Genomic DNA, 144,179 nt, shown 5'->3' with positions numbered 1-144,179 from the left:
CCTCCATCGGTTGCAGTGGAGCTAGTTAAAGAAGCAAATCTTATCTCCCTAAGCAGTAGTGGAGCAGATCGCATCAAGTCTTATCTCCCTAAGCAGTAGTGGAGCAGACAGAAGAAACCAATCCTATCTCCCTGAGCAGCAGTGGAGTAGGTTGAAGACTGTAGATCTTATCTCCCTAAGCAGTAGTGGAGCAGATCGCATCAAGTCTTATCTCCCTAAGCAGTAGTGGAGTGCATCGCATCAAGTCTTATCTCCTTAAGCAGTAGTGGAGCAAACAGAAGAAACCAAACCTATCTCCCTGAGCAGCAGTGGAGTAGGTTGAAGATCAAGTCTTATCTCCCTAATCAGTAGTAGAGCAGATCGCATTAAGTCTTAAGCAGTAGTGGAGCAGACAGAAGAAACCGATCCTATCTCCCTAAGCAGTAGTAGAGTAAACAGAAGAAACCAATCCTATCTCCCTGAAGTTACAATAGGGCAGATTAAAACCACAGATCTTATCTCTCTAAAGTTACAGTAGAGCAGATCGCATCAAGTCTTATCTCCCTAAGCAGTAGTGGAGCAGACAGAAGAAACCAATCCTATCTCCCTGAAGTTACAGTGGAGCGGATTGAAAACAAAGATATTATCTCTCTGAAGTAGCAGTAGAGCAGATCACATCCAGCCTTATCTCCCTGAAGTTACAGGGGAGCAGATTAAAACCACAAACATCGTCCCCCTGAAGTTGCGGCAAAGAAGATTGAAGCTACAAGTCTGAACTCTCTGAAGTGCAGTGGAGTGGATTGAAGCAACAAGACATAGTGGACTGGAACGAAGTTACTTGAAGAAGAGGAGCATCAAAATAAGTCAAGACTTGGCGAGACCGGGCAAAATTGGTCTTTCTTAGTCTTTGCTCTGTTCTCATTACACGACAACGAGCAAAGAGGGGCAGCTGTACAGACCTTATTTTGCCCGGGACCATATAAACCCTAACCCAAACCTACCAACCCAAAAAATTTACCGACCCAATTACAATAACAGACCCACAACCCAAAATTCAAAAGCCCAAATGGCACAAAACATTTTGACATTTTCAGAATGCCAGAAACCCTAGGGTTTTTGGCGCCGTTCCCCTACTGCTAGCCATGTGCGCTTTCAACGCGCACCACGCCCGAGGCCTGCCACCACCAGCCGGCCTTGCACCAGTATAGCAAGTTGACTTCGCCCGAACTTGCAACAAACGACAAACCAATGCAACAAAAGAAAACCTGCAAACAGTCACAAAAACAAAAAGAAACAGTAACAAAGAACAAAAATAGTAGTCGGCTATAAGAGCCGAACACAAACAATGTAAAAGGGGGAATTTCGTTTTCTTTCTCATTTATTTTTCTTTTCTTTCGGTTAAAACCGAATCTACTGTAAGGAAGAACTTCTTCTTCCTTTTCTTTTACGATTATTGAAATAAAAGAAACAAAACAAACTTTTGAAGGTGATTTTTTTTTAGATTTACGTTTCTGTTTGTTTCATTTTATTTTTATTTTTATTTTATCTTCGACGTAAGAAATAAATAATAAAAAGGGACGGATGAGGACTTACCTGCGCTGTCGTCGGATCTAAATCGGAAAGAGGGGGGTTGAGTTTGGCGCCGGAGCTCGGAGGGCCGAAAGGGATGCAGGCTCTGCCCTTTTCTTATTTTATTTTTTTAGTCTGCTGAAATAAGCTAGGGTTTTTAAGGGGTTTTAAATAAAAACATTAAACGGCTACTGCTCAAATTTCATGACCCATGGCGACCGACCCACTCTAGGAGGAATCCGCGTGTTTTCATGAAATGGGTTATTGACGCGCGCGGTCCCTCCGCTTTTGCAGTGCGTTACAATTAGCCCCTTTTTCATTCTTTTCTTTTATTTTAAATTAGCCATATAGTTTTATAGTTGTTTCATTTTAGTCCCACGTCGAACGACACGCATATGGCTAGGGATAATTGACCAATCGGTCCCCCTCCCTCTGCGCGCGTCATAGATTGATCTTTGGCCTTATTTTATTTTTGGTTTCTCCCCTGGGATTTTGTTTTGTTTTCAATTTAGTCCCGTTATTTTATTATTATTAAATTAATTAGTTTTATTGTTGTTATTATTATTATTATTATTGCTATGTACATACATACGTTTGTTACACATACATATATATGTCTATATCCATCATACATTTTTATAAAATATATATATATATACGCCTATAATTTTATTTATATATATATCTTGACATATATTATTTATGCTCTCTATATGTATACATATATGTACATACTTACACTGCTTTTATTTTATAATATACATACTTATATATCTTATCTTTATTATAAATATATATGTATACACATACTCTTATATTTTAGACATTTCATATTTTATATACATATACACACATAATTTTTCAAATTTATATACATGTATAAATATACCTACTTCAATATATATCATCTATACTTTATACTTTACATATGTGTAAATTTTTATTTTTATAAATACATACACGTTTATATTTTTACATTCTCATATATAATTTATATATAAATCTTAAATTTTACATATATGCATACAGTTTGTAAAATATATCTATATGTAAATATTTTATATAAACATGTACTTATTTTCATATTTTCATAATTTGTATACATCTCCATATATACCTATATACATTTTATTTTCATGAATATAAATATACGTACCTTTTATCTATATTTATATGCATATATTCTTTATATATTTTATGATCTTAAACTATGCATACGTCTATATATTTTTGTAATACACATACATACCTATATCTTATAATTTATATATTTATTATATTTTGTAATTTTAAAATATGTATAATAAAACATACATGTTTTTATTTTATTTTATTTTCTTTTACTCGATGTTTATTTATTAATTTTCCTATATGTTTATTATTATTTTAAAAGGACATTTTAATCCTATTTGCTTATTCATTTGTTATTATGCGATTGATCCAACTCTTATTTATTTATTTCATTGTTAATGTTTGTTTGTATTATTTATCCTTAACTTGCTGCATTCATTATTGTTTCGTCACACATGTTAACACCATGCATCAAAACCTTTTTTCCTAAATAAGGCAATATTTCGCGTTTGGAAAATTCGAGAAAACGTTCCCTAACGTGCTGGGTTTCGATTTCTCGTTCGACCAAATGGCCAAATATCTTTTTAAACTTTCAAAAGAATGCAATATTTTGCGTTTGGAAATTCGAGAATACGGGCCCTAACGTGTTGGGTTTCGATTACTCGTTTGGCCAAATAGTCGAATATTCTTTCGAAATTTTAAAATGAGACAATGTCTTGCGTTTAGAAATTCGAGAGAACGTGCCCTAACGTGCTGGGTTTTGATGTCTCGTCCGACTAAATAACCAAATATCCTCTTAACTTTCAATCAATATTATTCGAGTTTTCTTTAAGGATCGTATTCTTAAAATTCTTCAAAGTTTTCAATCTTCGACACTAAGACACTAATTAATCAACTAGGTACCAATTTTTGGCGCATCGAGGTTGCTAATCCTTCCTCGTGCGTAACCGACTCCCGAACCCGTTTTTTGGATTTTTGTAGACCGAAAAATAATGTTTTAATAAATCAAACTATTTATTAAAACGTTCAAATTGCAAGGTGATCCGATCACACCTTATCAAAAAAGATTGGTGGCGACTCCCGTTTTTAGTTTTCATTTTCAAAATCCAAGTCGACCCCGTTTTCATCTAAAAAATGGTGTCAACACAAAGTTTTGATTTTTTTTCAACTATTTCAAAATAAAAGCTTTAATCTTTAAAAAAATAGTGTTTTTTTAAAAAAAGAGAAATTTTAGATTTTAAAAAATAAAAATATGTTTTTGTAGTCATTTTAAAGGGAAGTTTAAATTTTAAAACAAAGTTTTGATTTTTTCAACTATTTCAAAATAAAACCTTTAATCTTTAAGAAAAATAGTTTTTTTTAAAAAAAAAGAGAGTTTAGATTTTTAAAATAAAAATATGCTTTTTAGTCATTCTAAAGGAAAAGTTTGAATTTTTTTAAATAAAATTTTGAACTTTTTCAACTATTTCGAAATAAAGTTTTGATTTTTAAGAAAAGTAATAGTTTTTTTTTAAATAAAACTTTGATTTTGAAAAAAAAAATAGGCCACCGTACGCGATGGCTTGAACACCAGAGGCCAGAAAGCTCAACGACTCTCCGATGGTGGAGCCATGGCCAACATAGATGGTGGAAGAGAAAGAGGAAGAGGTTTTTTTTTGGAAATATTTAAATACCCAAAGTGGGTGGTGAATATTGTACCAGTGGCTAAAAAGCACGAGAAAGTCAGAATGTACGTCGATTGTAGAGATTTGTACCAAACCAGGCTCAAGGATAATTTTTCCATTACCTCATATAGACATACTAGTGGATAACACTGTTAAACATTGTGTTTTCTCTTCCATGGATGGATTCTCAGGGTAAAATCAAATAAAAATGGCAAGGGAGGACATGGAAAAGACCACGTTCATCATGACCTCGGGAACTTTGTAACATCCTGAAATAGGGCCTAAATGGAATAGTGGTTGCGAAACCATGAATCTTAGATAGAAAAGTTTATTATGATTAATTTTTATGATTTACCTATTGATTGGATACATGTGTTAGAATACCGATAAGAAATTTCAGCGATTGCATGTCTGAATTGCATATCAGGGTCTAATTGCAAAAGTGGGTAAATATGAGTTTTAGATGTTAAAGGATTTAATTGAAGTGCATAATTGAAGTAGAGGTCCTTAAATGGATATTAGACTATTAGATTTTCATGGACAACAATGGGCATGCATAGATAAAAATAACTACCGTTTTATTGAAGGGCATTTTAGTCATTTGGTAATAAAAAGAATTAAAAGGAAAAAAGATGGCAAAATGTGTTCATCTTCTCCATAAGGGCCGAATTTAAAGAGACTCCATATCTAGGGCTTCTTTACTTTCTCAAGCTCATAGTAAGTGCATCCAAGCCCCATTTTTAATTTTTTTTTATGTTTTTGGAGTCCTCGTAGCTCGGTTTAGCTTATTCTACCATTAATTCATGTTAGGGTTCATATTTGGAAAAATACCCCTAGGTGAAATATGTTTATTTTGATGTTTTATGGTAGAATATGAAGCTTGAAATTATGTTAAACAACTTTTGCTAGGCGATTTTAAGTGAAAATGAGTAAAACGACATAATCGGTAAAAATACTTAATGTTCATAAGTAAATGTTAGAGTAAGAATTTGATGTTTCCATAGAAGGGAAAGATGTTCAGCATGTCATAAAACATAAGAATATGGGATGAAGTTTAATTTCCGAGCTTTGGGGCAAAATTACAAATATGCAAAATTTGAGGGGTAAAATTGTAATTTTACCAAAGTTTGAGTCAAGGACTGTTTTGATGAATGTGAGTATTGAATAAGCTAAATTTTCTATTATAGATCAAGAGGAACAAAATCTGGAGTTAGACCGGGGAAAGAAAAAGGTTGAGGACTAAGTTGCTAGATTTGATCATATTTTGTATCGAGGTAAGTTTACGGTAAATAAATGTAATATTTAAATAATTATTATTAATGCTGTTATTTTCCAGCAATTATGTGCTTATTTCATGAAATTATTTAATGTTGACTCAAGTATGAGATGATAGAGAATCAGTGATAAAAAGTCCCGTTGAAACATTAGGAGTGTATCGGATACAAATGTCATGACATTAAGCGAATGAGATCCCATGTAAGACCATATCTGGGACATGGAATTGGCATTATTGAGGTTATAAGAGGTCCCACGTAAGACCATGTCTGAGACATGGCATTGGCACCGAGATGAGAGGTCCCCTGTAAGACCATGTCTGGGACATGGCATGGGTACCGATATGAGAACTCCCATGTAAGACCATATCTGGGATATAACATTGGCAGTATAGGAAACATCCCATGTAAGACCACGTCTGGGACATGGATTTGGTATGTTATTATCAGACAGGAGACTCGAGTATCCATAGTATTCCAAGTGGTTCAACAGGCTAGTAAACAGACTATGTTACATGAAAGTTCAGGTAAAAGCATAATAAATAGATTCAGGTGAGTTATAAAGGTTAAAAATATTTTAGTTATCAGTTGAGAAAGAAATTTCAGCAAGGGACGAGTAAGTTATAATCATGAGTTATTTAAGTAAGCAAGTAAGTAAATAAGTAAGAGAGTAAGTAAAGAAGAAAGTAAAGATCATGATACTTGATGATAATTTATGAGTATAATTATTTATGATAAATGTTGTTATTTATTTGCTTGTAAAGTTACTAAGCTTTACACTTACTCCCTTTATTTTCCTTCTGTCTTATAATATCGCCAAGCTAATTAGGGGATCGTAAGGATGTTAGAGATCGTTTCACTCTATCAACAGACATCTCGGTATTTTATGATTCGAACGATTAAGTTATGACATATATAGAGACTTAGTCATTTTGTGTGTGTGTCCTTATGATATAGCTAATGAATAGCATGTAAATACTTGATAACGATTAGCTATTGAAATGGCTATTTAAGAACATGTTTTGGTGTTATGTATGCCTAAATGATAGTTAATACAAAGAAATTATAAAAGAGAAAAATTTGCAATGGAATAGTTTTTGGACAGCAGCATTGACGTGATTTTGAAAAATCACCAAGGATAGTAGAAATGGAATTAGAGAGTTAATGAGATATATAATTAAATCTTATTGAGTCTATCTCACATGAAAGAAACAATGTAGGAAAATGAATTTTATATTATGAGATATTTGAATTTTAGTGAGACAGGGTCAGAATGGTTTTGAAGTCCCCTGTTCTGACTTTAGAAAATAATTAAAATTGTACAGAAAGAATTATGAGTCATAATTTATATTTCTAGATTCTATTTTCAAAATAAATAAATGAGAACATTATTCAATTACAGTATAATGAGATAATTAATTTTTAGTGAAGAGAGGTGAGAACTATCGAGCAATGAAACATGGGATAATATAATGAATAAACTGTACTAATTGGCTAAACCAAAATTCTGAAAATTTTATTATAAGAATATATATGAGTCTAGTTTTAGGAAAAATTTACGGATCAAAATTTTGAGTTTTTTAGCTCGATTTATAATTAAATTAGTTACTATTATGCAGGTGGACAGTTTTATTATGAATAGTGAAATAAATTATTTTGATTTGTTTAAGTATTCGTAAATTTTTCTTTTAATGTTCCCGGTTTGGACCCAAACCATTTTCATTGCATGTTTTAGGGTCTCGAGGGTCCTTTTTAGGGACATATTAATTGAACGTGAGTGAATTAATTTTAAAAGAAAATTTTTATGCTCCGAGCTAGTCAACGGAATATCTCAAAATCACCATCAAATTCTAAAATTAAAGCATGGGTCTTGTAGTACATAAAGCAACGATCTCAAAAATGTAATTTTTTTTAAAAATGAAACAAAAACAAACCTTTAATTAAGCATGAACATGGCCGAACCTTCCTTAAGCTTTTATGGCTTTCTTTCTTTTAACTTTCGAGTAAGGAAGATGATATAATATAATATATAATAATTTACTAATTTAACCTTACTTAAATATTTATAACATATATTTATATTAAGGTTAGTTTTGTCCTTAGCCACCCACTATATAGATAGTGGTCTAATTGCATCTTTAAGCCTCCCAATTAAAAAGACAACAACAAATAGATGCTTTTAGATTTAACCCCTAAATTTTTCATTTTACGCGATTAAGCCCTTTTATAAAATCGGACACTTAAACGACGAAATTAAAACACGAAAATTTTACACAATCAAATTCACACATAATAAACACATAAAATAATATTAAAACAATTTTTTGACTCAAATTTATGGTCTCGAAAGTACCATGTCCGATTAGGGTCAAAATTAGGCTGTTATAGAAAGAAGATTTTGCTTAAATAAAAAAATAAAAAGAAAAAAACAATAAAATAAAAAAGAAACCAAAAAATAAAGAGAGAGCAAGAGAAAACAACTATATTGAAGAATATCTACTTTAAGACGCAATTTTACAAAAGAGCATGATACATGGTTCACAGTTGGAACAGTCCAAAGTTAGGAAAAGGAAATTCGGCTTCACAAGAATTAACGAGTTGACTCTCAATGCCAGAAATTTATGTTTCAAGGGTGGATTTATGAAATCTATAGTATCAAGTTTGTTAAGTGAATTATCATTTGAGAATTTAATTTACGAGTCATAAATTCATTTTGAAATTTGTTAAGGTGATATCCCATGGAATTTTATTTTCATGATCTATTTTGTGTGGATAGGGATTTGATCTTTTTCAACCTAAAAACATGATTCTCAAAATGATTACCTTTTAAGAAAAATTCAAGAAAGGAAGAAAGGAAAACATTCATTGCATTTAGAGCCCCAGCTGTAGAGGTCTATTTACTTTTCATTTCATTTAGAGGCCTAGGTGTGGAGCTCCATTTACTTTTCATTGCATTTAGAGGCCCAGGTGTAGAGGTCTGTTTACTTTTCATTGCAATTAGAGGCCTAGGTGTGGAGGTCTGTTCACTTTTAATTGCATTTAGAAACCTAGGTGTGGAGGTTCATTGACTTTTCGTTGCATTTAGAGGCCTAAGTGTAAAGGTCCATTAACTTTTCATTACATTTAAAGACCTAGGTGTGGAGGTCCATTTACTGTTCATTGCATTGTATATGAAGGCACATGTATCAGGTTTATTTACATTTCTTCTGCATTCTCATTTCAAACATTGGGTTGTGAGGTCTATCTTTTTTCACTCGTCATGTTTTGATGGTTTGGTATCTACTTTTCTAGTTTTGGATAACTTAATATATTTTGATCTGTTTCGATTTTGGAAATTGCAAAAATATGTTATTCCTTTTACTCTGATGTTGAGTGGGATTTGATAGTGGTTAGGTGTCTACGTCTTTGTACGTTCCTTGCTGCGCAAGCAACGAACAAAGAGGGGCAACTGTAGACACCCATTTTGTCTGAGTCCAATTGGAGGCCCATTCAAATTTTTGTTCTCTCTTGGGCCGTTCGAAGCCTAACTGATTTTGGTCAATTTGATACCATTTTTTTCTTTTACTTTTCTTTACTTTTCTTTACTTTTTGGGCCTGTTAAGGACCAAAATTATTATTATCATTACTACTACTATTATTATTAAATATTATTATTATTATTATTATTATTATTATTATTATCATCATCATTTTTTACAAATAAAAAAGACTAAAAATATATATATACATGAAATGATATGAAAGAAAAAAGAAAAGAGGCTTTTCATATTTTGTTCTTAAGAGGAAAAAGGTAAAAAAAAAAACATCAACAAACATTCTATTTCTTTTCTTCTTTTTTTTTGCCATATACATATCTTGAGGGATTGGGTTTGGCTCTAATGAAGGGGACGTCACCGGAACGTCGATCCTCCGCCCCGAAGAGCCTCAAAAATCTGATTTTTCCCTCCCCATTTCTAAAATAAAGATTTTTTTTTAAAAAGGCTTGATCTTTGGAAAAAAAATTAATTTTTTTAAAAAGAGAAAGTTTAGATTTTTAAAAATAAAAAAAAAATTTAGTCATTTTAAAGGGAAGTTTAAAATTTTAAAACATGCTTTTGATTTTTTTAACTATTTGAAAATAAAAGCTTTAATCTTTAAGAAAAATAGTATTTTTTTGAAAAAAGAGAAATTTTAGATTTTAGAAAATAAAATATGTTTTTTAGTCATTTAAAATGAAAGTTTAAATTTTTAAAATAAAGTTTTGATTTTTTCAACTATTTCAAAATAAAAGCTTTGATCTTTAAGAAAAATAATGTTTTTTTAAAAGAGAAAATTTAGATTTTAAAATAAAAATATGTTTTAGTCATTTTAAAGGAAAAGTTTAAATTTTTAAAACAAAATTTTGATCATTTTCAACTATTTCAAATAAAATTTTGATTTTTAAGAAAAGTAATGATTTTTAGCCATGGCCAACATAGAAGGAGGAAGAGAAAGAGGAAGATGTTTTTTTTTTCTTTTTTTTTGAAAAAACTGAGGTTAAAATGAAAGAATGAATAGTTTTTTTTTCATTTATAGGTGCCAAAAATGGGCAATTTATTCCCACCCTCTTACTTTTTAAATTTACACAAAAATTACCCCCTTTTTTTGCAACACCACCCTTACTCTCAGACCTATTTACACCCGTAACCCTTTTGTTTATTCAAACCTTCGATTTAATCCGAAATTTATAAATTAAAAGCAATTTAATTACTACATCAGTCCTCTATCTTCCACATTTTTTTTATCTTTTAGTCCCAAAATCAAGCTATGTCATTTTGTTTTCATCTTCAATAAATTATTTACACTTATATCTTCCCTTGCATTTGCATTTATACCTTTTTTATTTAATGTCAATTATGCACTTTATTATAATGTTTTATATTTATTCACACTGTATAATTTTTATTTATTCTTATTTCGTTTTTAATTATTTTCATGTCTATTTTAATATTATTTATTTATGTTACTTTGATTCTTTTATTATATTATGAATAAGGTGTATTATTATTATTATTATCATCATCATTATGTCAATGTCTTATTTATTTTATTTATTTAAGCTTTCTTTTATTATTGTCATTTTGAAAGAATTTTAACTTTTCATTAAGTTTAGTCAATTTAATTAATTTTCCTATTTTATTACTATTCATTTTAAAAAGGGAACTTTAGGTCATTTTTCATCCTATAAATGTTGACATGAAGTTAGTTAAGTAGGTGTTACATTTTAATGAAACCATAAGGTTTTTACATTTGGATTTAGGTTAGTCTTTAAGATTTTATCTACCATTTAACCTAGAAAAATTATAAATAATATATAGAATATTATTTTTAGGGTTTTAAACTAATTTTAAATATCATATAGGATTTCTCTTTAAAATCTTAATTTAATATGTAAATATTCTTTAGGACTTTATTCAAGAGTAAAACTAAAGATTTTTGTAGGTGAATTGTAAATCATGAGTAGGTTTTTCTAAGTATTTTATTTTAGAAACTTTTAAGAAAGCTAATAAATATTATTTAAGATATATTATTTTAGGATTTTGATGAATTTAAACCTTAGGTCAAGAATTTTAAAGTAAGATAAATCATAAACCCAGCATAGGATACTTTTGTAAGATCTTTATTGCTTCAACGTTATTAATTAAATCTTTCAAAAAATAATAATAAAAGATCAAATAAGTTGTAGATGTATTTTAATATTTCTCTTAATTCATTGGTAATTTCTACATTTTTATTTCTAAAATAGAATTAATTTTAGGAATTGAAGGTATTTTACTAGAATTATTTAGGCCCTTTAGGGTTCTCGTTAAAAGTAAAATCTATAATTTATGTTTCAAATTAGATAAGTTTGGTGAACACATCTTAATCAAGTTACAAGTAAACCAAGGCATTTTTCACAGCTTTTATTTAAGATTTTCATAAGATTTTAGCATAGATTAAGACATTAATATGCTTAAATAAAAAAATCTAGCTCCTAAGACCTCGTAGGACTATCCCCAGATAGGCGTTGTGGGGGTGCTATAACCTTCCCCACACGTAACCGTATTCCTGAACTTAAAATATGGGGATGAGATCGAGTCTAGACTTTTTGGATTTTTCCGTAGTATTAATTCTAGATTTTTAGATGATAGGTGGCTAACCAACCTAGCCCTAATTGGTTAGTGGTGACTCAACGTTAATTTAGGCCCTCTGTGTCTAGCTTTGCTTACTAGGCCCCCGTACTCTTATGTAGGCAACGTTATGACAGACATTCTAGAGACTACGTTCTGTACACACTATGGTTACTATGAATTTTTAGTGATCCCTTTTGTTTGACCAATGCACTAGCTCTATTCATGGACCTGATGAGTAGAGTATTCTAGCGATATCTCGATCGTTGTGTCGTTGTCTTCATAGATGACATTCCGGTCTACTCAAGGACTAACACGGAGCATGAGGAACAGTTGCGGATAGTTTTATGTGTCTTTTGTGAGTACAAATTGTACACCAAATTCAGATAGTGGGAATTTTGGCTGAATGAAGTTCATTTGTTAGGTCATATTATCTTCCTAGAAGGAATCAAAGCAGATCTCGAGAAGATACGGGTTGTACTTGAATGGAATCCGCTAAAAAACATGACTAAAGTGCACAATTTCCTAATATTGGTAGGTTATTACAGAAGGTTCGTGAAAGGGTTCTCTACAATAGCAACGCCATTAACACGGTTGCTAAGTAAAGATGAGAAGTTACATTGGATTGAAGATTGTTAGCGCAATTTTGATGAGTTAAAGAAAGCATTGACTAAAGCCCCAATGTTGAGTCTGCCAGAACCGATAGTGGAGTATCTTGTGTTTACGAACACATCCTTGAATGGGTTAGGGTGTGTACTCATGCAAAAAGGAAGGGTGATTGCTTACGCATCATGCCAACTCAAGAATCATAAGAGGAACTACCCAACTCATGATTTGGAGTTAGCAGCTGTGGTGTTAGCCTAAAATATTGGAGGCATTACCTTTATGGGGACAAATGCCGTATATTTTTTCACCATAAAGAGCTTAAAGTATCTGCTCTCTCAAAAAGAGCTAAACCGAAACCAACAAAGATGGACCGAGCTGTTAAAGGATTATGACTTGACCATTGAATACCATCCAGACAAAGCTAATGTGGTTGTTAATGCCGTGACCAGGAAGATTTTATTGAGTTTGGCTTCCTTGAGAGCAAGAGTATGTCTAGAGAATGATGGGTCGATTCTCATTGAGTTAAGGGCACGAGACCCGTATTCCTATATCAAATTTTTGTGTTCTAATTAAATGACACATTATGTGAGGAAATAAAAGATCACATTAAGTTTGAGGATGCTAATAATTTCAACTTAAAGAAGGAGAATTACGCTTCATGGAAGATTATATGTTCCTAACAAAGAAAATTTGAGGTAGAAATTTATGAAAGAAGCTCATCAAGGACCCTACTCCCTTCATCTTGGAACTGTATAGAGATCTAAAGTAGTTATTTTGGTGGCCAAGAAAGAAAAGAGAGATAAGAGTTTGTACTGAAGTGCCTAACTTGCCAAAGGGTTAAGGCGGAGCATCAGGTTCCTTCTGGTAAATTGTATTCACTAGAAGTCCCAGAATGGAAGTGGGATAGGATCACAATGGATTTTGTTTTGGGGCTACCTACTAGTGCGACCAAAAAGAATTTTGTTTGGGTAACGTGAATCGTTTAATGAAGTCAGCTCATTTCGTGTAGGTGCGAATGAACTACTCGTTGGAGAACTTAGCGAAGCTATACATCTCAAAAATAGTTTGCATGCACGACATACCTTATGCAATTTTGTTTGGTCGAGATCCTAAATTCATGTTAAGGTTCTGAAAATAATTACAAACCGATGGGAAATTTGAGAGAGTGATCCAAGTGTTAAAAGATATGCTCAAAAATTGCGTGATTGACTTTAGAATGAATTAGGAGAAGTATCTACCATTTGCGAAGTTCGCCTACAATAATAGTTATCACGCCAGTTTGGGCATGTCACCTTTCCAAGCCCTATGTGGGAGAAAATGTATATCGTTGATATCTGGGCTGGATCTTAGTAGGCAAAAGCTAGTTGGCGTATACCTAGTTCGTGAAATTGAAAAGAAAGTGATGGCCATCAAGAATCACTTGAAGATTGCTCAAGATCGCCAAAAGGGATATGCTGATAGAAGAAGGAAGGATATATCTTAGTAAGTTGGCGATAAAGTGTTTCTTAAAGTTTCACCTGGGAAAAAGATTATTCATTTTGGGTTAAGGGGAAACTTAGCCCAAGTTTCATTAGACCTTACAAAAATTTAGAGTGTATTGGGGCAATAGTATATCGTTTAGCACTCTTACGAGAACTATCAAAATACACGATGTATTTTATGTGTCAATGTTGCAAAGATATCACTTAGATCCAAATCATGTAGTTCAGTTAGAAACATTGGAGGTAGAACTAAACTTGTCCTATGAAGAAGAGCATGTATGTATCTTGGACAGGGAAATTAATATGCTTAGGAACAAAGAGATTCCCTTGGCTAAGGTGTTGTGGCAGAACAAAAATGAAGAAGAAGCTACATGGGAGAGAGAAGCACTATAAGAGATCAGTATACGTATGTCTTCTTAGGTATGAAATTTCAGGGAAAAAATATTTTTAGGGTAGGGGAGTTGTCACACCCTAGTTTGGCGAACCAGTTCAGTTTGGAAGACTACGCCGATAGAGACCGCCTAATTGCAAGACTTAGAGAGGATAAGGTTGGTATATTTGTGGTGGACTGCTACGAAGAACTTCCTCAATGCTGCGAAGTGTCGGTCTGAGTGATAGTGAGATTATAGTTAGGGCGAGGACCTTATTAGGCAGACTTTCTCGCTCATAAAATTTCCATTCGTGTTTTAGTATCGTTACTTAAGTAAGTACAATGGCTTGTAGGATACATTTAGGTCACCTAGCATCCTAGTGGAGGAAATGTGTCAATAATTAAGACACTTGTAGAGCATCGTATGATTTGATTAATTAGTGGAAGTTTGTGAGAACAAGTAAGGATTAAAGATAATCCTAATTGAGATTTGGACGTAGGTTATCTATAAATAGGATAGCATGATAGTGGAGAGAAGATTTATGATTCATCCTTTCCACCAGACTTTTTTATCGTTGAAGAATCCATGAGAGCTTTTCTTTGCGAACAAGAGTGTTAACTGTAAAAATTTAGGAGAACTTCTGTGCTAGTTGTCTGTCGGTAAGTTCTTAAACTTTTTTTTATGTTTTACCAGATAGGTAGAAACTAACTTAAGAAAGGATTGGTAGGATCTCTTTAAATATGGGTTGGAAGGAAACTCCTCTCTAGAAATCATTTGCATTTCGATAGATTCTTGCTGTATCATAAGTCTTTGGTTATTTTCGACAATTAAAGAAGTTTTTTTATTGTTTAGCTAAAGAAGCGGGAGAAAGTCTCAGTGCTAAAGGAAAAGAACTGGTAGAGTAGATAAAACTCTAACTAAAGTATTATGGTAAGGTCCTTTGCACTTTGTGTTTGGTATCTGTGTTAGTTAGTTTACCTCTAAACTCTGTCTAACCAGGTATGTGGCTTAGTTATTTGTTTCTAAAGTTCATATCTGAGGGTACTCCTTCCTTGTTTCACAAGCTCCGTATCCAGATGGGTGTGAAGTGGTAAATAAGAGATGTTTCATGTAATGAATAAGAAGATACATAAAAATGGTATGACACTTAGATGCAAATCGTGATTTGTGAAAACCCAAACTTGTAGGAAAACACTTTCATTTTCATACAAGGAGGAGAGTTGCAAGGATACGAAGTAATGTTGTTATATAGCTCAGATGAGTGGATTTGAGGATACAAGAAAATTTTGGTTCTTCAGGAATCAAAATCAGAAGCTAGCATAAAGAAGGGAGTATGTAGAAAAAGGGTGCATGTTGCATGAAAGCATGAACAATAAGCCTATCTGTCATAAATGGTAGTCCACACAAGGGGCGTATCCACTGAGTGGATGTGCCCCTGATTGTCATATAAGAGTATAAAAACCAATATTGTTCACCAACAGGCTGAGTTGATTTGCAGTATCATCCGCTAGTTGATCTGCATGCCGGAGTAATGTATCTACCAAATATGGCAAACTAGTCGAGTCCCTTTTTCTTAATGTTTGATAGTAATTAAGGTGGGACTTTTTTCCCAAGAACTCACTAAGTTTGTATGAACTTATGCAATATCTTCTTCCTTTTAGGTTCTTAGGTTAAACTTAAAACTATAAATCATGATCTATCATGTCAAATCATCAAGAATAAATCAAGAACAAAATTAGATGCGGAAGCGTACCTGAATTCATCGATTTCTTGAAATCTACGGATCTTAGAGTCTTGATCTTTCAAATTAGCACACAAGTAATATAGAGAAGGTGGCTCTCTCTTTTCTAAAGATGAGATATTATAAAAGTTAGATTGTTGTGTAATTTAGGGAACAGAACCCTAAAATATATAACTTTGACACATTAGCCCTAATTTTTAATCAGTCCATTATCAAGTAGAAATTAGTTACTAAAGTATCTACACATATTCAACCCATACTTTATTTAATAATTAAAGCCCAATAAACTTTAACCAAATTAGATCACTTTTAATTTGGGCTAACCTATTATAATAGTAAATAATAACATATGATTATCCTTATTATATATATGATGTCCATATTTCCAACAATATCCCACTTGGACAATTTATATACTAACTACTCTATAATTACATGTCATTAAATAACCTTATGAGTTCAAAACTTTACTATCATATCCGAAGGTATTCCAAACAATATCCTCCATTAATTATGTTAACATAGAACCAAGGTAAGTTTTGTTACATATATTGTAACTAAGTCCATCTCTAATCACATATATTAACACAATCAAATGACATAGATGAAATATGGATGTGTAGCATGGAAATTAAATGCAATATGATCTAAACATGTCTATTTCTAACTGGTCCTCCTTAACCTTAGTCAGATCAAACTTTACCAAAATCAGAGTGTGAATAAACCAAATAAAATTTTTTACTAGAAAATAAACTTAATATTCATAAACTGAAATTACTGAAAATGTGTCCATAACATAAAAGCATTTAAAAGTAAAAACTCCCAGTAAAACCAAATATCCTTAGATGACATTACACCCATATAGTGTGCTCTTATAAAACCTTAGGTGCAGTCCCTTAGTAAACGGATCCACAATCATGGAGTTTGTCCTAATATGCTTTACAGACACCTAACCAATCTGAACTTTTGCTTTAACAACCAGGAACTTAAAGTCTATGTGTGATTGATCACTAAACTAACTATAAATATGACAAAGGCAAACGCACCTATCGAACAATAGTATAACTATGGTGAGTAGGGAATATCGTATCCACGTGGACTTAAAGTACTAGTAATTACTGTTTCTCTATTATTTAGCCGACAAATTGGAGTGATTGTTTTTAATCTAAAATTACTAAACTAATCTAACTAAGAATGCAACAGAGAATGAAATAGGAAAATAATCGAAGATAACTAATGAGATAGATAATACCCAGGAAAGAATTCACCTGGACTTCACCTATTATTATAAATTTGAATTAAACGATTTATTCACTTGTGCCTTGATCCGTAGAAATCCTAAATTATGTTAATATCCCTTTCGAGAGTAAGAACAACTGACTCTAAGTTGATTAATTGAAATCTCTTTCTAGTTAAAACCGCTATTATCACATTAAATCGATCTATGGATTCCCTTATTAAATTTGACTCTAATCCGGTAGATTTATGTTGTCCTATTTCTAGGATTGCATGCAACTCCACTCAATTATGCTAGCTCTACTCCTAAACAGGGCATTTTGCTCCACTGAGTTAAGCACATTAAACATGAAGTAATATCCCTAGAAATATTAAAACAAGAAATAAGCATACATAATTGAGAACAAGAATTAAGTATTTATCGCGTAAATCGGAAATCAAATAATAAGATTCATCATAGGTTTCATCTTCCCTAGGTGTCTAAGGAATTTAGTTAATAATCCTGAATAGAAACATCTTAAAGTTATGATAACCACAAGACATAAAGAAACTCAATAAAACTTCGAAAGAAATTAAATGGAGATCTTCAATCATGAGGGAGATTCAATTTTGAATTGATTCCAATGGCATTCTTCGAGTGTTTTCTTCAACCTTCTCTGATTGCCCCCTTAGGTATTCTTCTAATTCATATTTATAGACTTTAGAATGCTCAGAGAGCCTAAAAATTGGGTTTTTCCGTGTATTTGGGAAGCAGGGTGCAAAATCGACACGGGCTGGCACATGGGCGTGTGGCCAGCCCGTGTGGCTCACACGGGTGTGTGGCCAACTTGTGTGGAAATGTCTAGGCCGTGTGGATCCTGAAAATAGCTCTGTTTGTTCGATTTTGGCTCGTTTTTCACTCCTTTCACTCCCAAATGCTCTCCTAATTATAGAAACATAAATTTAAAGGATTAGAAGCATCAACTTCACTAATTTACATAATTAATCATCCAAAAATGCATCAAGAATAGGATTAAAATATGTTACTTTTATAGCATATCAATGTGTTCTAACTTTGATGTGCTCCTGTTGCTATTGGAATAAAAGACTGCAATTTGTTTTCACAATTTGCACCTTAGTGACAAAATCTTATATCCATATTCCATCAAAATCAGAGTCTGTATACATGATTATCTCTAATTGATTAGACCTCATATATGTGAGCATGTAATCTTTTGTTCTCTGAAAATACCTTACAACCTTCTTGGATGTTATCTAGTGGTCCAAACCAATGTTGCTTAAAATATCTCCCTAACATCCCAACAGTGTACACAATATTCCAATGTATACAAACCTGAACATACATTAGACTTCCCACTATTTAAATGTAAAAAATCTTATGCATTTTGTAATCTCAAAATCATTCTTAGGGCATTAATTGAGACTATACTTATTATTGAAAAGCAGTATGTCATTAACATATAAAACCAAATATCGAACCTTACTCCCACTAAACTTATGGTATATACAATTATCGACAAAATTTATCTTTAAATCGAATGAGATAATCATTGAGTAAAATTTGTAATACTATTGATGTAAGTCTGCTTAATCCCATAGATGAAGTTCTTTAATTTGCAAAATCATTAACTTTGCATCATCAGACACAAAGTTTTCTAGTTGCACCATATAAATGTATGATCAATGTTACCATTGAGAAACAATTAACTTAATATTCATCTGATGAAGCTTAGGTTAAAATATTCCACTAAAGCCATTATAATCCTTTCCCTAGTGGACCTTTTTAATGACATTCGTTCTTAAGGTTGTTGAGTTTTTTTTGGAACAATTATCTCATCTTGAATAGGGAGTTGTTCAACATTATCTTATTGAGGTTCTAGATTCACTTCTTGATCAATGATAGGCATGGGAACCTGAACATCATCAAAAGTGATAGTAGGAACTGAGTTAGAATCTAATTCCTCCTCAAAAGCAATGTCTTTAACTTTATTTCTCCATCCAAACTCAACATTCTAAAAATGTTGCAATTCTCGTCTCAAAAATATTCCTAATTGTGTGATCATAAAACTCATAACCCCTAGATTACTCAAAATTTCCTTGACTCTTATACTTTATAGACATCAAAGAAGTCAGAAGTGATGTCATCTCAACCTTATTGTTTTTAGCAAAACGTTTCTTAATTTCATCAAGAAAACCTTGTCCTGAGTAATCTTTTCAGATTCTGTGCCCCTAAAAGCTTTTGGAATGTTGTGCTTCATGGTAATTAGACTCATGCGATTTGAATGATCCCACCTCTCAAAATCCCTGTTAACATAAAGGGTGCTTTCCACAATGGAAGGTGTGGGTTGTTCTTCCCTTAGTGCAAGGTCTATGTCCATACAGCTAAGCATTATAAATAACTTTTCCATTCTTTAAAATTAGTCTCATTAAACATGGGTATAAAATTTATATTAGTAGATATTGTGGCAGCAGAAGATGAACTAGCTGAATATAGAACAAAAAATAAATAAAAACAAGCTCACATCAATATTCATAAGTAAACAATAAATTCAAGATAATGGATAATCCCATCTCAAGATACCAAACACAACATTAATATCAAGTCTTTGGACAATAATATTAATAGTAAGCGATACTCTTGTTGTAGCAATCAAACATTGACAATAAATTATCTCAAACAATGAATTAATCTTTGGACTAATATATTTCTCACATAAAGTACCTCACCATTTTCACACAGTTATCACCACAGATGTCGTTGAAATTCATCAAATATTAACTTACCTTTGGGTCAATTAATAAACGTTTGAATAAAAAAAAGTATAATGATCTTGATATTTTAAATAAACTAATCTATATAAATGAGGTTACTTTGGTGGCATTTTGTTTCAACTAATCTATTTAAAATATTAAACATCTTTAATTAAATTTCAAAGCCAAAATCAATTTATTTGTTTCAAAATATTTCTCTTAATTTCATCTTTCAATCAAATTAAAAGATAATAGTATATATATATGTATATATATTTATCCCAAAACAACATACAATGATGTTGACAAATATAATAATAGTTGAATAAATCATAAACAACCTCACATAAGACTTCAAATTTAAACCAAAATAATTTGAATAAAGGTAAACCTCATATTAAGATGTCGAACACTCCATTAATATTTCATCTTTAGACAAAATATTAACTTGTAAGTAATATCTTGGTGTAATAATCACGCATTGACAATAAGAACATATCGAACCATAAATCTTCCTTTGGGCCAATTTATTGCTCACATGTAGAACCGAATAATTGTCACATGTTTATTATCATACTTGCATATGTAATACTATTAACCTTCATTTGGGTCGATCAATATTAACATAACTTAAGTTACATGCACACAACCTTTTATATTTTAAAACAAAATAATTTATATGAAAGAGATCACATTGGCGAATTATTACTTCAATTAAGTTATTTTAAAAATATATAATTATACTAATATTCAAAATTAAAATTTACCCAATAGTCAAAGGTCAAAACTAAAATTTCTAATTACACTACAATTTCGAACTAACCCAAAATAAGGTTGTCTAAATGACGCAAAAAAAACCGAAAACCTTAATCTTTTAACTCATTTAAAAAAATCATATATGTCAAAACCAAATGAAGTAATATAGTGGTTCAAGACCAAATAATTAACAAGCACATGTATTCATAATTTCGCATAGATAGAGCACCAAAGCAATTCATGCATATGTGTATTAATAATCAATTAGAAAAACTTACCTTGCATATACCATGTAAATCCAAATTTGTATTGATTATTAAATAGAGATTCACATGAATACTTGAAAAATATTTTCAAGAAAATAAATTTCAAAAACAAAATAATTGGTATATCCCATAATTCAAATAGTAGACCATATCATCATAATTTAATCAAAATCCAAATTCATAATATGCTAAAACCAAATACTCACAGAAAAATAACCTAATATCATCATATAATTAAACCAAATTTATTCAATCATATTTGAGAATATGATAATATATAACCCTTAAACAAAATAAGCAATTCTTACATAATTACTCAAATAACCGAAAGCAATTAAGAGATTAAAAACTATACACCTCCATGCAGTAAACATTCCCAAATCTGCATCCGCAATTATAATTTAAAAATGCATGCGACTTTTTTATCAAGAGACATGCAATTTTACAGAAATAAATAGTTGACTTATTTATGACTTTTGAAATTGTATGCCCCTACAATTTGCATCAATCTTAAACTTTAATCCTGTTTGAATTGAACATATAAAAGTATCTATTCAATCTATACTCATATATCCTTAAAAACTGAAATTATGAAAATCAACAGATTGAAAATATAATAATTAAACATGATTAATCCCCAATATATATACCAGCATTCACGCATAATAGCATAAATCCAGTACCCATACATTACTAAAAGCATATAGAATTTGGGACTAATTTAACATTAATCGAAGGGACCAATACTCCCAAATATTCAACTAATATAAACCCCCCCAAAAAAAAACTGACAGAATCTTGAGCCACATTCTAATTCAAAACAAAAATTAAACATAACCCCAGTCAATACTGAAGAAGAATGGATTCTACAGAATCGACTAAAGCAAAATAACGGAAGATAATTTGATTTAAAAATCGAAACCCTTGATTTCACATACCAAAATGCAGAATATCGAAATACATATATAAATACATATCTTCTTTTAATAAACAATACTAAGATAACCTGATTGAATTTACAAAATCAATCAAAATCTAAATCTGCTTAATACAAAAGCCATAAAAATCAACCGACTAACAATCATATACACAAGCAATCAAAACCAAAATTTCATATTTTATCTAATATACTGAATCCATAAAATCTTAAGAATGAATCAATCCAATATATAGAAATTGATTCTCAATGATTCGACATAACAAGGTTCTGATGCCATTTGTTAGAACCATAAAACAAAATCTGATATAAACTTAAAACTGTAAACCAGGATCTATCATGTCAAATCATCAAAAATAAATCAAAAACAAAATTAGATGCGGAAGCGTACCTGAATTCATCAATTTCTTGAAATCTACGGATCTTGGGGTTTTGATCTTCCAAATTACCACACATAATATAGAGAAGGTGTCTCTCTCTTTTCTAAAGATGAGATATTAGAAAAAATAGCTTATTGTGTAATTTGGGGACCATAATCTTAATATATATAACTTTGACACATTAGCCTTGATTTCTAATCAGCCCATCATCAATTAGAAAACTTTGACACATTAGCCTTGATTTCTAATCAGCCCATCATCAATTAGAAATTAGTTACTAGAGTATCTACACATATTCGACCCATACTTTATTTAATAATTAAAACCCAATAAACTTTAACCAAATTAGATCACTTTTAATTTGGGCTATCCTATTATGATAGTAAATAATAACATGTAATTATCCTTATTATATATATGATGTCCATATTTTCCAACAATACAACCAGACCTATGACCATTTGTGAGCCATCTTAATTTTAAGGTTAACTTGATATTGTTGTGGGTGTTAGGCCAATTGTTAGAAATCGCTAATTTGAAATTCTTAATCTATATTGAACAATATTTTGATCATTTTGAATGTTTATTGGAACCCTTAACGGCATGATGTTATTGTAACTCATTAACATTAATTAAGTGACCGCCAAAGAGTTGTTGTAACAATCTGTTTTCAGTGGAATCGGATTGGTGATTTTGGGACAAAAAATTCGATGAGTAAATTAAAATTTTATTATTATTTTTAATGTCTATGGAATGTTATTAGGGTCATATTAAAATGTCGTTGAGAAATTTTAACATTTGCATGCTTAATTAAGTAAAAGGACTAAATTGTAAAAAGTGCAAAAGTAGAGTTCTAGTAGCTAAAGGTATTAAATACCTATGAAAATTTAATGTAAGAGGACTTAGATGGTAATTATACCATTTATATTATTAGTGGATGTTTATGACAAGGTTTAATTGAAATTATTAATGTTTTAAAGGGCAAAATGGTAAAATGGTAAATAAAGAAATAAAACAAAATTTCTCCATTCATTCATCTTCTTCACCCATTTTCTAAGGATAAGAACAACATTTTAGGTTTCTTTCATTCGACTACTACAAGTGCTAGCATGTAAGTGTTATTTTGTCCCATTTTTAATTATTCTAATCTTTTTAGGATCGTTGTAGCTTAGTCTAGCTAGCCCAGGGATTAATTTGAAAAATTGTTAAAGATTTAGGGTTTTTCCATGAATGTGTTTGCATGATTCTTGAATTTTAATGAAAGATCATGAGTCTTTTTTGTTAAATAAACAAGTTTTGTAAAGTGATTTTTGATGAAAATGTCATTTAGGGACTTATTTATAAAATTAGTAAAATTTCATGGTAAAATTGTGAAATATTGATTTTTATGGGTTTGTATAGGTCCGTAGTGAATTTGGCTTGCATGAAATGTGGATGAAATTGCTTAAATTTCAATTTACGAGCTTAAGGACTAAATTGTAAAGAAGTTAAAATATTAGGGGCAAAATTGTAATTTTTTAAAATGTGAATTATGGAATGAATTTAACAATAGAAGTATTAAATGAATTGAATTTGTCTATTTAGATCAAGATATACCTCGAATAGATTTAGATCAGGGAAAAGTGAAAGCCTCGGATTGATCTCGTTTCTACGTCTTTGTTATCGAGGTAAGTTTGTATGATTAAATAATGTTTTAATGTTATATTGATCTATATATCCATGTATTATTTGCCATGAATTTATTTGATGGATATCTAACGATGTTCGATGATTTTCGAGCCCCGTTTAAACCTTAGGAATACCTAGGATACAAATGACATGTCATTAGGGTTACCATGTTTCGGGTGTTGGTCTTGAATGTCCTATCGATGTTTGAGGTCCTGTAGTTGTTTCGGATACTCTACAGCTTATGTGAGCAGCATCGTGTAGCTTACATTTCGACTGACCGCTCGTGTGAGCAGACCAATTCCATAGCGTGTGAGCTACAATGTAAAGGAAAAGGAGAAGTAAAAGTTACGACTATATGTTTAGCACACTTTGTGTGAGCTTTTCCGTGTATCCGATGCTATTCTAAATGGTTCAACGGGCATGAAAATGAAAGGAACGGTAAGTGTTCGAATAAACTATATTATGAATCTATGAAAAGGTATGAAATGAAAATGATCAATGAATGCATATCTATGTTCATGGAAAGGATGAATTCAAAAGCATTATGTTTATGTAAGTCTAGCTTACCATGTGATAATTCAAGCGAATTATGTGTTAATGCATTAATATGTGTTGTTGAAGATGCTTAGTCTAGTGCCAAGCTTATGGTTGGATTGAATCATGTTTAATTTTAGAGTTATGCATTGAAATGGTTAGTTATGTTCATGTTTTATGAACTTAGTAAGCATTATATGCTTATGTAGTTTTCTTTCCTATGTTTTATAGATAACTGGAAGCTTGTCGAAGATCTATCACACTATCCAATGATTATATCGGTAGTTTTTATGTTTTGGCCAATCTTATAGTGGCATGTATAGGTGGACTTGTATTTGAATGTTGGTTGATAGTTTGGCGTATATATGTTATTTTGGTTGATGTACTTTTGGTACTTTTGATGCCTTGATGGTATGTGTCAATATGGAAAAGTTTTAATGCATGTTTTAATGGTTAATATGTTATGTGATGGAATAATTTTAATGTAGTCAAGATAAGGTAAGTTTGAAAAAGGTATTTGACTTGATACGTATGTATGTAATGTGGTAATGTTTCCATGATTAGGTAGGATTTGGTTGACTGCATTTGAGGTGCTTTGTTGGCATATTGGTTGGATGGATTAATGGTCTATGGAATTGGTCATTTTATGCATGTTTTGGTATATTTTGATGCCTTGGTCATGGGTGCAAGTTGCTTGTAGGTACATGCTTGAAATGGGTGATGGAAATGGCTTGATTTTGGTCAATCTCATGTCCACATGGCCTAAGACACAAGCATGTGTCAAAGCCGTGTGTGGCACATAACTATGCGACATGGCCATGTGTCCCTTACAGGTTTTAAAGGCATTCAAATCAGGCAGTTACACGACCAAGCACACGGCCTAACACACGGGCGTGTAAGGCCATTTCGAGTGTTACACGGCCTGGCACACGGGTGTGTGGCTTGGCCGTGTGACCCAACTCAGAGAGTTACACGAGTACATACATAGGCTGGGACACGATCGTGTGTCCCTATTTCGATTGTTATACGGCCGTGTGACCCCTATATTTCAATTTTTCTAACTTTTTCTTAAATGTTCCAAATGTTTTCGATTTAGTCCCAAATCGTTTCTAAAGTGTTTCTAGGGCCTCGAAGGCTCGACTAAGGGACGATATGCATGTAGATGAATGATTTATGCTATGCTTAAGATGAGGTTCAAAATATATATTTTAAAGTTATGTTTTTACGGTAATGTTCTGTAACTCTATTCTGATGACGGGTACGGGTTAGGGATGTTATAGTTATTCCGTGCATCTTTAATACAGTGGGTTTTTATTTTAGAATTGCGCTTCCAAATAAAAACAGTTTTAAGCTAAGGGGATACCGCAGTGATAAAAGGAGATACCCGCCAGAAGGATAATGTTTTGTTCTTTAAAGAAAAGTAAATAGGTGTGTTTCATAATCGGGTCAACTTATGACTCGCTATACTCAGATCTGTCAACCGGGTCTGGGGTGAGGTCTTATAGCATGAAATATTAACCACTGAACTTTAATGAACTCGTAAAATATTGTAAATTACTTTTAATTTTTTTTCTTTTAGTTAGATATGAAGATAATTATAGTGTCATTACATGCTAGAATTAGGAGACATCAAGTTTTTGTATGTAACGGGACAAAGTGAAGCTAAACGAGGACAAAAACAAATGACTGGAGGACACCTGTACATTTTTAACGGCTAGAAGTAACGTCGCGTTGCGCCATGCATTGGTCATGGCACGTCATAGTCACATCGAAGAAAAAATGCTTGATGTTAAAGTGACGTGTTGCACCATCCAGAAGCTATGGCGTGACACAAGTACTTCAAAGCTAAGCTGGGCAATTTTAGGGCGTTGTGTCATGCCATGCATAGGCTATGATGTGACACGCCTCTGTTTTCAACGAAAATCAGGTCGTTTCAGGAATAAAGCCCGTCGAAATTCTATTTATAGCCACAAGTTTTAGGCATACAAATACACAACTAAAACACCCAAAGAAGAGAAAATATCTTTCTTAAGCCATCGCACTTCTTTTTCACAATCTAGCTTCGACTTTTCACATTTCGAACCTTTGATTCATATAAGAAAGTGCACTTCTTCTCTTTTCATTTTAGTTCTCATATTTTATTTTGTGACATTCCACTTCGATCGAGAGTCGAATTTCATCGACAACTACCCGAGGTATCGTGTTCTAAACTTGATTTTTATCATTTTTACTACTTGGGGTTTTTGTTATTTTACATTAATTAGAAAATAGAACCACAAAAACAACAACGTTCCACTCAGTCACCAAGCAATGTCAATGGCAATTGCTTCACTCAAAATTCGAGAGGTTCTTTCTTCAAATGAATGGGAATTCGCTTATAAAATAGTGTTGGTTCGATCTTATCATTTCCGCTTGTGATGAGATATGGGATTTGGTATGATCCTACCGTTGGAACAATTTTTGCGCAACTGCGATCAAACTGACGGTTGACGCAATCATTTATGAGTTTTTTGCACCCCTAAAAGGTAGAGAGAATCACAAGCAACAGGGTGACATGATCACTCGCATTATTGTAAAGGACAAAGAGGTGTCGATTACACCTCAAGAGATTTGACAATACTATGATGCCCCGTATTATACCTATGGTCACCTATAGACCTTAGACTTATTTACTTTTTAGGATTTTGATATGGAGGGTATTATCAATTATTTGACGGAGGGGCATGGAGTGAACTCGCCAAGCCATCTCTGAGGTGCCGCTAAAATTAAACATGGAAATCATGTTCCTGATGACAAAAATGCGGATGCCATTAATTTGGACCCGCTTGGCGTCTTCTCATAATGCTTCTGATGTTACAACCTATCAAGCGATTATGCTTTATTCTATCTTACAGAAAGATGGAATTTGCATTGGCCACTAGATTTACGAGGAGATCTCAAATGCGTACGACATTGAAAGCAAAGTATGTACTTCCCGCATCTAATTACTGCCTTATTTCACCGAGCTAACGTTCCTATGTCCCCAATCGAGCCATTCATAAGAATTATGAGTAGTGTGATTGGGGACAACTTGTATGACCAGTTCCTCTATAACACCCCCATTTAACCCGTTTAACTGATTCTGGGTATAGGGTGTTACAACTATGTCAGTTTCATTTACAATATTAAAATACATTATTCTAAAATCCAATTGTATTACTTAATTATAAAATAAATTTGCATCAAAGACAAATTTCAAAATAAAGTTCTCTATCCCAACTTCGAATACTAAGGAAATTCATAAATACAATACAATTGCCTCCTATGGCGAAGTTTCTAAAGGTATTCCCCCTATCCTATGTGAATGACACTTTACCACGAAGCTCCTTATTTAAACACGATTTGGCTTAGTCCCTCATCGAGTTCGCCGTTTCATAAATCCTACAATCACAAGTCAAACCTCTGTGAGTCTCAAAGAACTCAATTAGTCTCCTAATTGGAGTACCAATGCTTAAGCCCAGTTTCGCAGGGACTATAAAGAAAAGAAACTAAATGTAGATAACTCCCTGCTTATGAAGGAAATTTCCTCTTAACCTGACGTGGCAGAATCTAACTTAATTCCGATCCTAACCATTACCAAATAAATCATTGAGCAATTTCTTCAGGGTATTCCTATCAATCCAAGATAAGTATTGTTGGATTTTTCAAATGTCTTACCATTTTCGCGGACCTTTTCCTTCCTTTACTAGTATCCTTCTTCTATTTATTCCTAATGTGGAGATCTTCCTTGCACCATGTCCTTAAGAGGTAGTCTCACGGTCTACCATTACCCTAGTCCCGAAGGTCTTACTGTCATCCCATTCTTTGGGATAACTAGTAAGATTTCTCGTCACTCTGGCGGGTTAAAACCGCTTGGGTTGAATCAAAGTTGGACTATTTCCTTGTAATCCACATTATTCAAGATACCATGCTTGAAATTTTGTCATACCCATCTGTTGTGGATCTCTTTGGCCAATAGTTCTCGACAGGCCATCCTCGGAGTGATCATTTGTATCCACGGCTTCTCCCTTACATAGATTCCCTACGGAACTAGCCATTTGGTTGGTATTCTCCCAATGGTTTGCCTTTGAAGAGGAGTAGTCTTGATAGACATTTTTTTCATCCCATGTATCCTTCTTTGTCAATGGGTTCTAATTAACCTCTTATTTCCTTATGCACTAGCTGGCGTAGTTATGACAAACCACTATCCTATAGGGTTTCTTTGTGCGCCTTTAGTGTTCCTTAATGATGAATCCTTATCTAGGATCATTTGTTAAACGATCTTTCGTTCGCCTATACACAAAGAACCACTAGTGCGTCAACTCCCATGACTACTTCTTGGTGGTTAACATCTTTATGCCCTGCTGGTTTGCACAACTACTATTCTAGTAGTCTTTTCTCATTCCCATTATGTTCCCCACTAATTAGAGGATTCTTTCGACCCATTGGTTAACTATTGCATGCCCATATTTCCATTTTTCTTTTAACCCTTTTTCCTTGTTTGCGGGTTGTCCCACGATTACTGTTATGAATTTCCACTCGTGTTTATTGTCCCAGTGGTCTCTTTATGTTACCATAACCGAGCCATGGTCTTATATAGTATACCCCATGTTTAATCTCCTGGAAAACTCCATTGGTTGCCATAGTCGAGCTATGATCTTACACCTCGCAATCCCCATGTTTACTATCCAATGGATAATCCCGTGTTTAGTGTTTTAACGGACTATCTATGATACCGTAGCGTCTTTCAGCTATGGGTTTATACAATATAACCCTTTTTTTACTATCCGAACGGGCTACCAAAGGATGCCATAATGTCTTACACATATGGTCGTAGTCCTATTTACTATTCTGGCGTACTTTCTTATGATGCCATAACATATTTCAGCTATGGTCTTACTCATTTTAGGTGTATAGCATTCGATCGGATGCATGGCCTGGCCATGATATTTTTTATTTACTTTCCCTTTGCATTTTATCAATTCCTCCATTTCAGCATTCCTAATCTTGATGCTCAAACACCGCAGTGTCCACTCTGTAAGGCTTAGAGCTTCACACATCACGGGTGCACTCAACAACACCGTATGAAGGTATCTAACATAATCAGCCCTTATTCCCATTCCTAACTTCGTCTATACCTTCAATATTCCTCACCATTTTTCACATTTATTATACACAAGCATAGACATATAATCACGTAAATATAGTAACATGGAACATTCCAACTTGCACATGTATCACTACCACATTCAACCCAAATTCATGCTATTCATAAACCATATCAGAAATGAGGTATAAAAACTGACCTGATGGTTCTTCGCCTTATCCACTTAGCTTTTTCAAACGCCGGAGCTTTCATTCTTTTGGAAACAGCTTCTCAGATTTTCTACTGTTTTGACTAATTCATTACAATCATCACTCCATGCAATGCTTCAACAACTATCTCTTCTTTTGAGCAACCAAGGAAGAAGATGAAGACGAGAAGAGAATGAAACAGAATTGAGAGGAATCCCCCTAAGGATTCATTTTTAAACTATTCATAATTCATCATGCGCGGTCTCCCACTTTATGATATATAACACCCTTAACCCAATCCGATTTACCAGATCTGGATATTGGGATTACTAACTAATACAAACACGAACTTAGTCTACTTATACGAAATACAATCAATTACGGCTTACTTAAATACATAATTACCAACTTGAATACATAAGCATGTACAATAGGTAAATACAAATACAACACGTCGTAGTTAAAATACATTGATGTTTGATTTGAAATCCTAATCTATTACAAACAACCCAAGTATGGAATTCTCAGTGACAAATCAGACTTTGAATACCCCACCACTAGCACTATATGCATAATAACCTGATACGCCCTTTCCTTTGGCGTAGTCTTGGCATCATTCCTCTTGGCGTACTCACATTCAACCTAAAACTTTGGTATAAACTCATGTAAGCTAATAATAGCCTAGTAAGAGATACGTCCTTTACCTACGCATAATTGCTCATTGTTATTGATGAATCGTTATGATGATCGTATTGTTCTTGTCCTTCAACTTGTCTCTGGTGAATGCTTTTCTCAAATTCCATTCTTCATTTACTATAGATTAACATGCCTTACTCTGAAATCATTACTTACCTATCAACATCTTCGATGTATCACTTACATTTTTAAACCTGGTCTTTCATAAAAATTTTTATCTATTTCCTTTCCAAAGGTCCATACAACCTAACCATCGTTACTCTTGCGTACATAAATCTAGGCCATCATTTTATTACAATTAATGGATGATCATGTACACAGATAATAGATACCTCCTTCAAACATCAAATCTGAAATCCTTACTTAGAAAACGCTTTTCTTATGTTAACCCATCACCTCTTTATATCTTTTCAATTCATTATTCACAATTGAATCATGGTCTTGTATAATACTTTATCGTAACCCATAAAAACACTGTGCCTTATTGATCTTTCTAATCAAACTTGTGAACCATATTGAACGCGCCAAAACAATTCAATATAAAATCAGCCACAAGAATCATTCTTTTAGGGCACGCCATTTAGAGCCTTACTATGATATACCACAAGGACAATGTTTTTAGAATTCTCCATGTAAGTCATTCCTTCAGAGTGCACCATAAGGGCTTATCTCTCAAATTCTCACCACAAGGGCTTTTCTTTCATGATTCACCACAAAGGCTTTTCTTTCATGATTCGCTCCAAAGGCATTTATTTCCTAACATGTTTACAATATGAACTTTCCTAAACTCATATTATGTGAGTTTTGCCCATCATCATCCTGGGACACACAGAAAACTCCATTAGGTAATCATTATCTTTTAGTTACCATCCTCCGGGAGCATTTCTTCCTGAACAATGTAAGAGATAAATTAAGAATCATACCACGTAATATAAATTGTTTATATTTAATAGGCATAGATTTTGGACAACGTTACTAGTGGTAAAAGGAATGAATTTGTTTGCTCCTTTATAAGAGGACTAAAAGGAGGTGATGTTGTTTGACATGCATCATCATCATTTTCAAGTGAAGGATTATTTCCTTCAAACATTAAAGATACTGGCTCCTTAAGGTTCGAATCGGAGCTCCAACCATGAAGGAAAGATTCATTAGGTAAGTGAGGTGATGCTATCAATTGATTCAGTGGTACCTATTAAAAAAAGGAGAAAAACCAGTATTACAATAATGTAATGGAAGAAATTAATCAAGAATATGATTACCATGCAAAGGGTTTGAGTTGTTATGATGGTTAACCTCTCTAAAGGTATTGAGATTTGAGTTCATTGGATCGAGTTGAGTCTGTTCATTTGTTGTTACTATCCGAGGTGGAAGTTTCACTCCTGCATCCACCTGTGGCAATGTAAACAAAGTTATAAACCATGAAGAGAAATGTAAATTTTTCCTTGTAGTTATGCTTAAGTTATAAATCAAAGACATTAGCATTGAAGTAAATGAACAATATATATGATAAATTTGAGATATTGTATTGATGTTTTGGGCATCTGAGATGTTTTAGATGCTGAGGGAGGAGATTCATGGAGTTCATTGATAGGGGCAGGTAAAATTTGGTTGGATTTTGGCTTATCTATTACAGGTTGATTATTATAGCTTCCACTGGCTAATCTAATGTCCTCAATCCCCTAAAGTAAAACAATAATGAACATCATATATACCATTAAATTATTAAAGAAATTGAGGTATAGTACAAGTACATAATTTCCTTAATCACCTTTGACAAATTTGTAGCAGCTTCATTCACCATAATATCATTGCCATTGTACATGAAGTCAAAATCATTAATGTCACTGAAGTCTTTAAAGTCAAATAATGGGGGCTCCATTTTAGAAGCTGCTTTAGAACTACTTCAAATGTTCTTCTCCTCAAAATAAATAATCAAACCATAAGTTTATGCTTTCATTATTGGAAAAATTAACTTCAAAGTAAACAAAACTACAATCCAAACCCAAATTATAAATGGGTTAAACAATTTATTATCACTTAACACTATAAATTCCTCACTTAAAAAAAAATGTAACTCCCTTTTTCTATAACTTAAAAAATCAAAAATTGCTAATATTTTGTGAATATTTTTTAATTTCATTTGCACACTTAATTGGTGGTGCAATAAGACGATAAGAGAAATTTATTTTGAAAATCTTAATTTTAGTTTAATTGATCGTGTCAATATAAAACACATGATATGTTTTAAATATAAAATAATCTAATCGAAATTTTGTGCAAAAAAATACAATGATTGTTTTCCCACGATTTATAAAGATTTTAATTATAGGACATTAAGTCAACCTTTAACTTTTTTCCCTTTGGAGAAGGGAGAGAGCATCTACCCCTAATATAATTAAAATTAAGGTGAATGTTATGATCGTATCTCTCAAATGAATGACACATTCTGAGAACTGAAAGATATAATTATTATTTTAGACAAAGTATGACATATAGACAAAGAAAGATTTGAATTATGTACATCGAATCACCCATATCTTTTCCCTTTTCGCATCAGCACCAGATTCAATCATTTTCACATCAGAATAAAAATCAATAGTGGGAACAACAATCATCTCATAGTTCAACACATGACACGTTCTTAGATCTGTACGATACAATTGTAATTTTGTATAGATTATGTCGTGCATTGATTATCTTCCATGTTTTAACAAGATTATAAGCAATGATTTAAGTTGTAGTACATTAAATCATCCTTTAAAAATTCCCCTAAAAGGAGAGAGAGAGAATTGAACACTCAAATGAACCAAGATTAAATGATAGGGTTAAGGACAATATTTAAGAAGATCAAAAGCACCCATTTTTAAGTAGAAATTGAAAAAGAAAATTATAGATTTGCAGATATGAAAATGCACTATAATCAAACTAAATTGAAACTATAACCTAGAGATTTAAAAGGGTCTTTTACCTTCAAGGCAAGAGGGTCTACCTCCTTTTTTGAAGCACAGAAGATAGAAGGTAGCAGCCAAAGCAAGCGATGGGGACAAATAGCGAGAAGGGATGTGATTTAAGACCCAAGTTTTTTGTGAACTAGAAATGAAACATTGAAAGATTATTTATAGGCAAAAAAGTAAAGTGAGGGGGTACATGTGTGTGAGTCACAAAGTTAAAAGATGGTTAAATGACCTGTGGCTTAGAAATACTTTAAAAGGTTTCATACTAATTTTAGTCTTTTATGCAATTTGGTCCTCACTCACCATTAAAAACAATCTACACTTAATGGTACAAAATTTTTGGCATAAACTACACCTCAATTACAAATCCTCTTGTTAAAATTTGTTGTTTAATAGTCAAATAGTCGAATGCTTGCATTGGTTTTTCAATACAACTTAGCAATAATCCTTTATGAATTATTTAGCAGCAAAATGCCAGTGTCAATACTCTTTACTGAATTTTTTTGATACAAAATATTCACGGTTCTTCAAAACTAATCTAAACTCCAGCTTATTATAATCATGATTACATTTCTAAATAGCAAGCATCAAGTATATAACAAATTTTATAAATTATAAAAATTTGAATTTGAATTTTGTTTTAATTTTCAAATTATAAAAATTCACTCTTCAAAACAAACTTTATATTTATCCATTTAGGCATTGTGAAATATATATTAGATATTAATATTGATGAGCTGGCAATTAATTATTTGATTTTAAAAACTGGATAATTACTACAAGGCTCATACACGTGGATTTTAAATGATTAGAAGAGAAGTAATTTACTAAAAAAACAAATAAAAATTAAGGGGCAAAAAAAGGAATAAACTTAGAAATCGTCAAAAAAACTAAAGCCCAATTAATTCTGCCTTTCATGCAAATGCTTAGCCAAACTTACCATAAAGTCAATCTCTATAAAAGGCAGGTCCACCATGGTTGAATTAATTTTCAGAACTCAAAAAAAAAAAAAAATCTTAAACTATAATTTAAAAATAATGTAATTGTTTAATTCTTTTTACGTTAGATAAAAAAGGAAATAATTTTTTTTGTTAATTTTTTTTATTTCTACAATTAAAAATGGGTATGACTGATCAAATAACCAAACAACTACACGTGGCACGCCATGTATACCTCATGCTAGTGTAAAGGAACCAACTTTTAATAGTAAAAATGAAATATATTTTTAATAGTACTAATTTACTCTTTAATCTGACGTACAGATATTAATTTACCCTTTTTTAATAAAATGGACAAATGCAATCTAACTAACAAGCATGTAGTCTTATATTCGAATAATACCAAAGAATTAGAAGATATATTACCTCTTTTTTTTATAATTTTACTCTTATTTTAAATGATTTTAACTCATTTTACATGAAAATAAACAAAATAATAATAACTACTATTTTCATATATATTTTTGAAGGAACATCTCAACTACTATTACTATTGAACAAAATTAATATTTTGTCTATTTGTAAAATATTTTTCTATTACATTATACTTCAAATGTTACACTTTTAATAATATTACCATTCCTTTTATATAATTTTGTCAGATTTTTCCATATATCATAACAAATAACATGTTTACTTAACCATTTGATAGGATTCAAAATGATTTGGCAATCACTTTGCGCGAGTCCTTCTAAAATGAAATGTAAAAATAATGAAATGTAAAAATAGAGAGTGCTTCTTTTGTTAGTATGTAGCATTCCAAAAATCGGGAGTTAGTAGAATTGGGTTTATGAATTGAGAGAGAGTGATCATGCCTTAATTTTTAAGATTATCTATTCGTTTTTAAGAAATAAATGAGGTATTGGTTTGTTGGATAAGTGTTAGTAAAACGTTCCTAGAAACTCAAGTTCAAATCCCTTCTCTCTTAGCATTTTTATTATTTTGCTAAATTTGCCTTAAACCCTAGTATGCGACATGCATTGTTTTTAAAATAAATATTGCAAAATTATTTGAAGAATGAGAAAAAAATCTAATGGTTAAAAGAAATACAAGAAAGTATGGAAATTAAATAAGGTCCCAAATTCAAATCCTTTCCATTGCAAAATAATTAAATTTTGCAAAATCCCTTGGTTTTTTTTATGTGTGTGTCATCCATACCCTTGAATCCTAAGTATAAATACAACTCTTTATTGTATTTTCCAGCCAACAACTTATATTGGTAGATAATCTAAATGGTCTATGGTCTAAAGAATCAAAATTGAGCAAATTTATTCAAGAGACTGTTGTGTTGTCCACCAAGTCCAATTAGGGAAGTATCTTATCCTAGGTACTAAAGTGGATGACTCCCAAAAACATAGAGACATAGGTGCGATTTTCTAGGCTGCTAATATATCAGACAAGACCCAAGTTGAATTTATCCTACATCTGTTTATGGATTCATTTGCTTGTGGCATTCATAGTATGACTTACCTCAATCCTAACTAAATAACTCACTATGTGTATGTAACCCGTATACTTTGATATATTGAAAGCCCGAGTTCAATTGGTAATAGAGCCAAAAGTCGGTATCTTGGGTATATGACTTATGCATGACATTAGTTTACTCACAATAATGAAATTCATAGCCTAATAAATGGTTAATGATATCTTCTCTCCTACATTGTGTGGTTGATGGAGAAGTAACATTGTCATAGGTCATTCGTCTAGGACGAATGATTTAATTACTATGTATTAGTAATTGGATTTTTCATGAAGGAAGATGATGTGGTTGTCATGAGATAAAATAGGATTATATTGGGTGAACAGATTTAACCCAATGAAAGAAAAGATATCCTATGAGGGCAACACACATATGACAAGGTCATTAGACAAACATAAATCGAGTTGCTTTCATAATGATATATAATAAGAGAGAATTTCTTTATGGTACTTTTAGTGGATTGACTCTATGACTAAATAACTTTGTAATTAACTGAGAAGAGTTAGAACTTAATTTAAATTATTTGAGTCCTAATTATATATGTCCAATCAGCCCCTCTGCTAGCTCAATACAACCTTTTACAGATTGCATTTGAACTGATATGTTGAATTAATGAAAACAACAAATAGAGAAACATATTGCATGTATCACTATCCGAAGTAAATGCATTTTCTCACGGGAACAAAAGATAACTTAATGATTAATTTAATTTATTTAAATTATTAATTAATTTATTATAATTAATTAATTGAAGTTTCAAGTGGAATTAAATCAATTAGTCATCGCAGCTTTTTGAAATAAGACAATTTAAATTTATTTACTCATAGATTCTAGTACGGTAAAATTGTCATGACTTTAACAAAATTAGAGTTGAGTTGAGAAATTAATTTAATTAAGTAAATTAATAAAATTTCTTTTAATTGATTAAATAATAATATTTTTGGCAATAGAAAATTTGTTATAAGATTGATTAAGTATATGAATTGGTTTAAAAATTAAATAACATATATAATTATATTCAATATATGAAATTCCTAATTTGAGCTCAACATATACTGATGAGTGGCAACCCTAAAGTTCCTAGAAGGGTGTGCCACCCACCCTATGCAGTCTCAATGGGACTCGATGTTTTCTATTAAAATATTATTATTATGTTATCTCTTGTTCAAATAGAACTCTTATTATTTTTTTCTATAGATAGGGACTACGGGATAAGCCAAATATACATATTCTTCAACGTAGTTATCTTGTAAAATTATAATGAGATTGATTTTCCAAATAAATTCTATTTTTCATGAGAAATCTATTTAGATTTCTACGCTGTTGGAGAATTAAAAAATTTTCATTGTGTGATTGATTTGTGATATTAGAGCCCACTCTCTATGCACACTAAGAGTTTGAGAATAGCTGAGAAGGTCGTATTAGTTGAAAACTAAGAAATGATCAAACTGCCTAGTCGAAAACATGAATACTAAAATTGGTAAAATTTAATGCCATAAATAACACAAAGATCCAATTTTAGAAAATTTCTGCTAACAACAAAACTTTTTTCTAAACAAATTTTTTTCTAACATTTTAAGAGTTAAGAATTCTGCCATGGTTCGGATGGTAGTACCAATGAACTCAGAGAATGTGATTATTAGAGCCCTCCACTCTTCATTACATAGTATTCCTCTTATGCTGACCAAATTAGGATACCCGAACGTAAACTTGAACGTCCCAAAAATTGGGGGTTAGTAGAATCGGATTTGTGAATCGAGAGAGAGTTGTCATGCCTTAATTTTTGAGATTATCTATTCATTTTTAGGAAATAAATGAAGTATTGGTTTGTTGGATAAGTGTTAGTGAAGCATTCCTTGAAACGCAAGTTGAAATCCCTTCTCTCTCACCATATTTATTATTTTGCAAATTTAGCCTTAAACCCTAGTATGCAACATGCCTTGTTTTTAAAATAAATATTGCAAAATTATGTCAAGAATGAGAAAAAATCCAAATGGTTAAAAGAAATAAGAGAAAAAATGGAAACTAAATGAGGTCCCAAGTTTGAATCCTTTCCCTTGCAAAATAATTTAATTTTTGGCAAAAATCCATTGTTTTTAATGTGTGTGCCACCCAAGCCTTGTAACCCTAGGTATAAATATTATTCTTCTCAAATAATCAGCCTTTAATCTTCCTCCTCATTTTTGTAGCCGTTTATCTCCTCCTTTCCCTCCATTTGATTTTATTTTTTTTCCTTTCCTCCATTAATGTCGTCGCCTACACCTCCCATTTTACAATCTCTTTCTTTTTCTTTTTGTGTCAAGATAGTGCACCATCTTCTTTATTATATTGCTACAATTTATCCTCATCTAAATAAGCCCCGAATCTGAAATCTTGAACCCCAAGATCGATCCCAAACATTGCCAAGAAAGTGTCATTGTCGTTTCTCTCAACTAGCTTGGGTAAGATCTCTTTTCTCTTCAATTTCTTAATTAATCTTGTCAATTAAAAACCAAAATTTCTAGATCTGGAATTTAGAGGGTTTAAATTATTTTCAAAGTTATTTTTCCAAAATTTAATGAGATCTCAAACCATTTTAAAATTCAACCCTAATTTTGGCCATCATGGGTGGTGGTGCGTACGCCTATGTGCAAGAAAGGGGGCTGTTTTGCTTCTCGAATCTTGCCCAATTAATTCTAGCCTTAATTTGTATTCTTGAATCCTCCTAATTTCCTTTTAAACCCATGTGAATTCGGAAAAAAATTTCTTGATCGATTGGTCATTCGAAACTCGCAAATCGTGAAGCGTAAGTGCAGTTAAGGATAACTAGTTTGTTATTTCGACATAATTGTTGGGTAAAGGTTATGGATTGATTAAATGAAAGATTTTAATCATTAATTAGATACTGATGTTCCAGTATATCATTGAATTAGTTTTTGACCCAAATGCCCCAAATTATCCATAAAGGCGAAGAACGATTGTACGTACTATTCGCATCGATACAGTGTAAGGAATCTAACTAGTTTGGATTCAGAAAATAGTTATAATTTCAACGATCAGTTTGAACTCATAAGTGAGTGTTTGGGGGCCGGTTAAATGGTAAATTTATTGAATTTATTCTAAATTTTGGTTTAGGTTCATTAAAGAAATTATTAAGTAAAATTTGAAGATTCGCTAGTGTGCTGCGAGGAAGCGAAAAATAAGGTGTGAGTCCTAAACTCATAAAATTGTTTGAAAATATTAAATGTCTTGTTATATTTGATAAATTATCATGCTTATTGGATTTTCTTAATATCCAAATTATTTATTTTATGAGTGGCTGAACCAAGTATGTTTCGAGCCTTAAAAGATTGACATTTTGGCAAAATTGCTAGCCTGATAGTATGAATGTTTGATTGAGTTTGTAATTGCATATTTGAGTTATGAGATATGAGAATGTTTGACTGAATGATATAATATGTTGAGATATTAAGCTTATTCATGATTTAAACACATGAGATATTTGTTATATTGTGTACTGAAAAGGGTGTTATTTATGCACAATGAAAATCCGTAAAGTATGTGAAACTGAACGATATTGATTGATACCAACAAAATGGTAATTTGAAAGATTGGAACATTATTTCCATTTACTAAAAGTATGTTATTATTTAGGACATGCTGAGCTTGTCAAGTGAATGTGAAAAGTATTGAGATATTATTATGTATGAGATTGTGTGACATATTGCAAACGCATTGGGTTGAGATTTTGTGGTTGACGGAGGAGTTCCGTGGAGTACCGGCTGCATATTAAGTCTGCATTATTCGTAGTCAATGTATTGCACCTGAAGTACCGAGGGGAATGGCGATTTATCGCATTTTTACTGGCAGAATTTTCTGCATATTGTTATCGGTGGTTTTAACCACAACGGGCTTAAACCTATAATGTTTTGGAATTCGAATAACGAGTTCTGAGAACTCGAGGTGTGCAGCGGATGGTATGGGTAGGAACCTTTTTGCATTGCATCATGCTCATGACATATTCAAATGTTATTGATTTATGATGTGTTGTATTGTGTTGTGTTGAATGGTATTGAAATTAATGATTGTCACTCGAATAAATGATGACCTATGCTCATACACTATGTGACATCAGTTTGGTATTGTGTTGTATTCGATATTTATGTTTGTTTAAATAATTGTTCGACTCACACTGAGCTTTTCATAAGCTCACCCCCAATAGTGTTTAACTTTTCAAGTAAACCTCGAAATTAGGACCGGACTCGGCATTCAGAAAATCACCTTGGACCTCGGATTATTTTTCTTAATAAGTATTATTAAGTCTTTATTGGTTTTGGCTTGTAATTTTTAATTATTTCTGGTCTGTGGCTTGGTAACTTTTTTTTGGGATTTTTGCATGCATAGATTACTGAAGCATAATAATCAGATATTGCATGATATTGAGCTTAAGTAAAATTTGATATTGTTCCCTAGTTTCCACTGTATTGCAAAGGAACTGTTTTTGAAAAACAAATCGTTACGGCAACTAAGTTTCCAAAATGACTTGAAACATGGTTTTTCTAAAACAACACTATCAATAATAAAATGAATCCTAAGCATACATGATCTAATGAATGAATGCTTTTAAGCTAACTCAAAGTGCAACTACAATTTTCTCTGAAATGAGTTTATTTAAAGTCTTCAAAAGTAACGTAAGTTAGCTTTAGCCATTTCATTGACTAATGTAGCCTTATCAATCTAGCCATAACGTCTAGGTCGGGTTTAGGTGGTTACACAAACATTCCGACATTAAATTTCAACCATCATGTAATGGGTGTTGTCCAACTAAAAGAGTAAGTTGGTTGACTTCATTTCTAAAATGAGCCAAAAGAGTTTAGGGAGGACATGATGCTCTCTAATTGAGGGAAAAGGATTGTGTGAAACTGTGATTCCACGTCATCCCTATCCCTTTCAAATAGGAGAATGACAAATCATATTTTCATCCTAATTTTTAGCTTTTTCCTCCATAAAAAAAATCAATTCCAACTAAAACTGATAAAAAACAGGAGGAAAAATCTAATTTGTCTTTCTCCTATTGGTAAGGGATAGGGATGACATGGAATCACAGTTTCATAAAATCCCTTCTCCTAATGGAGAAATTACTTTGAGGCACTTAGCATCATGCCACCAAGCAATTCTATTTTTTCCTGTTACAGTAATCTACAAAAGATCAATAATTTTACCATTGCAAGTGACATAATTTCTGTGTAGCTACCTAGTTCATGAAACTACAAAGAATATTGTACAAAATACAATATACAGTTATTGTTTTCTTTGAAAAAATTATAAATAAAGATTTAAATAACATCACATTAACTCATCCATTTTACTTTTTTCCCTTTAGAGAAAAGGGAGAGAATCTATTCCCAATTGAATTACAATTAAGGCGAAAGTTACGATCGTATCTATATCGAATGAATGACACGTTCTTAGATCTGAAAGATATACTCATTATTTCAGACAAAGTATGACATATAGAGAAACAAAGATTTGAATTAACTACATCGAATCACCCATAACTTTTTTTCACTTTTCTCAACAGAACTAAAATTAAAAATGGGAACATCAATTGTCCCACTATCCAACACATGAAATGTTCTCAGATCCAAGCAATATAATTGGAATTTTGTACAAATACATCATACACTGATTATCTTCCTTGTTTTAAGTCATCCTTTAGAGAAGAGGGAGAGAATCCATTCCCAATTGAATTAAAATTAAGGTGAAGGTTACGATGGTATCTATATTGGATGAATGGCGCGTTCTAAAATATGAAAGACATAAACATTATTTCAAACAAATTATGGCATACAAAGAAGAAATATTTGAATTAACTACATCGAATCACCCATTACGTTTTTCACTTTCCTCAACAAAACAAGAATCAATAATAGGAAAAACAATTGTCCAGCTATCCAACACATGACATGTTCTCAAATCTAAGTGATATAATCATAATTTTGTATAAATGCATCATACATCAATTGTCTTCCTTGTTTTAAATCATCCTTTAGAGAAGAGGGAGAGAATTTGTACCCAATTAAATTAAAATTAATGTAAAGGGTATGGACGTATCTATATCAAATGAATGGCATGTTCTTAGATCTAATAGACATAATCGTTATTTCAGACAAAGTATGACGTATAGAGAAAGACATATTTGAATTAACCACATCGAATCGCCCATAACTTTTTTCACTTTCGTCAACAGAACCAAAATCAATAGTGGGGAAAATGGTTGTCCCACTATTTAACACATGAAATGTTTTCAAATCTTAGCGATATAATCATAATTCTGTATAGATACATCATACATCGATTATCTTCCTCGTTTTAAATCATCCTTTAGAGAATAGGGAGAGAATCTGTCCCCAATTGAATTAAAATTAAGGTGAAGTTTAAGATCCTATCTATATCGAAAGAATGTCATATTCCTATATCTAAAAGACATAATCATTATTTCAAACAAAATATGACATATAGAGACAGAAAGATTTGAATTAACTACATCGAATCATCCATAACTTTTTTCACTTTCCTGAACAGAGCCAGAATCAGTAATGGGCACAATGATTGAATTTTAACCATTTTTTTAATTTTCAATTTATAAAAAATTTACTGTTAATGTATCAAAAAAATTTATATATATCCAAGTTAAGCATTGTGAAACTTATTGTGGAATATATTTAGGTAGTAATGATGCGCTAGCAAGAATTGTTGAGTTTGCCAACGTGTAATTATTTGATTCGTTAAAAAAATGATAATTACTGCAAGGTTCATACATGTGGATTTTAAATGATTAGAAGAGAAGTAATTTACTAGAAAACAATTGAAGATAAACATAAATGAAGAGGGAAAAAGGAATAAACTTAAAAATCGTCAATGAAAAAAAACTAGAGCTTAAAAACAAAAACCCATATTAAAAACAAAATAAAATGTAATTTACCAAAACCCATCTTAAAAATGATTAGAAGAAAAGTAATTTACTAGAACTAAAGTTGATCTTATAGAATTACATTGCGTAATTCAACTCCTCTCCCTAATACCAAAGCCCATATTAAAAACAAAATAAAATGTAACTCCCTTTTCTATAACTTGAAAACCAATATTTTGTGAATATTTTTCTCTAATTTCTCTTGCCCACATAGTTGGTGTTAGGATAAAACAAAACATTGTTTTCCTTGAATGGATTATACAATGCTTGTACAAAATACAATATACAATGATTGTTTTCTTTGATCGATTATAAACAAAAATTTAAATAACATGATTAAGTCATCCTTTTAACTTTTTTTTCCCTTTAGATAAGAGGGAGAGAATCTATCCCCAATTGAATTAAAATTAAGGTGAAGGTTACGACCGTATCTATATCAAACAAATGGCACGTTCTTAGATCTGAAAGACATAACCATTATTTTAGACAAAGTATGACATATAGAGAAAGAAATGTTTGAATTAACTACATTGAATCACCCATAACTTTTTTCACTTTTCTCAACAAAACTAGAATCAATAGTGAGGACAACGATTGTCCCATTGTCCAACACATGGTACGTTCTCAAATCTAAGTGATATAATCGTAATTTTGTACAGATACATCATACATAGATTATCTTCCTTGTTTTAAATCATCCTTTAGAGAAGAGGGAGAGAATTCGTTCTCAATTGAATTAAAATTAAGGTGGAAGTTACAATTGTATCTATATCAAACGAATGTCATGTTCTTATATTTGAAAATCATAATCGTTATATCAAACAAAGTATGACATATAAAGAAAGAAATATTTGATTTAACTACATCAAATCACCCATAAATTCTTTCACTTTCCACAATGTAACCGTAATTAGTAATGCGGATAATGATTGACTTTTAACCAGTTTTTTAATTTTCAAATTATAAAAAATCACCCTTAATGTATCAAAAAACTTTATATATATCCAAGTTAGGTGTGAAACTTAATGTGGAATATACATGAGCTAGTAAGGAATGTTAAGTTTGCCATCTTGTAATTATTTGATTTGTTAAAAATTGGATAACTACTACAAGGCTCATACATGTGGATTTTAAATGATTAGCAGAAAAGTAATTTGCTAAAAAATTAAAAATTAATTAAAATTAAGAGGGAAAAGGGATTAAGCTTAGAAATCGTCAAAAAACTAATAGACAAAGGAAATAGCAGTCCCCTCATTTCCAATCCTGATACCCTTGAAGATATCAAAAATCGTTGCTTTAGGGAGAAGTACACTATAGGCTTCTCTAATAAAATTGAACAACATTAGAGAGAGTGAAAAACCTCGTGTAAGACCTCATTTGATGTTGATTCTGCTCATCAGCAAACCATTTACTAGAACTAAAGTTGATATTATAGAAATACTATGTAGAATTCAACACCTCTCCCTAATACCAAAACCCATCTTGGACATGGTAAAGTCAAAGAAGCCCCAATCAATCCTGTCGTAAGATTTTTCAAAGCGTACCTTGAAGATCATACCCTTTCACTTCACCTTCTTCAAAATATTGATGACTTAATTCACTATAAGTGAACAATGAAGAATTTATCGGCTAAATGTAAAAGTGGATTGATGTGGACCTAATACTTCAATAATAGCACACTTAATTCGAGTAGCTAAGACTTTTGCAAGAATCTTATACAAACTTCTAGCAGTCTAACACTTCTATAATCATTCAGCGAGACAGGTGAAGCTACCTTAGGGATCAAGGTGATGAAAGAGTGATTAAATTAGGCTCCCATCAATTTTACCAATATGGTAAAATTCATTCATAAATTCCACACTTCCAAGTCTAAAACAATCCTAATACTTCTTTTATAAATTGAATGTTGACAATTAATTTCGTTTAGTTTGAATTCATTAACATAAGGCCTTATGTGTTTTCTTTAACTAAACCAATTTTTGATTTTATTTTAAAGGCTAAACTAATTTTATTTTAGTTTTGATTGAAATTAAAAGTTTGGTTTGGTTTTGGAATAAGGGCTAAATTAAGCTTCTTTCTAAATTTTAATGATTAAATTGAATTTTGCTTTTGGAATTTTGATTAAAACTCGTATCAAATGGGATCAAGTGTTTGATGTTCATTTTAAATTAAAATGTATTTATTTATTGTTCAAATTAATTTTGAATCAATCTAACAAATTCGGTTTAATTGAACATATATGGTGAATGGGATCATGGGTTAATTATCTTTGTGATAAATGATTTAATTACTATTTGATAGTAAATTGACATTTCATGAAGGAAGTTGTAATGGTTATTGTAATGACCCGTTTCTAGAGATATCGGGGTAAAGGTTACTACATCACAATTCGGCTAATGGATATATATACATTAGTGGTTGATAATTATATGGTATTATGAATGTCGTACTAAAATTTGGTAGAGAAAATTTAAGGTTCAAATAGCTAATTAAGTAAAAAAGGACTAAAGTGTAAAAGATATAAGAATTGATATAAGAATTGAGGTTTATTAGTAAATGAAATAAAAGTTAAACGGAAATTTAATGGACATAGGGATAATAAAACCAATTCTCAAGATAGTGGAAGTGTATGAATGGTTTTGTTGTAAATTTAATAAATTTAAATTGGTGAAATACTAATTAAGTTAAACTAAAAGAAAGAAAAGAAATAAAAAAATATTATCATTTTTCTCTTCTTTGTTCCTTAACCGTGAGAAAAATGAGAGACACCATTGTAGAAGGTTTGGAGCTTTGCCTGTTATTTATGCATGCATGTAAGTGATTTAGGCCCCCATTTTTATAAAATTGGTGTTTTTTTGATAAATGTAGCTTAACCAAGTTAATCTATGGACTTATTTGTTAAATTATGGAAGTATAAGGGTTGCTTTGTTTGTTTGCAAATGGCCTTTGAGATGGAGGGGGTGAGTTCTCAAGTTTTAGGGTTTAAATTAATCACTTTGTATGGGAATTCTTGCTAGTTTGAAATTTTGAAATTTAAATGGCATAAATGGGAAATAGAATAGTTAAATTGAACATTTTCTTTGTTTTGGAACTTTATGAATGTCATGATATATTTGGCTATTTGAATTAAATTTATTATTATTTAATTTTGTAATTTTGATAGTGAGGATTAAATTTTACTCAAAATAAAATGTTGAAATGGGATTAATTGAATTAAAACAGTTGAATTTAGATCAAGAAAAGAACCACTCGGGAGTTAATCATGAAAAAGCCAAAGTAATAGAGTAATTGTTGGTCTCGTGTGAAGTTGATTTTATCGAGGTAAGTTCGTAGTCCTTGAACTAGAACTCTAATTATTTAATTTAACAAATTTAATTGTTACATTTTTATTTAACTATATTTTGATATGTAAGATGGCTATTCCAATTGAATGGAGAATTACGAGATTATATATATTTATTTATGATCAATGAATAGATCAAAGATGTACTTATAGTTATTTGTTGCAAAGGATTGAATTATGGAACAAGAAATTTTGGATTTAGTAGTTATGTTTGTGTTGTTGATTTATTCGAGTAGTGCTCGACACACAAGTATTATCGTCAGTTTATCCGACTAGCACTGGGCGCAAATCTTTGTCGATTTATTCTAGTAGTGCTGAGCACACAATTATCATCGTCAGTTTATATAACTAGTGTTGGGAGCAAACCTTTATCAATTTAGTCAACTAGTGTTGGGTACACGATTATCATCGTCGGTTTATCCGACTAGCGCTGGGCACAAAACATTGTCAGTTTATCTGACTAGTGCTGGGCACACAATCGATCTTGTTAGGTTATACGACTAGCACTTGGCACAAAACCTTATTATGGTTTATCTGTCAGGCTTTGGGTGCTAATAATAGGTTGATCCATATTATTAATGCATAAATGATCTATTAAACATTGTCGGTAAATAGGAGATATATGATATGTATATGAAATGCATATGAAATGCTCATGTTGATCTTTATAGTAGATCAAGTAGAAAAATACATTATATGTAATGGATAAGAAACTATGGTTATTAAATGTATTGGTAAATTTTGAGTTAATAATTTGCTTTGATATTTGATTATTCCATTGTGCACAAGTTAGGTACTTATTTTGGTTTACGACTCAGCAACCAACGATAATCCCGAGCTCAAAGTTGGTAATCTATTTCTTTTTGGAGTCATGGCATGTACCTAGGATGTTATTATTTTGGGAATTGGTCTTTGGACAAATAGTTGAATTTAGTGTAGGTTATTTTTGGTGGATGTTGCCATACATATTTTTCCTTAAAACTAAATGCTTGTATATAAATATAGATTTTGTTAATACAAGTATGTTTAATGAAATTGACTCTTTTGAATGTATATGTTATATGTTAAGTGATTTGAATGAGATAAATTAAATTTGGTGGCTAATGATCTTTAGATGTTTGTTTGTGTATTTTTGGGTGGAAGATGTTGCATATGGTTGATGTTTTAAATTCTATAGAAGTGGCTCTTTTAGAAGAAGTTGAACTAGGTCATTTTGGTTAAATTGTTATATGGTAAGATAGAGTAATTAAAGCTGATAATATATTATTATAATGTAAGATGAAAGAATGATTTAATCTAGATTGAATACTTTTGTGTGTGTTGATTAAAATGTGGTGTAAATGAGGGCACATTGGTTAGGCACTTAGGTTGTGTAAAATTGACATGTTTTGAGTTGTTTTGAAGAGTATTTGATGATGTTTAAGCATGGTTCTAGGCTTGAATTGTTAACCAAGTTACGTGTGACAATTGTCTTGATTTTGAAGCAAAATGTAGTACACATGACCTAAGACACGGGCTGTCACGCGGCTATGTCTCTTATTGTATTTAGGTGCACGTTTCACACGGGCAGGCACATGGCCTGCGACACAATCGTGTGTCTTAGAATAGTTTGTTAAATGGCTTGAGACATGGCCTGCGACAGAGCTGTGTGACCTTATTTCGAATATACACACGGGCGAACACAAGGGCTGGGACACGGCCATGTGTCTGGACTTTGAATGTCCACACGGTCTGGGCTACAACACACAGCCTGGCCACACGGCCGTGTGTTCCCTATTTTCAAAATTTTTTTAATTTTCTTAACTTTTCCGTTTTGTTCTGAATTGACCCCAGCATGTTTCTAATTTATTTTTAAGGCACAGTAGACTCATTTTAAGGCCTGTAAGTGTATGTTTTTTTATGATTGAATTGTGATTTATTAATTGTAATTATGATTGAATATTTGTTTTTTTTTAAGATGTTAAATGTTTAGAATGTCATTGTAATGCCCTGTGACCCCGATCTGGCGACAGGGATGGGCTAGGGAATTATCATAAGATAAAGAAAGATCATATTGGGAGAACAAATTAACCCAAATAGGTTAAGGATATTCTATGAGGGTAATACACTTATGATTAGGTCATTGGACGAGCACTTGATATGTAGCTTTCATAATGGTATATAATAAGAGAGAGCTCAATCACGATAATTTAGTGGAATGAATTCATGACTAAATAATTTTGTAATTAATATGCGAGTAGCTGAAATTTAATTACAAATTATTTAAGTCCTAATTATATTTTCTAATCAATCTGTCTACTAGCTCAAGATAGCCATAAACAAATTGCATGTGGAACGAACAAATATGAAATGAATGAAATCGATGAGCTAAAAGAAATAGATCGCATGTATCATTATCCGCAGTGAATGCGTTTTCTCGCTAAGTACAAAAGAAGACTTAGGAGTTAATTTTAAATATTTCTGAATTATTCTTTAATTAAATATAATTAAATAATTAAAAATCGAAGGGATAATTAAATTAATTAAGAAATTATGAATTTGTTGAATAAAAAAGTTAAATATATTTCCTCATAGATTCTATTATATTAAAGTTGTTATTACTTTAACAGAACTTAATTGAGTAAAAAATAATATTTTTGGAAATAAAAATAAAATTGGGTTGGATAAATTGTAAGTGTTGGATAAAATTCCAAATAACACATATAATTGACCCAATACATGAGAGGCCGAAAATAGGTCTTGTTAGTACAAGAAGCGACAAACTCTAGCATTTACTAGGGCATGTTGTTTCCCCCTATATTCCTAGTTGGAGTAAAAATTATATTTTCTATTAAATATTATTATTTAATGAGGCCTTAATCGAACTAAACTTTAGTAATTTTTTCTCTATAAATAGGAACTATGTGTTAAGCAATTAACAACACTTCTCATAAGTCATTATTCTATAAAAAAATACTGGAAATTTATTTTACAGAGTAAATTCTGTTTTCTGGAAAATGCATAGATTTTGGTTGAAGAAAGAATTAACTATCCTAAAGAAAGTTAAGTTAAAGTTTTCAATTTGTGATTTGGTTTGTGTTACTCGAACCCACACTCAAAAGAATTTTTGGTTCAGAAATAACCAAGAAGGTTATTCAGTAGAAAGCCAATATTGACTTTAGTCCGTCTTGTACAACGCAAATATAAAATTTCTATTAAGTTTATTACTATAAATAACACAACGGACTCGAATTTAGAAATTTTTAAAACTTCCAATTTACCTAAAATAATTATTTTCTAAATCGAGTTTTCCAATACTTCTTGCCTCGATATGTTGATCAGTTGGGGCTGGTCGAATGGTATAGTTTTGGTTGGATTAATGGGTTCCCAGCTTGGAAACCTTGGACAAATATTGTTTGACACCAAGGCATTTAGACCCTACTTATTAGATGTATGACATGGGTGATGGTAAGGGGGCTTAGCTTTAGGAAAAATTCGATCATTTTCTTGGTAGGGATATTTTACTCAAATTTGTGATTGTACGGGCTCTTTTAAAAATCGTGAGGGAAGATGTATGTATTTGGAGAAAGAGTTTATCAGGCTGTTATCAGTAGCCTCAACTTATAAATCCTTACTAGTTGGCCGCAAGTGGAGAACATATGCTTATTGATTTGGAAGTTCCTGGATCCTCAACAAGTTAAGACTTTCTTATGGCTAGTGAGGTGTGAACAACTCTTGACAAATAAGGGAAGGTGTAAGTGAGGCCTCACATTGATACTGAGCTGCGCTATTTGTGTGGTTATTAAAGAGATTCTGTTTCTTTTTCTTCGAGATTTTCCAACTGTACGACCAATTTGGAATAAGTTGATTTAGGGTGGTAGGCCAACTTCCTTTTTTAATCTCCCTCTCCACGATTACATATGTTTGGACCTTTCTAATTGTTTTAATGTGCGAATGGATGGTGTGGAATGGATTACATTGTATAGGATTATATGTGGGCTTATTTGGAAACAACGCAATTTGTTTGTTTTTATGGTCATGGGTAAGGCATGTACAGGGGGTTAGGTTGTATAATGGGAAGTGAGATCAAGGGGCATCAGAGGAGCTAGTCTGGGAATAAGAGAAGCTAAGCTAGGTTAAACTAAATTGTGATGGTTCGATGCAAGGAAAAGTGGGGAGGGCAACAACTGGTGTGTGTTGTGGGATTGGTTTTGGAGTTTGATGTTGGGTTATTCTTGACTTTTAGGTTCTTGCTCCATACTTGATGCAGAGCTTTGGCATGTTCTTGAGGGGTTTACTATGGCGTGGAGCTTGGGTGTCCGTCGTCTTGAGGTGGATTATGGTAACACCATGGAAGTGCAACAAACCACAATAGAGTAGGGATGCATCAACAGACTATAACTAGTTCAGGATATAAAATTGATGTGCGGCAGGCTTAGGGTGGTCTCTTTTAAGTACATTTATAAAGCGGCGAACCAGCTGATGGATGGTATGGCGAAGCTGGCTCACAGGCATAACTTGGTTCTAGAACGGTTTATAGATCTTCCTACACACCGTTGGAGTAACTTTATCCATTACTCAATTGGAATTATGTATGTAAATGACCGTTTCTTTTAGGCTTCCGTAAATGTTATTTGCTAAAAAAACTTTTGCAGTTTATCTTTAATGGATCATGAAAAACTCTAGTTGGTTCTTATTTAAACTATAGATGATAATATTTAAGAGATATAATTAAAATTAAATCTAAACAATATCACAATAATCCTAACAATAATTTTAAAATTAGAATTCAAATCTAAACAAAGTTTTATGACTATAAATCTTTTCTTTTACATTTTGCCCCAAGTCTTCCACATTTTGTATTCTCGGCACCACTTCTTTCCTATTTCACATGTTGACTCGTTTTATCTTTACATTCACGTTTTTTGCCCCCAAATTTCCTTTTGCCTTCAATTTAGTTCCTACAAGATAAAAAAACCATAAACAACCCAAATTAGTAGGACTGTACCAAAAATATTTATGTAATTAACTCATAAAATTATGTCATTTTAGAGTATTATCAGTGGATCCCACAATTTCTTTGGTTTTTTTGCCTCGAGAAATTTCCTATGATGTTTTACAAATCGACATATAGCGATTTAAGCATTAAGAAACATAACATCGAATATGTTGGAATCGCTTGTAAGACTTACTTGATAAATACCTCATTTCCCCTTGTGAAATAAGCCTGATACTCCAATAGCTAATTTTTCTTTTTATCCTATCCTTCAAGCCTTGAAATGCCAATCTCTTTCCTCTACCCGCCATGTTTGGCAAGCCGAAGTACTTCTCCAGATCTGTAAAGTTTCTAACATTAAGTAGTTGAGAGACGATCAATTTCTTTTGCTCAGTCACACTAAAACTAAAAAATGCAGTGGATTTTTCAAAATTAACACACTAGCCTAAATAAACTTCATATGCTTAGAGTATGTTTTTGATGGCATTTTCCCCCCTTTCTGTGGCCTCACCAAAAAGAATGCAATCATCGGCAAATATTAGAGGCGAAATTTGAGGCGTAGTAAATTTGTATCTTAATGTTCGTGACACTATACCTCCCTATAGTTACTTAAGGTTGTTCGCACTTGATGAGGACTTGAAATATTACCAATTTGTTGCCACTAAGCCCTAAAGATCTAGGATATCACTTAGATTCTCAATTCAAACATCAAGTTCAAAATTCAAATTTCACAAGTCCATGGATAACATTCATCATTTTGCCTTTAATTATACTATTTTTCTCATTTTGATAATCTAGGTTTATGATTGCCCTACCAAAAATATCGTCTCCAACATTCATACCTCCCTTAAATCGATAAATGCCTAAATGAAATGTAACTTTAGATACCAAAGTTGTTTTAAAAATTAAGTAACACAATAAGAAAACTGTATAATTTAGCTTAATTACATTATAAAAGAAAATTAAACATCCAACTATACCAAAAATAACATCCATCCTAACATGATAATATCAATTTTAAAGTTGGACACAAAATTAAAACTAAAGTCCATAACATAGCATAACAATGTTTCGACATCATCAATCAACAAACTTTTTGAAGTCCACAATCCTTTACTGGTCAAACCCCATGTTTCATCCTGAAAAATAGAAGGCAAATAACCAAACCTCTATTCTAATTCATCATTTCCATGGGTTAAATACTAAGGATACATATTTAACATAACTTTCTAACAATACTGTGTAGTTCTATATATAATGAAAGTAATTACCGAATATTACATGGTAGCATACATCCTCAAATGAGGATCAACAAGCAGTCCAATCCCCTCAAATAATGGATCATACAATGAATTTTTAATTGGCCTAAATGTAATAAAACATTTTTTAAGTAAGGATATCAAGATTGAGGAGTAGAATTATTCAGCATTTCAAACTTAAACAAAATAGAATCTGTAGAACAACCCTGGACTAGAAAGGTTACTAGCGTTGGAACTAGTGTTGGTTTCATTGTGCATTGATAAAAGGTTCCTATTCTCATGTTCAGCATTGGGTATTGGCATTGGCATTGACATTGACATTGTGGATGGATCTCTCTGTTGCATAGGGAATGTGGATGGTTCTTTCTATCATTGATGAAATTTAGCAAGTATTAACTTGAAACTACTCTTGAATGTTGCACAAAAAATCATATATTTAGAACATTTTAAAACTAAAATTGAGTATTTTGTACAAATCAGTATACCCTGAATCACTTGAAGGAGGATGATGATTCTCCTAACCCATATGTGGTCCTTAGAGGGGTTGGTCATTATTGTCTCAAAGCTTTTCCCTAAATTAATTCAAAAATCCAAATTTAAAATAGATAAAAAATAAAATTTGTATCTTAATGATGGTGAGATAATACCTTCCTATAGTTGCTTAAGGTTGTTCCCACTTGATGAGAATTTGAAGTATCACCAGTTTCCTACAATCATATAATTCATTGTTCAATAGAAAAAGAGATATTTGTTTTAAAGAAATATTTTTAGTGAGAAAGCGTTTTTCTTTTACATTTTGAAGTAATGAAGGCAATGCTTGAAATAGAGGACCTAGTGCCAGTGCCAGTGCCAGTCCGAGAAAGAGGATATGTAGGAATGGCCCTAGCTTGTTGGATCAACAATCCTTCTTGTTGTTGAAGCCTTTTCAAAATTGAACTTTCAAGCAGCTTAGAATTATAAAGGTCTGGATTTAATAAACAAGGCATCGAGAATTGAATGCTTGCTTGTTGGTCATGTGGCAACTTTGATAAACCAAGTATCAAGAATTGACTGTTGGCTTGCTGATGATGGGGCAACTGATAGGATCTACGGTTCAAAATAGAGAGTGGTTAATAATGTTTAAAATGACTCCATATGCCATTTGAACAACACTTAAAATCAAGCAAATAATAACCTTGAATGCATTAGAGAATCTTGCAACATAGATTTGGAAACTTGTGAACCAAGTTGAGTTTTCATCAAATTAAACTAGTCAATATGATGGTTACGACAGCCATTCCAATCTTGGAAGTTGTACCTCCCACTACAGAGAAAAAAGTGAGTTGGAGATAAGCTTGTGAATCATATTGTTGAAAAACTTAGACATCTTAAACAAACTTCTTTTTAGAATAGTAAATACCTAGAATTGGAAAGCATGGAGGATCTTGGTTGCAAAGAGTTACGGTATCATAAATCTGATACATCGAGTGGATTGGTTTGACGATTAAGAGCAAGTGTTGAGGTCCTAAATCCAACAAACAAGGTGAACCACTCTTCATTTATCCATTTCATATTAAAATTTAGAAAGATTGATAAGAGGTACCTTAATGGCATCGAAGATTCGGTCAATCTAGTGCTATATGTTTGAGGATTATATACTCTAGGTGTCATTGAAATTTGATCATGTTATTGATAGGATAAATTTTGAGATCTATAATAACAAAAGAAATAAAAACAAAAATTTTATATTTGTACATTGTAAGATACACTAAAAATAAAAAAGAAAGATGATGAAAATACAGAAGCTAGGAAGGTACTGAATGCTTCGTCAACATGGAATGCTGGAGGAGCGAGTTAGATGCATTTGGCCTATTGGGGACTTAATTAAGCAGTTGTAAGAATTTTTTAACTGCTGCTGGGACCTGGATTCAAAATACAAAGATCACAACACGATAAGATTCTAAATATCATGTGTTGATGTCTAGTTTACAAATATTTAATACCTTAAAAGTGTAGAAGATCTAGGTTGAATGAAGTTGTAATGTTGAGACTCGGAATTGCCAAATGATTGGAACTCATTAGCTTGTGACCTAAAACCCAAGCAAAGGAAATATTAAGTGCATCATACTTCTTGTAGCTTGTTTGTGCTTGATCAATTCGATACCATGATGGAGCCAAGGGCTTATAAAGGTCATTCACTTTATATGAGTTCCAAGTCGGTGCTTGTCGCTTGACTTGTGTGGATCTTTCATGCAAAAGTCCAACCCCAATCTGTTCAGTCCTAAAAGAAAAGCATATAATGGCCTTATACAATGAGACCTTATTAATGTCGACTAATTTTGAGTAAACAACTAATACTCACTAAGCTTTAAGAGGTCAAATTTGGGTACACAAGTGGTTGTTGGTTTCCATTGGGATTATTGTTTCCATTGTTTTCTTGAAATTGATCAGCAAAAGTTACCCTCCTGCCTGGATTGACTAAATCTTCCCTTTGAGGATTACAGCTATGTCAATATATGGTAGAAAAAGTTTCAGTATTAGTACAATAATATTTCATTAAACAATTAAGAAAACGATCAAGTATGTACGTTAGAAGCTCATATTGGAGGCTACTTCCAACATGACCGTTAAGTGTTTTTTCTTGAAGTGAGTTAACCGTACACTCCAAGTAAACTGATTTAGCTATATAAACTTCATCTTCTTGGAGGCTACTTCCAATATGACCATTGAGATTATTGGCTTTAACTAAGTTAACCCTATGTTCTGAGTAAACTAGTTGAGCTGTATATACTCCATCTTCTAGGAGGCTACGTCCAATAGGACTGTTAAATTGATTTGTTTCAACTGAGTTAATCCTACGCTCTGAGTAATCCAGTTGAGTTGTATACACTCCATCTTTTGGGAGCATTTCTTCCTGAATAATATAAGAGATAAATGAAGAATCATACCATGTATTATAAATTGTTTATATTTAATAGGCATAGAGTTTGGAAAACGTTACTAGTGGAAGTGGGAATGAATTTGTTCGCTCTATTATAAGAGGACTAAAAGGAGGTCATGTTGTTTGACATGCATCATCATCATTTTCAAGTGGAGGATTATTTCCTTCAAACCCTAAAGATACTGGCTGCTTGAGGTTCGAATCAGAGCTCCAACCATGAAGGAAAGATTCATTAGGTCAGTCAGGTGATGCTATCAATTGATCCAGTGGTACCTATAAAAAAAAGGAGAGAAACTAGTATTACAACAATGTAATGGAAGAAATTAATCAAGAATATGGTTAACATGTAAAGGGTTTGAGTTGTTATAATGGCTAACCTCTCTGAAGGTATTGAGATCCGCATTCATTGGATCGAGTTAAGTTTGTTAATTTGTTGTTACTATTGGAGGTGGAAGTTCCACTCCTGCATCCACATGTGGAAATGTAAACAAAGTTATAAACCATGAAGAGAAATGTAAATTTTTACTTGTAATTATGCTTAAGTTATAAATCAAAGACATTAGATTGAAGTAAATGAACAATATATATGATAAATTTGACATAATGTACTAATGTTTTGGGCATCTGAGATGGTTTAGGTGCTGATGGAGGAGATTCATGGATTTCATTGGCAGGGGCAGACAAAATTTGGTTGGAGTTTGGCTCTCTATTACACGATGATTATTATTGCTTCCACTGGCTGATCCAATATCCTCAGTCCCCTAACGTAAAACAATAATTAACATCATATATACCATTAAATTATTAAAGAAATTGAGGTATAGTATAAGTAAACAATTTCCTTAATCACCTTTGACAATTTTGTAGTAGCTTCTGATGCGGAAACCCCGGATCTAGACACAAGAGAAACATGAATTAGAAATAAAACGAGAATAAATAAAATTAGTTAAATAATAATAATAATAATAAAAGGATAGATTTGCCCTATGGAACCATTGGTTAACTTGTAACAAAAAACGCCAATGATTGAGTGGCTCCCTACGAAACCCCTAGAAGAAGAACCTCTAGAAACACCGATGAACGGGAAAGAAATTTGAATATTTGTAACTCTGAAATACCCTCGAAAGTAACAAACTCCAAACTAAATAGCAAGAGAAGAATCACTCTACTCTCAAAAATTTGCCTCATACAAATTTGGAAGAAAACAAATACTCTTTTTTTGCGCTTTTTTTTGCGCTTTTTGCTTCTTCTTTTTTTCTTTTTCTTTTTACTGTTTTTTAAAGAATAAGAGGAGAATAAACAGAAACTTCAAAAAAAAAGAGAATCGGCGAAACCGATGAAAAGTGTTTTTGGTATTTTGACTCATTCCGGATTTGATTTTAGCTTCAAAAATAACACCGACTGGCCTGAAACTGATACCAACTGATGCCGAAACCACGGATCTAGACACAAGAGAAACACAAATTAGAAATAAAATGAGAATAAATAAAATTAGTTAAATAATAATAAAAGGATAGATTTGCCCTATGGAACCTTTGGTTAACTTGTAACCAAAAACGCCAATGATTGAGCAGCTCCCTACGAAACCCCTAGAAGAAGAACCTTTAGAAACACCGATGAACGGGAAAGAAATTTGAATACTTGTAACTCCAAAATACCCTCGAAAGTAACAAACTCCAAACTAAATAGCAAGAGAAGAATCACTCTACTCTCAAAAATTTGCCTCACACAAATTTGGAAGAAAACAAATACTCTCTTTTTTTTTATATGCTCCAATGTGTAGAAAACATGCCTATTTATAGGCAAATTACAAGAGTAATTGAATCCTAATAAAAACTCTTTAAAGAGTAATTGAATCTTAATAAAACTCTTTAAAATTATCTAAGAAAATAAATAAATAATAACCTAACCAATAAAATTACTTAACTCATAAATGATGTGTCCTAACCAATGAGAATTAAGTAAATAATAATAATAATAAGATACATAAAAGATTAATCCATCAATTTATGGGCTTTCACTATTCCAAGATTGGTTCAATGAATTGCATTCCCGTATTTGTCAATGTCACGAACATGATAAATTAAATTTGTAGCAACAAAGTCTTGGACAAAAGCAATCATCTTTGATTTTAATTGTCGTGCCTTGCTTCGAGTGATTGAACCACTAGGAAAAACAACCCCTTGAGTGTCACCTCCTTCAAAAAAAAAAGTTTCCTACCTTTCATACGTAGGTTTCTTCTTTTCCTATTATTGTTATTATTTTTTAATTTTCCCAAAATTGAATTTCTTTTCCTTCATCTTTTCTTGACTCAAGTATAATTAAAGCTTCAATTTTTTTTTAAAATCTTAAGACACCGAACGTTTCTGATTTTTTTTTTTAAAATTGGGTAGAGTTTTCTTAAGTTTTCTTCTTATTAAAGCTTTTCTTTGACTCTAGAGTTAGGGATTGCTGCAGGTCTACATTTTTTGTTTCTCTTACGCTTTCTAACACTTTGTTTCTTCTTGTGTTAGCAGATATTAAAGGCACGCACAATTCCTTCATCCGTGTAGCCTCCATTACAAATTGCCTCGTCAAGTTTATTGGCCTCTTAAAGCAATTAGGATCTTCATTGTTTCTTTGAAGTTTGCACCTCCGTTATTTGATCTTGATTATTAACCCTCTCCAAACATATTTACAAGTTTTGAATCATTCAGAGAGTTATTCTTTTGAGAGCTAACGAGTGAGGTTATTATTATTTTTTCTTTCTTGTTCCTATTTGTGTGATTTTTTCACAGATACCATGCCGATCACTAGATCCCAAACTAGTAAAAATGAAGAGGATGAGCAAAAAAGAGAGAACGATCCTTTGGTCGAGTTGTTACAAAAGGCGATGAAAAAGTTGCAAACTCAATTCGAACATTGCATGACCCAGATGTTACAAGAGCAAAGGGAGCATCTTGATACAAGACTTACAACTCAAGAGAGATACATTGCCGATAATTACAAGAACTTGAATGAAGCATTTATAAGCCAATCAAATTCACGAGATCGAACTTTTAAACAATGGGAGGACCATGTTTTTGATGATGACTTTGAGTCCGAGTATGTACCTAGAGAAAGATTGGAGCGAAACAATGACACCCCCAAACCAAAATTTCATTCTTTTTCAGGGAAGAATGATCCTGATGCTTACCTTGATTGGGAGGAAAAGATGGAAGCAGTCTTTGCTTGTTACAATTACTCTGATGAGAAAAAGGTAACATACGCTGTCGCTGAGTTCATTAATTATGCACTAACATGGTGGAATCAAGTATGTAAAAGCAGGATTCTTTATAGAGAGCAACCTGTTACTACTTGGGTTGAAATGAAGCGCATCTTGTGAAAACGGTTTGTTCCACCATACTATTATCGAGAACTCCATCAAAGACTCCAACATCTTATTCAAGGAGATAGATCTGTGGATGACTACTACAAAGAGATGGAGACTATTCAGATTAGAGCTAATCTTGTTGAAGAGGCTGAGGTGGCTATGGCTAGATTCCTTGCCGGCCTAAAGCCTGAGATTGCAAATCGAGTTGAGTTACAACACTACATGGATGTTGAAGAGATGCTTCAAACCGCACTCACCATTGAAAAGCAATTACGAAAGAAAGGGACACCGAGGGGTGCTAGTTCAGTTTCTAATCCTGCTTGGAGAGGAAATTGGCAAAAACAAGATGATAGATTGTGGAATGGGAGAGATGCACGGTTCAAGCCAAATGAGCCTAGAACTTACTCCAAAGATAGAGGTATGCCTAATTCATTTAAAGGTTCTACTTCTACTAATCGAGCTCCATCTTCTTCTTCTACTTCTCCTAGTGCCATTAAGCAGCCAAAAGATATTACCTGCTTCAAATGCCAAGGAAGGGGTCACTATGCTCGAGAATGCCCTAATAAAAAGTCATTGGTGATTCGAGAAGATGGCGAGGTTGATTTTGAGTCCGATAACGAAGATGAGATGCCTCCTTTGGAAGATGCTGATGATGTGCATACTCATGATGAGTATGAAGAATACTTGGAGTATGGTGAGAAAGCACTTGTTGCTCGAAGGGCTTTAAATGTCCAGTTTAAAGAGGAAGGGCGCGAACAAAGAGATAACATTTTCCACACGAGATGTTTGATTGGTGGACAACCTACTTCATTGATCATCGATAGTGGAAGTTGCACCAATGTGGTAAGTTCTTCCCTTGTTGAGAAACTTGGCCTACCTTGTGTGAAGCATCCAAGGCCATACCGCTTGCAATGGCTGAATGATAGTGGGGAGGTAAAAGTATCTAAACAATGCTTAGTTTAATTTTCCATTGGTAGATACTCTGATAAAGTTTTGTGTGATGTTGTTCCAACGCAAGCTGGGCACATATTACTTGGACGGCCATGGCAGTTTGATTGAAGAGTAAATCATGATGGTTTCCTTAACCAATATACCTTTGTGTTCCTTGGAAAGAAGTTTACTTTCGCTCCACTTCCTCCTCAAGAAGTCTACAATGATCAACTCAAACTTGCTAGTGAGATGGGTAAGGGAAGTGAGGTCAAATCATTGAAAAAGGCTGAGAGTAAAGAGCCCTTAGTGTTAAAAGCCAACTTAAAGGCCCAACATTGGTGAGTGATCGCACACACAAGTCACGAGATGAGAAAGTGAGTTTATTCGCTAGGTTTCGAGATATCAAATTTGCTCTTTGTACAAAACAAACATTTGTAATTATTAGGTTTATGGAAAACTTTGTTTTGACTAACCCTAATACACATTTGCCTAGTTGTTTTGTTGATCTTTTGCAGGATTTTGAGGATGTATTTCCTTTTGAAATGCCTAAGGGATTACCTCATTTACGAGGGATTGAACATCAAATTGACTTTGTGCCTGGTTAGAGTATTCCGAATAGACCAGTCTATCGAAGCAATCCTGAAGAAACTAAGGAGTTGCAAAGGCAAGTTGAAGATCTCTGAGAGAAAGGGTTGATTCGTGAGAGTCTAAACCCTGTTGCGGTCCCTATACTTCTCGTCCCAAAAAAAGATGGTTCTTGGAGAATGTGTGTTGATTGTCGTGCTGTCAACAAGATTGCGGTAAAGTATCGATATCCAATTCCTCAATTAGATGATATGTTGGATGAGCTTAATGGTTCATGCATTTTCTCTAAAATTGACTTAAAAAGTGGTTACCATCAAATAAGAATGAAACAAGATGATGAATGGAAAACTGCTTTTAAAACTAAGTATGGCCTGTATGAGTGGTTAGTCATGCCATTTGGCTTAACTAATGCTCCTAGCACATTCATGAGATTAATGAACCACATACTTAGACCTTTTTTAGGAAAATTTGTCGTTGTGTATTTTGATGACATACTAATTTATAGCAAAACTTTGAATGATCATGTTGGGCATGTTAAATTAGTACTGGATGTGTTAAGGCATGAACGACTCTTTGCTAATCTTGAAAAATGCACCTTTTGTATGGATAAGCTTGTTTTTTGGGTTTTGTGATAAGTTCTACAGGAATCCATGTGGATGAGGAGAAGGTAAAGGCAATTAAAGAATGGCCTATCCCTAAAACTGTTTCTGAGGTAAGGTCTTTTCTTGGGTTAGCCGGTTTCTACCGCAGGTTTGTTCGTAACTTTTCCACAATTGCTTCGCCTTTGACTGCACTTATTTAAAAGGATGTATATTTTCATTGGACAGATAAGCAAGAATTAGCATTTAATGAACTTAAAGATAAATTGTGTACTGCTCCTATTCTTGTTTTACCTAATTTTGAAAAGACCTTTGAGATTGAATGTGATGCTTCTAGTGTAGGTATAGGTGCCGTCCTCATGCAAGATAATAAACTACTAGCCTACTTTAGTGAGAAACTTGGTGAAGCACATTTGAACTATTCGACCTATGATAAAGAGTTGTATGCCTTGGTAAGGGCATTAGAAGTTTGGCAACATTACCTTTTACCAAAGGAGTTTGTGATTCACATGGACCATGAATCACTTAAGCACTTAAAGGGACAAGGTAAGTTGAACAAGCGACATGCGAGGTGGGTTGAATTCATTGAATCTTTTCCTTATGTTATAAGGTATAAGAAAGGTAAAGATAATATTGTGGCTGATGCTCTATCAAGGAGGTACACTTTACTTAGTACTTTGCATACTAAGTTATTAGGTTTTAGTATCTCAAAGATTTATATGCCACCGATTCGATTTTGCAAGCATTTATGACGACGTGAACATGGTGCATTTCACAAATTTTATAAGCATGATGGCTATCTTTTTCAAAATAATAGACTATGCTTACCAAAGTGTTCAATGTGAGAATTGTTGGTTCGAGAGGCTCATAGTGGTGGTCTTATGGGTCATTTTGGAGTCATTAAGACTTATGATGTTTTACATGAGCATTTTTATTGGCCTAACATGCGAAAACTTGTTGAGAAAATTTGCTCTACTTGCATTACTTGTAAACAAGCTAAATCCACTGTGATGCCTCATGGTCTATATACTCCTCTTCCTGTTCCTAGTTCACCTTGGACTGACATTTCAATGGATTTTGTAATAGGTTTACCAAGGACAAAGCGTGGACGAGATAGCATCTTTGTGGTTGTGGATCGATTTTCTAAAATGGCTCATTTCATTCCATGCCATAAGACTGATGATGCAACCCATGTTGCCGATCTATTTTTCCGTGAAGTTGTGAGATTACATGGAATCCCAAGGACTATCATTTCCGATAGAGATGCAAAATTTCTTAGTCACTTTTGGAAGGTGTTATGGGGTAAGTTAGGTACTAAACTACTTTACTCTACTACATGCCACCCTCAAACTGATGGTCAAACCGAGGTGGTAAATCGAGTTTTGGGATCTTTGCTTAGAGCCATAATAGGTAAGAATGTTAAATCTTGGGAAGAATGGATACCCTATGTTGAGTTTGCTTATAATCATTCTGTTCATTCTTCCACAGGTTTTACTCCTTTTGAGATTGTATATGGCTTTAATCCACTTACTGTTTTAGATTTGCTTCCTTTACCTTTGAATGACATTGCTAATTTAGATGGTGAAAGGAAAGCTGATTTAGTGAAAGAGATCCATGAGAAGGCTCGTAAAGCCATTGAGAAAAAGAATGAGTCCAATGCACATCGAGCTAATAAAGGGCGAAAGCAAGTCTTGTTTGAACCTGGAGATTGGGTATGGGTGCATATGAGGAAAGAACGATTTCCTTCTAAGAGAAAGAATAAACTTGATGCACGAGGAGATGGACCATTCCAAGTACTCGAGAAAATAAATGACAATGCTTATCGCATTGATCTTCCTGGTGAGTACTGATGTTAGTGCTACTTTCAATGTTTCTGATCTTTCTCCTTTTGAATTTGATGTAGGTTCAGATTCGAGGACGAATCTTCTTGAAGAGGGGGAGAATGATACGAGCCAAGGAGGTGACACTCAAGGGGTTGTTTTTCCTAGTGGTCCAATCACTCGAAGCAAGGCACGACAATTAAAATCAAAGATGAATGCTTTTGTCCAAGACTTTGTTGCTACAAATTTAATTCATCATGTTCGTGACATTGACAAATACGGGAATGCAATTCACTAGACCAATCTTGGAATAGTGAAAGCCCATAAATTGGTGGATTAATCTTTTATGTATCTTATTATTATTATTATTTACTTAATTCTCATTGGTTGGGACACATCATTTATGAGTTAAGTAATTTTATTGGTTAGGTTATTATTTATTTATTTTCTTAGATAATTTTAAAGAGTTTTATTAGGATTCAATTACTCTTTAAAGAGTTTTTATTAGGATTCAATTACTCTTGTAAATTGCCTATAAATAGGCTTGTTTTCTACACATTGGAGCATATAAAAAAAGAGAGAGTATTTGTTTTCTTCCAAATTTGTGTGAGGCAAATTTTTGAGAGTAGAGTGATTCTTCTCTTGCTATTTAGTTTGGAGTTTGTTACTTTCGAGGGTATTTCGGAGTTACAAATATTCAAATTTCTTTCCCGTTCATCGGTGTTTCTAGAGGTTCTTCTTCTAGGGGTTTCGTAGGGAGCCGCTCAATCATTGGCGTTTTTGGTTACAAGTTAACCAAGGGTTCCATAGGGCAAATCTATCCTTTTATTATTATTATTTAACTAATTTTATTTATTCTCGTTTTATTTCTAATTTGTGTTTCTCTTATGTCTAGATCCGGGGTTTCCGCATCAGCTTCATTCACCATAATATCGTTGCTATTGTACATGAAGTCAAAATCATTAAGGTCACTGAAGTCTTTAAAGTTAAATAATGGGGACTCCTTTATAGCTGCTTTAGAACTACTTGAAATGTTCTTCTGTTCAAAATAAATAAACGAACCATAAGTTTATGCTTTCGTTATTGGAAAAATTAACTTCAAATTAAACAAAACTACAATCGAAACCCAAATTATAAATGGTTTAAAAATCAAACTAATTACTACAAATTTTACTTTCCTTTATTCATTTTAACAATTCAAACAATGGACCCAAGTAAAATATTTTTACTTTATGATTATTAGTTATTTTGGTCAAATATTTTTTATTATTAAAGATTTAAAAATAAGGTTAAGTGGACCCAAGTAAAATAACATTTCTACATTTGCCATCATTGCAAAGGAAGGAATAGTTTCTTGAAACAGAATGTTCTATATGCTATCATTATTTTTGCTAGATTTTAAGTTGTCTATTTAGAAAAATAAATTATTCATACATTTTAGTGTACATATATTTATATGTTATCATTATTGCTATCTTTTATACTTGTTATAATAAAATATTTAACCAAGTTTATGTTATTAGTTAAAAAAATTTGATTAAGTTTGTGTTATCAGTTTAATTGCATATTAATATATTTTAAATATATAATAAAATAGTTAACACATGACACGTTCTTAGATTTGTACGATACAATTGTAATTTTGTACAAATTATGTCGTGCATTGATTATCTTCCATGTTTTAACAAGATTATAAGCAAAGATTTAAGTTGTAGTTCATTAGATCATCCTTAAAAAATTTCCCCTAAAAGGAGAGAGAGGGAATTGAACACTCAAATGAACCAAGATTAAATGGTAGGATTAAGGACAATATTTAAGAATATCAAAAGCACCCATTTTTAAGTAGAAATGAAAAAAAGAAAATTATAGATTTGTAGATATGAAAACGCACTATAATCAAACTAAATTAAAACTATAACCTAGAGATTTAAAAGGGTCTTTTACCTGCAAGGCAGGGGGTCTGCCTCCTGTTTTGAAGCACAGAAGATAGAAGGAAGCAGCCAAAGCAAGAGATAGAGACAAATAGGGAGAAGGGATATGATTAAGACCCATGTTTTTTGTGAACTAGAAATGAAACATTGAAAGATTATTTATAGGCAAAAATTTAAAGTGAGTGGGTACATATGTGTGAGTCACAAAGTTAAAAGATAGTTAAATGATTTGTGGCTTAGAGATACTTTAAAAGGTTTCATAGTAATTTTATTTTTTTATGCAATTTCGTCCTCACTCACCATTAAAAACAATCTGCAGTTAATGTTACAAAATTTTTGGCATAGACTACCCTTCAATTATAAATCCTCTTGTTAAAATTTGTTGTTCAATAGTCAAATAGTTGAATGCTTGCGTTGGTTTTTCAATACAACTTAAGAATAATCCTTTATGAATTATTTAGCCGCAAAATGCCGATGTCATTACTCTGTAATGAATTTTTTGATACAAAATATTCACAGTTCTTCAAAAACTAATCTAAATTACAGCTTATTATAATCATGATTACATTTCTAAACAGCAAGCATCAAGTATAACTAAGCTTATAACATATAAAGTTTGAATTTTAATTTTTTTAAATTTCAAATTATAAAAATTCACCCTTCAAAACAAACTTTATATTTATCCATTTAGGCATTGTGAAATATATATGTATTAGATATTAATATTGATGAGCTGGCAGTTAATTATTTGATTTGTTAAAAACTAAATAATTACTACAAGGCTCATACACGTGAATTTTAAATGATTAGAAGAGAAATAATTTACTAAAAATAAAATAAAAATTAAGGGGGGAAAATTAAATAAACTTAGAAATCGTCAAAGAAACTAAAGCCCAATTAATTCCGCCATTAATGCAAATGCTTAGCCAAACTTACCATAAAGTCAATTTCTATAAAAAGCAGGTCCACCATGGTTGCATTAATTTCCAGAACTGAAAAAAAAAAATCTTAAACTATAATTTAAAAATAATTGTTTAATTTAGATCAAAAAGGAATAATTTCTTTTAGTTAAAATTCTTTTCTATTTCCACTGTTAAAAATGGGTATAACTAATGAAATAACCAAATAGCTACATGTGACGCGCCAGGTGTACCTCATGCTAGTGTAAAGGAACCAACTTTTAATAGTAAAAATGAAAGAAAATTTTAACAGTACTAATTTACTCTTTAATCTAATGTATAGAAATTAATTTACCATTTTCAATAAAATGGACAAAATATAATCCAACTAAGAAGCAAATAGTCTTATATTCCCAATAATACCACAGAATTAGAAGATATATCACCTTTGTTTTTTTATTATATAATTTTACTCTTATTTTAATGATTTTAATTCATTTTACTTGAACATAAACAAAATAATAATAACTACTGAATTAAATTCTTCGGTTTTTTTATATATTTTTGAAGGAATATCTCAACTACTATTACTATTGAAAAAGTTAATATTGTGTATTCGTAAAATATTTTTGTATTACATTATACTTCAAATGTTACACTTTTAATAATATTAGCATTCCTTTTATATAATTTTGTTAGATTTTTCCATATATAGTAACAAATAACATGTTTACTTAACCATTTGATTGGATTCAAAATGATTTGGCCATCACTTTCCACCATAAGCTTATGCGAGTCCTTCTAAAATGAAATGTAAAAATAATGAAATGTAAAAATAGAGAGTGCTTCTTTTGTTAGTATCTAGTGTCTTTAGTGTAGTTATTTTGTCATATATGTTTGTAATTTTTGAGCAGATTAATTCAATAAAATTTCATCATTTACATTATTATCTTTTTTTGTTGTCAATGATTTTTGCACGAAAATCAAATGTATAAGTAAATATTGGTTCATTGATTACTTAATGTTTAACTAATCTTAAGTTGCATTATGTGGTCAGATCATGATATGAGACAACAACTTATATTGGTAGATAATCTAACTGGTCTATGGTCTAAAGAATCAAAATTAATCAAATTTATTCAAGAGACTATTGTGTCATCTACCAAGTCCAATTGGGGGAATATCTTATCCTAGGTATTAAAGTGGATGACTCCCAAAAATATAGAGACATATGTGTGATTGTCTAGACTGATAATACATCAGACAAGACCCAAGTTGAATTTATCCTACATCTGTTTATGGATTTATTTACTTGTGACATTCATAGTATGAATTACCTCAATCCTAAATAAGTAACTGACTATGTGTATGTAACTCGTATACTTTGATATATTGAAAGCCTGAGTTCAATTGGTAATAGAGCCAAAAGTCGGTATCTTGGGTATACGACTTATGCATGACATCGATTTACTTACAACAAAGAAATTCATAGCCTAATAAATGGTTAATGATATCTTCTCCCCTAAATTGCGTGGTTGATGGAGAAGTAACATTTTCATGCGTCATTTGTCTAGGATGAATGATTTAATTACTATGTATTAGTAATCAGATTTTTCATGAAGGAAGATGCGGTGGTCATCATGAGATAAAATAGGATCATATTGGGTGAACAGATTTAACCCAATGAAATAAAAAATATCCTATGAGGGCAAGACACATATGACAAGGTCATTAGACAAACAGAAATCGAGTTGCTTTTGTAATGGTATAAAATAAGAGAGAATTTATTTATGGTACTTTTAATGGATTGACTCTATGACTAAATAATTTTGTAATTAATTGAGAAGAGTTAGAACTTAATTTTAAATTATTTAAGCCCTAACTATATATGTCCTATCGGTCCCTCTGCTAGCTCAACACAACCCTTTAAAAATTGCATTTGAATTGATATGTTGAATGAATGAAAACAACAAATAGAGAAATATATTGCATGTATCACTATCTGAAGTGAATGCATTTTCTCACAAGGAACAAAAGATAACTTAATGATTAATTTATTATAATTAAATAATTGAAGTTTCAAGTGCGAATTAAATCAATTAGTCATCGCAGTTTTATGAAATAAGACAATTTAATTTTTGTTACTCATAGATTCTAGTACGGTAAAGTTGTCATGAGTTTAATAGAATTAGAGTTGGGATGAGAAATTAATTTAATTAAGTAAATTAATAAATTTTATTTTAATTGATTAATTAATAATACTTTTTGGCGATAGAAAATTGGTTATAAGATTGATTAAGTATGTGAATTGGTTTAAAAATTAAATAACACATATAATTGTACTCAATATATGAAATGTCCAATTTGAGCCCAACATATACTGATGGGTGGCAACCCTAAAGTTTCTAGAAGGGTGTGCCACCCACCCTATGTAGTCCCAACGGGACTCGGTGTTTTATATTAAAATATTATTATTTTGTTATCTCTTGTTCAAGTAGAACTCTTATGATTTTTTCCTATAGATAGGGACTAGGGGATAAGCCAAATATACATCTTCTTCAGCGTAGTTATTTTGTCAAATTATAGTGAGATTTATTTTCCAAATAAATTCTATTTTTCATGAGAAATCGATTTAGGTTTCTACGCTATTGGAAAATTAAAAACAAATTCATTGTGTGATTGATTCGTGATATTAGAGCCCACTCTCTATGGAGAAAAGAGAGTTTGAGAATAGCTGAGAATATCGTATTAATTGAAAGCCTAGAAATGACCAGACTACCTAGTCGCAAACACGAATAATAAATTTGGTAAAATTTATTGCTTTAAGTAACACAAAGGTCTAGTTTTTGAAATATTTAAAATTTCCGCTAGCAACAAAATGGACTTAGAGAATGTGATTATTAGATTCTGCCATGGTTGGGATGGTCATACGAATGGACTCAGAGAATGTGATTATTAGAGCCCTCCACTTCTCATTACATGGTATTCCTCTTATGCTGACCATATTGGGATACCCAAAGGCAAACATTCCAAAATTAAATTTCAACCATCACGTAGTAGGTATTGTCCAGCTAAAAGAGCAATTTGGTTGAATTCATTTCTTAAGTGAAACAAAAGAGTATGGGGAGGACATGATGCACTCTAATGGAGCAATTACTTTGAGGAATGTAGCATGAAGCCACCAACCAATTCTAGTTTTTACTGCTACAGTAATTTACAAAAGATCAATAAGTTTACCATTGCAAGTGACATAATTTTTGTGTAGCTACCTAGTTCATGAAATTACAAAGAATATCTTACAAAATACAATATACAATGATTGTTTTCTTTGAATGGGTTATAAATAAAGTATTAGAATTAAGTGACCTGAATCCTTATTTAAATAAAATACAGTGGTAAAATAAAATAAAAGTAAAATCCTTATAGAATTATACTTCTTTTATTTTATTTTAGAATAAGGTTTTTTAAACCTTATTAAACTCCACCTATTTGATATTGATTAGAATAAGGTGTTTCAATCTTACTACATTCCTATTAGAATATGATTTTACAAGCCTATAAATAGACATAGTCTACTCCTCTTGTAATCAATTCGAATTCGACATAGTGAATTTTCTTCTCCTCTGCCCGTGGTTTTTTCCCAAAAGGGTTTTCACGTAAAAATCTGTGTGGTCTTTATTTTTATTTCTCTTTTCTTTGTGATATATTGTCATTTCCAACATTCTATTTTCTACAAATTGGTATTCAAGCTTCCGGGTTGTTCATCTCAATCACAGTAATGGCGTCTTTAAAGTATGAAATTCTACTATTGGATTGCAACACCAGATTCGCGTTGTGGCAGATAAAGATGCAGACAGTTCTTGCACAGATGGACTTAAAGGAAACCCTACTAGGGGTAGATAAGATGCTTTCAACATTGACGAAGGAAGAGACGAAGTACAAGGATCGAAAGGCGTTAACACAGGTACATCTGTATTTGTCTAACGGAATTTTGTAGGATGTGATGAAGGAGAAGGCCGTCGCTGGATTATGGAAGAGGTTGGAACAAATATGTATGTGGAAAGCTCTAACTAGTAAGTTTCATATGAAGCAACGTCTTTATGCTCATCGTTTGGAGGAAGGTCTGTCTGTGCACGAATACTTAACAGTACTTAAAGAAATTCTCTCAAACTTGGAGGCCAAGGAGGTTCAGTATGATAAGGAAGATCTAGGGTTGATTCTACTTTGTTCGTTGCCCCCGTCCTATTTAACCTTTAGAGATACGATTTTATATAGCCACGAGTCTCTCACAGTTGATGAGGTTTATGATTCTTTAACCTCATATGATAAGATAAAACATCTTGTAGTTAAAGCCGACTCTCAAGGAGAGGGTCTCATTGTTCGTGGAAGACAAGATCCGAATGCTGATGATGATCGTGGAAGGACATAGGAACAAAATACTTGCGGTAAATCTAAGGGTAGATCGATGTCTTCAAATAGAGGTAAAACTTGTAACTTCTGCAAGAAGAAAGGGCACATTAAATCTAAGTGCTATAAGCTACAGAACAAGATCAAAAGGGAGGTTGCGGATCAAAATGGAAAAAAAACTAGAAAATTCTAGTAAAGCTGATGTTGTAGAAGACTACTGCAATGCTAAACTTTTAGTCACTTCTGTCAACAATTCTAAAGTGAGCGAGGAGTGGATCCTTGATTCGGGTTACACCTTCCATATGAGCCCCAATCGAGATTGGTTTACAACTTACGAAACAGAGTCTGAAGGTGTTGTTTTGATAGGCAATAATGCTTCATGTAGAATTGTAGGTGTTGCAACAATTAAAGTTAAAATGTTTGATGGAGTTGTCAGAACACTTAGTGACGTACGACATGTTCCAGAATTGAAGATGAATTTAATTTCGTTGAGTACTCGTGATTCAAAATGGTACAAATACACAGCTGGAAGTGGGGTTTTGAAGATTTCCAAAGGTTCCCTCGTTGTGATGAAAGGGTAGAGAAAGACTGGCAAGTTATATATTTTGCAGGGTTTTACTGTTACTGGTGATGCAGCTGTCTCATTCTCTTCCTTGTCAGATGATGATATTACTAAACTTTGGCATATCCGCCTAGGGTATATGAGTGAGAATGGTATGACAGAATTGAGCAAAAGAGGACTTTTTGATGGGCAAGGAATTTGCAAACTGAAGTTCTGTGAGCACTGCATTTTTGGGAAAGAAAAGAGAGTATTTCAGTCATTTTACCCTTCAAGGGTATTTCAGTCATTTTACCCTTCGAGGGTATTTTGGTCATTTTACTCTTCAAAGTTATTTTGGCCATTTTACCCCTCGGGGGTATTTCAATCATTTTAGGCCCATTATGGCCTAAGCCCATAAAATCGCTCATGGAGGCCTCTACAATCTAGCATTGTATTTCGTGGGCTCGATTTACGACACGAGCGTTCACACGCCTGTATGGTCTCAGCGCCGTCTTTTTTGGCTTTTTAATTTTTGTCGATTTACAGTTGAGAAAGGGTGTGATTACACACTTGATTGTGAAAACGCACCTAGATCCATGAACACCCAAAATCTGCATTCAAATACGTCCTGAGTCAGTCCTTTAATCACTATGGAAAAACACCCTCTTGTCGACACTTAATCAAAACACCATCCTTACATGGCTTGAAAGAGGGCGACTTACTCCTCGAAGTCTGCCAACCAATAGTGGTCACTCACTTATTGAATATCTGCACCATGAACAGTGATCTCAAAAACTAAGTTAGGCCATGTAAGTGGCCAAAAGGGTATTCGATTTTAATGAAAAAGAAAGGAAGAGATCAGTTTTAAACAAAAAGTGAAGAGTGTTCATACTTTACAGATAACCAGAAATACTTGCAGCACTGAGACAGCAAAAACAGTGACGAGAAGATCAGCGTAGAGAAATAGAATAGAAGGGTGATAATCAGCTGAACCACACTCAAAATAAATAGAGATCGCTCTCAGTCAAAAAGAAAATAATCAAAGATAGGAATCCCAAGCAGTAAGAGAAAAATATTCGATCAATGAAGAAGAGGAGAAGAAAGGGGAGGTTTGGCTAGCAAAGAAGAGAAGAGGAAAAAGGGAAGGGAAATTCGGCCACAAGAGGAGAGGGAAGAGAAAAGTGTGTTCGACAGGGGGAAACCGTAACTATTCGGCCAACACACAGTAGGAAAAGAGATGAGCAGAAAAAATACCCAACACACTCGAGAGATAGACCAAGCCTTCAAAAATCGGCACAAAAAAACCAAACAGGGAAGAATGAAAAACTACCAAAACTAAAGCAGACAAAGTGAAAAGAAAACCCCAAAATGATTACCTCAATGCCTAAAGACCAAATTCGGCACAAGCATACCCCCAAACGGCACAACTCCCCCTCACTCTCAAACTCCTTGATTTCCTCCTAAAATCTCTCCCCTTATCCCTCATTGAATTACTCCACCAATTTCTCCTCAACTCACTCTATGACCAGTTCAAACTCCTTTTAGCAATATTCTAGTCCAACTCCACCACCTATCCAGCTCAAATAAATACTCCATTGCGAAACCCAGGACTTGAACCTCAAACCTCACAGTCACACAACACGCCACCTTGCCACCAAACCATAAGCTCTTTTTTTGTGTCAGAAAACAAACACTATTATTTATAAGGCCTATATGTAAGTGTCCAGATTCATTTAAGAGTAAAACTAAAAATTTTGCAGAAGCCAAAACTTGAACCCAAGCTTCTAAAACACTCCCATACACACCCAAATCACTTAGCCATTAAAGCAAACAAGCAATTTGTGTCACTTTCTTGCACAACTAAATATTTATGTGCTGTCTCTTAACTATTCCCTTATTCAAAACCTATTTCTTCTAGGCCCAAAATTTGAGATGTTACAATTATTTTATAGCACTTTACAAAAGTAACAAGAAACTGACCTTTAATGTCAAACAACATTTCTCCATATGATTCCTCATTTTTTTCATTCTTTATAACCATTCATTGAGCAATGCCCTTTCATTTTGATGGTCACTAAACTAACTATAAATATGACAAAGGCAAGTGCACCTATCAAACAATATTATAGTTATGGTGAGTAGAGAATATTGTATCCACAAGGACTCAAAGTATTAGTAATTACCATTTTTCTATTATTTAGCCGACAATTTGGCCTGATGTGTTTCAATCTAAATTCACTAAACTAATTTAACTACGAATGCAACAGAGAATGATTCAAAGGAATAATCAAATATTAACCAATGAGATAGACAATACCCAGGAAAGAATCCACCTAGACTTCACCTAGTATTATGAATCTGAATTAAATGATTTATTCACTTGTGTCCTGGTCCATAGAAATCTCTAAATCATGTTAATATCTCTTTCGAGAATAAGAAAAACTAAGTCTAGGTTGATTAATTGGAATCTCTTTCTAATTAGAACCCCTATCGTTGCATTAACTCAATCTATGGATTCCCCTATTAGATTTGACTCTAATCCGGTAGATTTATGTCATCCTATTTCTAGAATTGCATGCAACTCTACTCAATTATGCTAGATCTACTCTTAAACGTGGACTTTTCATCCACTAAAATAAGCACATTAAACATGAATTAGTATCCCAGAAATATTAAAACAAGAAATAAGCATACATAATTAAGAACTAGAATCAAGTGTTTATCGCGTAAAAATAGAAATTAAATAAAAGGATTCATCATAAATTTCATCCTCACTAGGTATCTAGGGAATTAGTTCATAATTCTAAATGAAAACATCTTAAAGTCAGAATAACCACATGACATAAAGAAACTCAATAAAACTTCTAATGAAATTAAAAGGAGATCTTCAATCTTGATGGAGATCTACTTTTGAGTTGATTCTGGTGATGTTCTTAGAGTGTTTTCTTCAATCTTCTCTGATTGCTCCCTTATGTCTTCTTCTAATGGATATTTAGAGACTTTAGAATGCCCAGAAAGCCTAAAAATTGGGTTTTTCCGTGTATTTGGGAAGTAGGATGCAAAATCGACACGGGTTGGCACATGTGCCTAGGCCACGTGGCTCCTACAAATAGTTCTATTTGTCTGATTTTGGCACATTTTTTCGCTCCTTTCACTCACAAATGCTCTCCTAAGTATATAAACATGAATTTAAAGGATTAGGAGCATCAAATTCACTAATTTTCATAATTAATCATCCAAAAACGCATTAAGAATGAGATTAAAATATGTTACTTTTATAGCTTATCACCTTTGAAAGGAAATCCCATACCCCAAGCCCACAAATCTCCTTTGGAGAACATATCATATTAAGCTTCATTCTTTTAGAATTGCCACTTCAAAAGAAATTATGTAACGAATTATTTAGTTTATATGCAATCACCTTAGGCATCTTTAATAAGGACATAAAATATACATGTACGCTTGCAAATATAAACTTAATCAAAGTAAGCTTTCCCTTACTTGATAACATTCTAGCTTTCCACCCTACGAATTTTATTTCTATCTTTATCTATAATCTGGGTTCAAATAGTTTATAATTTCTTGTAAATTCCAAACAACAAACCCAAGTACTCTATCATAAAACAACCTATTACACAATGTAAAAATTGGCACAATTATGTTTTGCTCCACATTCACCCTGAAGATTGAAATCAAGTCCACATTCTAACTTAAGGAACATATCATTACTTCGTAGAAAATAATGGTTATGATTAGTGTATTAAAGAAAGGAAATAGTAGTCCCCTCCATTTCCAATCTTGATACCCTTGAAGAGGTCGGCAATTGTTACTTTAGTGAGAAGTACACTAAAGGCTTCACAAATAATATTGAACAACATTAGAGAGACTGAAAAACCTTGTGTAAGAACTCGTTTGATATGGAGTCTTCTTATCAGCAAACCATTTACTATAACTAAAGTTAATCTTATAGAAATGCATTGAAGAATTCAACTCCTCTCCCTAATACCAAAACCCATTTTAAAAACAAAATAAAAATGTAACTCCCCTTTTTTCTATAACTTAAAAACAAATATTTTGTGAATATTTTTTCTCTAAGTTCTCATGCCCACATAGTTGGTGCTAGGATAAAACAACATTGTTTTCCATGAGAGGATTATACAATGATTGTACAAAATACAATATAGAATGATTTTTTTACCAGATTATAAATAAAATTTTAAATAACATCATTAAGTCATCCTTTTAACTTTTTTCCCTTTAGAGAAGAGGGAGAAAATCTATCCACAATTGACTTAAAATTAAGGTAAAGGTTACAATCGTATCTATATCGAACAAATTGCACGTTCTTAGATCTGAAAGACATAGCCGTTATTTCAAACAAATTCTGACATATAGAAAAAGAAAGATTTAAATTAACTACATTGAATCAGTCATAACTTTTTTTCACCTTCATCAATAATGGGGACAACAATGGTCCCACTATCCAACACATGGCACATTCTTAGATCTGAGCGATATAATCATAATTTTGTACAAATACATCATACATCGATTATCTTTCTTGTTTTTAACTTTCTTCTAGAGAAGAGGGAGAAAATCTACCCCTATATGAATTAAAACTAAGGTAAAGGTTACGATCGTATCTATATCAAATGAATGTCATGTTCTTAGATTAAAAAGACATAATCATTATTTCAAACAAAGTGTGACATATAGAGAAAGAAATATTTGAACTAAATATATCGGATCACCTATAACTTTTTTCATTTTCCTCAATAGAACTAGAATCAAGAGTGGGGACAATAATTTTCCCACTACCCAACATATGACACGTTCTTAGATCTGAGCAATATAATCATAATTTTGTATAGATGCATGATACATCGATTATCTTCCTTGTTTTAAATCATTTTTTAAAGAAGAGGAGAGAATTTATCCATAATTGAATTAAAATTAAGGTAAAGGTTACGATCATATCTATATAAAACGAACATCACGTTCTTAGATTTGAAAGACATAATTGTTATTTTAAACAAAGTATGACATATAGAGAACGAAATATTTGAATTAACTACATCGAATCACCCATAATTTTTTCACTTTCCTCAATGAACCGAGAATCAATAATGGGGATAATGATTGAATTTTAACCATTTTTTAAATTTCAAATTATAAAAATTCACACTTAATATATCAAAACAAACTTTACAAATATCCAAGTTAAGCATTGTGAAACTTAATGTGGAATATACATGAGCTAGCAAGGAATTAAGTTTGCCATCCTGTAATTATTTGATTTGTTAAAATCTAGATAATTACTACAAGGATCATACACGTGGATTTTAAATGATTAGAAGAGAAGTAATTTGCTAAAAAAATAAAAAACTACTAACAATTAAGAGAAAAAACGGATTAAACTTAGAAATTGTCAAAAAATTAGTAGAGAAAGGAAATATCATTCTCCCCATTTCCTATCATGATACCCTTGAAGAGATCAAAAATCATTGCTTTAGTGAGAAGTACACTAAAGGCTTCTCTAATAATATTGAACAACATTAGAAAGACTGAAAAACCTTGTGTAAGACCTCATTTGATGTTGGATCTACTCATCAGCAAACTATTTACTAGAACTAAAGTTGATATTATAGAAATACTTTGTAGAATTCAACTCCTCTCCCTAATGCCAAAACCCATCTTGGACATGGTAAAGTTGAGGAAGCCTCAATCAGTCATGCCGTAAGCTTTCTCAAAGCGTACCTTGAATATCAAACCCTTTCACTTCACCTTCTTCAAAATATTGATGACTTAATTCACTTTAAGTGAACAATCAAGAATTTATCGGTTAAATGCAAAAGTGGACTGGTGTGGACCTAATACTTGAATAATGACACACTTAATTCGAGTAGCTAACACTTTTGCAAGAATCTTATACAAACTTCCAACGGTCTGATACTTTTATATTTATTCAGCGAGACAGGTGAAGCTACCTTAGGGATCAAGGTGATGAAAGAGTGATTAAATTAGGCTCCCATAAATTTTACCAATATGGTAAAATTCATTAATAAATTCCACACTTCCAAGTCTAAAACAATCCCAATACTTCTTTTATAAATTGAATGTTGACAATTAATCTCATCGAGTTTGAATTCATTAACATAAGGCCTTATGTGTTTTCTTTAACTAAACCAAATTTTGATTTTATTTTAAAGGCTAAACTAATTTTATTTTAGTTTTCATTGAAATTGAAATTTTGGTTTGGTTTTAAAATAAGGGCTAAATAAAGCTTCTTTTTAAATTTTAAGGACTAAATTGAATTTTTCTTTTGGAATTTTGATTAAAACTCGTATCAAATGGGATTAAGTGTTTGATGTTTATTTTAAATTAAAATTTATTTATTTATTGTTCAAATTATGTTTTTAATCGAATCTAACAAATTACATTTAATTGAATATATATGGTGAATGGGATCATGGGTTAATTAGCTTTCGATAAATGATTTAATTATTATTCGATACTAAATTGACTTTTTATGAAGGAAGTTATAATGGTTATTGTAATGACCCGTTTCGAGGATACTAGGGGTAAAGGTTACAGGATCACAATTTTGGTTAGTGGATATATATACATTAATGGTTGGTAATTATAAGGTATTATGGATGTCGTATTAAAATTTGGTAGAGAAATTTTAAGGTTCAAATAGCTAAAAAGTAAAAAGGACTAAACTGTAAAAGATATAAGAATTGAGGTTTATTAGTAAATGAAATAAAAGTTAAAAAAGTAAATTTAATGCTCTTAGGGATAATAAAACCAATTCTCAAGATAGTAGAAGTGTATGAGTGGTTTTGTTGTAAATTTAATAAATTTAAATTGGTAAAATAGTAATTAAGTTAAACTAAAAGAAAGAAAAGAAATAAAAAATCATTATCATTTTTCTCTTCTTTGTTCCTTAACTGTGAGAAAAAGGAGAGACACCTATGTAGAAGGTTTGGAGCTTTGGTTGCTATTTATGCATGCATGTAAGTGATTTACGCCCCCATTTTTTTTTATAAAATTGGTGTTTTTATGAAAAATTTAGCTTAACCAAGTTAATCTAGGGACTTATTTGTTAAATTATGGAAGTATAGGTGCTTTTTTGTTTGTTTGAAAGTGGCCTTTGTGATGGAGGGGGATGAGTTCTCAAGTTTTAGGGTTTAAATTAATCAGTTTGTATGGGAATTCTTGCTAGTTTGAAATTCTGGGATTCAAATGTTATAAATGTGAAATATAATAGTTAAATTGAACATTTTAGTTGTTTTGGAACTTTATGAATATCATTATATATTCAGCTATTTGGATTAAATTTATTAGTATTTAATTTGGCATTTTTGATAGTGAGGATTAAATTGTACTCAAGATAAATTTTTTGGGTTATTATGTAATTATTTTTTATGAGATGATTATATGATTCAAGAAGTTAAAATGTTTAAATGGGATTAATTGAATTAAAACTGTTGAATTTAGATCAAGAAAAGATCCATTCAGGAGTTAATCACAGAAAAGCCAAAGTAACGGAGTAATCGTTGGTCTCGTGTGAAGTTGATTTTATTGAGGTATGTTCGTAGTCCTTGAACTCAAACTCTAATTATTTAATTTAACTAATTTAATTGTTACATTGTTATTTAACTATATTTTGATATGTAAGATGGTTGTTAAAATTGAATGGAGAATTACGGGATTATATATTTATTTATGATCATGGAATAGATCAAAGATGTACTTATAGTTATTTGTTGCAAAGGATTGAATTATGAAACAAGAAATTGTGGATTTAGTAATTATGTATGTGTTGTCGATTTATTCGACTAGTGCTAGGCATACGATTATCATCGTCGGTTTATCCGACTAGTGCTGAGCACACAATCAGTCTTGTTGGGTTATACGACTAGCGCTGGGCGCAAAACCTTATTATGGTTTATCTATTAGACACCGGGTGCTAATAATAGGTTGGTCCATATTATTAATGCATAAACAATTTATTAAACATTGTCGGTAAACAGGAGATATACGATATGTATATGTGTTAAGTATGACTCCTATTTCAGTCAAATTTGAGAAATAATCTTCCAGTTAAACTGTGTTTATTTGTTTCAACCAAACTCTCATTAGTGTCGATTATTTTATTATTGTTTGACTTATGAATTTAACCTATAAATAGACTATTTTACAACCTTAGAAAATACACCCATTAAAGATTAGAACTAGTAATACATTTAGAGAATTTTGTGTTTACGTTTTGAGGGTTCTTTGTTTTTGGGTTTTCGGGGTTTAGTTTTTATCTCCATCTTTTGTATTTATTTGATCTTTTACCATTATAGTAAAATTATCTTTGCCCATGGTTTTTTATCCTCTTTGGAGGGGTTTTTTCATGTTAGATTTCTGTATTCTTTTTTTCAATTTCTTCTGCTATTTTTACTTGTTCCTTGCTTAATCGGGTCAATCCTCAACAAGTGGTATCAGAGGTAGTTTAATTTTTGTAGATCAACCCATTCAGAGATGGCGACAAGAAGGCTTGAAATTGAGAAGTTTGATGCTGTCGCAAATTTCAATCTTTGGCAAGTTCAAATTATGGCAATTCTAGTTCAAACCGGCCTGAAAAAGGTTGTTCCCGGGAAAAAGCTTGAGAATCTAAATGAAACAGAACGGGAAGAGCTTGATGAAAATACCTTTTTTGCAATTCAGTTGTGTCTCACAAATATGGTATTGCGAGAGGTATTGATAGAGAATACCTCACCTGGCTTGTGGAAATGGTTAGAAAATCTTTATGCGACTAAGTCTCTGACTAACAGTTTAGTGTTGAAACAACGTCTATTTACGTTTCGCATGAATGAATGTGTGCTTCTTAGAGATTACATCAGTCAAGTCATTACTCTTTTAAATGATTTAAAGAATGTTGAGGCTCAGATTGATGATGAGCATTAGGCTATTCTATTATTGTGCTCTTTACCCCATTCATACAAGTTTTTTAGGGAGACCCTGATTTATGGTAGAGACAAACTCTCGTTTGAAAATGTGAAAGGTCATTTGTTGAGTAAAGACAAACTCTAAAATGACTTTGGTTCGGAAAACAAGGCAGATAGGTAAGCTCCCGTTTTGGTAGCATCAAATAAGCGAGACAAAAGCTGTCACTATTGTAAAAAGTTAGGTCACGTCAAAGCATATTGTTATAAATTGTGAAATAAAAGAGTTACTGAGTGTAACGAGGAAGATGTAGCTGATGCTAATTTGGCCGATAAAAGTGATGGTTTCTTGTTAGTGTCAACAAGTGTTAACACCAAGCATACATCTGAGTGGATCCTAGATTCGGGTTGTTTTTTCCACATGTGTCCCAATAGAGAATGGTTGTCCACATACAGTTCGATTGAGTGTGGAGTTGTGCACATGGGAAATAATTCATCTAGTAAGGTAACTAGTATTGGTACTGTTCAAATTAGGATTCACGATGGGACGATTAGAACACTCTCAGATGTCAGGTCTGTACCTAATTTACGAAAGAATCTCATCTCATTGAGTATTTTAGACTCGAAAGGATGAATAATCAACATCGAGTTGAGCGACATTAAGGTATCTCGTAGAGCTCTCGTCTTGTTAAAAGGTAAAAAGACCGACAGTCTTTATATTTTGGAAAGTTCTACAGTGACCGATGAAATAGGACATCCTTCGCACGTTACGGAGTCAAAATCAACTCGTTTGGAGCAGAGGCAACTTGGTCATAGGAGGGAAAAATGTATGACCATTTCGTTGAAGAGAGGTTCTCTTCTGGATGCAAGTTTTGAAAAGTTAGGGCACTGTCTTCGTGAAAATCAAACCTGAGTTAGTTTTAATTTGGCAGTGTACAAGTCGAAAGCTAGAAGTCTTCCAGTTTCTAAGCACAGATTCGACTCACTTTATTCCCTACATAGTTCAAGATAGGCCCGTGACAAGCTTTGACAAAGATGGCGTTGTGGAAATATGAGTCAAGGTGGAGATTTGTTAAGTATGACTCCTATTTTAGTCAAATTTGAGAAATAATCTTCCAATTAAACTCTGTTTATTTGTTTCAATCAAACTCTCATTAGTCTAGATTATTTTATTATTATTTGACCTATGAATTTAGCCAATAAATAGGCTCTTTTAAAACCTTAGAAAATACAGCCATTAGAGATTCGAAATCATAACACAGTTAGAGCATTTTGTGTTTACATTTTAAAGGTTTTTTGTTTTCCGGTTTTAGTTTTTATCTCCATCTTTTGTACTCTTCGTTCATTTTCCATTATAGTAAAATTAACTTTTCCCATGGTTTTTTATCCTCTTTGGAGGGGTTTTTCCATGTTAAATTTGTGTGTTCAATTTCCCAATTTCTTCTGCTATTTTTACTTATTTGTTGCTTAATCGAGTCAATCCCCAACAATATGAAATGCTCATGTTGAACTTTATAGTAGACCAAGTTGAAAAATTACATTATATGTTATGGATAAGAAACTATGGTTATTAAATGTATTGATAAATTTTGAGTTAAGAATTTTCTATGATATTTGATTATTCCCTAGTGTGCAAGTTAGGTACTTATTTTGGTTTATGACTCAACATCCAACGACAATCCCGAGCTCAAAGTTGGTGATGCAATTCTTTTTGGAGTCTTGGCATGTACCTTGGGTGTTATTATTTTGGAAATTGATCTTTGGACATATAGTTGAATATAGTGTAAGTTATTTGTGGTGGATGTTGCGATATAAGATTTGAATAATATTTTGCCTTAAACCTAAATGCTTGTATATAAATATAGATTTGGTTAATACAAGTATGTTTAATGAAATTAACTCTTTTGAATATATATGTTATATGTTAAGTGATTTGAATGAGATAAATTGAATTTTGTGGCTAATGATATTTAGATGTATGTTTGTTTATTTTGGGTGGAAGATGTTGCATATGGTTGATGTTTTAAATTCTATAGAAGTGGCTCTTTTAGAAGAAGTTGATTTAGGTTATTTTGGTTAAATTGTTATATGGTAGGATAGATTAATTAAAGTTGATGATATCTTATTGTGATGTAAAATGAAAGAATGATTTAATCTAGATTGAATACTTTTGTGTGTGTTAATTAAAAAGTGGTGTCAATGAGGGCACATTGGTTAGGCACCTAGGTTGTGTAAAATTGACATGTTTTGAGTTGTTTTGAATAGTACTGGATGATGTTTAAAGTATGGTTTTAAGATTGAATTTTTAACCAAGTTATGTGTTATAATTCTCTTGATTTTGAAGCAAAATTTGGTACACACATGCGTGTGTCACACACAGTCTATCCACATGGCCGTGTGTCTTATTGTAGTTAGGTGCAAGTTTCACACAGGTAGACATACAGCTTGCAACATGTCCGTGAGACCTTATTTGGAATATACACATGGGTGGACACACGGGCTAGGACACGGCCATGTGACTAGACAACGAATGTCCACATGGTATGGGCTGCAACACACAGCCTGGCCACACGGCCATGTGTTCCCTATTTTCAAAAATTTTAAAACTTTCTTAACTTTTCCGTTTTGCTTTGAATTGACCTTAGAATGTTTCTAATTTATTTTTACGGTATAGTAGACTCATTTAAAGGCCTGTAGGTGTATGTTAGTTTATGAATGAATTGTGATTTATAAATTGTAATTATGACTGAATATTTGTTGGCGTAAGATGTTAAATGTTTAGAATGTCATTGTAATACCTTGTGACGTCAATCCGACAACAGGGACGGGTTAGGGGTTATCATAAGATAAAGTAAGATCATATTGGGAGAACAAATTAACCCAAATAGATTAAGGATTTCTTATGAGAGTAACACACTTATAATAAGGTCAGTGGACGAGCACTTGATACGTAGCTTTCGTAATGCTATATAATAAGGGAGAGCTCAATCACAATAATTTAGTGGAATGATTTCATTACTAAATTATGTTGTAATTAATAGGTGAAAAGCTGAAATTTAGTTAAAAATTATTTGAGCCCTAATTATATATGTCTAATCGATCTCTTTGCTAGCTCAAGATAGCCATAAACAAATTTCATGTAGAACAAACAAATATAAAATCAATGAAATTGATGAGCTAAAAGAAATAGATCTTATGTATCATTATCCATGATGAATGCATTTTCTTACTAAGTACAAAAGAAGACTTAAGAGTTAATGTTAAAGTTTTCTAAACTATTATTAATTAATTATAATTAAATAATTGAAATTGAGGATAATTAAATTAATTAAGTAATTTTGAATTTGTTGAATAAAAAATTAAATATATTTCCTCATAGATTCTATTACAGTAAAGTTGTTATTACTTTAACGAAACTTAATTGAGAAATTAATTTAGTTAATTAAATAATATTTTGGAAATTAAAAATAAAATTGGGTTGGATAATTTGTAAGTGTTGAATAAAATTCCAAATAACACCTATAATTGACCCAATACATGAAAGGCCCAAAATAGGTCTTGTTAGTACAAGAAACGACAAACTCTAGTATTTACTAGGGCATGTTGTTGCCCCCTATACTCCTAATTGGAGTGGAAATTATATTTTCTATTAGATATTATTATTTAATGAGGCCTTAATCGAACTAAACTTTACAACTATTTTTCTATAAATAGGAACTATGTGTTAAACAAGTAACAACACATATTATAAGTCATTATTCTATCAGAAATTAGCGAAAATTTATTTTAGAGAGCAAATTTTGTTTTCTAGAAAATGCATAGTTTTTGGTTAAAGAAAGAATTAACTATCCTATAGAAAGTTCAGTTAAAGTTTTAAATCTATAATTTGGTTCGTGTTAGTCGAACCCACACTCAAAGTAATTTTTGGTTCGGAAATAGCCGAGAAGGTCATTCAGTAAAAAGCCAATGTTGACTTTAGTCCATCTTGTACAAAACACGTGTAATATCTATTAAGTTTATTGCTACAAATAACACAACATACTCAAACTTAGAAAATTTTAGAACTTTACTCTACCTAAAATAATTATTTTCTAAACCGATTTTTCCAACACTTCCTACCTCGATATGTTGATCAATTGGGGCCGGTCGGATGGTATAGATTTGGTTGGATCAATGGGTTCCCAGCTTGGGAACCTTGGACAAATATTGTTTGACACCAGGATATTTAGACCTAACCATTTTGATGTATGACATAGGTGATGGTGAGGGGGCTTAACTTTAGGAAAAATTAGGCCATTTTCTTGGTAGGGATATTTTACTCAAATTTGTGACAGTACGAGCTCTTTTAAGAACCACAGGGGAAAATGTATGCATTTGGAGAAAGAGTTCATCAAGCTATTATCAGTGGCCTCAACTTATAAATCCTTACTAGTTGGTCGCAAGTGGAGAACATATGGTTATTGATTTGGAAGTTCCTAGGTCCACAAAAAGTTAAGACTTTCTTATGGCTAGTGAGGCGTGAAAAACTCTTGACAAATGAGGAAAGGTGTAAGGGAGGCCTCACAATGATAGTGAGTCGTGCTATTTGTGAGGTTAGTAACGAGATTTTATTTCATGTTCTTCGAGATTGTCCAAGTGTACGATCAATTTGGAATAGGTTGATTTAAGGTGGTAGGTCAACTTCCTTCTTTATTTTGCCTCTCCACGATTGGATATGTGCAGACCTTTCTAATCATTTAAATATGTGAATTGGTGGTGTGGAATGGATTACGTTGTATAGGATTATATGTTGGCTTATTTCAAAATAACGTAATTTGATAGTTTTTATTGGATTGAATTTCTGAAGTAATGATCTATATGCTAGAGGGATGTCATAGGCAAGGCATCTACGGTGGGTTGAGTTGTATAATGGGAAGCGAGGTCAAGGGGCATCAGAGGAGATAGTCTGAGCATAAGAGGAGGTAGGCTAGGTTAAACTGACTTCTAATGGTTCGATGCGAGGAAAAGCAGGGAGGACAACAACTGGTGGTGCATTGCTGGATTGGTTTAGGAACTTGATGTTGGGTTATTCTTAACTCTTAGGTTCTTGCTCCATACTTGATGCAGAGCTTTGGGGAGTTTTTGAGGGACTTACTATGGCGTGGAGCTTGCATGTTCGTCGTCTTGAGATCGATTGTGGTAATGCCATGGAAGTGCAACAAATCATAATAGAGCAGGGATGCAGCAACAGACTACGACTAATTCAGGATATAAAATCAATGTGTGGCAGGCTTAGGGAGGTCTCTTTCAAGTACATTTACAAAACGTCGAACCAGCTGGTGGATGGTATGGCGAAGCTGGCTCATGGGTATAACTTGGTTCTAGAACGATTTATAAATCTTCTTACGCATATTTGGAGTACCTTTCTCCATGACGCAATAGGAATTATGTATGTAAATGACAGTTTCTCTTAGGCTTCTCCCAATCGATTAAATCTTTAATGGATTAAATCTTTAATAATGTCATTAATATTTATCTTTTTTTTTTAATTTTAAAAATATCGAAACTATTGTAAATCCCTCAATCGAGGATATTACATGCATATTCTAAATTGTTTTAATATAGATGATGCCAATTAAATTAAGACGTAATCAACATTTCTTTTAAATTTCTATACAATTCAAACTAAGGATGGCAAAAATCAAACACCTCAATGGAACAATATTATTTTGAAAAGATGATAATAGACGGAATGGGATGGGGTGTACATATATGTATATATTATCATTATTGTTATCTTTTGTACTTGTTATAATAAAATATTTATCCAAGTTTATGTTATTACTTATAAAAAAATTGATTGAGTTTGTGTTATCGGTTTAATTAAATATTAATTTAGTTTTAAATATGATAAAACATCTTGACGTACTTTTGAATATGTAAAGAACAAATTAAATTAAATATATAAAACAAAATACAACTAATATAATTTATATAATTAATTTAAAATAAACAATTTATTATCACTTAACACAGTAAATTCATCACTTATAAAAAAATAAAAATGTAACTTCCCTAATAAATATAAAACAAACTGCTACTATTTTGTGAATATTTTTTTCACTTCCACCTGCCTGCATAGTTGGTGGTGCAATAACATACAAAGTAGCCATTTTTGCACAAGATGAAAAGATTACTTTTGGAAAGGACATGGATGGAAGCGTCAATCTCGTAATGCGGGGAAATAATGAATTCTCGTTGAGAAGGGTTAAGTGCAGGTTCTAAGCCTCATCAAGTCTTTTTAAAGAGTCTTGATAACCTTTGGCTAGACGAGTTTAGTTAGTCATGCTTTTTGGGAATAAAAACATAAGTTTAAATAAACAAAATTTTATTGGAAAGGAAAAGAAATAAAAGGCTAAGAGCTTTAAGGGGAAGAGGTAATTTTTTTTTTTACAACAGTGATCTGTGAGTATTCATGTCACTCCATCACCTATTTATAGTACATGAAAAACTCTAGTTGGTTCCTATTTAAACTCTAGATGATAATATTTAAGAGATATAATTAAAATTAAATCTAAACAATATCATAATAATCCTAACAATAATCCAAAAAGTAGAATTCAAATCTAAACAAAGTTTCATGTCCATAAATCTCTTCTTTGACATTTTGCCCCAAGTCTTCCACATTTTGTATTCTCGGAACCAATTCTTTCCTATTTCACATGCTGACTCGTTTTATCTTTACATTCACATTTTTTGCCCCCAAATTTCCTTTTACCTTCAATTTAGTTCTTACAAGATAAAAAAAACCATAAACAACCCAAATTAGTAGGATCATACCCAAAATATATATGTAATTAACTTATACAAGTATGTCATTTTAGAGTATTATTAGTGGGTCCCACACTTTCTTTTGTTTTTTTGCCTTCAGAAATTTCCTATGATGATTTAAATCCACACATAGCGATTTAAGCATTAAGAAACATAACACCGAATATGTTTGTAAGACTAACTTGATAATACATTTTTTCCCCTTGTGAAATAAGCATGATACTCCAACTGGTAATTTTGCTTTTTAACCTATACTTCAACCCTTGATATGCCAATCTCATTCCTCCACCTACCATGTTCGGTATGTAACGCCCCCAAACCTGGCCTAGAAGTTTAGACCGAATTTCAGAGGCTACATTGATCACCGAAGTGATCGATGGAAAATTTTACAAAACAAGTTGTCACAACGAACCGAAAATATTTATTCCTTTAGTATTCATTCAAAAAAATTACAGTTGCGTTTAATATAAAAATAAAATTTGTGTGCGAAAAATTCCAAACAGAACTTGTACCATAATTTTTATAAAACCCTGTAGATCAAAACGTTAAATCAAAATGAAAACTAAAAAGATAACTGATAAATTATTTTCAACCGAGACTGTCCGAGACCTCTGCATACTGAGTCCAGCTATAGAAAATAGAAGTGTACCTACAAGGGGAAACACTAAGTAGGGTGAGCTACACGAGCTCTGTTTGAGTTTAAAATGACTAACAACAGATTCCAGAAGAGGACCTGAGATGGCAATTCAATAGAAAAACACATTGAAAAATATAAGCAGAAACATAAACCAAAAATAGAACCAACATCCCAACACACATAACAGTCAGAGCACACCAAGTACAATGGAATACTCAACACAAGTGTTATCCAGTCAAACAGAACACCCAAATAGATGCATGTGAATTCAATTAAGTACTAAAACCCACCCATCTAGCCAACACACCTCTCCGTCCCCCATCACACCCCAAAAGAGCTGTTAAAGCTCATCTAACCAATCACAACAAATAGGACCTCGAAAGGCCCATCCAACCCTACATATCAAGAATGTGGACTAAGCCACTCAGATAATAATACGCAGCAGGGCTAGCATGTATGCAATACAGTGAAATGTAGTAGTCTGCTGTATAGATATTTTGCAGTTTAAACTGCCAGATTAGATAATAGTACGCAACAAAGCTGACGCGCATGCGGTACAGTGCGGTAAACCGCTATACGAATAAGTTGCAAAAGAATTTCCAGAGCAGATCAAAATCAATCTCCCTTCTCTTCGCAACAAACTCAAAAATTTACTTTATGCAAGTGTATGTATGCATACAATCTCACAGAAACAGTGAACACATCGACAGACAGTTAAATAGAATAGATATGCGCACACACCCAACTAACAGGGTTTAGAATCAGACATCTAACACACAATAGTCACAAAAAACACATAAGCTGAAGCCCATATCAAAGTTTTATTTATCCTCACTACAACCTAGCCAAGCGTTGAAACACTTACAGACACGATTTCAGATCAAAACATACACAGAACCAAAATAAGTGACTTAGGGCCACACGGCCGTATGGAAATGCCCAAGCCGAGTGGGGGTCAAAACATTCGTGTAAAGAGAGGTACATGCCCGTGTGAGCCAGGAACATGGTGGTGTGAGCAGGTTGTGTAACTCTCTGTCCATATGTGCTAAAATAGAGTGCAAGTAGACACGACCGTGTGAGGGTCTCACACGGCCGTGTGCCCACCAGACACAACCGTGTGGGATCCCTAAATCCCTAAATTAGCCATATGGTCGTGTGGCCAGACCGTGTGGCACCAAATTCCTAAATTCCTAAATTCCTAATCATACACGCCCATCTGTCGAGGGACCCGGTCGTGTGGCACCAAAACCTGCCCGAAAACCCTAATTTCAAACTGTAAACGGCCGTGTGAACTGCGCGTTTGGGGCACACGCCCATGTGGCCACCCATGTTGTCACGAAACCACCCCAATCAGCTTGGAAATTGAGTTTTCTAGTCACTAAATTGACCAATTAACACACAACAAACCACCAGACCAACAAGCCCATTTTTCTACTTAAACGCGCAACTAAACAAAATAGCACACCCCTCTCTCTGACCCTAACAACAAAACTTAAAACTTTTAACCCCAAAATTCAGGCTGCTACACGGTAAGCCCAAGTACTTTTTTAGATCTGTAGAGTTTCTAATATTAAGTAGTTGAGAGACGATCAGTTTCTTTTGCTCAGTCATATTAGAACTATGAAATGCAGTGGATTTTTCAAAATTAACACATTGGCCTAAACAAGCTTCATATGCTCGGAGTATGTTTTTGATGGCATTTGCCCCTTTTTTTGTGGCCTCACCAAAAAGAATGCAATCATCAGCAAAGATTAGATGCAAAATTTGAGGCACATTAAATTTGCATCTTAATGTTCGTGACACTATACCTCCCTATAGTTGCTTAGGGTTGTACGCACTTGATGGGGACTTGAAATATTACCATTTTTTTTTTTGCATTTTAGTGTGCATATAGCTAGTTGATGACAAAACCACTAAGCCCTAAAGATCTAGGATATCACTTAGACTCTCAATTCGAACATCAAATTTGAAATTCAAATTTCACATGTCCATGGATAACATTTATCATTTCACCTTCAATTATACTGTATTTCTCATTTTGATAATCCAAGTTTATGACTGCCTTACCAAAAATGTTGTCTCCAACATTCGTACCTCCCCCAAATCGATAAATGCCAAAATGAAATGTAACCTTAGATATCAAAGTGGTTTTAAAAATTAAGTAACATAATAAGAAAACTATATAATTTAACTTAATTACATTACAAAAGAAAACTAAACCTCCAACTACACCAAAAATAACATCCATAACATCACATGATAATATCATTTTTAAAGTTGAACATAAGATTAAAACTAAAGTCCATAACATAGCATAACAATGTTTCGGAATCATCGATCAACAAACCTTTTGAAATTCACAATCCTTTGCTGGTCAAACCCCATGTTTCATCCTAAAAAATAGAAGGCAAATAATCAAACCTCTATTGCAATTCATCATTTCCATGGATTATTTACTAAGGATACAAATTTAACATAACTTTGCTGATAATACTGTGTAGTTCCGTATATAATAAAAGCAATTACCGAATATTACATTGTAGCAAAAATTCTCAAATGAGGATCAACAGGCAGTCCAATCCCTTTGAATAATGGACCATACAATGAATTTTTAATTGGCCTAAAAGTAATAAGACACTTTTTAAGTAAGGATATCAAGATTGAGGAGAAGAATAATTTAGGATTTCAATGTTAAAAAAATGGAATATATAGAACAACCTTGGACTAGAAAGGTTGGTAGCATTGGAACTAGTGTTTGTTTCATTGTGCATCGATAAAAGGTTCCTATTCTCATGTTCAGCATTGGGTACTGGTATTGGCATTGGCATTGACATTGTGGATGGATCTCTCTGTTGTATAGGCAATGTGGATGGTTCTCTCTATCATTGATGAAATCTAGCATGTATTAGCTTGAAGCTACTCTTGAATGTTGCACAAAAAATCATATATTTAGAACATTTCAAAACTAAAATTGAGTATTTTGGACAAATCAAAATACCCTAAATTGCTTGAAGGATGATGATGATTCTCCCACTCCATATCTGGTCCTTGCAAGGGTTGGTCGTTGTTGTCCCGAAGCTTTTCCCTAAATCAATTAAAAAATCCAAATTTAAAATAGAAAAAAATTAAATTTGTATCTTAATGAGGGTTAGATAATACCTTCCTATAGCTGCTTAGGGTTGTTTCCACTTGATAAGAATTTGAAGTATCACCAGTTTCCTACAATCATATATTTCATTATTCAATAGAAAAATGGGTATTTGTTTCTAAGAAATATTTTTAGTGACAAAGGGTTTTCCTTTTACATTCTGAAGTAATGAATTGAAGACAATGCTTGAAATGGAGGTCCCAGTGCCAGTGCCAGTCTTAGTGCCAGAGAGCGGATATGTGGGAATGGCCCTAGCTGGTTGGTTCAACAATCATTTTTGTTGTTGAAGCGTTTGCGACATTAAACTTTCAGACAACTTAGAATTATAAAGGTCTAGATTTGATAAACAAGGCATCAAGAGTTAAGTGATTGCTTGCTGGTCATGTGGCAACTTTGATAAACTAGGTATCGAGAATTGACTTCTGGCTTGCTGATGACTGGGCAACTGATAGGATCTACAGTTCAAAAAAAATTGGTTAATAATGTTTAAAATGATTCCATATACCATTTGAACAACACTTAAAATCAAGCAAATAATAACCCTGAATGCATAGGAGAATCTTGCAACATAGATTTGGAAACTTGTGAACCAATTTAGGTTGTCAACAAATTAAACTAGTCAATCTAATGGTCACGATAGTCATTCAAGTCTTGGAAGTTGTACCTCCCACTAAAGAGAGAAAAATGGGTTACAGATAAGCCTGTGAGTCATACTGTTGAAAACCTTAGACATCTTAAATAAATAACTTCTTTTTAGAATAGTAAGTACCTAGGGTTGGAAAGCATGGAGGATCTTGGTTGCAAAGAGTTATTGTATTGTAAATTCGATACATTGAGTGGATTGGTTTGACGATTAGGAGCAAGTGTTGAGGTCCTAAATCCAACAAACAAGGTGAACCACTCCTAATTTATCCATTTCATGTTAAACTTTAGAAAGATAGATAAGAGGTACCTTAATGGCATGGAAGATTCAGTCAATCTAGTGCTATAAGTTTGAGGATTATATGCTCCAGGTGTCATTGAAACTTGATCATGTCGTTGATAGGACAAATTTTGTGATCTATAATAACAAAAGAAATAACAACAAAAAGTTTATATTTGCACATTGTAAGATACCCTAAAAACAAGAAAGAAATATGATGAAAATACAAAAGTTGGAAAGGCACTGGATGCTTAGTCAACATAGAATGCTGGAGGAGCGAATCAGATGCATTTGGCCTATTGGGGACTTGATTAAGTAGTTTTGATGAATTTTTTAACGGCTGCTGGGACCTGGATTCAAAATACAAAGATCACAATAGGATAAGATTCTAAATATCATGTGTAGATGTGTATTCTACAAATATTTAATACCTTTAAAAGTGTAGAAGATCTAGGTTGAATGAAGTTGTAATGTTGAGACTCAGATTGCCAATCGATTGGAACTCATTAGCTTGTGACCTGAAATGCAAACAAAGGAAACATTAAGTGCATCTTACTTATTTTAGTTTTTTTTTTGTGTTTGATCAATTTGATACCCTGATGGAGCCAAAGGTTTATAAAAGTCATTCGCTTTATATGAGTTCCAAGTCAGTGCTTGTCGGTTGACATGTGTAGATCTTCCAGGAAAAAGTCCAAGCCCAGTGTGCTCAGTCCAAAAAGAAAAGCATATAATGGCCTTATAAAGTTGGACCTTATTGATTTTGACTAATTTTGAGTAAACAACTAATACTCACTAAGCTTTGAGGGGTCGAATTTGGGTATGCAACTGGTTGCTGGTGGCCATTGAAATTATTGTTTCCATTGTTTTCTTGAAATTGATTAGCAAAAGTTACCCTCCTGCCTGGATTGACCAAACCTTCCCTTTGAGGACTACAACTATGTCAATATATGGTAGAAAAATTTTCAATGTTAGTACAATAATATTTCATTAAACAATTAAGAAAACAATCAAGTACGTACCTTAGAAGCTCATCTTGGAGGCTACTTCCAACATGACCGTTGAGTGTTTTTTCTTGGAGTGAGTTAACCCTACACTCTAGGTAAACCGATTTAGCTGTATAAACTCCATCTTCTAGGAGGCTACTTCCAACATGACCATTGAGATTATTGGCTTTAACTAAGTTAACCCTACGTTCTGAGTAAACCGGTTGAGCTGTATATACTCCATCTTCTAGGAGGCTACTTCCAATATTACTATTAAATTGATTTGCTTCAACTGAGTTAACCCTGCGCTCCCTGTAAACCGGTTAAGTCATATAAACTGCATCTTTTAGGAGCATTTCTTCCTGAACAATATAAGAGCTAAATTAAGAATCATTCCACGCAATATAAATTTTTTATATTTAATAGGCATAGAGTTTGGACAACGTTACTACTGGTAAAGGGAATGAATTTGTTCGCTCTATTATAAGAGGACTAAAAGGAGGTGATGCTGTTTGACATGCATCATCATCATTTTCAAGTGAAGGATTATTTCCCTCAACCCCTAAAGATACTGGCTGCTTGAGGTTCGAATCGGAGCTCCAACCATGAAGGAAAGATTTATTAGGTAAGTCAGGTGATGCTATCAATTGATCCAATGGTACCTATTGAAAAAAAAAGGAGAGAAACTAGTATTACAATAATGTAATGGAAGAAATTAATCAAGAATATGATTAACATGCGAAGGGTTTTGAGTTGTTTTGATGGCTAACTTCTCCGAAGGTTTTGAGATCCGCATTCATTGCATCGTGTTGAGTCTGTTCATTTGTTGTTACTATTGGAGGTGGAAGTTCCACTCCTGCATCCACCTGTGATGATGTAAACAAAGTTATAAACCATGAAGAGAAATGTAAATTTTTCCTTGTAATTATGCTTAAGTTATAAATCAAAGACATTAGCATTGAAGTAAATGAACAATATATGTGATAAATTTGAGATAATGTACTGATGTTTTGGGCATCTGAGATGGTTTAGGTGCTGATGGAGGAGATTCATGGAGTTCATTGGCAGGGACAGGCAAAATTTGGTTGGAGTTTGGCTCATCTATTAGAGGTTGATTGTTATTACTTCCACTAGCTGATCCAATGTCCTCAATAATCTTTAAAGAAATTGAGGTATAGTATAAATAAATAATTTCCTTAATCACTTATGGCAAATTTGTAACAGCTTCATTCACCATAATATCGTTGCCATTGTACATGAAGTCAAAATCACTTAAGTCTTTAAAGTCAAATAATGGAGACTCCATTTTAGTAACTGCTTTTAGAACTACCTGAAATGTTCTTCTGCTCAAAATAAATAAACAAACCATAAGTTTATGTTTTCATTATTGGAAAATTAACTTCAAATTAAACAAGACTACAATCCAAACCCAAATTATAAATGGGTTAAAAATCAAATTAATTACTACAATTTTTATTTTTCTTTATTTATTTTAACAATACAAACAGTGGACCCAAGTTATTTATTTTAACAATACAAACAGTGGACCCAAGTAAAATATTTTTTACTTTATGATTATTAGTTATTTTGGTCAAATATTTTTTTATTATTAATGATTTAAAAATAAGGTTAAATGGACCCAAGTAAAATAACATCTCTACATTTGCCATCATTGCAAAGGAAGGAATAGTTTCTTGAAACAGAATGTGAACTCTAAAGGGGAGAGCAAAACAAAACAGAATGTTCTCCATGCTGTCACTATTTTTGTTAGATTTTAAGATGTCTATTTAGAAAAATAAATTATTCATACATTTTAGTGTACATAGATTTATATATTATCATTATTGTTATTTTTATACTTGTTATAATAAAATACTTAACCAAGTTTATGTTATTAGTTATAAAAGTTTTATTGAGTTTGTATTATCAGTTTAATTGCATATTAATATATTTTTAAATATGATAGAACATTAAGACGTAGTTTTGAATATGACGAAAAAACAAATTGAATTAAATATATAAAACAAAATACAACTAATATAATTTATATAATTAACTTAAAATTAACAATTTATTATCACTTAACACCGTAAATTCCTCACTTGTAAAAAAATAAAAATAAAATGTAACTCCCTTTTTCTATAACTTAAAAAATAAACTAAAATAATTGCTAATATTTTGTGAATTTTTTAAATTTCACCTGCCCACATAGTTGGTGGTGCAATAAAACGACGAGAGAAATGTATTTTGAAAAACTTAATTTTAGTTTAATCGATCGTTTCAATATAAAACACATAATATGTTTTTAAATATAAAATAATCTAATTGGAATTTTGTGCAAAACAAAAGATACCATCATTGTTTTCCCACAAATTATAAAGATTTTAATTATAGTACATTAAGTCAACCTTTAACTTTTTCCCCTTTGGAGAAGAGGGAGAGAACCTACCCGTAATTGAATTAAAATTAAACTGAATGTTACGATCGTATCTATCAAATGAATGACACGTTCTTAGATCTGAAAGACATAATTATTATTTAGACAAAGTATGACATATAGACAAAGAAAGATTTGAATTATGTACATCGAATCACCCATATCTTTTCCCTTTTCGCATCAGCACCAAAATCAATCAATTTCACATCAAAATTAGAATTAATAGTGGGGACAACAATCATCTCACAGTTCAACACATGACACGTTCTTAGATCTAAATGATACAATTGGAATTTGTACAGATTATGTTGTGCATTGATTATCTTCCATGTTTTAACATAATTATAAGCAAAGATTTAAGTTGTAGTACATTAAATCATCCTTAAAATAATTCTCCTAAAAGGAGATAGAGAGAATTGAACACTCAAATGAACCAAGATTAAATGGTACCAAGATTAAATGGTAAGATTAAGGACAATATTTAAAAATATCAAAAGCACCCATTTTTAAGTAGAAATAAAAAAAAAAGAAAATTATAGATTTGCATATATGAAAATGCACTATAATCAAATTAAATTGAAACTATAACCTAGAGATTTAAAAAGGTCCTTTACCTGCAAGGCAGGGGGGTCTGCCTCCTTTTTTGAAGCACAGAAGATAGAAGGAAGCAGCCAAAGCAAGAGATAGGGACAAATAGGGAGAAGGGATATGATTAAGACCAAAGTTTTTTTGTGAACTAGAAATTAAACATTGAAAGATTATTTATAGGCAAAAAAAAAGTAAAATGAGGGGGTACATGTGTGTGAGTCACAAAATTAAAAGATGGTTAAATGATTTGTGGCTTAGAGATACTTTAAAAGGTTTCATAGTAATTTTAATCTTTTATGCAATTTGGTCTTTACTCACGGTTAAAAACAATCTACATTTACTGGTACAAAATTTTTGACATAATCTGCACCTCAATTACAAATCCTCTTATTAAAATTTGTTGTTAAATAGTCAAATAGTTGAATGCTTGCTTTGGTTTTAAATATAACTTAGCAATAATCCTTCATGAATTATTTAGCCGCAAAATTCCGGTTTTAATACTCTTTAATGAATTTTTTGATACAAATTATTCACAGTTCTTCAAAACTAATCTAAATTACAGCTTATTATAATCATGATTACATTTCTAAACAACAAGCATCAAGTATAACTAAGCATATAACATATAAAGTCTGAATTTTAAATTTGGTTTTAATTTTCAAATTAGAAAAATTCACCCTTCAAAACAAACTTTATATTTATCCATTTAGGCATTGTGAAATATATATATATATTAGATATTAGTATTGATGAGCTGGCAATTAATGATTTGATTTGTTAAAAACTGGATAATTACTATTAGGCTCATACACGTGGATTTTAAATGATTAGAAGAGAAGTAATTTACTAAAAAACAAATAAAAATTAATGGGTAAAAAAGGAAAAAACATAGAAATCGTCAAAAAAACTAAAGACCAATTAATTCTGCCATTCATGCAAATGCTTAGCCAAACTTACCATAAAGTCAATCTCTATAAAAGGTAGGTCCACCATGGTTGAATTAATTTCCAGAACTGGAAAAACAAATCTTAAACTATAATTTATAAACCATGTAATTGTATAATTATTTTACGTTGGATCAAAAAGGAAATAATTTTTTATTAATTTTCATATTTTTCCTTCTAAAAAATTCAAATCAAACTAAAAATGCTAAAAATCAGGAGAAAAAATCTAATTTGTCATTCTCCTATTAGAAAGGGATAGGAATAGGGATGACGTAGAATCGCAGTTTCATACAATCTTTTCTCCTAATGGAGAAATTACTTGGACGCATTTAGCATCAAGCCACCAAGCAATTCTAGTTTTACTTTTACAGTAATCTACAAAAGATAAATAATTTTACCATTGAAAGTGACATAATTTTTGTGTAGCTACCTAGTTCATGAATTTGCAAAGAATATTGTACAAAATACAATATACAATTATTTTTTATTTGAATGGATTATAAATAAAGATTTAAAGAACATCACATTAAGTAATCTTTTTAACTTTTTTTCCCTTAAGAGAAGAGGGAGAGAATCTATCCCCAATTGAATTAAAATTAAGCTGAACGTTACGATCATATCTATATTGAACGGATGACACGTTCTTAGATCTGAAAGATATACTCATTATTTCAGACAAAGTATGATATATAGAGAAAGAAAGATTTGAATTAACAACATCGAATCACCCATAACTTTTTTTAACTTTTTTCCACAGAACTAGAATTACTAATGGGAACATCAATTGTCCCACTATCCAACACATGAAATGTTCTTAGATCTAAGCAATATAATTGAAATTTTGTACAAATACATCATACACCGATTATCTTCCCTGTTTTAAATCACCCTTTGGAGAAGAGGGAGAGAATCTGTTCCCAATTGAATTAAAATTAAGCTGAAGGTTACGGTCGTTTCTATATCAGACGAATGGCAAGTTCCTAGATCTGAAAGACATAATAGCTATTTCAAACAAAGTATGACATATAGAGAAAGAAAGATTTGAAATAACTACATTGAATCACCCATAACTTTTTTCACTTTCCTCAAAGAACTAGAATCAATAATAGGAACAACAATTGTCCAGCTATCCAACACATGACACGTTCTTAGGTCTACGCGGTATAATCATAATTTTGAAGAAATACATCATACATCGATTATTTTCCTTTGTTAGAATTAAGTGACCCAAATCCTTATTTAAATTAAATACTGTGGTAAAATGAAATAAAAGTAAAATCCCTATAGAATTATACTTCTTTTATTTTATTTTGGAATAAGGTTTTTTAAACCTTATTAAACTCCATCTATTTGATATTATTAGAATAAGGAGTTTCACTCCTATTAGAATAAGGTTTACAAGCCTGTAAATAGGCATACTCTACTCCTCTTGTAATTAATTTGAATTTGACATAGTGAATTTTCTTCTCCTCTGCCCGTGGTTTTTTTCCGAAAGGGTTTCTACGTAAAATCTGTGTGTTCTTTATTTTTCTATTTCTTTTTCTTTGCGATATATTGTCATTACTAACATTATATTTTTCTCAAATTGGTATCCAAGCTTCCGGGTTGTTCATCTCAAATCACGGTAATGACGTCTTTGAAGTCTGAAATTATTGTTGGATCGCAACACGCATTTACGTTATGGCGATAAAGATGCGAGCAGTTCTTGCAGATGGACTTAGAGGAAGCCCTACTAGGTAGATAAGATGCCTTCAACATTGACGGAGGAAGAGAAGAAGCGCAAGGATCGAAAGGCGTTAACACAGTTACATCTGCATTTGTCTAGCCAAAATTTGCAGGATGTGATGAAGGAGAAGACAGCCACTGGATTATGGAAGAGGTTGGAATAAATATGTATGTCGAAAACTCTAACTAGCAAACTGCATATGAAGCAGCGTCTTTATGCTCATCGTTTGGAGGAAGGTACATCTGTGCACGAACACTTAACAGTGTTTAAAAAAATACGATAAGGAAGATCTAGGGTTGATTCTACTTTGTTCATTGCCCTCTTCTTATTCAACCTTTAGAGATACGATTTTATATAGTCGCGAGTCTCTCACAGTTGATGAGGTTTATGATTCTTTAACCTCGTATGATAAGATAAAACATCTTGTGGTTAAAGCTGACTCTCAAGGAGAGGGTCTCATTGTTCGTGGAAGACAAGATCAGAATGCTGATGATGATCGTGGAAGGATATAGGAACAGAATCCTCGCGGTAAATCTAAGGGTAAATCGAAATCTTTAAACAGAGGTAAAACTTGTAACTTCTTCAAGAAGAAAAGACACATTAAATCTGAGTGCTATAAGCTACAGAATAAGATCAAAAGGGAGGCTGCGAATCAAAATAAAAAACAACTAGAAATTTCCGATAAAGCTGATGTTGTAGAAGACTACAGCGATGGTGAACTTCTAGTCGCTTCTGTCAATAATTCTAAAGCGAGCGAGGAGTGGATCCTTGATTCGGGTTGTACCTTCCACATGAGTCCCAATCGGGATTAGTTTACAACTTATGAAACAGTGTCTGAAAGTATTGTTTGGATGGGAAATAATGCTTCATGTAGAATTAAAGGTGCTGGAACAATTAGAGTTAAGATGTTTGATGGAGTTGTCAGAACACTTAGTGACGTACGACATGTTCCAGAATTAAAGAGAAATTTAATTTCGTTGAGTACTCTTGATTCAAAAGGGTATAAATACACAGTTGAAAGTGGGGTTTTGAAGATTTCCAAAGGTTCCCTCATTGTGATGAAAGGGCAGAGAAAGACTGCCAAGTTATATGTTTTTTGAGGTTATATTATTCTTGGTGATGCAGCTGTCTCATCCTCTTCCTTGCCAGATGATGATATTACTAAACTTTGGCATATGCGCCTAGGGCATATGAGTGAGAATGCTATGGCAGAATTGAGCAAAGTGGACTTCTTGATGAGCAAGGAATTCGCAAACTGAAGTTCTGTGAGCATTACATTTTTGGGAAGAAAAAAAGAGTTCGATTCACCAGAGGAATCCATAACATGAAGGGAACATTAGAGTATATTCATTCTGATCTCTGGGGGCCATCCAGAGTGCCTTCGAGAGGTGGAGCTAATTATATGCTAACTTTTATTGATGATTTTTCCAGAAAAGTGTGGGCGTTCTTCCTGAAGCAGAAAAGCGATGTGTTTTCCACATTTAAGTCTTGGAAAACCATGATTGAAAAATAGACGGGAAAGAAAATAAAATACCTCAGCACAGACAATGGCTTAAAGTTCTACTCTGATGAGTTTAATAAATTGTGCAAGTTAGAAGGGATCATGAGACACTTGAAAATTCGTCATACTCCACAGCAAAACAGTGTTGCAGAATGAATGAACAGAATGATCATGGAGAAGTTTCGATGTATGTTGTCAAATGCCAACTTACCAAAGTCATTTTGGGCCGAAGTAGCCTCTACTGCATGTTTATTGATCAACTGATCTTCATCCGTTGCCATTGAGAAAAAGACTCCACAAGAGGTATGGTCTGGTAATCCTGCTGACTATTCTGATTTAAAGATTTTTGGTTGCCCTACTTATGCTCATGTTGATAATGGAAAATTGGAACCAAGATCTATTAAATGTATTTTTCTTGGTTAGAAAGCTGGTGTAAAAGGGTATAAGTTATGGTGTCCTGAAAATAGAAAAGTTGTGATTAGCAGAGATGTTGTTTTTGTTGAAACTGCTATGCTACCTAACTTATCTCTTAAAGACTCTTCCAATAAAGAAAATTAGAAGCAGATGGAGCATCAGATTAATCTAGAATCTACAACAGAGACGACTACTAAAGCCAGTACAAAAATTCAAAATAGAGTTGCTTCTTCACCACAATACTTTATTGCCAAAACTATAACTAGAAGAGAAATTAAACCTCCAAAGAAATATGTTGAGGCTGATATAGTTGCTTATGCTTTAAATGTGGCTGAAGATATAGATGCAAATCAAGAGCCATCTAATTATTCTAAGGCGGTTTGTTGTGAAGACTTAGAAAAGTGGATGTTTGCTATGCAAGAGGAGATGGAATCACTACACAAAAATAAAACATGGGATCTTGTGAAACTTCCTAAAGGTAAAAAGGTTGTTCGTTGTAAATGGGTGTTTAAAAAGAAAGAAGAGACTCCAAGAGTTGAAGAACCCAGATATAAAGTAAGACTTGTTGCAAAGGGTTACAGTCAGATTCCAGGAGTGGACTTCACAGATGTGTTCTCTCCAGTTGTGAAACATAGTTTAATTCGAGCTTTGCTTGGTATTTTGGCCATGCATGATTTGGAGCTTGAGCAGTTAGATGTAAAAACTGCATTTTTACATGGAGAACATGAGGAGGATATTTACATGCAACAACCAGAGGGTTTTACAGTCTCAGTTAAAGAGGACTATGTTTGCATGCTGAAAAAGTATCTTTACAGTTTAAAACAATCACCAAGACAGTGGTATAAGAGGTTTGATTCCTTTATGACTTCTCATGATTTTAAAAGAAGTAGCTTTGACAGTTGTGTTTACTTTAAGAAAAACAGTGATGGTTCTTTTGTGTATCTACCCCTTTATGTTGATGACATGTTGATAGTAGCGAAAGATAAATGAGAGATAAGAAAGGTCAAAGCCCAACAAATGAAGAATTTGAGATGAAAGACTTGGGACCAGCAAAGAAGATACTTGGTATGGAGATTCTTAGAGATTGAAAAGAAAGTAAATTGTACCTAAGTTAGAAGGGGTACATTGAGAAAGTTCTTTGCAGATTCAATATGCAGAATGCTAAGCCTGTTAGTACTTCTTTAGCAGCCCATTTCAGACTTTCATCGGCTTTGTCTCCACAATCAGATGATGAGATTGAGTACATGTCACATGTTCCATACTCTAGTGTAGTAGGATCTCTCATGTATGCCATGGTTTGTTCACGTCTAGATTTATCATATGCAGTTAGTGCAGTTAGCAGATACATAGCGAATCCGGGTAAAGAACATTGGAAAGCAATTCAGTGGGTTTTAAGATATTTACGAGGTACTACCGATGTTTGCTTATAGTTTGGAAGAACTAGAGATGGAGTCATTGGGTATGTTGATGCTGATTTTGCTGGAGACCTCGATAAAAGAAGATCTCTCACATGTTATGTCTTTACAATCGGAGGTTGTGCAATCAGTTCGAAAGCCACTTTGCAAACTACAGTCGCTTTGTCTACCACTGAAGCTGAGTACATGGCGATTACTAAGGCTTGTAAAGAAGCTATTTGGTTGAAGGGACTCTTTAGTGAACTCAATGAAGACCTTCAAATCAATACAGATATTTTGTGACGATCAGTGCCATCTTCCTTACAAAAGATCAAATGTTTCATGAGAGAACAAAACACATTGATGTTCGGTATCATTTTGTTCGTGATATTATTGCTCATGGTGATATTGTTGTGAGCAAAATTAGTACTCATGAAAATCCTACAGATATGATGACTAAGTCACTTCCTATAACCAAGTTTACGCACTGCTTAGACTTGGTTGGTGTTCATTGTTAAAAATAAACCCTTAAGGGGTTTTATGGAAGAGGTGGAGAAACTTGTTCGTTGAGAGTTCGCGATGAAGAACTTGTTCATTAAGAATTCGTGTCAAGGTGGAGATTGTTAGAATTAAGTGACCCAAATCCTTATTTAAATTAAAATCGTGGTAAAATAAAATAAAAGTAAAATCCTATAGAATTATACTTCTTTTATTTTATTTTAGAATAAGGTTTTTTAAACCTGATTAAACTCCATCTATTTGATATTATTAGAATAAGGAGTTTCACTCCTATTAGAATAAGGTTTACAAGCCTATAAATAGGCATAGTCTACTGCTCTTGTAATTAATTTGAATTCGACATAGTGAATTTTCTTCTCCTCTGCCCGTGGTTTTTTCCCGAAAGGGTTTCCACGTAAAATCTGTGTGTTCTTTATTTTTCTATTTCTTTTTCTTTGCGATATATTGTCGTTATCGACATTATATTTTTCTCATCCTTGTTTTAAATCATCCTTTAGAGAAGAGGGAGAGGATTTGTCGCCAACTAAATTAAAATTAATGTGAAGGATATAGTCGTATCTATATCAAACAAATGGCACGTTTTATATTTGATAGACATAATCATTTTTCAGGCAAAGTATGACATATAGAGAAAGACATATTTGAATTACTATATTGAATCACCCATAACTTTTTTCACTTTACTCAAAGAACCAGAATCAATAATGGGAATAATAATTGTCCAACTATCCAATACATGACACGTTCTCAGATCTAAGCAATATAATCATAATTTTGTAGAATTACATCATACATTGATTATCTTCCTTGCTTTAAATCAACCTTTAGAGAAAAGGAAGAGAATTTGTCCCCAATTGAATTAAAATTAATGTGAAGGATATGGTCGTATGTATATCAAACGAATGGCATGTTCTTAGATCTAATAGACATAATCGTTATTTCAGAAAAAGTATGACATATAGAGAAAGACATATTTGAATTAACAACATCGAATCACCTATAACTTTTTTCACTTTCCTCAAAGAACCAGAATCAATAATGGGAACAACAATCGTCCAACTATCCAACACATGACACGTTCTCATATCTAAGCGATATAATCATAATTTTGTAGAAATACATCATACATCGATTATTTTCCTTGCTTTAAATCATCATTTAGAGAAAAGGGAGAGAATTTGTCCCCAATTGAATTAAAATTACTGTGAAGGATATGGTCGTATCTTTATCAAAGAAATGGCACGTTCTTAGATTTGATAGACATAATCGTTATTTCAGACAAAGTATGACATATAGAGAAAGACAGATTTGAATTAACTACATCGAATCACCTATAACTTTTTTCACTTTCCTCAATGAACTAGAATCCATAATGGGAACAACAATTGTCTAGGTATCCAACACATGACATGCTCTCAGATCTAAGCAATATAATCGAAATTTCGTACAAATACATCAACACGGATTATCTTCCTTATTTTAAATTACCCTTTAGAGAAGAGGGAGAGAATTTGTTCCCAATTGAATTAAAATTAAGGTGCAGGTTATGATCGTTTCTATATCAGACGAACGACATGTTCCTAGATCTGAAAGACATAATCTCTATTTCAAACAAAGAATGACACATAGAAAAAGGAAGATTTGAATTAACTAAATCGAATCACCCATAACTTTTTTCACTTTCCTCAAAGAACTAGAATCAATAATAGGAACAAACAATTGTCCAGCTATCCAACACATGACACGTTCTTAGATCTAAGTGATATAATCATAATTTTGTAGAAATACATCATACATCGATTATTTTCCTTGCTTTAAATCATCCTTTAGAGAAGAGGGAGAGAATTTGTCCCCAATTGAATTAAAATTAATGTGAAGGATATGGTCGTATCTATATCGAATGAATGGCACGTTCTTAGATTTGATAGACATAATCGTTATTTCAAATAAAGTATGACATATAGAGAAAGACAGATTTGAATTAAATACATTGAATCCCCCATAACTTTTTTCACTTTCTTGAACAGAACCAAAATCAATAGTGGGGACAACGGTTGTCCTACTATCCAACACATGGAACGTTTTCAGATCTCTGTGATATAATCATAATTTTGTATAGATACATCATACATCGATTATCTTCCTTGTTTTCATTCATCCTTTAGAGAATAGGGAGAGAATCTGTCCCTAATTATATTAAAATTAAGGTGAAGGTTACGATCCTATCTATATCGAAAGAATGGCGCACGCTTAGATCTGATATTTCAGACAAAATATGACATATAGAGAAAGAAATATTTGAATTAACTACATTGAATCATCCATAACTTTTTAAACTTTCCTGAACAGAACCAGAATCAATAATGAGAAGAAGGATTGAAGTTTAACCATTTTTTTAATTTTCAAATTATAAAAAAATTACCGTTAATGTATCAGAAAGAACTTTATATATATCCAAGTTGAGCATTGTGAAACTTAATGTGGAATATATATTAGGTAATAATAAAGCGCTGGCAAGAACTGTTGAGTTTGCCAGCGTGTAATTATTTGATTCGTTAAAAATTGGAAAAATACTGCAAGGCTCATACACGTGGATTTTAAACGATTAGAAGAGAAGTAATTTACTTGAAAACAATTGAAAATAAACAAAAATGAGGAGGGAAAGAAGGAATAAAATTAGAAATTATAAAAAGAAACTAGAGCTTAAAACCAAAACTCATCTTAAAAACAAAATAAAATGTAATTTACCAAAACCCATCTTTAAAATGATTAGAAGAAAATTAATTTACTAGAACTAAAGTTGATCCTATAGAAATACATTGTAGAATTCAACTCCTCTCTCTAATACCAAAACCCATCTTAAAAACAAAATAAAAATGCAACTCCCATTTTTTCTATAACTTAAAAGCCAATATTTTGTGAATATTTTTTCTCTAATTTCTCCTGCCCACATAGTTGGTGCTGGGATAAAACAAAAACATTGTTTTCATTGAACGAATTATACAATGATTGTACAAAATACAAAATACAATGATTGTTTTCTTTGACCAGATTATAAATAAAAATTTAACTAACATCATTAAGTCATCCTTTTAACTTTTCCCCTTTAGAGAAGAGGGAGAAAATCTATCCCCAATTGAATTAAAATTATGGTAAAGGTCACGACTGTATCTATATTGAACAAATGGCATGTTCTTAGATCTAAAAGACAACCATTATTTTAGACAAAGTATGGCATATAGAGAACGAAATGTTTGAATTAACTACATTGAATCACCCATAACTTTTTTCACTTTCCTCAACAGAACCGAAATCAATAGTGAGGACAAAGATTATCCCACTATCTAACACATGGCATGTTCTCAAATCTGAGCGATATAATCGTAATTTTGTATGGATACATCATACATTGATTATCTTCCTTTTTTTAAATCATCCTTTAGAGAAGAGGGAGAGAATTTGTTCCCAATTGAATTAAAATTAAGGTGAAAGTTACGATCGTATCTATATCAAACGAATGTCATGTTCTTAGATTTGAAAGACATAATCCTTATTTCAAACAAAGTATGACATATGGAGAAAGAAATTTTTGAATTAACTACATCGAATCACCCATAATTTTTTTCACATTCCTCAACAAAAGCAGAATCAATAATAGGGATAATGCTTGACTTTTAACAAATTTTTTAATTTTAAATTATAAAAATTTCACCCTTAATGTATCAAAACAAACTTTATATATATCCAAGTTAGGGTGAAGCTTAATATGGAATATACATGAGCTAGCGAGGGAATGTTAAGTTTGCCATCCTGTAATTATTTAATTTATTAAAAATTGGATAATTACTACAAGGCTTATACACATGGATTTTAAATGATTAGAAGAGAAGTAATTTGAGAAAAAAAACTAAAAATTGATGAAAATTAAAAGGGAAAAAGGATTAAACTTAGAACTCGTCAAAAAACTAATAGACAAAGGAAATAGCAGTTCCCCCGCCATTTGCTAATCCTGACCTCAAGTCGCCCTATTTCTAATCTTGATTGTAACAGCCCGATTTTGGGCCTAGTCGGAGCAGTGGTTTCGGGACCACAAATTCGACAAGGAAAATTTTATTTTTCTTATATTTTTATGGTCTACGATTTCACGGAATGATTTTGTGAAAATTTCGTTCGAAAATTTCGACGTTTGGGCACTCAATTTAGTCAAAAGGACTAAATTGTAAAAAGTAAAAAAGTTGAGTTCTACATGTTAAAGGTGTTCAATTGTTATGAAACTTTAAATTGGAGGTCCTTATATGGTAATTAGACAATTGGTTAAGTTGGTAGACAAAAATGGGCATGAGATAAGTGAAATAGGAAATTTTTAAGTTAGGGGCAATTTGGTAATCTAGTAATGAAAATGAATTAGAAGGGAAAAAGATGACAAATTGTGCTCATCTTCTTCATTTGGACGAAATCAGCAAGGAGGGGAAGCCATTGTTAGGGTTTCCAAGCTTCCAAGCTCCATAGTAAGGGATTCTAAGCCCCGTTTTTAATGTTCTTTACGTTTTTGGAGTCCCGGTAACTTGATTTTGCTTATTCTAGCAATAATTTAATCTAGGGTTTATATTTGGAAAAGTAACCATATGTAAAATGTGTTTATTTTGATGTTTTATGGTAGAATATGAAGCTATAAATTATGTTAAGCAACTTTTGCTAAACGATTTTGAGTAAAAACGAGTAAAACGACATAATCGATAAAAATCCTAAATGTTCATAAGTAAGTGTTAGAGTGGGAATTTGATGTTGCCATAGAAGGGAAAAATGTTCAGCATGTCATAATACATAAGAATAAGGGATGAAGTTTAATTTATGAGCTTTGGGGCAAAAGTGTAAATATGGAAAAGTTTAGGGGCAAAATTGTAATTTTTCCAAAGTTTGAGTTAATGACTGTTTTGATAAATGTGAGTACTAAAAAATTCAAATGTGTTATTATAGATCAAGAAAGAAGTGGAATCGACTTTGACTGGAGAAAAGAAAAGATTAAAGACTAAATTTCTAAATTTTTATATTGTTGCATCAAAGTAAGCTATGTGTAAATAATAGTTATATTTTTATAAATTATGAATTATATTTTATATGTGAATTAATTTTGAATGTGGAAGGAAAATTATTCATGAATTATTCAAGTGATAAAGTGTTTAAAATAAAGTGTTAAGTGTAAATTCCGGTTGAACTTAGGAATAGAAGTGGATACAAGTGGCATGTCACTAGAGATCGATGTTACTGATGTTACAGTGAGTCCCGGTCTTGGGTGATCTAGCATGTGTTGCGAGACACTGACGACTTGTGTGAGTAGGCCCATGGACATTTCGGTGTTATTGATCGGTGGTAGCTTGGCTACATATCGCTGGTAACCGGCTACATATCGATGGTTGCTTGGCTACATTTCGGTGGTAGCCGGCTACATTTCGATGGTAACCGGCTACATATCGATTGTGGCACTTATGTGCTAATTCTCTACGTATTCGTGTATATTCCAAGTGTTAAACGGGAAATTGACAAGTGAAAATACATGAGATCATGTAACGATTAAGTGTAATTGAATAATGAATATATGTGTGGAATTGAATTGAATATTGACTTGAAAATTGAAAAGTGAATTTTGAATTGAATAGTGATTAAAAGTGAAAAAGTGAAATTATGAAAAAGTAGAATTAGCAACAAAACAGTTTTGGACAGTAACAATAGTGTGACTTTGAAAAATCACCAAAAATGGTGGAAATTGAATTAGAGAGTGAATAAGATATTAAATGAAAGCTTAAGGAGCTATTTTTACATGAAATAAACATAGAAAGTAAAAGAGTTATACATTTTGTGATATTTGAATTTTAGTGAGGCAAGGTCGGATTGATTTCAGAATCCCATGTTCTAACTTTGGAAAATAATTAAAAATTGTAAAAAAATTATTATGAGTTATAATTTATATTCTCAGAATCCTTAATGAGTCATTTTTAAAGGAAATAAACAAAAGTATCATCTGAGTTCTGTAGAATGAGATAATTCATTTTTAGTGAAGAGAGGTCAGAGATGTTGAGCAGTGAAATAGGGGTGACTTTAAAGAATAAACTGTACTAATTTACCAAGTCAAAAAGTCTGAAAATTTTATGGTAAGAATACATGTGAGTATAGTTTCAAGGGAAATTAAAAGATATTAATTTGGAGCTTTGTAGCTTCAGATAAAAATGATTTAGTGACTCTGACTCAAATAGACAGCTTTGAATTTAAATATAAGTGAATAGTGAAATTATGTATAATGCTATTTAAGCATGTTTTATACATAAAGGATGTGGCATGGAGAGGAGGAGGAGGACAATAAAATGTATGAAAGAATTGTGTATAATGGTCATATGCCCGATTATAATCGGTAAATGTTAAATTGAATGGTAAATACGTATTGGTACTGAAGGAACTATTGTGGTATTGAAAAGCAATTGATCAAATGTTTAAGAAATTTAGTCATGACATATATATATATGTGATAATAATGATATATGGATGATTATATCATTGAGTTGCATTGATTAATTTGGTTTATGTGATGGAAATGTCAAGAACATTTGTCTTTGATATGTGATGATCATGGTTTAAGCTCATATGGGAAAATAAAGTTTCATAGTATGAAAGTGTGGTATTAAAATATATATATATTGGATTGAGAAATTGATTTGAATTGTGAACATGAAAGATTGTGAATTGAATAAAATGGAAATGGAGCTTTGAATTACATGAGTAAGTATCGGGTCTCGTAGGCCCTATTTGTTATGAATATAATATTTTGAGGATATGTTGTAAAGTATTATAAAAGCATGTTAAAAATTTGAAGAGTTTAAATTTGAATGAAATTTTGTAACTTGGTTTAATACGTTTACATGTGTAAGTGTTCTAGTAATGCCTCATACCCTATTCCGGAGTTGAATACGGGTAAGGGGTGTTACATTTAGTGGTATCAGAGCTACGGTTTTGTCGATTCTCGGACCGAACGTAGCATATGTGAGTCTAGCTATACATGCCATGTTATTACTCGTGATGGTGTGATATCTCCGGGCTCTAAGGAAATTGTTTTGTTAAGGCAGAGATGATTTTCAACCGAGCTATTTTTGATAATGCTGAAAATGATATTAAGATAAATGGAATATGCTCACGTTATGTTAGAATTTGGAAAGGTAAGAATAGAAATTTGTGATATGTATGTGGTCATGCATGAAAAAAAAACGAAATGAAAGTTTATGTTGTGATAAGCTTATCCAAGTATGTTAGTTATCATATGATGCTATGTGCTCAACATATTTGATTAAGTGAATATGGAAACGAAATTTAATTAAATAGATGGAATGTGTGTTTTTGTATATTTGCTTGAATAAGTGAAATCGGTACGTTCATATGACAGAATCTTATGTTTAATTGTTAAATTAAAGGTAATATGATATTTTGTTTTGTGTATTTATTATTGAATCATGAATATTATAATAGTATGAAAATTGAATTGGAAGATCAAATTGAGTAGAACGCAGGAATGAGTACTTTCGTTCAGTGATATGTGGTGAATTGACGAAAAATACCATGGTTTGACTATGCAACATGTGAAAATGAGATTATGAAATCTCCGTGTAAGACCATATCTGGAATATGGCATCATTGTGATATGTGATTTCGTGTGAGACTATAGCTGGGCTATGGCATCGGTATGTGATATGTGATTACGTGTAAGACCATAGTTGGACTATGGCAATGTGAAAACGAAGTACTCAATTCCGTAAGACGTTCTGTAATTTGACAAATTGTGGTAAGTGTTAAGCAAATTTTATGTGATAAAACATATTGAACAGTGAAATTGAGCTCAATTATGTGATCTCACCATTCAGAGATTATGATTGTTAGGTTATGTTAATAAATTATGTGTATGTGAATTTAAGTGATAGAAATTAAACAGATAATGATATTGAGCTCATTTACATGAATCTGTCATTTGAAATTGTGATTGACAAGAAAAAATAGTGATTTGCATGCTTATGTATGGTTATATGTATTTATCTGAAATACAAGAAAATGATGATTATTGATATGGCTATAAAGTGAACAAGTGGTGAAGTTAAAAGATCAAATGGGTGAGAAATAAAGCTTGGAAAAATAGCCCGATTTTTGTCCATACGGGTAGACACACGGGCGTGTGACCCTTATATGTGAGAAAATATATGAATGAACTAGGTGGTTATGATGGTATTACATTGCTGATGAATGTTAAGTCTTATATATATATGTATTTATGAGAGTAAGTTAGAGGCTTTATGACCTCACCCCCTTATCAATATTGTTTTATAACGAAATTTTTACGAGAATCATGTTGAATAAACTCATAAATGTGAACTAAAGAGTTTAGTGGTCAAATAATTAGTAATGCAAATAGAGTTGAGCCTAGTGTAATAAATGAACTCAGTTTTAAAAGAAATATCAGATTGTTAGTGAATGGAATAATGTGAGGTTCGTGATAACAGAATTAGTGAGAGAAATGACAATTAAGTGGTAAAGATGCCTGTGTGTGACGATTAGAATCGAAATGAACACGATGATCTTTTCTGGATATTCTATATATTCTTTTATCCTCAGAAATATGTGTATAATTGTTCAGTTCTGATAGAGTTCTTATGTTGTGAGAATGTTAGCTGACTATGATGTTAGACGAAAGTCCTATTGGTCTAGTTAGTTTATGATCGGTTATTGTTCTATTTTGCATGCATATTTAGAAAGTGTATTGTTTTGCTACGATGAAATTCCAGAGCTAAAATGTGGTGATTCTGGTGATTTGCATGCTAAAAGAATGTTGAAAGATTGTGTGTTTGAGCTATATTCTCAGCATGAAGAAAATAGTACTTTGATATGTTAATGTTCGATAGTTGAAATCAACTCAATTGTTTTACTAGAGTGAACTGATTTATCTAGATGTGATTTGAGTTGTATTTATTTAAGCATGTGTATTCACGAGTATGAAGACGGATAGTCGAAATGAAAAATCTTTATTTCAGAAAATATGATATAGATAAATATTTATTGGTATAGAGATATACGAGATTAAATTGATTAGTGATTTTGGGAAGTTAGTGAAAGTATCTCATGAGAGTTGGAAGTAACTTCTTTTGGTAAGATTTTTGGGGACGAAAATCCCTAAAGGGGGGAGAGTTGTAACAGCCCGATTTTCGGCCTAGTCAGAGCAGTGGTTTCGGGACCACAAATTCGACAAGGAAAAATTTATTTTTCTTATATTTTTATGGTCTACGATTTCACAGAATGATTTTGTGAAAATTTCGTTCGAAAATTTCGACGTTTGTCCACTCAATTTAGTCAAAAGGACTAAATTGTAAAAAGTACAAAAGTTGAGTTCTACATCTTAGAGGTGTTCAATTGCTATGAAACTTTAAATTGGAGGTCCTTATATGGTAATTAGACCATTGGTTAAGTTGGTAGACAAAAATGGGCATGGGATAAGTGAAATAGGAAATTTTTAAGTTAGGGGCAATTTGGTAATCTAGTAATGAAAATGAATTAAAAGGGAAAAAGATGACAAATTGTGCTCATCTTCTTCATTTGGACGAAATCAGCAAGGGGGGAAGCCATTGTTAGGGTTTTCAAGCTTCCAAGCTCCATAGTAGGTGATTCTAAGCCCCGTTTTTAATGTTCTTTACGTTTTTGGAGTCCCGGTAACTTGATTTTGCTTATTCTAGCAATAATTTAATCTAGGGTTTATATTTGGAAAAATACCCATACGTGGAATGTGTTTATTTTGATGTTTTATGGTAGAATATGAAGATATAAATTATGTTAAGCAACTTTTGCAAAGCGATTTTGAGTAAAAACGAGTAAAACGACATAATCGATAAAAATGCTAAATGTTCATAAGTAAGTGTTAGAGTGGGAATTTGATGTTTCCATAGAAGGGAAAAATGTTCAGCATGTCATAAGACATAAGAATAAGGGATGAAGTTTAATTTATGAGCTTTGGGGAAAAAGTGTAAATATGCAAAAGTTTAGGGGCAAAATTGTAATTTTGCCAAAGTTTGAGTTAAGGACTGTTTTGATAAAGTGTTAAGTGCAAATTCCCGGTTGAACTTAGGAATAGAAGTGAATACAAATGACATGTCACTAGAGATCGATTGTTACGATGTTACAGATGAGTCCAGTCTTTGGGTGATCTAGCATGTGTTGCGAGACACTGGCGACTTGTGTAAGCGAGCCGTGGACATTTCCAGTGTTATTGATCAGTGGTAGCTTCGGCTACATATCAGTAGTAGCTTCGGCTACATATCAGTGGTAACCTCGGCTACATTTCAGTGGTAGCTTCAGCTATATTTCAGTGGTTGCTTCGGCTACATATCAGTGTGGCACTTAGGTGCTAATTCTCTACGTATCCGCGTATATTCCGAGTGTTCAACGGGAAATTGACTAAGTGAAAATACATGAGATCATGTAACAATTAAGTGTAATTGAATAATGAATATATGTGTGGAATTGAATTGAATATTGACTTGAAAATGGAAAAGTTAATTTTGGATTGAATAGTGATTAAAAGTGAAAAGGTGAAATTATGAAAAAGTTGAATTAGCAACAAAACAATTTTGGATAGTAACAATAGTGTGACTTTGAAAAATCACCAAAAATGGTGGAAATTGAATTAGAGAGTGAATAAGATATGAAATCAAAGCTTAAGGAGTCTATTTTTACATAAACGAAACAGATAAAGTAAAAGAGTTATACATTTTGCGATATTTTTTTTTAGTGAGGCAAGGTCGGATTGATTTCGTAATCCCCTTTTCTGACTTTTGAAAATAATTAAAAACTATAAAAAAATGATTATGAGTTATAATTCTTATTCATAGAATCCTTAAGGAGTCTATTTTCAAAGGGAACAAATGTAAATATCATCTGAGTTCTTTACAATGAGATAATTCATTTTTAGTGAAGAGAGGTCAGAGATGTTGATCAGTGAAATAGAGGTGACTTTAAAGAATAAACTGTACTAATTGGGCAAGTCAAAAATTCTGAAAATTTTATGGTAAGAAAACATGTGAGTATAGTTTTATGGGAAATTAACAGATCTTAATTTGGAGCTATGTAGCTTCGGATAAAAATGATTTAGTGACTCTGACTCAAATAGACAACTTTGATTTTAAATATAAGTGAATAGTAAAATTATGTATAATGCTATTTAAGCATGTTTTATACATAAAGGATGTGGCATGGAGAGGAGGAGGAGGACAATAAAATGTATGAAAGAATTGTGTATAATGGTCATATGCCCGATTATAATCGGTAAATGTTAAATTGAATGGTAAATACGTATTGGTACTGAATGAACTATTGTGGTATTGAAAAGCAATTGATCAAATGTTTAAGAAATTTAGTCATGACATATATATATATATATGTGATAATAATAATATATGGATGATTATATCATTGAGTTGCATTGGTTAATTCGGTTTATGTGATGGAAATGTCAAGAACATTTGTCTTTGATATGTGATGATCATGGTTTAAGCTCATATGGGAAAATAAAGTTTCATAGTATGAAAGTGTGGTATTAAAATATATATATATATATTGGATTGAGAAATTGATTTGAATTGTGAACATGAAAGATTGTGAATTGAATAAAATGGAAATGGAGCTTTGAATTACATGAGTAAGTATCGGGTCTCGTAGGCCTTATTTGTTATGAATATAATATTTTGAGGATATGTTGTAAAGAATTATAAAAGCATGTTAAAAATTTGAAGATTTTAAATTTGAATGAAATTTTGTAACTCGGTTTAATACATTTACATGTGTAAGTGTTCTAGTAATGCCTCATACCCTATTTCGGAGTTGAATACGGGTAAGGGGTGTTACACTGATACCCTTAAAGAGATCGACAATCGTTGCTTTAGTCAGAAGTACACTAAAGGCTTCTTCAATAATATTGAACAACATTAGAGAGAGTAAAAAACCTTGTGTAAGACCTCCTTTCATGTTGAATCTGCTCATCAGCAAACCATTTACTAGAACTAAAGTTGATATTATAGAAATACTTTATAGAATTCAAATCCTCTCCCTAATACCAAAACCTATCTTGGACATGGTAAAGTCAATGAAGCCCCAATCAATCATGCTGTAAGCTTTCTCAAAGCGTACCTTGAAGATCAAACCCTTTCACTTCACCTTCATCAAAATATCGATGACTTAATTCACTGTAAGTGAACAATCAAGAATTTATCGGGTAAATGTAAAAGTGGTTGATGTGGACCTAATACTTAAATAATAACACACTTAATTCGGGTAGCTAACACTTTTTCAAGAATCTTATACAAACTCCCAGCAGTCTGACATTTCTATATTCATTCAACGAGATAGGTGAAGCTAGCTTTGGGATCAAGGTGATGAAAGAGTGATTAAGTTAGGCTCCCATCAATTTTACCAATATGGTAAAATTCATTCATAAATTCCACACTTCCAAGTCTAAAACTATCCTAATATTCTTTTATAAATTGAATGTTGACAATTAATTTCGTTCAGTTTGAATTCTTTAACAAAAGGCCTTATGTGTTTTCTTTAACTAAACCAATTTTGGATTTTATTTTAAAGGTTAAACTAATTTTATTTTAGATTTGATTGAAATTAAAATTTTTGTTTGGTTTTGGAATAAGGGCTAAATTAAGATTCTTTCTAAATTTTAAGGATTAAATTGAATTTTGCTTTTGGAATTTTGATTAAAATTCTATCAAATGGGATCAAGTGTTTGATGTTTATTTTAAATTAAAATTTATTTATTTGTTGTTCAAATTAATTTTGAATGTGAATCTAACAAATGCAGTTTAATTGAAAATATATGGTGAACGGGATCATGGGTTAATTATCTTTGTGATAAATGATTTAATTACTATTCAATAGTAAATTGACTTTTCATGAAGGAAGTTGTGATGGTTATTGTAACGACTCGTTTCCAGGGATATTAGGGGGTAAAGGTTACAGGATTACAATTCTGGCTAGTGGATATATATACATTAATGGTTGGTAATTATATGGTATTATGGATGTTGTATTAAAATTTGGTAGAAAAATTTTATGGTTCAAATAGCTAATTAAGTAAAAAGGACTAAAGTGTAAAAGATATAAGAATTGAGGTTTATTAGTAAATGAAATAAAAGTTAAAAGGAAATTTAATGGACATAGGGATAATAAAACAAATTCTCAAGATAGTGGAACTGTATGAGTGGTTTTGTTGTAAATTTAATAAATTTAAATTGGTGAAATAGTAATTAAGTTAAACTAAAAGAAAGAAAAGAAATAAAAAAAAATATTATCATATAATGGTACAATAATAATTAAGTTAAACTAAAAGAAAGAAAAGAAATAAAAAAATGATTATCATTTTGCTCTTCTTTGTTCCTTAACCGTGAGAAAAAGGAGAGACACCATTGTTGAAGGTTTGGAGCTTTGCTTGCTATTTATGCATGCATGTAAGTGATTTAGGCCTCTATTTTGTTTATAAAATTGGTGTTTTTGTGATAAATGTAGCTTAACCAAGTTAATATAGGGACCTATTTGTTAAATTATGGAAGTATAGGGACTGTTTTGTTTGTTTGTAAATGGCCTTTATGATGGAGGGGGATGAGTTCTCAGGTTTTAGGGTTTAAATTAATCACTTCATATGAAAACTCTTGCTAGTTTGAAATTTTGGGATTTATATGTCATAAGTGGGAAATGTAATAGTGACATTGAATATTTTAGTTGTTTTGGAACTTTATGAATGTCATGATATATTCAGCTATTTGAATTAATTTTATTAGTATTTAATTTGGCAATTTTGATAGTGAGGATTAAATTGTACTCAAGATAAAAGTTTGGGGTGATTATGTAATTATTGTTGATGAGATGATTATATGATTTTAGAAGCTAAAATGTTTAAATGGGATTAATTGAATTAAAACTGTTGAATTTAGATCAAGAAAAGAACCACTCGAGAGTTAATCACGGAAAAGCCAAAGTAACAGAGTAATCGTTGGTCTCGTGTGAAGTTGATTTTATCGAGGTAAGTTCGTAGTCCTTGAACTCTAGCTCTAATTACTTAATTTAACTAATTTAATTGTTACGTTGTTATTTAACTATATTTTGATATGTAAGATGGCTATCCATGGAGAATTACAGGATTATATATATTTATTTATGATCATGGAATAGATCAAAGATGTACTTATAGTTATTTGTTGCAAAGGATTGAATTATGAAACAAGAAATTATGGATTTAGTAATTATGTAAGTGTTGTCGATTTATTCAACTAGTGCTCGGCACACAAGTATTATCATCGGTTTATTCAACTAGTGGTGGGCACAAACCTTTGTTGATTTATTCGACTAGTGCTGGGCACACAATTATCATCGTCGGTTATCTAACTAGCGCTGGGCGCAAACCTTTGTCGATTTATTCGATAGTGCTGGGCACACGAATATCATCGTCGGTTTATCCGACTAGCACTGGGCGCAAAACATTGTCGATTTATCCGACTAGTGCTAGGCACAAAATTAATCTTGTCGGGTTATACGACTAGTGCTAGGCGCAAAACCTTATTATGGTTTATTTGTCAGGCACTAGGTTCTAATAATAAGTTGATCCATATTATTAATGCATAAACGATCTATTAAACATTTTGGTAAACATGAGATATATGATATGTAAATGAAATGCTCATGTTGAACTTTATAGTAGATCAAGTTGAAAAATACATTATATGTTATGGATAAGAAACTATGGTTATTAAATGTACTGGTAAATTTCGAGTTAAGAATTTGCTACGATATTTGATTATTCCATAATGTACAAGTTAGGTCCTTATTTTGGTTTACGACTTAGCACCCAACGACAATCCCAAGCTCAAAGTTGGTGATGTATTTCTTTTTGGAATCTTGGCATGTACCTAGGATGTTATTATTTTGGGAATTGCTCTTTTGACATATAGTTGAATTTATTGTAGGTTATTTGTGGTGGATGTTGCCATATAAGATTTGAATCATATTTTGCCTTAAAACTAAATGCTTGTATATAAATATAGATTTGGTTAACAAGTTTGTTTAATGAAATTGACTCTTTTGAATGTATATGTTTTATGTTAAGTGATTTGAATGAGATAAATTGAATTTGGTGGCTAATGATCTTTAGATGTATGTTTGTGCATTTTTGGGTGCAAGGTGTCGCATATGGTTTATGTTTTAAATTCTATAGAAGTGGCTGTTTTAGAAGAAATTGAATTAGGTTATTTTGGTTAAATTGTTATATGGTATGATAGAGTAATTAAAGTTGATGATATCTTATTGTGATGTAAGATCAAAGAATGATTTACTCTAAATTGAATACTTTTGTGTGTGTTGATTAAAATGTGGTGTCAATGAAGGTACATTGGTTAGGCACTTAGGTTGTGTAAAATTGACATGTTTTGAGTTGTTTTGAAGGGGATTTGATGATGTTTAAAGTATTGTTTTAGGCTTGAATTGTTAACCAAGTTATGTATGATAATCATCTTGATTTTGAAGCAAAATTTTGTACACACAGGCAGTCACACGGCCGTGTGTCACACACGGTCTATCTACATGGTCGTGTGTCATACACGGTCTATCCACTCGATTGTTTGTCTTATTGAATTTAGGTGTAGGTTTCACATGGGCAGGCACATGACTTGCGGCACGGTTGTGTGACCTTATTTCAAATATATACATGGGTGGACACACGAGTTAGGACACGGCCATGTGTCTGGACATCGAACGTCCACACGGTCTGGGCTACGACGCACAACCTGGCCACACGACCTTGTGTTCCCTATTTTCAAAAACTTTCATATTTTATTAACTTTTTTTGTTTTGAATTGACCCCTGAATATTTCTAATTTATTTTTAAAGCATAGTAGACTCATTTGAAGCCCCGTAAGTGTATGTTAGTTTATGAATGAATTGTGATTAATTAATTGTAATTATGATTGAATACTTGTTGGTATATGATGTTAAATGTTTAGAATGTCATTGTAATACCCTGTGACCTCGATCCGGCAAAGGGGTCGAGTTATGGGTGTTACAGTTATCATAAGATAAAGTAAGATCATATTGGGAGAACGAATTAACCCAAATCGGTTAAGGATATCCTATGAGGGTAACACACTTATGATAAGGTCATTGGACGAGCACTTGATATGTACCTTTTGTAATGGTATATAATAAGGGAGAGCTCAATCACATTAATTGAGTGCAATGACTTCAAGACTAAATAATGCAATCACGTTAATTGAGTGTAATGACTTCAAGACTAAATAATGTTGTAATTAATATGAGAAAAGCCGAAATTAAATTACAAATTATTTGAGCCCTAATTATATATGTCTAATCGATCTCTCTACTAGCTCAAGATAGCCATAAACAAATTACATGTAGAATGAACAAATATGAAATGAATGAAATTGATGAGCTAAAAGAAATAGATCGCATGTATCATTATCCGTAGCGAATTCGTTTTCTCACTAAGTACAAAAGAATATTTAGGAGTTAATTTTAAAGTTTCCCAAATTATTATTTAATTAATTATAATTAAATAATTGAAATTGAAGGATAATTAAATTAATTTAGAAATTATGAATTTGTTGAATAAAAAATTAAATATATTTCCTCATAGATTCTATTATAGTAAAGTTGTTATTACTTTAACGGAACTTAATTGAGAAACTAATTTAGTTAATTAAATTAATTAATTAAATAATATGTTTGTAAATAAAAAATAAAATTGGGTTAGATAAATTTTAAGTGTTGGATAAAATTTCAAATAACATATATAATTGACCTAATACATGAGAGGCCCAAAATAGGTCTTGTTAGTACAAGAAGCGGCAAACTCTAGTATTTACTAGGGCATGTTGTTGCCCCCTATACTCCTAATTGGAGTAGAAATTATATTGTCCATTAAATATTATTATTTAATGAGGCCTTAATCGAGCTAAAATTTAGTACTATTTTTCTATAAATAGGACCTATTTGTTAAGCAATTAACACTTCTCATAAGTCATTATTCTATCAGAAAATAGTGGAAATTCATTTTACAGAGTAAATTCTATTTTCTGGAAAATGCATAGTTTTTGGTAAAAGAAAGAATTAACTTTCCTAGAGAAAGTTAACTTAAAGTTTTCAATTTGTGATTTGGTTCGTGTTACTCGAACCCACACTCAAAGTAATTTTTGGTTCGCAAATAACTGAGAAGGTCATTCAGTAGAAAGCCAATGTTGACTTTACTACGTCTTGTATAAAGCACATATATAATTTCTATTAACTTTATTGCAATAAATAACACAACGGACTCGAATTTAGAAAATTTTAAAACTTCCACTTTACCTAAAATAATTGTTTTCTAAATCGATTTTTCCACCACTTCTTGCCTCGATATGTTGATCAATTGGGGCCTGTCGAATGGTATGGTTGTGGTTGGATCAATGGGTTCCCTGCTTGGAAACTTTGAACAAATATTGTTTGACACTAGGGCATTTAGACCCAGCCATTTTGATGTATGACATGGGTGATGGTGTGGGGGCTTAGCTTTAGGAAAATTTTGGCCATTTTCTTAATAGGGATATTTTACTCAAATTTGTGACCGTATGGGCTCTTTTAAGAACCGTAGGGGAAGATGTATGCATTTGGAGAAAGATTTCATCGGGCTGTTATTAGTGGCCTCAACTTATAAATCCTTACTAGTTGGCCGCAAGTGGAGAACATATGGTTATTAATTTGGAAGATCTTGGGTCCTCAACAAGTTAAGAATTTCTTATGGCTAGTGAGGCGTGAACAACTCTTGACAATTGAGGAAAGGTGTAAGAGAGGCCTCACGTTGATATTGAGTTGCACTATTTGTGAGGTTAGTAACTAGAGTTTGTTTCATGTTCTTCGGGGTTGTCCTAGTGTATGATCAATTTGGAATAGGTTGATTTAAGGTGGCAGGTCAGCTTCCTTTTTTAATCTCCCTCTCCACGATTTGATATGTGTGGACATTTCCAATTGTCTTATTGTGCAAATTGATGGTGTGGAATGGATTACGCTGTATAAGATTATATGTTGGCTTATTTGGAAACAACGTAATTTGTTAGTTTTCATTGGGTTGAATTTGAGGAATTATAATGTATATGCTAGAGGGATGTTGTGGGCAAGGCATCTATGGGGGGTTGAGTTGTATAATGGGAAGCGAGGTCAAGGGGCACCAGAGGAGCTAGTTTTGGCATAAGAAGAGCCAGGCTAGGTTAAACTGAATTGTGACAGTTTGATGCAAGGAAAAGTGGGGAGGGCAACAACTGGTGTGTGTTGCGGGATTGGTTTAGGAACTTGATGTTGGGTTATTCTCAACTCTTAGGTTTTTGCTCCATACTTGATGCAGAGCTTTGGGGAGTTTTTGAGGGGCTTACTATGGCATAGAGCTTGGGTGTCCATCGTCTTAAGGTGGATTGCAGTAATGCCATGGAAGTGCAACAAACCACAATAGAGCAGGGATGCAGCAACAAACTACGACTAGTTTGGGATATAAAATCGATGTGTGGTAGGCTTAGGGAGGTCTCTTTCAAGTACATTTATAAAGCGGCAAACCAGTTGGTGGATGGTATGGTGAAGCTGGGTCACTGGCATAACTTGGTTCTAGAACGGTTTATAGATCTTCCTACACACCTTTGGAGTACCATTCTCCATGACTCAATGGGAATTATGTATGTAAACAGTTTCTCTTAGGCTTCGCTAAATGTTATTTGCTAAAAATATTTTTGCCGTTTCTATTTAATGGATTAAATCTTTAATAATGTCATTAATTTTTATCTTTTTTTTTTTAATTTTAATAATATTCAAAGTATTGTAACTCCCTCAATCGATGATATTACATGCATATTCTAATTTGTTTTGATAAGATGATGGCAATTAAATTAAGACGCAATTTCTTTTAAATTTCTATACAATTCAAACTAAGGATGGCAAAACTCAAATGCCTGAATGGAGCAGAATTTTTTTTTGGAAAAGTTGATGATGGACGGAATGGATCGGGGTGTACATATATTTATATATTATCATTATTGCTATCTTTTGTACTTGTTATAATAAAATATTTAACCTAGTTTATGTTTTTAGTTATAAAATTGATTGAGTTTGTGTTATTAGTTTAATTACATATTAATATAGTTTTAAATAAGATAAAACATCTTGACGTACTTTTAATTATGTAAAAAACAAATTAAATTAAATATATAAAACAAAATAAAACAAATATAATTTATATAATTAATTTAAAATAAACCGTTTATTATCACTTAACACAATAAATTCCTCACTTATAAAAAAATAAAAATAAAAAAGTACCTCCCCTTTTTATCCTAACTCCTCCTCTCTACCATAATAAAGGAATTTATTGTGTTAAGTGATAAAAAGTACCTGGTTAGAAAAACGGATAATTTGAAACTCCTCCTCTCACACTCCCAACTTTCTATCCGTTTTTCCCTTCTACTTCCTTGTTTTCTCTGCCGAGTGTTTTATTTTTTCTTCTTCTTTTTCCAAATCGTTTCCTCTATTTTCTTTTGCTTTTGTTCCCCACTTACAATCGTTTTCCCTCCCTCAACTCTCCTTTGTTGCTGCCGAATTCTAGTTGCTGAATCTCGTTTATTTTTCTTCCTAAATTCTGGCTGCTACATTTGTTCTCTGCTTGGACGTCCATTCTTGAAGTGTTGTCGAGATATTATTTTGTACTACTGAGTGTTGAAATCTCCCCTTTTGTTCTTTATCTTCTTCCCCTTTCGAATTTGTCTCCCCATCCCATGGCAATAGTACTTTTTGCCTCTTCCTTGTTTATTCTTTGCGTGGTTTCGGTAAGCAAGTTTCTGGTGTTTGGTAAAATTGTATTTGTTAGGGTTCTAATTAGTATTCTTTTATCTTGTTGGGCACCAGTGGATTTTGGAGAAAGAGACTCGTCGCAAGTGAAACCTTAGTCGAATCGTTCGAAGCGTCGAGGGTAAGTTTGAGAGATTGTGTAATAAGATGAAATGTTTGATTCAATTCGGTTTGAATGCTTTTCAAGGGATTAATCTAGTGTTTATCGATCAATTGATAAGTATTGGAGTGCTCAGGAGTGTAATCGCTTCGAAAACAGTTTAGGTGTGTAATCGTAACACTCTAAACGAAAAATGGCAAAAATTTGAAAACTGAGGTTGTCGACGCCGTACAGGCGCGTGGCCGTTTGTGTGGTAGGCCATGTGATCAAACATAGGCGTGTGATCGACGAGGTTGGCTACTTTCGATACACAGGCTGGACCAAATTGGGCCATGTGGGCCACACGGACGTGTGGGATTTTTTGGCCACGCCATGTGATCTACACGGCCAAGGCCAAGTTGGGCAATGTGGACCACACAGGCGTGTGGGCCCACACGGGCGAACATCATGGCTACGGTTGCATGGGTCGCCCGAGATGACTGTGAACCTACTGTAGGGTTGGTAAGCTTACCTAGACCCCTAAATAACTGTATGACTGATATATATAAATTTACATGTTATCGATCATGATGATATTTAATGAATTGATATTGTATGCACTGTTGCCATGATATAGCATGTCATAACTGTTTATTGCATTGCATTAGGTTGGGGGTTGGTATTATTCAGAGGAAGTGTACTGAAATGCCTCGGGCCTAATTTACTGGCAGCTTAACTGCAAACCACTATTTAGTACCGCATTCGGTACTTTTTAGAGTGTAGGGGTGGGTGGGTTGATTATATCCGCCACATGGATTGTTGGGTTGGACGGAGATGGTGTGTAGAGGCTGGTTGGGTAGGATTTGGTGACTATATATCTGGTACTATAGTGATTACTAATACTATAAAGGGACAAGGCCCTAATGCATGTCTGCTTCTGTACTGAAAAGGGCTAAGGCCCAAACTGAAACTGAATCTGGTACTGAAAGGGCGTAAGCCCAGACTTTGACTGCATTTTGTCTACTTGTTCTATATGGGGAAATATACACTGAGTTTTCGTAAACTCACCCTTCTGATTTATCTGTACAGGTAATCCCTAGGCTTGGGCGGATCGGTGCGGCGGAGGACTCAGCGGTGGCCACACAACCTTATTTAATTCTATTTCGTACTTAACTACAATTTTAAATTTCATTTGGGAATTTTATTGTAAATATGGCCTCTATGGATTTTTCTTAAAATTGGAATTCTTTATTTATAACTACTAGTTTTTAGGAAAACTCGAGTTTTCAAAAGAACCAAACATTTTAACAAAATACTCACGATTACGGAATCTGTTTTAAAAGCTTCCGCATAGATTGCACGTTTTGAAAGCTTTTGAATGATTAATTAACACGATATTAGAATTAAAAAGTAATAATGAAAAGATTCTACACGGAAAATGTTTGAAGCAAAGTTACGATTTCCCAACACAAGTTACGGTTTTCAAACACACTACCATGTGACATCACCAGATTCGGCCACAACGACCAGGCCAGGTTTGGGGCGTTACATAACTCGCTTGTCAGGTATCTTCGATTTCCTAAATGCATAAAAAATTTTCCACTAATGGGATTAATAGTTTTGCAGTTCAGCCACCCAATCAATTTGAAAATATACCTTGTGTCTATTGTGGGGAAGGACATCGGTCCTAAGAATGTCCATCAAACCTAGAATCCGTGTATTACATGGGTAATGAGAACCAAAATCGAGGAATGCAAGGACTGTAATCCAATTTTTACAACCCATCTTGGCCCAACCACCCTAATTTCTCTTGGAGTAACCAAGGGGGTGGACCTAGTAACACTTATGCCCAACCTAGACCGACTCAGCCACCTGTTTTTACCCAACAAGTTCAGAAGCAAACTCAAAATGAACCTTTCAATGACTTAGAAATCTTGTTGAAGGCGTACATAGCCAAAAATGATGCCTTTATCTAAAGCCAAGCAGCTACATTAAAATACCTAGAAAACCAAATGGGCAAACTTGCCATTAAACTTAGAAATTGTCCACAAGGTGTTTTTCCTAGTGATACGGAGAATCCAAGAAATCCATGGAAAGAGCATTATAAAGTATTAACATTGAGGAGCGGGAAAACACTAGAGCCCAACACTGTTGAGTTGAAGAAGAGCCAACTAATGCTCAAGACTCAGTAGAAGTTCAATCGAGTGTTGAAATTTTAGTTTCACCGGAACCAGAATCTACAAAATCTGATAAGGTAACTTCTAAACTAGTTAATTCTGATAAACTAACAACTTCGTTAGATGCAAATTTGCCACAAAAGATGAATCAAACAGTTCCAGTAAAGAAGCCTCCACCACCATACCCTCAAAGACTTCAGAAGCAGAAGCAGGAAGTTTAGTTCAAGAAGTTTTTAGACGTACTCAAGAAACTTCATATCAATATTCCATTGCTAGAAGCACTTGAACGAATGTCGAATTACGTTAAATTCATGAAAGATATCTTGTCTAAGAAACAAAAACTTGGAGAACTTGAGACGGTAGCCTTAACGAAGGAATATATTGTATATCTTCAAGATAAACTACCCCCAAAGTTAAAAGATCCTAGATGTTTTACCATACCTTGCAACATTGGATTAACATATTGTGGTAAGGCACTATGCGATTTGGGTGCAAACATCAACTTGATGCCCATGTCCATATTCGAAAGTTAGGGATAGGTAAAGTTATACGTACTACGGTTACACTTCAATTAGCAGATCGATCATTAGCACATCTAGAAGGAAAAATTGAGGATGTATTGGTACATGCAGACAAATTTATTTTTACTGCTGACTTTGTTATTCTAGACTTTGAAGCAAATAAAGAGGTGTCAGTCATCCTAGGAAGGCCTTTCCTAGGAACTGGAAAGACCCTTATCAATGTGCAGAAGGGTGAGCTTACTATGAGTGTTCAGGACGATCAGGTAACTTTTAATGTTTTTAAGTCTATGCAATTTCCTGACACACTTGATGATTGTTCTACAGTATTCGATTTTGTAACTCCCCAAAATTTAAGTCTTTAAATTTTGCATGATTTGTCACAAATTGCTTGTTTGCTTCAGTGGTTAAGTAATTTGGGTGTGTTTGAGAGTGTTTGAGGAGCATGGGTTCAAGTCTTGGCCTTGATAGAATTTTTAGTTTTTCCCTCAAATGAATCTAGACACTGGCATATAGGCTTTATAAATTTTAGTGCTTGTTTTATGACAAAAAAATCCTAATGGTCCAGTGGTAGGTGGCGTGTGAAGTACTCTTAAGGTCTGAGGTTCGAGTCTTGTGCTGCACTGTGGAGTGTTTATTTTTATCACCTGTGCAGTGAGGTGGTAGAGTTTGACTGAAATGCTATGGAATTTGAATGGAGGAGTGAGTCATGGAGAGAATAGTGGGATTGTGATTGGGTGGAGGAAATCAAGGAGGGATAAGGGGAGGATTTTTAGGACAAAATTAAGGAATTTGAGAAGGGGGGAGTGTGTGCCGTTTGGGGTAGTTCAACCATTGAAATTTCAGCTACGGGGTAAAAGTTTGTCATTTTTGGCATTTGGAAGAACTTCTTGGGGTAACATCTGCCGAATTTAGTCTTTAGGTACTAAAGATTTTCGATTCTGGGGTAAGTTTCGTGTTCTCCTATTAGCTTTTGGTGCCGATTTTTCCTATGTCTTGGGAAGTACCTTTTAGGTTGCTCACTTTTATTTTCTGCTCTATTCTTCTCTCTTTCCCTCTCTTCCTGTGTCAAATCCCCTCATCTTTCTTTCTCTCTTTTTCTTTTCTCTTCTCTACTCATCACTTCTCTTCTTCTCCTCTTCATTCTAGTGTTACAAGTGTTGTCGACTACCCGTAAGTGTTATACTCTTCACTCTGTTAACTTCTTTCTCTTTTCTTAAAACCGAATACCTTTCTTCTTAATCTTTGATTACCGACTGCCATTGCTTTCCTCTTGATGTGTGGCTTGTTACAGTTTTAGGGTTTTCCTCGAGGAGTGATGCAGTGTAAGCATTGTTAAAGTCGTCAAAACCACTCTCTCATCCCTCGATTAAGGTAAGTAGGCTAGTCTTCTTTTAAGTGAAGGCCGAAAGTTCCTATGGTTCTATATGATCATGTGTGGATTTCAATCACATGATTAAACATTACTGTTTAATGAAGTTGTTGTGTTGCAGATATCCATCAAAAAGTTTGAAGTCAATCTTTATCGATTGTAAAAGTGGGCTAAGCCATTTTTGTTAGTCAAGGCAAGTATTAGTTTAATTTTGGTTAAGGATGTAAAAGAATGAGATTAGCCTTACTTTTTAGCGACTAATGGAAAACGTGTTGGAATGTAGACTTTGGGTGTTCGTGGATCTCAGTATATTTTCACAAATAGGTGTGTAATCACCCACTGCAACTGTAGATCGATGAAAAGTCGAAAAGTTGTAAACACGGCGTTTGAGACCACACAGGCGTGCGATCAGTCGAGTGGCAAGCCCAAATTCCGATTCATGGGCAAATGACTGAAAAACCCTTAAAGGGTAAAATGACCGAAATACCCTCGAAGGATAAAATGACCGAAATACCCTCGAAAGATAAAATAACTGAAATACCCTCGATAGATAAAATGATCGAAATACCCTCGAAGAGTACAATGACCGAAATACCCTCATAGGGTAAAATGACTGTTTTACCCCTAGGAGTTGAAATAAGTGTACGACTGGTTTGTTCTACGTTAGTTATATGACTATTACTGAGTATGATATGCTGCATACACGTATGATTTATGACATGACATACTGCATGGGGTTGGGATTCTGATATAGGGAAGTATACTGTACTGGTGGCTTTGCCACATATACTGTTACTGGCAGCCTTACTGCGTTACTGTTACTGGCAGCTTTACTGCGTCATTATTACTGGAAGCTTTGTTGCGATATTAGTGTGTTGGCTGAGTGGGTCGATTTTATCCCCACATGGTATGTTGGTGGCACGGAGTGGTGTGTTGGCTGGATTGGGATGGGTTGCATTACTGCATTGTACTAATTACTGTATTAGGCTAAGGCCCACACTGTTACTGTATTAGGCTAAGGCCCACACACTTTTATTGTAATGGGCTCAGGCCCAGACTGATTCTGTATTTTTCACAGTGATTGTCTAAAAGGGGATTACACACTGAGTTTCATAAACTCACCCTCTCCTTTAACTGTGCAGGTAATCCTCAGCCTTAGGCGATTCGGTGCTGTGAGGGACTCGGAGATGGCCACACATTCACTGCTTTTCATATTTTCTTTTATTTTGATTTAAATAATAAGTTGGGTTTTGTTTTTGTGATAAGGCTTTTAAGTTAGTTTAAATTTTTAATTGGGCTTTTGCTTTCGTATTTTAAACTGCTAGTTTAGGAAAAGATGAATTTTAAAATAATTACCGTTTTCAAAGACACAAGTTTTAAACAGTAAGATTCAAAAAGCTTTCACAAATTTAAACTAATTGATTAAATTAATATCAGATAACAAGACAGATGTTTCGACTAATTGATTTGGTAATTAATAATAAAAAGGGGTTTATCTTCAACTTAGAAAAAGAAAAAGAAATTTTTTCTACCAACGAGTTTAAATTTTTGAATGACACATTGGTGTGACACATCAGATCCGACCATAACGTCTAGGCTGAGTTTGGGGTGTTACAGATTTAGAGGAATTAATCATGGAAAAGGAACTCAACTATGTTGATGACCCATTGGAGCAAATTTTGACATTAGACCCTCCAAGTGATGAAGAGGGGGATGAATACTTAGTTTTGCTAGAAGCTAATCAAAGGGGATTTAAACCACAATCCCACTTTGAGTCTTTGGAGTTAGAGAATAAGGATTATGCCCAACCAAAAGCGTCAATTGAAGAGCCACCTAAACGAGAACTGAAGGTACTTCCCCTACATTTAAAATATGTGTATTTAAGTAACGCTTCTACTTTGCTTGTGATTGTTTCAGCAGAATTGATAGAAGAGAAAGAAGAGAAACTTATCCTAGTGTTGAAACAATTCAAGAAGGCTATTGGATGGACCATTGTCAATATTTGTGGCGTTAGTCCTTTTGTAAGCATGCACAAGATCATCGTGGAAGATGGTGAGAAAGGGACGATTTATGGACAACAAAGACTGAACCCCGTCATGAAGGACGTGGTAAAGAAAGAAATCATTAAGTGGCTAGATGTGGGTATATTTTACCCCATCTCAGATAGTTCTTGGGTAAGTCCGGTCTAGTGCATGCCAAAGAAAAAAGGTATTATGGTCGTAGAGGATGAAAATAACGAGCTAATACCAACCAGAACGATTATGGGATGGAGAATTTGTATAGACTATCGGAAGCTGAACAACGAGATAATGAAAGATCATTTTCCTTTACCGTTCTTGGACCAGATGCTGGATAGACTCGCGAGGCGACAATATTACTATTTTCTTGATGGATACTCGAGGTATAATCTAATTACAGTAGCGCCAGAAGATCAACACGAAACAATGTTCACATGCCCGTAAGGTATATTTGCATTTAGACGCATGCCATTTGGTTTATGTAATGCACCTGTTCCATTTCAAAGATGTATGATGTCTATTTTTACTAACTTGGTTGAGAAATACTTGGAAGTCTTTATGGATGATTTTTCAGTGTCTGGAGACACTTATGATGATTGCTCAGCCAATCTAGCCAAGGTACTAAGGCGATGCGAAGAAACAAACCTCGTGCTCAATTGAGAAAAGTGTCATTTCAGGGTACAATAAGGTATTGTTCTAGGGTATCGAATAACGAGAGATGGAATTGAGGTATATAAAGCAAAGGTAGATGTTATTAAGAAACTCCCACCTCCAACATCTATAAATGATGTTAGGAGCTTTTTGTGCCACGCTGGTTTCTATCGAAGATTTATTAAGGACTTTTCCAAAATTGCTAAATACTTATGCAAATTATTGGAGAAGGACACAATGTTCAAATTTGATGATGAGTGCTTAAGAGCTTTCAATGATTTGAAGAGTTAGTTAGTTTAGCACCCATCATCGTCACACCGGAATGAGAATTGCCTTTTAATTGATGTGTGATACAAGTGACTTCGCTATAGGAGTTGTCATGGGCTAGCGAAGGAACAAAGTTTTTCATCCCATCTACTATGCAAGTCAGACTTTGATAGGAGATTAATTGAATTATACGGTAATAGAGAAAAAGTTACTTGCTATTGTGTTTACTTTTGACAAGTTTTGATCTTATCTTGTAAGAAGCAAAGTGACTATCTATATGAATCATTCGACAATTAAGTATTTACGGGAAAGAAAGTCGCCAAGCTGAGACTGATCTGGTGGGTACTTCTACTCCAAGAGTTCGATCTAGAAATTGAAGATCGAAAAGAGGTAGAAAATCAAGTAGCAGACCACTTGTCCAGATTGGAGCCGCAAGAAGGGAATTCTCCACTTATACCCATTTAGGAGACATTCCCAGATGAACACATATTAAAGGTAAATCATGTCCATAATACCCTTTGGTTTGCTGATTTTGCTAACTATTTACCTTGTGGTTTGATGGTGATTGATAAGACATATCAAAAGAAAAATTTTCTTCACGATATGAAATATTATTTCTGGGAAGAGTCATATTTGTTTAAAAAGTGTGCAAATCAAATTATTAGGAGATGCGTTGTAGAAGATGAAGTAGATAAGATTTTATATCATTGCTACACAGCTTCATTTCGAGTACGGGACACTTGAGAGGTACACGTACTACAGCCAAAGTATTGCAAGTTAGATTTTTTTGTCCAACGCTATTCAAAGAAGCATATGCCTACGTAAAGAGTTGTGATCGATGCCAGAGGGTTGGAAACATCACTAATAGAAATGAGATGCCTCGAACAAACATCATTGAGGTAGAATTATTCAATGTTTGGGGTATTAACATTCTCAATCCTTTCCCTCTTCTTTGGATCAGAAGTACATATTGGTAGCAGTAGACTATGTGTCTAAGTGGGTTGAGGCCGAGGCATGTCTGAGGAATGATGCTAAAGTTGTGATGAAGTTTTTGCAGAAGCATTGTTTACAAGGTTTGGAACCCTGAAATCTATCATCTATTATGAAGGGTCCAATTTTTTGAACAAATGGTTGAAATGGTTACTCGAAAAACATGGTGTGAAGCAGAAGGTTGCCACAGCTTACCATCCGCAGACGAATGGGCAAGCTGAACTGGCAAACAAAGAAATAAAAGGCATACTCAAGAAGGTAGTTTGCTCGAACTGACGAGATTGGTCCAAAAGACTGGATGATGGTTTATGGGCCTATAGGACAGCATTCAAGACACCTTTAGGGATGTCACCTTATAGGTTGGTATTTGGAAAAGCCTGTCATATGCCCTTGGAGTTAGAATACAAAGCTTACTGGGCTCCCTAACAACTCAACTTGGATCCTAAGCTTGCTAAATTGAAATGGATGCTTCCACTCAATGAATTAGAAGAATTCTCAATGTTCTCATACGATAATGTCAAATTATTCAAGGAAAGACTTAAAAGATGGCATGACAAACACATTCGAGTTCGAGAATTTGAAACAGGTCAGCAAGTCTTGTTATTCAATTCCAGATTAAGGTTCTTTCTATGTAAGTTGAAATCATGCTGGTCCGGTCCATTTACAATTCACCAAGTTTTCACATATGGAGTTGTCGAGCTTCATGGTAAGGGAGGTAATTTTCGAATCAATGCTCAGCACTTAAAATATTACTGGGGGATAAAATTGAGCGGGATCAAATCTAATTCATTTTATCATATATTTAATTCTTCTCATTTTTTAAATAAATAATTTGGTGTATACTTTCGGGATTAATATGTTTAAATAAATTATGTCTAGGAGATTGGAACTTAAGCGGGACCGTTTGTGACCCCTCCAATCTTTCTTGGGAATTTATTTTAAAATAATCCTCCAAGAAATTATTCCCTAAATGGAAAAATAAATTTTTATTTTTTCAAATAAAAGGGTCAATTTTGATCCAAGTTTTGATTGCAACTCAATTTTCAAATTTTCTTTAAGTCTAGGTACTTAATTGAACTATTTTCAAAATTTGGTTGCTCTTTTTATAAATATTAAAAATTAGATGTCTCTTTTATAAATATGTTCAAAGAAATCTAGAATAAATGTTTTAAATTTAATTTAATAAATAAGATGATAATAACTAGTATATAATTATATTTATTATAATATATTTTAATTATTATCAACTTTGCATAGAATTAGGATTTGTTTAAAATTAATCATATTAATAATTTTTATTTCAATAAGTTCATAGCAAATAATAAAGTAATATGCATTATATTATTTGTTAATTGTTATTATCTTTGTGTAGAATTAGAACGCGGAAGCATTTGTTAAATCTAACGATTAAAGTTCGTGTCTTTGAAAATAGTAATTATTTTGAAAACTCATTTTCGTCTAAATAGCAGTTTAAAATATAAAGCCATAGCCCAATTAAAATTTAAAACCAAATTAAAGGCCTTAATACAAAAACAAAACCCAACTTATTATTAAATAAAAAATAAAGGCTAATGTGAAGAACAGTGATTGTGTGGCCATCTCCGAGTCCCTTGCAGCACCGAATCACCTAAGGCTGAGGATTACCTGCACAGTTAAAGGAGAGGGTGAGTTTACAAAACTCAGTATGTAATCCGCTTCTAAACAATCACTATGCAACATGCAGAATTAGTTTGGCCTGAGCCCTATACAGTATCAGTACAGTGTGGGCCTTCGCCCAATACAGAAATCAGTGCAATGCAGTGATGCAATCGATCCCAATCCAACCAACACACCACTCCGTATACAATTGTTTTTCCCTTAAAACCTGCAGAACAATTCGGAGATGTGCATCATGCTCATCCTCTGTTCTTGAATACTGGAATGACGAAAATGTGCAAGTGTACACAATCGCAACAAGTAATAAAGTGACAAGTAAATGTCGAGTTATCGTACCCACAGGGACTGTAAAAGAATTATTTATGGAAGTAAGTTGAAACACTTTAGTGAAAGAAAAATATTTGGATTTGGGAAATGATTAAAAACTAGAAAAAAAAGTAAAATAAAATAAAATAAAGTTCTAATGCATGATTTCAAAAGATGATTTTAATCAAAATGATATAATTGTGTTGGATTAATTACATTTCCTTACCTTAGAATCATTAAACTTATGCTTATACTTGTTGCTAATAAATCATGACAACTCGGTAATTTGCTAACTTATGAACATATTTACAAATCAAAATCCATTCATCTCTTGTACACATTCTTATGTCAATTCAACCGATAAAATAGATTTATAAAGATAAACATGTTATTGCACATACATACTTATTAGATTAAACAATCTCTCGCATATTCCTATGTTGATTCAAATGATTAATTCAACCTAATAAGCATATAAAAGACTATGTGAGGTAACAAAGTATTCTTACCTTGAAACAGTTTAATCACAATAATCTTGCAAGTTATGCAAGGCATATGTATCGCCAAATACAATGCTAATCTAATCTTCAACTACCTTAGAAGAATTAAACATGCACTGATTAAGTACTGTGTCCATTAATTACAATTTCAATGCGTTTAAATAATTAATTCTTTAGTTATCTTACAATTGTAATGCAAGAATAACTTAATCAAACATTTTACTGAGGCCTATAACATCATAAACATAAATTTAACAATTCCAAAGGACGGAATGCAATCAACCCAAGACGAATTAAATTCAAGCTAAGCTGATTAAATTAACCATTCCAATAGCATAAATATTCATAGATATGTTCATCATAAAAACAACAAAAATTAAAGAGATAAGGAACAATAATCAAATCCGGTGGTTTTTCGTGGCTTCACTAGGTTGCTCTATTCTTCCTTCTTTGTTGTCATCGCCGATCAAGGGTGCTATGAACACTCAATTGCTGCTCCAAAATGGCTGAAGAATACCCCTTTCCCAAGAGTAGAAATCGGCACAAGAGCAAGGAACTTTGAATGGGAAAATGAGAGAAAAAAGTGAGAGAAGAGAGTAGAGTTGTGAGAGAAGAGATGTGAATGAGGGATGCTTTGAATGGGCAGAAAAGGGGGGTTTATATAGCTGAAGGTGGCTGCTAAAAATAGAGAATTTCAGCAGCGAAAGAGCCTGGGGGAAATCCGTAAAGCCTTAATTTAAGGTAAGGTTTGAATGCAATTTGGTAATCTTCTAAGAGCCTTTTTGCAGCTCATTTAATCAGCTAAAATTCTGATTTGGGTCAGCATTTGAACGGTTCTGGGCTGCCCAATTAGTGGCTAGTTTGGTTTGCTCAGATTTGGTTCAACTGGTGCAGTTCAACTCGGCCCTTTTTCCATAATTAATTAAAATTAATTTATTTAGCCAAAATTAAATTGGGAATAAATTAAAATTAATTATATTATAAATTAATACACATATTTGGACCGTCTTAGGCTGGAAATTATTATTCCTTGTTACTTCGAATTGCTTCTCGGTTTTGTTCTTCTAACGGTGTCTGCCGGGTCAATTTTCTCCATTTGTACAAATTTGTCAAAAATAATCAAAATTCACTAAAAATAATTGTAAAATTGACTAAAAATTAACATGTTCAAATTTTTAATACAATTTATTATTTTATAAAAATTAATTATTTTATGACAAAAATTCTATCGAAAATGCATGATTTTAAGTAAAATTAGGTATGAAAAAGTATATAAACCTTTTTGTTTCCAAATACACCAAGATATCGTCTATGAAGACTACCACGAACCGATCCAAGTAGGGCTAGAATACTCGGCTCATTAGGTCCATGAAGGCAGCTGGTGCATTCGTCAGCCCAAACGACATCACTAGAAACGCATAATGACCGTAACGAGTCCTAAACGCAATCTTATACACATCAGCCTTCTTAACTAATGGTACCCAGAATGAAGATCTATCTTGGAAAAAACTGAAGCTCCTTGCAACTGATCAAATAAATCATCTATCCTCGGTAAAGGATACTTATTCTTAATAGTCAGTTTATTCAATTGCCAATAGTCGATACACATGCACATGGTCCCATCCTTCTTTTTCACAAACAACACCGGTCCTCCCCACGGAGACACACTAGGTTGAATGAGTCCTCTATCCAATAGTTCTTGGATTTGAGCTTTTAATTCCACCAACTCCTTCAGTGCCATCCTATAAGGGGCGATGGACACTGGAGCTGTTCTCGGTAGGAGCTCAATACCAAATTCAACTTCACGACTCGGAGGCAACCCAGGGAGCTCATCAGGAAAAACATCGAAAAATTCCTTAATCGTTCTAACATCTCCAACAGAAGGACCCTTAAAATCAAATACACCAATATAGGCTAGAAACGCCTCACAACCCTTGCGAACGAATTTTTCGGCCCTAAATGCAGAAATCACATTAGAGAGAAAATCCCTACACTCCCCAATCATAGCCACCTCCTCATCCTCAGTATTCTTTAATACCATGTGCCTGGAAGCACAATCCAAACTTGCACGGTGTTAAACCAACCAATCCATCCCCAAGATTAGATCGAATTCACCAAACGATAGCTCCATCAAATTTGCTAGAAATATAACTCCTTGAACCTCTAGGAGCACATCTCTGAACAACTTGACTACCTTTATCGATTGTCCCAGAAGACTTAACATAGTCATCTTATTAACAGTAGTCTCACACATGATACCCAAGGTGCCAGACACAATGCATTGAATGTAACAATGCGTAGACCCTATATCAATCAAAGTAGTGTAAGGTACATTATGAATTAAGAACGTACCAGTTATAACATCTGGAGCGTCAGCATCCTCTCGACGACAAGCAGTATAGACCAGTGCTGGCTATCTTGCCTCACTATTACCAAAACTTCTGCCAAAAATTTCACGACCTTGTCCCACGCCATTACCACCTCTACCCTACCCACGGCCTTTCGGTGGCTGCTGACCACCTCTTACTGGTTGAACAAAACCCTGACCTATAGCTTTCATCTGATTAGGCCTCTGAGGACAATCCCTAACTTGATGCTCCTTAGACCCACATCTGAAACATTCCCCAATCTTCTTCCAACACTCATCCAAATGATGTCTCCCTCAATCAGCACAAGGTTGAGGTCTTGCAACAGAAACCCCAACTCGGATTGGCCCATCAAACCTAGCCTTCGTTTTAGGCCTTCCACAAAAACTTGAGGGCTCTGAATCCCTCTTAAACCGGCCCCTAGCCTTCTCACTGTTCTGGCGCTCAAAGCGCTTCACATCCTCGATGATTTTCGCATTTTCAATTAGGGTAGCAAAATCTCGCTCCCTCTGCGGAGCTATCAGGACTCTCAACTCATCTCGACGAGTCACCATGATTCTTCTGCTGCCACTTTGATGGACCTCTCCGAGTGTTTCACTTGCGTTGAGCAACATTGCTTTCAGAGGTTTGACAGTATTGATGCAACTTTGCAACAGATCTATTAGCATCTCCATATCTCCTCCTCGACGCTGACGAATCACGATGCTTCTGATGATGAGGATCATTGAATCTATTCATTTTATTTTATTTTTAGTTTTATTTTTATTTTTATTTTTATTTTTATTTTTATTTTTATTTTTATGTTTATTGATATTTTCTTCTATTTATGTCGTTTTTATCATTTGAACTATATTTTTATTTTCATGGTTGTTTCTAATCGAGTTATAATCCTTTAATCTTTTTCACCATTTGTGTTTATTTTCTTATTAGTTTGCTCGGAATCATGCACTACATCTAGATTTGTTTACAATTTTGCTTTTCACTATTCTGGGGATTTCGTCCAAAATTCAGGGCAGTTTCAATTTTCTCCCTCTCTTATGATATCCTACCTATACTATGATTATTTATATTTGTACATTGAGGATAATTTACATCTTAAGTGTGGGGAGGTTATTTATATAATTATCAGAAAATCTCGAATTATGTCTTGTGTTTAAAGTGATTTTCTCATACTTCTATTAGAATGAATTTTTATCGAATTGAAATTTTTATTAATGTGTTTTGGATTGAATTTGTAGATAATTTTGTATGGGTTGATTTAAACTAGAAGACTTGACAGAATCAAGCATGATAGACTATGTTTTAGAAATTAAAATTTTTAGGTTGTTTCTCTAAATTTAAGTATTATCTTGAAATTTGAGATTTACAAGATTGACATCAAACACAATAATTTTTTGTGAGATTTTGAGCCTTTAGAGCATAAAGTTTTCGTTCTCACTTTTATTATTGGTTATGAGTGTGTCAATATGATTTGTTATTCTAGAACTTGCATCAATTATACATGTCGAGACCACACCTTTTGATTTGATATACTGAGATGATAAAGGCACTTAGGTTTAACCCAGTTATCCTATAAAAAACCTACCTACATAATTAACCCTTAGTGAACCCCGTTGAGCCTAACACACCATTTCTTAAATCACCCATTAATGTTAACCCATAACTCAGTCTTTTTGATTCATTGAGAAATTTTCCCGTTCTATTGACTCCCTTTTTATCGAGATTTGATTTGGTTAGTTTTCTAACTATGTTCTTTTGTTTAATTTGTTGAATTATTTTTTATTGTTTAAAGAAAAGAGAGAAAAGAAAAAAATATCTATATATATTTATTCAATTACATATTGTTTATTATTTTGTTATGAGCTTGAACAGTTAAATTCATATTTTGAGAAGAAGCTTATTTTCTTATTATTGAATAGTTCGTAATTTTGGCACTTGTTTTTATTTCAGCATTTGTTATTTTTCTAGTTTGGTAATTTATTAAGTCAATCTCAATTTTAACCATCTTTTCAACCTTTCTCCACACCCTTAACCTAAGCATCGTTACAACCTCTTAAAGACCTTTTGATTTGTGTATCATCTAATTTTATAGTGGTGGAAAGTTGATTTTCATGCAAGCCTATGGTAATGACTTTTTATGATTGACTATTGAGTGCTTATTCTTGAACCTTAAACACTTTGAGTTATTTGTGTAAATCTTTAGTGAGAATGTCGATTCTCGTTGATTTTGAGTTAAAGGTAATTATTTAGAAAAGGAGAAACACCTATGTTTTCGTGCTTAAAATTTTTTTAGCCTAGATTGTTTGAGACTTTAGTGTTCTTTTAGTTGAATTTCCAATGCGTGATTATTTATGGACTATTTTGAGACATTATTGGTGAGAATTACAAGTTGAGAAAGATTAATTTTAATTGTAAGTTAAGAATTTTGCTTGAGAACAAGCAAACGCTTATGTGTGGGGATATTTGATAAGCTATAAAAATAACATATTTTAATCTCATTCTTAATGCGTTTTTGGATGATTAATTGCGTAAATTAGTAAATTTCATGCTCTTAGTCCTTTAAATTCATGTTTCTATAATTAGGAGAGCACTTGGGAGTGAAAGGAGCAAAAAATGAGCCAAAACTAGATAAATAGAGCTGTTTCCAAGTTCCACACGGCTTGAGCACTTCCACACGGGCTGACCACATGCCCATGTGCCAGCCATTGTGGATAACGTACCCTGCTTCCCAATTACGTGAAAAAACCCAATTTTTTAGGCTTTCTAAGCATTTTAAAGACTATAAAAAAATATTAGAAGAGGACCTAAGGGGATATACGGAGAAGACTAAAGAAAAGACTCGAAGAACGCCATCGGAATCATCTCAGGAAGCGAATCTCCTTCAAGATGAAAGATCTCCATTTAATTTCTTTAGAAGTTTATTTGGGTTTCTTTATTTCTTGTTGTTATCTTAACTTTGAAATGTTTTTATTTAGGATTATGAACTAAATCCCCTAGATACCTAGGGAAGATGAAACCTATGATGAAACTTATTATTTGATTTTTATGTTACATGATAACAACTTGATTCATATTCTCAATTATTTATGCTTATTTCATGTTTTAGTATTTTTAGAATATTAATTCATGTTTAATGTACTTAATCAGTGGAGCAAAAGTCCCTGTTTAAGAGTAGATCTAGCAGAATTGAGTGGAGCTGCATGCAATCCTAGAAATAGGGCGACATAAATCTACCGGATTAGAGTCAAATTTAATAGGGAATCCATAGATCGAGTTAATACGACAATCAGGGTTTTTATTAGAAAGAGATTTCAATTAATCAACTTAGAGTCAGTTGTTCTTACTCTCGAAAGATATATTAACATAATTTAGGGATTTCTACGAATCAAGGCACAAGTGAATAAATTGTTGAATTTAGATTCAAAATAATAAGTGAAGTCTAGGTCGATTCTTTCCTGGGTATTGTCTTTCTCATTGGTAGCTTCGATAATTTTCTATTTTATTCTCCGTTGCGTCCTTAGTTGAAACAATCACTTCAATTTTGACATAAATTGTCCTTAGTTGAAGCTGAGTCTAGGTTTTAAGCCTAAATTTACCTATCTTTTACCTACCCCTAGCCTAGCCCCGTTTCAACCTATTTAAAGGACCTATTGATTCAAGTTTCTATGCTACCTACATTAGTGGGGATAAATTGTTGTCCTCAACATATGAAGGCATAATTAAACTTAATGATTGCAGCTTAATCTTAAATAAGGGAATAAAATCATATTTAAAATGTCTTTATTGAGAAAGCATTTAGTCTATTTTTTGCTATCATAATAATTGAGATTAATTTGAATGATCTTAAGTAGCACAAATATCAAATTTCTTATTCTTGAGCATAAGTATACTAAATTCATAATTTTGGGAAGAATGTTTTTTTGAAGGAATTTTTCAAAGGTGTTTTCGAGAAATTCTTTTCAATTTGTCCATTACTCGGGATGAGCAATGAATTAAGTTTAAGGGTGTGGAAACACGAAAATATACACATTATTTCATGACCTTTTTAACACAAATTCATGCAAATTCATAGTAATTCTTGTTGAAAAATATTAATTTTAATTAATTTTATAATAAATTTTATTAATTTTGATCATTTTTGACAGATTCGCATAAAGAGCGAAAATTGGCTCGGCAGACACTACTAGAAGTGCAAAACCGAGAATCGATTTTTGAAGTATCGAGGCGAAATAAATTTTCAACTAAAGACGATCAAAATTATGAATATTAGTTAATAATATAATTAACTTTAATTTTAATCCAAATTATTTTGGGTAAAATAAATTATTATTAATTAATTATGAAAAGATGCCTAGTTGAGTTGAACCAAGAAAACCGATCCGACCGAACACTGGCAGCCCAAAACTGTCCCACATGTTGATCCAATTAACTTGTTTTGCTGATTATTTTCTTGCAAAATAGCCCTTGAAGACTCCTTGAATTTGCATTCAAACCCTTCCACTATTCATGCCTTTCTAGATTTGCCCTTACCTTAAAATAGCAAGTTTGAAACCTTCAAACTTGCCACATGTGTGGCCACCAATGGGGGGAATCTATGGCTGTTTATTTTTTTCTATTTTTATCAGCCTACTCAATCTATAAAAACCCCCATTGGCTGCTATTTTGAAACATAACTCAAAACCTCTCATCGTTTCACTTCTCTTTCACTTTCTATCTTCAATCCTCTTCCGTTGTTCTTCATTTTCTTCCCCATTCCGTTGCTGATTTAACCTCTTGAAAAAAAGTCCTTCAACCACCATTTGGAGCAGCATTTAAGTGTTCGTGGAAGTCCTGGTTCAAAAAGAACAAGCGGAAAAGGAGGAGCGGAGCAACTTAGTGAACCCTCGGAGAAACACCGGATTTGATTCTTGTTCCTTATCATTTTAGTTTTATTGTTGTTATGAACATGTCTATGAATAATTGTGATGTTGATATGTTTAATTTAATTAATATGGCTTAAATTTAATTCGTGTTAGGTTGATTGCATATTGTCCACCTAATTTATTAAAATTGTGTTTGTGTTGTTATAGGCCTTGGTAACATGTTTAATTAAGTAAAACCACGACTAAGTTATTCTTGCATTACAATTGTAAGGTAACTAATGAATTAATTATTTAAACGGATTGAAATTGTAATTAACTGACACGATACTTAATTAGTGCATGTTTAATCATTTGAGGTAGCTGAGGGTTAAATTAGCAACGGTATCTAACGACACATTAGCCTTGCATAACTTGCAAGATTATTGTGATTAAACTGTTTCAAGGTACGAATACATTGTTACCTCACGTAATCTTTTATGTGCTTATGAGATTGAATTAATTGTTTGAATTGGCATAGAGATATGTACAAGAGATTATTTTTAATTTCATAAGTATGTATGTGCATTAACACATTTGCTTATTAAAATTTGTTTAATCGTTGAATTGACATAGAGATATAGTCAAGAGATAAATGGATTTTGGTAGGTGAGTATATTCATAAGTTAGCAAATTACCAAGTTGCCGTGAATTTATTCGTAACAACATAAACATTAGTGGAGTAATTCTTAGCTAAGAAATTTGATCATGTTGTTGATAGGATAAATTTTGAGATCTATAATAACAAAAGAAATAACAACAAAAAGTTTATATTTGCATATTGTAAGATACACTAAAAACAAGAAAGAAAGATGATGAAAATACAAAAGCTAGGAAGGCACTGAATTTGTAATCAACATGGAATGCTGGAGATTCGAGTCAGATGCATTTGGCCTATTGGGGACTTGATTAACCAGTTGTGATGAATTTTTTAACTGCTGCTGGGACCTGGATTCAAAATACAAAGATCACAACACGATAAGATTCTAAATATCATGTGTTGGTGTGTATTCTACAAATATTTAATACATTAAAAGTGTAGAAGATCTAGGTTGAATGAAGTTGTAATGATGAGACTCAGGATTCCCAATTGATAGGAACTCATTAGCTTGTGACCTGAAACCCAAACAAAGGAAACATTAAGTGTATCATACTTATTATACTTTTTTTTTTGTGTTTCATCAATTCGATATGCTGATGGAGCGAAAGTCCTATAAAAGTCATTCGCTTTATATGAGTTCCAAGTCGGTGCTTGTTGGTTGACTTGTGTATATCTTCATGCAAAAGTCCAACCGTAGTGTACTCAGTCCAAAAAGAAAAGCATATAATGGCTGTATATAGTGAGACCTTATTGATGTCGACTACTTTTGAGTAAACAACTAATACTCACTAAGCTTTCAGAGGTTGAATTTGGGTACACAAGTGGTTGTTGGTTGCCATTGGAATGATTGTGTCCATTGTTTTGTTGAAATTGATCAGCAAATGTTACCCTCCTACCTGGATTGACTAAATCTTCCCTTTGAGGACTACAACTATGTGAATATATGGTAGAAAATTTTTTAGTGTTAGTACAATAATATTTCATTAAAAAATTAAGAAAATGATCAAGTATGTACCTTAGAAGCTCATCTTGAAGGCTACTTCCAACATGACCGTTTTGTGCTTTTTCTTGAAGTGAGTTAACCCTACACCCCAAATAAACCAGTTTAGCTGTATAAACTCCATCTTCTGGAAGGCTACTTCGAATATGACCATTGAGATTATTGGCTTTAACTAAGTTAACCCTACGTTCTGAGTAAAGCGATTGAGCTGTATATACCCCATCTTCTGGGAGGCTACTTCCAATATGACTGTTAAATTGATTTGTTTCAACTAAGTTAACCTTATGCTTTGAGTAAACCGGTTGAGTCATATAAACTCCATCTTTTAGGAGCAGTTCTTCCTGAACAATATAAGAGATAAATTAAGAATCTTACCACGTAATATAAATTGTTTATATTTAATAGGCGTAGGGTTTGGACAACGTTACTAGTGGTAAAGGGAATGAATTTGTTCACTCCATTATAAGAGGACTAAAAGGAGGTGATGTTGTTTGACATGCATCACCATCATTTTCAAGTGAGGGATTATTTCCTTCAAACCCTTAAGATACTAGCTACTTGAGGTTCAAATCGGAGCTCCAACCTTTAAGGAAAGATTCATTAGGTAATTCATGTGATGCTATCAATTGATCTAGTGGTACCTATTGAAAAAAAGGACAGAAACTAGTATTACAACAATGTAATGGAAGAAACTAATCAAGAATATGATTAACATGCAAAGGGTTTAAGTTGTTATGATGGCTAACCTCTACGAAGGTATTGAGATCTACGTTCATCGGATCGAGTTGAGTCTGTTCACTTGTTGTTACTATTGGAGGTGGAAGTTCCACTCCTACATCCACCTATGGCAATGTAAACAAAGTTATAAACCATGAAGAGAAATGTAAAATTTTCCTTGTAATTATGCTTAAGTTGTAAATCAAAGACATTAGCATTGAAGTAAATGAACAACATATATGATAAATTTGAGATAATGTATTGATGTTTTGGGCATCTGAGATGGTTTAGATGCTGATGGAGGAGATTCGTGGAGTTCATTGGCAGGGGCAGGAAAAATTTGGTTGGAGTTTGGCTAATCTATTACAAGTTGATTTTTATTGCTTCCACTGGCTGATCCAATGTACTCAATCCCATAAAATAAAATAATAATTAACATCATATATACCATTAAATCATTAAAGAAATTGAGGTATAGTATAAGTAAATAATTTCCTTAATCACCTTTGACAAATTTGTAGCAGCTTCATTCACCATAATATCATTGCCATTGTACATGAAGTCTAAATCATTATTGTCACTGAAGTCTTTAAAGTCAAATAATGGGGACTCCATTTTAGTAGTTGCTTTAGAACTACTTGAAATGTTCTTCTGCTCAAAATAAATAAAAAAACCATAAGTTTATGCTTTCATTATTGGAAAACTTAATTTCAAATTAAACAAAACTACAATCCAAACCCAAATTACAAATGGGTTAAAAATCAAATTAATTACTACAATTTTTATTTTCCTTTATTCATTTTAACAATACAAACAGTGGACCCAAGTAAAATATTTTTACTTTATGATTATTAGTTATTTTGGTCAAATATTTTTATTATTAATGATTTAAGAATAAGGTTAAGTGGACACAAGTAAAATAACATCTCTATATTTGCCATCACTGCAAAGGAAGGAATAGTTTATTCAAATAGGATGTGAACTCTAAAGAGGAGAGCAAAACAAAACAGAATGTTCTCTATGTTGTCACTATTTTTGCTACATTTTAATATGTCTATTTAGAAAATAAATTATTCATACATTTTAGTGTACCTATATTTATATATTATCATTATTGTTATCTTTTATACTTGTTATAATAAAATATTTAACCAAGTTTATGTTATTAGTTATAAAAAGTTTGATTGAGTTTATGTTATCAGTTTAATTGCATATTAATATATTTCTAAATATTATAGAACATTAAGACGTAGTTTTACTATGAAAAAAGAAACAAATTGAATTAAATATATGAAACAAAGTACAACTAATATAGTTTATATAATTAAATTAAAATAAATAATTTATTATCACTTAACATCGTAAATTCCTCACTTATAAAAAATAAAAAATGTAACTCCGTTTTTCTATAACTTAAAAAATAAAATAAAATAATTTCTAATATTTTGTGAATATTTTTTAATTTCACTACCTACATAGTTGGCGGTGCAATAAAACGGAAAGAGAAATGTATTTTTGAAAATCTTAATTTTAGTTTAATCAATCGTGTCAATATAATACACATGATGTATGTTTAAATATAAAATAATCTAACTGGAATTTTGTGCAAAACAAAATATACCATGATTGCTTTCCACGAATTACAAATATTTTAATTATAGTACATTAAGTCAACCTCTAAGTTTTTCCCTTTTGGAGAAGAGGGAGAGAATCTACCCCTAATTGAATTAAAATTAAGGTGAATGTTACGATCGTATATGTCAAATGAATGACACATTCTTAGATCTGAAAGACATAATTATTATTTAGACAAAGAAATACTTAAATTATGTACATCTAATCACCTATATCTTTTCTCGTTTAGCATCAGCACCAGAATCAATCATTTTCACATTAGAATCAGAATCAATAGTGGGGACAACAATCATCTCACAGTTCAACACATGACACGTTCTTACATCTGAACGATAAAATTGTAATTTTGTACAGACTATGTCGAGCATTGATTATCTTCCATGTTTTAACAATATTATAAGCAAAGATTTGAGTTGTAGTATATTAAATCATCCTTAAAAAAATTCCCCTAAAAGGAGAGAGAGAGAACTGAACACTCAAATGAACCAAGATTAAATGGTAGGATTAAGGACAATATTTAAGAACATCACAAGCACCCACTTTTAAGTAGAAATGAAAAAAGAAAAGTATAGATTTGCATATATGAAAATGCACTATAATAAAACTAAATTGACACTATAACCTATAGATTTAAAAGGGTGATGGTCGATAAACCAACTATAATTACGACAAAGGTGAGCGCACCTATCGAACAATAGTATAGCTATGGTGAGTAGGGAATATCGTATCCACAAGGACTAAAAGTACTAGTAATTATTATTTTCCTATTATTTAGCTGATAAATTGAAGTGATTGTTTTTAATCTAAATTTACTAATCTAATTTAACTACGAACGCAACAGAGAATGAAATGGAAAAATAATTGAAGATAACCAATGAGAAAGGCAATAACCAGGAAAGAATCCACCTAGACTTCACCTATTATTATGAATTTGAATTAAACAATTTATTCACTTACGTCTTGATCTATAGAAATCCCTAAATTATGTTAATATCTCTTTCGAGAGTAAGAACAATAGACTCTAGGTTGATTAATTGAAATCTCTTTCTTGTAACACCCCTAACCCGTATCGGTCATCGAATTAGGGTTAAGAGGCATTACTAATCAAAACAGAACTTAGAACAGACATTCAGTATAGTTGAATAATTTTAAC

This window comes from Gossypium raimondii, chromosome 8, assembly GCF_025698545.1.
Source record: "Gossypium raimondii isolate GPD5lz chromosome 8, ASM2569854v1, whole genome shotgun sequence".
Taxonomy (NCBI): Eukaryota; Viridiplantae; Streptophyta; class Magnoliopsida; order Malvales; family Malvaceae; genus Gossypium; species Gossypium raimondii.
Note: the sequence above shows the minus strand (reverse complement) of the source record.